General features: G+C 41.5%; 1 protein-coding gene across 1 annotated transcript; it reads right to left on the bottom strand.

Moving 5' to 3' along the window:
- Positions 1-38,755: 38,755 nt before the first annotated feature.
- Positions 38,756-95,093, bottom strand: DHX15 (DEAH-box helicase 15). The gene is made up of 14 exons (XM_070398595.1): positions 94,881-95,093; positions 87,119-87,554; positions 81,384-81,577; positions 63,458-63,617; positions 61,985-62,203; positions 56,529-56,696; positions 52,851-52,937; positions 51,741-51,890; positions 51,230-51,338; positions 50,529-50,720; positions 47,571-47,693; positions 43,809-43,999; positions 40,760-40,929; positions 38,756-39,323 (listed from the first exon to the last, which is right to left on the bottom strand). The coding sequence occupies exons 1-14, from the start codon at positions 94,949-94,951 to the stop codon at positions 39,206-39,208; spliced, it is 2,388 nt and encodes a 795-aa protein (XP_070254696.1). The 5' UTR covers positions 94,952-95,093; the 3' UTR covers positions 38,756-39,205.
- Positions 95,094-144,179: the final 49,086 nt, after the last annotated feature.

Raw genomic sequence — 144,179 nt, 5'->3', positions numbered from 1 at the left:
CACCCCCACCCCCCGCACGGCGAGCGCTCCGCCAGCCTGGGAATCCCCCGCGCCCCAGACCGCCCACCGAGTTGCGGTGCCTTTCCCCATTGCTCCTTCCCCTCGCCTCCGGCCCCAACTTTCCCAGCCTGGACCAGAGCACGCGAGCGCGCGCGCGCGCGTACACACACACACACACACACACACACACACACACACCTCCTCCCTCGACTCCAGCTCCACTTCCCCGTGCAGTTTGGGAATGACAGATGCCTGTAGACTTTCACCAAGCATGCGGTGGGGGCAGCAGACTACAACAGTTATTTAATTAAAAGGCATTTTTCCTCTCTCTCTTTCTCGCTCTGCCTCCCAGAATAGCTTTTGCACCCCTAGAACCTGAGCACACGCCTGCCTCTCCAGGTTACCAGTGGCCCGCTAACACCCATCTGCTTCCACGCCCCCCCCCCTTTCCGGAGTCTACCCCCGACCCGCTTCCCACCCCCCACCCGTCACACCGACATGCACACCTAGAGGCCGGCGGCGGGGAGTGTTGAGGGCACGATGCAGCCAGACTGCATTGCACAGTCATCAAAGTTAAGTGTGTGTGGTTTTGGGGTGTTTGTGCGCGCCGGGGGAGGCGCGGGGTTATGGGCACCGGAGCATCCACTCTGCCCTCCCCCATCCGCGGGGTCAGGGGACGCCTCCACTTGAGATTGCAGCCATTTTAGGGAAAGAGGTGGCTCCGGGCCCGGGGGGAGTGGAGGAGGAAGAGCACATCGCGGGGGACTAGCTGCTCCGCAGCCCCTCGGCGCAACTGGAGGGCTGGAGGGCGGGCAGGCGCCGGGCGCACAGGGGCGCGGCGCCCGCGGCGACTTGGGGAAGGTTGCGCTCGAGTTCCCTGGTTTTGCCCGGAGTTGTTCGGGGTAACGTGCCGGCTCCAGCTTCTTTCTTGGGTTCCCGCTGGGCTGGGAGGTGGGGGCGGGGTAGGTGTCGGTGGCAGATTGGGCACCGGAGGGACGCGACAGACCCTGGAGACTGGAGAGCTGGTGCTGGGGGAAGAGGGACACCTCCTCTCGCCGGTTGGCACTGACCCAGACAGTGCGACCCACTTGGCCCCCCAGCCTCCCCACCCCCTCCCGAGCCTCTGCCTCCCCGCCGAGTGCCAAGTGAGCGCGCGGCGGGGGGCATGGGGCGCGACGCCTCCCGGCCCTGAGCCACCCCTTACCTGGTTGGAAGGGGTTTCCCAGGAGGAGCCGTAGTTGTAAAAGAAGGAAGAGAACAAGGTATCTTCCGACAGCCCGCAGCCCGCCATGCTCTGGATGCAAATAAAATGAGGAAAGGGGGGGTGGGGGGTGGAAAGCACACAGAAAAAAGCAACCAAAATTTTTCAAAATCAAATTAAACCAATAAGCGAAGAAGAAATTCTCTCGAAAATGAAGAAAAGGAGGGGAAGGAAACGGCGAAGGGAACGGAAACTCTGGCGGCGCTGCCTCTCCGGCTGAGGGATGCTCGGGCTGCCGCCGCCGCCGCCGCCTTCTCAAGACGGTACCTAGAGAGGTTCGTCCTGACTTGGGCAGCCGCCGCCGCCGCCGCCGCCTGTGCCGGCTGCGTGTGTGCGCGTGTGTGTGTGCGTGTGCGTGTGTGTGATGTGTGCGCGCAGAGCGAGAGACCGCAGGGGAAGCGAGAGGGCGAGAGAATGAGCGAGGCTGGATGGAGGGCGCAGCGGCGGAGCGGGCGGGCGTGTGCGCGCGCGGGGGTGCGTGTGTGTGTGTGTGTGTGTGTGTGTGTGTGTGTGTGTATGTGCGCGCGCGCGCGCGCGTGTGGCTGGGTGTGCGTCTGTTTGGGGAGCTCACCGGAGAGCCAGGGCCGTCACGTGGGCGCGCTGACTCCGCCGGCTGCCGGGGACAGCCTGTACTACAGCCCCGGCCACTAAATCAGCCAGCGCCGCCAGACCTTTGCAGCCCCCCCAGCCGCAGGCCGCCCTCCCCGCCGGGCCGTGCGCGCCCCGGGACGGCAGGGAGCGCGGGTGCGGCCGCGGGCAGGTGGGTGAGCGAGGAGGGGGGCGCCCCGAGCCAGGGCGGGGGAGTGGGGGGGAGATGCCCGCGGAGACGCACAGGTTCCACGTTACGCCCCGAGCCCTCCTGGTTGGCCATGCTCGCACCCTCTTGGAAGATTTTTTTTCCCCCCTTAATTTCTAAAATTGCAGAGAGACCCCTGTTCCAGCCACGGAGAAATTATTTTTCACTCAGTTGCTACGTCTCGATTTTCTTTCTTTCCCGGCGCCTCTCGTCCCCCGCGCGCGCACACACACGCAGGCACATGCACACCCGTGGCCGCCGCCTCCCATCCCAAATGCAAACCCACTTCCTTTCGCCAGTTGCTGTAGTTAAGCTAAGTCAACGCTACATCAAACTAGGCTAGGCTGAGAGAACTGGAAAGTGGATTTAGGGGACAATACTGCCCCAGCAGGAAGAAAGGCTCCAGTTTGGCATTCTGTTGATTTAACAGTTAAAAATGAAAACGGATTTTGTAGCTACTGCACTAAAACTCAGGCCCTTGAGTCACAATTCTTTACATCGAGCTGTTCTATTAAGTCTAGCATATGTTATAAAAATGTAAATACACACACACACACACACACACACACCACACACACACACACACCACACACACACACACCACGATGGTATATTAGGACCAAAACAACCTTTTTTCAATCTTAATGATTGCGTATAGCTGAAAGTTTGTTTCTGCAAAAAGACATTCCTTACTGGCTCCCCCCTACGCCTTGTACAGGTATTTATAGAAAGCAAATTTCAAATAAAAATGGGCATATCTGTGTAAGATGCTCCTACAAGTATTTGAGTCTTCACAAAAAAATACTTGAAACAACCTGTTATAGGCAATTTTTTAAAAATATATTTTATTGATTTTTTACAGAGAGGAAGAGAGAGGGATAGAGAGTTAGAAACATCAATGAGAGAGAAACATCGACCAGCTGCCTCCTGCACATCTCCTACTGGGGGTGTGCCCGCAACCAACGTACATGCCCTTGACCGGAATCGAACCCGGGACCTTTCAGTCTGCAGGCCGACGCTCAATCCACTGAGCCAAACCGGTTTTGGCGTGTTATAGGCAATTTATTTTGTTTTGTTTCTGAATCCTTTTCCAAATGCTGTCCATATTTCTTCAAACCGGTTGTGTTTTCCTAGGAGTTCACACTTCCTTTTGTAAATTCCCCACTTGAGGTCGAAATCCTCTGTGAAATAAACATTCCCACAGCAACCCAGTGATGTCACAAACATCGGCTCATTATTTCAGAAGGGAAATAAAGCGAGAGAAAAAGATTTCTCTAGAAAGACAGACAGTTGCTGTTTTCTTGCGAATAGGGTTGCTTCTACTAGATATTCAGGAAATATATTCGATTTCTGCCTAAATACTGTTTTGTTTTTCTGAGATGGACTTATTTTTTAAACATGTGTCAGATGATCTTAAAAAATAAAAAAGTCATCCTCCTCTTTTCTGGATTCCTGAAGAATGGTGCTTCAAATCCGTGGTCCTTACCTGTGCTGGCCACTATAGATTTTAATAAAGGAGAAAAAGATTTTTTTTCTAAAAAAATGGTGTGGGAAAGAACATTGAGAGATGAAATTTAATGTACTAACTTCAGGCCCAAATAGTGCTGACTGACCTGGCTTCAAAAATACAATCGTTTTTTAAGAAAAGTATTAGACTCACAGAAATTCTATTTTGTTATCAAAGTTAGTGCTGATCTCACCAATATTGAACAGAGGGGCTTCTCCTCCATTGTTCCTTCTATTGTTTCCAGTGCCTCCAGGCTGGGAGCAGGAAGGATGCATTCTTCATGCTGTCCCCCATTTAATCCCACTGCAGTGCCACTCCTATAAATATTAATTGTAAAGGGACTGGACAATATAACATTGGGCCAAACACCTGGGATTTCTTAGGCTTCCTGGCTACATAAAGTCCTTTAGATAATATCTATACAAAGCACTACAGAAATTTGTAAAAATGCTTTTTTAATTATTTTTATTTTTTTTATGGATTTCAGAGAGGAAGGGAGAGGGAGAGAGATAGAAACATCAATGTTGAGAGAGAATCATTGATTGGCTGCCTTCTGCACGCCCCCTACTGGGGATCGAGTCCACAACCTGGGCAGGTGCCCCTGACTGGAATTGAACCTGGGACCTTTCAGTCCGTAGCCTGACACTCTACCCACTGAGCCAAACCAGCTAGGGCTATAAAATGCTTTTATTCATTTTTTTAGATGTGTAAATGAAGTGTCCCAACACATGTGGTCACCAAATCCATTTCACATGGAATCCATAGCATAGATTCAGTGCACAGGACAATGCTCTAACCATTGAGAACACTGGCCAGGGCCCCTTATCTTTTTTTAATCCTCACCCGAGGACATGTTTTTATTTATTTATTTTTTAATCTTTATTGTTGAAAGTATTACATATGCCTCCCCTTTTCCTGTGACCCCTTCTAGGTAAACTGCTTTTTATATATAGTGTTTTAGCTCAAGTTGCCATCTGTTCCTGCAGCCAATTGGTCTCAGCTCAAGTCCCACTTCTACTCCCATAGAAGTTAATTCTATCTCTGGGATCCCCTTTCCTGTTTGTTGAATGAATGGCTTTATTCCTCACAATAATCCTGGAAGGATCAGGACTCTTGATCCCCATATAATAGATGTGGAAACAGGCTCAGAAACGCTAAACAACCTGCCCCAGGCCACCCAGCTACAAAGTAGTAAGAATTGAACCCAAACTTTGGGACCCACCTCCTCTCCCATCCAGCTCTAACCTGACCCATCATAGCACTGTTCCTATATGATCGTTTCACATATCCCCCCGAAGAGAGAGCTAGTGGTATCTCTCCTTAACTGCCCAAATTGGTGATAAGAATACATTTGTGAGATATGTTCATTTACAAACTGATTGCGCCCAGCGGCATGGCTCAGTGGTTGAGGGTCAACCCATGAACCAAGAAGTCAGGGTTCCATTCCCGGTCAGGGCACATGCCCAGGTTGCGAGCTCCATCTCCAGTGTGGGGCGTGCAGAAGGCAGCCAATCAATGATTCTCTCTCATCACTGATGTTTCTATCTCTCACTCCCTCTCCCTTCCTCTCTGAAATCAAAAATAAGAATATATTTAAGAAAGCAAACGAAAAATAAACTGATTGCATGTTCACTAGCTCATCTGCTCTTCAAGAGGACCCTGCTAGGAAGCTATTATCATTTTTGTTTTATAGATGATGGAACTGAGGCTCAGGAAGAGATTCCTGACTCCCCCCATCTTACCTATATCTAGCAGGTGGCAGAGCTGGGTCTTGAACCAAAGACTTCTGGTTCGTGACTTGACTTCTGTTTCCCTGAAATTTCATCTATCCCATCTACAAACGCATGGATCCACCAAGCAGGCCCAGGCCCTGCAGAGACATCCAGCGAGGGAGAGGCAGGAGCAGGCGGGCTCTCCTCTGAGCAGCAAACAGGGGAACATTTGTATAAATGAAGTCTGGCCTCCAGCCACAAACACTTGGCTCCCCTTAAATTGCCAGCTCTCTCTTCTTTAAACCGGAGAGGCCCAAAGAGCGCCACCTGGATAGACTTGTGATAAAACGCCTTCCTCTTTGCCCAGCTTGCTCCCCTCCTGGGCAGCCCCTCAGTTCTGAAAGAATTCTTCCCCGGTAGGTTTGCTCATCTGGCTTTAGCACAGTAATATGGAGGTTTGTTTGCTGGTTCCCAACAACAGAAAAACAAGCCAACCCCTTCTACCCCCACAGGGGCCCAGAACAGATGGAGGCAGCCAACCCCTTGGGAAACAGAAGGAGCCGCACGCTCATTGAGAAAAGATCACCCGGGCCACCTTGCCGACTCCTTGCTGTGCAGTATACAAAAGTCTGAAGATGGAAACCCAAACCAGAAAGTTCTTGATTTCCAAATCCACTGTGGTTGGTTTTCTCAAGGCAAACCAAACTTTCTTCCGCATGCATTCCTGTCACATTGCCAAGTCACGATTTGCCACACTTGAAAATGTGTAATTTGTTGAATTGCTATCATTCCATTAATGAGAAAACCCATCTTTATTCATAAACCCTTCCCCCCACAAGAAATAAGTTTTGCATTAATTTCATATTGGTAATTGGTTGGTAGTCCAGATGATGCTGGGCGGTTTCCTTGTTTATAAATGAGGTGCATTAACACGCTCATACCACTAGGGTATCATTTAGTGAATGGCTGCTCTGCTCTGCAGATGCGGGAGGCCAAATTGTTGTGGATGTGGATAAAAAATGATCACTTTGGCTAAAACTGCAGATGGGAAGCAGATGTAATGTACAGAGGAAGTTTGATTTCACTCCGTCTCCTTCCTTTATTAAAATAAAGTCTGCTAATTTGTCTTATTTTAAAAAGCCCTCTGAATACAAACTCATGTGTGTCCATCCCACACAAAGTGAAAACCCCCTCATTCCTCCCTTCAAGAAGTTTACAGTCTCAACAAATGTTTTTTGGTCTACCCGTTTTTGTTTTTGTTTTTGTTTTTTAGTTACCAATTTTTCTTGGTAATTGTTTAACATTTTACATTCTCTCACCAAAATTATAATTACCCCAGGGAAGGATTAACATTAAGAAGTAGTGAGACGAGAGAACCCAGAAATCGACCCAAGCCATTATGCTCAATTAATATTTGACAAGGAGGCAAGAGCCTACAATGGAGTCAAGACAGTCTCTTCAATAAATGGTGCTGGGAAATTTGGTTAAATACATGCAAAGAAATGAAACTAGATCACCAACTTATACCATACACAAAAACAAACTCAAAATGGCTAAAGGACTTAAATGTAAAATGGGAAACCATAAAAATTCTATAAGACTCCATAGGCAGCAAAATAGCAGACATATGTCGTAGCAATATCTTTACAGACACAGCTCCTAGGGCAATGGAGACTAAGGCGAAAATAAACAAATGGGACTACATCCAAATAAAAAGCTTCTGCACAGCAAAAGAAACCATCAACAAAACAACAAGAAAGCCTACTGCATGGGAGAACATATTTGCCAATGATATTTCCAATAAAGGTTTAATCTCCAAAATTTACAGAGAACTCATACAACTTTTCAAAAGGAAGGTAAACAATCCAATCAAAAATAGGCAAAGGATCTAAATAGACACTTTCCAAAGGAGGACATACAGAAGTCCCAGAGACATATGAAAACATGCTCAAAATCACTAATCATCCGAGAGATGCAAATCAAAACAACGAGATACCATCTCACACCTGTCAGAATGGCTACCATCAACAAATCAACAAACGACAAGTGCTGGTGAGGATGTGGAGAAAAAGGAACCCTCGTGTACTGCTGGTGGGAATGCAGATGGGTGCAGGCACTGGAAGACAGTATGGAGTTTCCTCAAAAAGTTAAAAATGGAACTCCCATTTAACCCAGTGATCTCACTTCTAGGACTATATCCCAAGAAACCAGAAACACCAATCAGAAAGGATATATGCACCCCTATGTTCATAGCAGCACAATTTACCACAGCTAAGATTTGGAAACAGCCTAAGTGCCCATCAGCAGATGATAGGATTAGAAAACTGTGGTACATCTACACAATGGAATACTACACTCCGGTAAAAAAGAAGGAACTTTTACCATTTGCAACAGCATGGATGGAACTGGAGAGCATTATCCTAAGAGAAATAAGCCAGTCAGAGAAAGATAAATACCACATGAGCTTACTCATATGTGGGATTTAATGATCAACATAATTTGATGCACAAGAATAGATCAGAGACAAATGGTAGGGGAGGGGGAGTTAGAGAGCAACCAAAGGACTTGTATACATGCATATTAGCATAACCAATGGACACAGACATTGGGGTGGTGGGGGCTTGCCCAGAGTGGGAATGACTGGGGGAAGAGGGGGTCAATTGGGGGAAAGGAGACATATGTAAAACTTTAGACAATAAAATAAATAAATAAATAAATAAATAAATAAATAAATAAATAAATAAAAGTAGTGAGATGCCCTGGCTGATTTGGCTCAGTGATTAGAGCGTTGGACCTTGGACCGAAGTGTCGAGGGTTCAATTCCAAGTCAAGAGCACCTACATACTTCGGTTGCAGGTTCATCCCCATTCTGGTCCAGGTGAGAGTAGAAGGCAATCAATCAATGTGTCTCTTACCTCAATGTTTCTCTCTCTCTCTCCCCAACTCCCCTCCCTTTCACTCTCTCAAAAAAAAGAATCAATGAGAAAATATCCTCACTCCTCAGTTGAGGATTTAAAAAAAAATAGTGAGACAAGGAAAAGTTGGGGGGCAGAGGAAGGGTATAAAAAACAAGGAAGAGCCCAGCTGGCATGGCTCAGTGGTTGAGCATCGACCTATGAACCAGGAAGTCATGGTTCGATTCCTAGTCAGGGTACATGCCCAGGTTGCAGGCTTGATACCCAGTGTGGGGTGTGCAGGAGGCAGCCAATCAATGATTCTCTCTCATCACTGATGTTTCCATCTCTCTCTCTCCCTCTCCTTTCCTCTCTGAGATCAAAATATATATATATATATTTTAAAAGAAACTAAGACAGAAAATGAACCTCAAAATAAGTATCTATATATATAAAAGCCAAGCGATCAGAATGACCAGAACGACCGGAATGAATTGTAACTATGACGCACACTGTGGCCGGCCAACCAGCTCGATGGGGGCGGGGCCAGCTAGCCAGCTGGCCAGCCACCCACATCCCCTCCCCCTGGCTGGCCCTGGCCCTGATTGGCCCCCCCATCAGAGGTGGGGCTGGCTGACCTCCCGAGGCTCCCCCACACCCCTTCACCTGGCCAGGCCCCAATTGGCCCCAATCACAGGTGGGGCCAGCTGGCCAACCTCCCGTGGCCCCTCTCCCTGGCCAGTTGGCCCAGATCAGCCCTGATCGAGGCGGGCTGGCCGACCCCACCTGTGCACGAATTTGTGCACAGGACCTCCAGTAACAACAATAATAATAATGAACAGAATGCTCAAAATAGGCCAGGAATGAAGTTAGGCACAGGACAGTCTTTCTTACTTTGGACTTCCCTGAGACGAGGTTTGGAGTGCAAGATGTTAGTTTGGGAGGAGATCCTGGGAACACAGGTAAGGAAGTAGGAAAAGTGAGATGAAAAAAACGAAGGAAGCATTACCATGGCAACCAGAGTTTAATCCTACTTGGGAACCACTGGGAGGCCGTGGAGAACACACACTTCCAAGTTACTCCATTCAAGGGGTGAGGAATCCAGGGTATTGATCAGGGGTCCTCAAACTACGGCCCACAGGCCACATGCAAATACAAATATTGTATTTGTTCCTGTTTTGTTTTTTTACTTCAAAATAAGATATGTGCAGTGTGCATAGGAATTTATTCATAGTTTTTTTTTAAACTGTAGTCCGGCCCTCCAACGGTCTGAGGGACAGTAAACTAGCCCCCTGTTTAAAAAGTTTGAGGACCCCTGGTACTGATCCTCCAACTCAGCTGAAGTTCTGCTCCCAGGTGTTATTAATTCCCCAGCACCTTCAACCTGTGGCACAAAGTGGGTCTGGCAGCCAGAGAAAGTCCTCAGGCAAATGGATGCAGAGGCCAATGTTAGAACCTGGGGCCACGTATATAGTTAGGGGTGATGGGATATGGGTAGGGCATCAAGAGCATCTGCTACCCAAACATTAACTTGCTTCATTTTATAAAGACCTTATGAAGTGGGAACTATTACATTTCTACTTTTTCCTAAGAGAACACAGTCTAGGAGCGCAAGAAGTGGCATCTGTTGTTTTTACCCAGTTAGCACCAGTTCCCTCTTCTGGTAACAGCCCCCTCCCTGCCTTTCCCTTTGGAAATATTCCCTTCTCCCTCTCAGTGAGCCGGCCTAACTCCCTCACTCCAGGCACGCACAGGTGGCCCAAGCTGACCTGAGAAGAGCTCTGCTTCAGCTTTTCGCTGGAGCCATGGGCCTGGGGTGTGCTCTCTACCTGTCAGGAAAATAGAGCTGGAAGGATAGAAGCCTGGAGCGTGTCCAGGTCATGTTACTCCCACAACAATGATCCCAACTGCTTGAGAGTGAAGCCCGCCCAGAGGAGAGCCAGCCTGAGAAGCCGGTACTGAAAAGAAGTATCACAGATTCCTCATTTACAGCTTTTGGGAAATTAGATCCAGCCCAACCAGAAGCTAGACACCTCCCTGGAAGCTCCACCTGCGTAAGCCAATAGACTCCTCTTTTATTGTAAGTCAGTTGGAGCTTAATTCTTAGAAGTTAAGCAACTTGGCCAAGACCACACAGCTAATGAGTGCGGAGGAAATATTCAAACCCAAGGAACCCTGCTGCCCCATAGAGTGCTACGGCCCATGTTCTCAACCATAGTGCTCCACAGTGCAATTAGCGTCTACCACAGGCCAGGGCCCAGAGCCACATCACCCTTCTCATTGCCTGGCCCTCACTCGCAGCCTCTTTCCTTCCAGAAGCCGCTGCCAATTTGTTTAAGAGGATAATGGGTCAGGATGCATCTCGGCCTTATTTGAATTGTTTGTTCCATCAAATCATTAAAAGTGTGCCCTGCCTTATTGATGGTCACTTGAAGCAAAGCCAGAGCAAAAGTGACAACAAGTTGAAAAAGAAAACAGAGTTAAGGCCTTCAATTTTCTTTTCTTTTTTTAAAAAATATATATTTATTGATTTCAGAGAGGGAGAGAGAGGGGGAAACATCAATGTTGAGAGATGAAACATCATTGATCAGCTGCCTCCTGCACACACCACACTGGGGATCGAGCCCACAACCTGGCATGGGCCTGAATGGGAATCAAACCATGATCTCCTGGTTCAAGGGTTGATGTTCAACAACTGAGCCCCGCCAGCCAGGAGACAACTCCTGTTTTAGTCAGAATTCAGTTGCAAGTGACAAAAAAAAACCAAAAAACCCTTTACTAGCAAAAGAAAAAAGTTTCATTGGCTTACCTAACTGAAGAGACCAAGAATAGCTTTGTCCCCAGGAAAGGCCCAATCAGCATCCACACCACCGCTTCTTGGTTTTGCCTGCCTTCGGTCAACTTCACTCTCAACCCTACACGGAGCCTCCAGCAGCGTCTGGTTCACCTCTTCCTTTTTACCAGTGGTCCTAACAGAATAAGTAGATGCCCATTTCTCTCAACAGTCCCAGCAAACACCCTATGATTTCTGATCACTGGCTCTGATTGGTCCTGAGCCCATCTTTCCACTAAGTATGGTAGCCAGTGGCATGCAATTCACTGATTGACCAGACTTGAGTCATAGGCCCCTCCTTGACTCTCTTGGTGGAGTCAACACCACCAACGCACATGAACGGAGACTGGAGAAGATGTGGTTCCCCAGAGGAAAATTGGGGCACAATCTGGTAATCTATTTCTAGAAGAATGATGATTGGCTGTCAAGCAGGCCAAAATTGTTTCATCCACATCAGCACAGTGGTTGACATCACAGAGAACGCATGACCTCTTCCTTGCTTTTAATGGGCTCCTACTTTGTCCAGAGAAAGGCAACACTACACACAGAGCAACAAAGAAAATATATAGCAATAAAGAAAGGTAATTACACGTTCTGATTTGCAGGCAATAGAATCCACTTTAATACTTTAAGTAGATACTTGGAGGCATTTCCTGGGAGAGCCTGAGAACTGGGTTTGCATGAGCCTAATAGGAACAGAGCAGTCAGAGAAAGGAGGTGACACTCTGGAAGAACAAGAAGGTTTTGCCACCTGGTTGGCCAGAACTTAGCAGCCACCATACACTGCTCATTTCTGCCTATCAGTCTGGAGCAGGTGTGTGTGCTTGGGGACACCATTCCATGTATGACCTTACCTGCAAAGGAGTATGGGAAATGTAGTTTTCAGCTTTCTGGTGTCTAAGTACCACAGGGTTAATTAAGAAGTGCTGCAATAGACACTGATGAGGTAATTTACAATATCTGCTATAGAGCAGATCAGGGGAGTTCAGTGGGAGAGAAGCAATAAAGACTGGACTTAAGACCTGATCACAGGTCACACTGGCTTGTCTGACATGGCTCTGACATTTGCTAAAATGAAATAATAAAATAAAATTTAGAAGCTCTAGATGCCAGGAGCTGAGATGTCCACAGAAGCCTGTACTCTTCAGACCACTCCTGGACCACACCTGTAAGTGCTGGGTGCCAGTTGAAGACACACATGATACTGGCACGCTGTGTTTTTGGGAGGCAGTTAGGAAGACATCTGGACCGTGTTGTACGAACCATCGGGACATCTCTCCCCTTCAAAGCCTATATCCAGTGTTCCTTCCCCTGAAATACTTTCACTTCTGTCCATTCCTCTCCATCACCCCAGTAGGCCAGGCCACTTTCCTCTCTTGCCAGGACCTTCCAGTAAAATCCTGACAGGTCTTTCTGTATCCACTCTTGCCCTCTACCAGCCATTCCCCATGCTGCCAATAGCACAATCTTTTCAGAGCCCATATGTAATCATGGCTGTCCTTCCATGGCCTCCACTGCTCTTTGGATCAAAGCCGTAATTCTTAAAGTGACCCCTTCCAATTCCTCCAATCTAACCGCCAGCCCCCACCCCAAGTCTGGCAGTTAGCATGGTTTTTGGAACCTCCTGGTTCATCCACACTCAACCACTGAGCCACGCTGGCTGGGCAAGCTGCTCTTATTCACTTTGGTTTTCCCACCTAGCACAGGACCTACCTCTTCAATAAAAGTTGACCAAATAAACTTAAAAAAAAAAAAAAAAGCAATCCCCCTGCACAGAAAGGAGTAATAAAGAAAATGTGTTCTACTACCACCTTGAGACCTCAATTAATGTGCTTTTTCTCCTCGTGAATCCTTGCTTCCAAACAAACAGAACCTGACAGCCCGAATTAAATCATTTATCTTTCCAGCTCTCTGCCTTGGCTCGATCACCAGCGAATGCACCCTGATATTTCATCAGAAACTGGAAAAAACAAACACAATGGCCCAGCACCTTGACTTTATGTGTGCAACACATATACATACATACCCGGGAGAAATGCTCGTCTCCAACCCTTCTTTTACCTAAGCGGGGTTAAATGCCAGATTACCAGATTTGATCCTTTTGTTTTCTCATGTAAACCCTACAGAGCCTGTATCTGGGTGTGTGTGTGTGTGTGTGTGTGTGTGTGTGTGCGCGCGCGCGCGCGCATGCGCACACCAGCCCGCGCGCCAACCACATTATTCACCTCCATCCATGAATTACACAGTGCAAACAGCCTTAGCAGGAAAGAACACGACCAGAAATGCAGAAAACTTCTGCTAAATGTTATGTTCCAGCTCCTTCTGACACACTGTAATGCCTTTTGATTTAGAGTGGCCAGCCATGGGCCGGGGAGGAAATACAGGCGCATTTCCACCCTGCCCCGCATAATTAAATGCCTAGATGAAGTTTTCCCCGGTTCTGCTCTCAGAGCCAAACAATGCTTGTTTGCATTCCATCATCATCTATAAACACCCACGGCCAGGAGAAGGCACCTTCGCTGTTCCACCGCTAAACCTTACATCAGTGCGCCTTGGACCGCATTGAAGCATACCAGGAGGGCCTCTGGTTAGGAAGCCCACGGTATTTATTTTTCTTTGAATAACAAAAATATCCTATTTGCAGCTCACTATTTGGAAAGGGATAACATCGATCATCCCGCATCAGGTCTGTGGAATCAAACATCTTTTCTCCTTCAAACCTCCATCCCAGAGCTGCTAAGTAGTCACTAGAGAGAGTGGTTTGGAGGTAGCTTCTGCCACTCCCCCCCGCTGGGATCTGGACGGGGGACCACAGGTAGGGCGAGGCATCAGAGCCAGGCACCAGGCGGCTGACAGTCTCACCCAGCGTGGTGGTCGGACCAGGGTCTCTCAAGCTTGACCATGCACAGGAACCACCCAGGGATCTTGTCAGGATGGAGAGCCTGGCTTGAGAGGGCTGAGTTGGGGCCTGAGATTCTGCATTTTCTGGCAAGCCCCTCGGCGATGCTGATGCTACAGGCCGGGGGCACATGCTTGCAGTGATGTGGCTTTAGACCTCAAGCTCCGAGTCAGATAGGCCTGACTGGGGACCGCCTCCTTGGTGGCTGGGGCCTCTTGGACAACATACTTGCCCTCTCTGAGCCCTGGATTCTTTATCAGTGTAGCAGCAATGATAGCACCTATTGGGCAGGTCGGCCAAGAGGGTTAAATTGTGTAATGCATGTGAGGGGCTGGGAGCAATGCTTGGCACATTATAAAAGCATTTGGAAAGTGTTACTTAGTGTCCCCTGGTGCAGAGGCCTCCTGTACTGATGAACACCAAGAGTGACAGCATCGAGACTAGAGCCCACTGCCCCTCCCACCTGGGAAGATGCCTTGCCCATTTTATTATTTCATTATTTTTATTTTTATTTTATTTTTTTATATATTTTTATTGATTTCAGAGGGGAAGGAAGAGGGAGGGAGAGAGAGAGAAAGAGAGGTCGTATTTCATTATTTTTAGTATTAAATTATTGTCTTGATTTAATTTTCTCATGACACAAAGTAATACTTGTTTGCTTTAAGAAAGAAAGGAGGAAGACAGGAAGGAAGGTAAAGAGGGAGCGACAGAGGGAAGGAGGAAAGAGCAAAATAAAATAAGAAAAAACATCCACCAGAGAGATCACATGACATTTTGGTCTGCATACTTCCAAGTCATATAGACACATCTATTTCAAAAAATGGGGTTATATTGTACATGCCATTTTACAATCTTTTATGTTCACTTGATACATCACAATAACAATAGAAACAACAGTAGTGTTATCCTATATAATAAAAGCCTAATATGCAAATTGACCAAACGGCAGAACAACCGGTGGAACGACCAGTCGCCATGACACGCTCTGACCACGGGGGGAGCAGATGCTCAACGCAGGAGCTGCCCCAGCCCGCAGGCCCCAGGCCAGCCAAGGCGGGTGCCAGCGGGGGCCCCCCAATTGCCCCGCCAGTCACCCTGCAGATCGGCCCTGATCATTGCCAGGCCTAGGGACCCTACCCATGCACGAATTTCATGCACGGGGCCTCTAACCAAAAATAACAACAGATCCTCTTTAGTAGGTTCTTACTATGCGTTAATGCCCCTCTCACACACAGTCAGTGTCTTAACTCATTAATTTTCACAACACTTTGATGGACTCTTATCATCCTCATTTTAGAGATGACAAAACTGAGGCACAGACAGTGTCACTGACCAAAGAGCACACAGTTAGTAAACAGGGAATTCAGGCTAAAGACCAGGCAGCTGGAAGCATAGCCTGGGCCTGTAATTTCTATATCCCGCATCCTTTGCAGGGTCACCCTGACAGGCTGTTTTATGGCCTGATTTTTTCCCCACTTACCACATCGGAATATCTCTTCCTGCCATCCCTGTGTTTGCACAACATCATTTTTTATGCCCGCATAGTATTCTGTTTTCTATTTAGGAACTCCATTTTACAGATGAGAAAAGTGAGGCTGGGAAGCTCAAATAAATTGGCAGAAATTAAGGGGAACAACCATGACCTGCCTGGGACGCTGGGTTCTGTTCACCCAACAGAGACACTGAGCACCTACTGTGCGCAGGGAATTTGCTGGTCTCAGAGGAGAATGGAGGACCAATACAATTCTTACTGTTGTAAGAAGTTGCTGCCCAGTGCTTTGAGCCATGCAAAAAAACAAGTAAGCAAATACATGAACAAGATGATTTGAGGTTCTGATGTGTGAGAAAAACAATTCCACCATGCTGCGCGAGACTCTCAGGGCTACAGCTGCACACTGGCCCTGCGGTTACTGGCGTCCCTTATAAAGTCGGGATGGAGAGTGCAGCCAGCACATCAGCATGGGATCCGCTGGAGCAATAGCCACCTCGTCCCCGCTGAGCCTCTCCCTGCCCCGGCCTCCTGGTCTGTAGCCTGAGGGACACAGTAGCAATGACCTCCCAGGAGGATGGTCACCATGAGCTAAACTAAAGCTGCTGAGGTGCTTGAGGAAATGCCCAGCGGGTGGGGAGACACAGGTAGGGAGGGGCCGAAGGAGGAACCCCTGACACTGTAACTTCCACGGGACAGGACCGTCCAGCGCAGCCCCTGGCTGAGCAGACCTGCCTCAGCACCTGCAGGGCCCAGCAAGGTGCCACCATCCTCATTCTCCTTTTCCAAACCAGCTGTGGAGTCACTTGTCCCAGGTCACCCAGCTGACCCAGGGGCCGAGCTGTGACCGGCCCAGTCTTTCCTTCCTGCCCGTGGGGTAGAAACCGGTGAGAGAGGTGGCAGAGGGGCCACAGAGCTTAGGAGGCGACCTTCCAAGGGGCTCTCCCAGCCCCGGGCGCAGCCATTTGAAGATTTTCGCCTCCCGATGTCCTGAGCAGGTGGAAACAAAGTGGCCGAGAGGGGCTGAGGGCAGCCTGGAGGGACACAGGGCCTTGGTGGGCCCAGCCCTCCCATGCCAGGCAGAGGGAGCTCCTTCCCTGGGGCTCCTGGGCACAGGAGAGCGGGACAGGGACTTCCCTTCTCTCACGGGCCCTGGTGTTGTTACCTTGTTCCTTCACTTCCCCGGGGGGACTTGCATGTGGCCTGGGCCTGGTGATCTCCGTCGTCAGAAGAAGGACTGGTCCAGCCAGACCGGCTCCATTCCCTTCCCTTCACCCTCTCGGACCAGACCAACCGGCCATTTTTTTCCTCTTGAATGTAAGAGCCTTGCAGACACAAAGATCCTTTTAGCTTTTAACATATTTAATAATTTATTATTTATCTGATATTTGGGTAAATGTATTCCTCAGATCGTGCCTCTGCATCTCCCCGCTTCCAATTTGCACCTACCTGACCCGGTTTCTGTTAAAGTCCACCTCCGCCCTCCAGGCAGGGTTTCCCCTTTAACACTGCGTTATGGTCCCCATGAACTGCCAGGCTTCATGTGCCTGGGAAGATGGCTTTCTCCCCTTTCCCGTCCTCCGGCTCACAGGCATACAGATCGTATGTGTCACTAACACAGGGTTGGTTTTCCCTGCCTTGGTTCTTTTTTCAAACATGTTTGCCCTTCAGCCTGCTATTAACCAGTTTCTTCCTACTCTGAAAAACTTGCTCTTTTAAATGTCCTCATTCAGTGTTTTCCTCGGGGATTTTACCGTTTATTATGGAGTCAAAACCAATTTTGGAGCAATCATAGATACCAAATAGTTTCATGAATCTTTTGTACCCTCCACAGCTCCTGGCACAGGGGTGGGCACACAGCAGGGACCCAGTAAATACTTGTTGCGGCCACGGTGGCCGAGAAGGGATGTTTAGAAAGGCAGGGTGGGGTGTGGTGGGAGTGCCGAGGTGCGAAATCAGACTGTGTTGGTCTGATTGCTGGTTTTGTCCCGCATTTGCTGTGTGATCTTAAGCAAGTTACTCAAATGCTCTGGGCTTCTTTTCTCAGCTCTAACATGGGACTGAGAGATAGTCTGCCATCTTCCAAGGCTTGTTGTAAGGATCAAAGAAGTAAAGCACGTACGATGCTTTCTGGCAGACCGCACTCTCAAAAAACAATAACTTTTGTTATCACTGACTGCCTACTATTTGCTAGGCCGATAGGTATTAGAGATAAACTTGAATCACAGGTAGAATCAGGCAAATCGCACCTCTCTCCTCTCCCATTTAAGAGCCACATCTGATAAAGGGAATAAGAGGATCTTGATCCTGGTTGTCTACAAAGCATTCAGCTGTGTGGAAATGGCCCATCCATGAATCCCAGAGTCACCCTGTCACATCTGTGTGACCTCAAGGCCAGCATCTGTAAAATGGGGATGGTACTTCGTCTCTTGCTGGGGAGAGAACCCACAATCTCTGCTCTCAAATCTATCAACTTCGTTCAAATAATTTCTTGACTCATTTGTGTAAAATGAATCACCCACAGATCAATGGGGAACAGTCGCTAAGGAGCCAACAATAGGAGCCATCCAGTCCTCCTCTATCAGGATGGGTGGACTCGGGTGGCAGAGACAGCAATGCCCACTAGGGGGCGAGCGCGTTCATTCATTGTCCCCAGTGGTGGATCAGTCCCAGGATTGGGAAGGGAAGCTGGCATATCCTGGCACCTACTCCAGCCCCACCTGTGTGTATTACCACTGCCTAAGCTCGGGAAGTTGTATTAACCCCATATCGTACCTGGGAGATCTGAAGCTAACCTGCCCAGGATCATAGAGCTAAGAGGAGAAACTGCAATGGAACCCCAATTTCTTACTCTACCGGGCTGCCCCCCAGGGCCCCAGGACCCCAGGAGAGGGCTGCACTCAACTTTGCCTGGAGGAAAGGAAGGTGTGCAGAAACCTGAAATGTACACACTCACACAATGGTGTGCCCCGTGCATCTTCCCTATCACCACAAAAGGAGCATCAGTTTAGGTCTACATTTCCCAAAGTGTGTTCCATAGAACATAAGTCCTTGGGGGGTTGGGGGGTGGTCTCTGAAAAGGGTCTAGGGTTGTACAATCCATGAAATGTGACCTTCACTATTTTCTCTGAAATACAACGTACACAGTCATTTGTTAAAGGTGCTGAGAAGTCCTGCAGCAAAGAAACGTGTCTGCTGGATTTTGTTGAAGCCAGTCGGCATTTCCTTGGCCTCTTTGACATCAGGGTTTTCACAGACATATGACATCCTTTAATGTTCACTCTGAGAAATGCTGGTTCTGTCAAATAAGGAAGAGAATGAAAGTGACGAGCTAAGACTTTAAACACTTGCATAGTGAATAGATACAGATGCCTCAAGGACAGAGAAAAATGTGTCCGTGCAAGATACGTATGGGAAGTCCAAGTTATGAAACAAAAACTGAACCAGAACTGGGGAGAAACCTATAGTCTTTACATTATGCAAAACCATTTCAGCATTCGCCAGGGCTCCCAGATAGAATCCAGAAGACAAAATAAATAAAATCGCCATCAACTTGTTTCACACCAGGGGGCTCAGAGCTAAGGAATTAGCACAGAATGCGAGTTTATTCATGAAGTTGCACTGTTCACTAACATAACCAGAGGTTTTGCTACGGCTGTGCATTTGAATAGCTTAGAAGAGTGCAGTCCATGTAGCACTATTCATAATAGCCAAGACGTGGAAACAGCCTGGGTGTCCACTGACAGACGAATGGATAAAGGAAATGTCACACACACACACACACACACACACAATAAAGGAAATGTCACACACACACACACACACACACACACAAATACTACTCAGCCATAAAAAAGAAATCCTGGCATCTGGGACACCATTGATGGGTCTGGAAGACATTATAGTAAGTGAAATATGTCAAACAGAGAAAGGCAAATACTGTATGACCTCACTTATATGTGGAATCTTAAAAAAAAAAAAAAAAAAAAAAACTCATAGAAAAGAGATCAGATTTGTGGTACCAGTGATGAGAGGTGGAGGGTGGAGGAATTGAATGAAGGTGGTCAAATGGTACAAACTTCCAATCACAAGGTAAGTAAGTACCAGGATGTTCCGCATGACATGATGACGTCGTTAACACTCCTCTATTTGAAAGTTGCTGAGTGTAAACCCTAAAGGTTCGCATCACAAGGAGAAAAAGATTTTTATAAATATATGAGGTGGTGATGTTAACCTATTGTGATGATCACTTACCACTAAATACAGGTCACTGTGCTGTCCACCTTAAACTTATACTGTGCTGTGTCTCAATCATATCTCAATAAAACTGCAAAAATGTAAACCAGTACTTAAAGGATTACCAGTAAAATAAAATTGAGAACTATAAATAGATTGATAGATAAAAGTTATCAACACACACACACAGAAGGAAAAAAAGGAAAGAAAAAGTAGAGTCCCCAGGGACAGCTGGTCCCACGGCTGGCTCTGCAGTCTGCTCTCTCCAGTTCAGTGAGAGGCCACGGGAGACAAGGCAGGGCCCAGCTGCTGCTCCCGGCTGCGGCAGCTGCAGGACTGAGCTGAGTAGACCCTTGGTCAGCACACAGCCCAGCAGCTTGCGCTGACCTCATGCTCCAGGACCACACGGAATAGAAGTACTTGCTGTTCTTGGCTGGGTAAAGCCAGGTGCAAATCCATCGGTCCGCCTCCTTTCAACAGGTGTGGTCTAATTTCTCTCCCCTGGAAACCGAGCCGGCTTGACCAAGAAGCTATGGCGTTACTTACGCTCAGGGACTTCTGGGGCTGGATCATAGGAACCATTGGAGCTTCTGGCACAGTCCCTTGGACCCCAGCCACACTGTGTGAGGAAGACCAAGCTGCCCAAGGAAGTGCCAGGGGGAGCTCGGGCTGAGCTCCGGCCCTCGGCCAGCACCCCCCTTGTCAGCCAGGTGAGGGCCCCATCTTGGCAGTGGATCTGCCTGCCCCCTCAAGCCATTTCAGCCAGGGAGTTACTAGCTAGCCATCCTCCAAGCCTTCCCTCAATCACCTGACCCTACATTCACGGAATATAGCAATGGTTGTTATAACCCACTGAATTTGAGGTCATTTGTTAAAAATTAGTAGATGCCGAAACCGGTTTGGCTCAGTGGATAGAGCGTCGGCCTGCGGACTGAGGGGTCCTGGGTTCGATTCTGGTCAAGGGCACGTACCTGGGTTGCAGGCACGTCCCCAGTGGGGGATGTGCAGGAGGCAGCTGATCGATGTTTCTCTCTCATCGATGTTTCTGACTCTCTCTCTCTCTCCCTTCCTCTCTGTGGAAAATCAATAAAATATATTTAAAAAAAAAAAATTAGTAGATGACTAGAACACAATTTCTTTGAGTTTCTACTATCTGGTAGGCACCAAAGTAGGTGCTTTGTTATCTGCCATCTTCCTAAGAGCCTTCATGAGGTAGGTAAGTAATCATACAAATGTGAGGATTAAATTAAGGCTTTGGCCTCAAGCATATTAAGAAACTCACCCAGCCCTGGCCAGTGGGGGCTCAGTTGGTTGAGCATCGTCCCTGAGCAAAGATCACCAGTTGGATTCCCCGTCAGGGCACAGGCCCAGGTTGCAGGTTGGGTCCCCGGTCACAGTGTGTGCCAGAGGAAACATCTCTCTCTCTCACTCTCTCTCTCTCTCTCTCTCTCTCTCTCTCTCTCTCTCTCTCTCCTTCCCTCCTTCTCTTTTCCTCTCTCTAAAAAAAAATCAATAAAAAACATATTAAAAAAAAAAAACTCACCCAAAGTCACACGGGAACTCTGTTTTGTCTGTCTCCAATATCTTTTATGATAAGGAAAGCCCTTTAGGGGAAGAATCCACAAAATACACTAGGGATCATATAGGTGAGAGAAGAGTAGAGTGAATGGCAAGTGTGTCTAGGTACACCTCAGATTCCCGCCGAAAAGAAAAGTTGTAGGCGATGGAGAATTTTCATGAACATATGGTCTCCTTCTGGCTGCAGTGTGACCCGGCTCTGGGACTGAATAGAAGAAAAAGGAGGGAATGCTTTCACAATGCACATTTGTTTCCATAGGTCCTACTATGTGTCACCATTGCTTCAGGTACTTCACCTGCCAGGTGACCCCCAGGCACGTTTCCTTACATTTGTGCTTCACTTTACCCACATGCTCAGTTAGTCAAGAGAGCAGATGCTTGCCCTGGAGAGCAAACAGAGCCAAATCAATCACCCAATAATTCATATTTATCAGGCACCACCTATGTGATTGAGAAATAGGACTCACCCTTGCTTCCCTGGCACCACTGGTTTGCTGGTTTCCCTTTGCTCTCTTTGTATGTTGTATTGTAATGGCTTAAAGGTGTTTCTCAAGTGAGTCTGTAAGTTTATCTTGAATACCCAGAGCCTAAGTGTAGTGCTTGGGGCTGAAGAGGCAAGTGCTTCCAGTGGGATGGAAGGAAGAAAGGAAAGGAAGGGAGGAAGGGAGGAAAGGAAGAAGGGATGGAGGGAGGGAGGGAGGGAGGAAGGGAGGGAGGGAGGGAATGAGTTCTGGAAGCCAGGTCCAAAATGGGTTTTGCGGGCTAAAATCAAGGTATTGACAGATTGGCATTCCTTCAGAGCAGAACCTGCTTCCTTGCCTCCTCTAGATCTCAGAAGTCGCCTCCATTCCTTGGCTCGAGCCCCCTCCTTGAATCATTCCAACCTCTCTGCTTCGGTCATCATGTCCCTTTCTGTGTCCCTCCTGCCTCCCTCTTATGAGGACCCTTATGGTTACCGTGGGCCACTGAATAATCCAGGATAATCTGCTCCTCTCAAAACCCTTCCTCACACCTGCAAAGCCCCATTGGGATGTAAGTTAATATATCCGCAGGTCCTAACAATTCACTGGGTGCTTGATTTGGCTACGGACTCTGCTCTTCTACACATATTACACACTTCTTTGCATAATACAAATGTGTGGGGCAGATGCTACTACTATTCCCACTTCACTGATGACAAAATTAAAACATCAAGTAACTTCCTCAGTGGGCCCAGGATTTGAATCCAAGTCTGTCTCATCAGCAAGAGTCCATGATTTTAACCCAATGATTCCCAACCCTTGATTTACTTTAGAACCAAATATGGGAGTTTTGAAAAAAAAAATTTGTTTGGAACTCAAATGTCTAGATTTTGATTTATTCGGTCTGAAGTGAGGGCCAGGTTGAGAATTATTAACCACATTTTAAAATAGCCCCTCATTAAAAAAAAATTGGAAAATTGCTCACCTCTCATTCCACGTTCATGCACAGAAATGCAAGGATGAATTCATATAGCTGTATAACAAACTAAAATAAGATGTCTGGCTTCATAATGTGTGGTTATTGACATTCTTAAGCAATTACATGTTGATATCGGTTATTCATACTATTTTAAACATGAACATATTTATGTTTGATTAGCAATTTTTTTAAAAAATCTGAATTTTAAAGGTGTAGCATTCTGATAACACATCCTTTTGGATTCCTGTTTTTTTGTTGTTGAGAAAAGATATAATGTAAATTAGGGATAATGAATCAAACAATGAAAATAGACAGCTCTGGTAAAACAAGATCTAGCCAACAATTCCACCCAAACAGTAGGAAGTTAACTTCCAAATTGCCAGGGGAGTTAGGGCTTTGTTATGTTGAAGTTTATATTTTGGTGACTTTTATGCAAGGTCAAGGTCATTGAGAAAGGTCAAGGTATAGTGGGGATGATTTCTATTTTCCCCTTTAAACTCAGAATAAGAATAATTAACCCTTAAATTGGGCAACTCATCTTCAGCAAGCAGGTACTCCTATCCGATTTCTAGATTTAAGCTGAAATTGTCACTGTACATTAAAGTAGCATTTTTTGCCTCTAAAATAATTTTCTCATCTGCTTATTAGCTAGCTGTGTGACCTGGGACACTGAATATCTCTCAGGCTTACTTTCTATATTGAGCAATAGAAATAATACCCAAGGTTCTTCCCAGTGCTACTTAGAATTGAATGAGTTCATTTGTGCAATTAGTGCCAGGAACAGAGAAGGGACTCACTAAGTAGCAATTTCCCCCTTTTCTATGAATGCTCATGTTAGGTTAGTGGAAATAGGGCATGACTCAAACATATTCTTGAAGGATCTTGGGGCTATCTTTTTCCCATTAAAGTTTGAAAGTATTCCTTTTAAATACTCTATTCAAATTGTACCCTCACCATAAGCCTTGTTGATTGGCTCAGGCCCTGTGTCAAATAGCACCAGACCACATAAGACCTGCATGCATGTGTGTACATCAGTCAGGATGGGCTAAGTTATACTGCAATGACAAATATCCCCAAAATTCAGTAGCTCCCACAGCACGTTTATTTCTTGCTCATCTCCATCTGTGGTCACCACACTCTGGAATGTTGTCATGGCAGAGGGAAAGGGAGAAGGGATATTGATATTGATATTGATATTGACTTACCGCTTCTACTCAGATGTAACTATGCCACTTTTGCTCTGTCCCATTGGCCCTACCTAACTTCAAGGGAGATATGAAAACCTACCACATGCCTGGAACCAGAAATAGTTGGAGAATTGCACTAATGACAACCACAGGGATCTTAGTTTATAGAGCATTTGTCACAATGATTATCCAATGTAATTCTCACATATCCAAGATGGCAATCAATTAATTAAATGTGATAATTATAAGGTGTCATCAAACACCCACAAAAACAGAAAACCCAATATAAACAGTTTGAATAACTGCCCACTATTCTGAGTGAAAGCACCTTGAGTCTATGAAATAGGTGCGAACCTGCTGTTTGCTAAGGTTTTCCTGCCTCTTAGTGTTTCTTGTGAATGGAATTCTCATTTTGCTGTTTGTTTGTAAAATGGCCTCTGAGTGATGGCCTATTACATTATCACCTTAAATATTGTGATCTTTCAATATTGGAGGAAAAACTGGCCTTCCCCCTAACCCCCCTTAAAATAGCCCAGCATGCATCACTAACACATCACGTCTTGGGGAAATTTAATTTGGACTGTATCGTGATTTTTGCCATAAGGACTGACTTTAGATTCTGAGGGAAGATGAGGCGCTACTTTATCCCTGTCTAATAGCAGAGGAGATAAACAAAAGCTCAACAGTCAAGTAATAGGACACTGAGCAAGAATGTGGCTCAGCAACCCCATCTCCTCAAGGCAGGTCCCTGTGAAGGGATAGCTTAGATTCATCTGAAGACTGTGTGGCTCCCCTCAGCTGGCTCCCGGCTCAGTGTCACAGCCACCTCATCTGTCCACAGGGAAGATGAGAGTGTGAGAGTCATGAGGCTAAGAGCCAGCTTCACTGTTCTAAGTTAACCTGGGCAAGGAAGTGTTTTGGTTTCAAAGCCTGACAGCTAGGTGTCAGGCATCTGGGGAAAAGAAAAGAGAGAGGGTTTATCAAACCCATTTAATTATGCCAACAGAGCTCAAGTGAGATTTGTTAAAAGATGGACAATTGGATGGCCCATGTATGTCAATGTCAGGGAAAGCTCACTAAACTTCACTCCTCTGATCACATCAATAAATATTTATCTTTTCTACATCTATACAAATAATTCATTAGCCAGCACTGTGATGTTACCGCAATATTTTCTCTCAATTTAAAGATTAAGGGGGAGTGGTCAACTTCTAGATCCAGATAACCTGAAAACTTCCTGTAACACCTGGAAATGAGGGGGAATAAATATAACATATAATAAATATAAATATATGTAATATCTTTCAAAATGCATAGCTTAGCAAGTCAGAAAAAAATAGGGGAAACCTCCAGGATGAGGATGGAAGGACTAAAAATTCAAATATGGATGTGTGACTGGGTGTGCTTTTGACATTTGCCAAACTTGGCAAGACGGGCAGGAGAAAAGGGAGTAAAGGGTGGAGTAGAACTGCAATTTCTATATAAATCCTGGGCCTTCAAAGGAGCACATCCCAAGTGGCACAGATATGACAATGAGGTTCATCTTTGCAGTGGGGCAAGGTGGATTAAGAGAAAGAACATTGCTCTAGATATAGTTGGCTTTGGGGCCCCACTCTCCCCACCTCCACCCCCACCTTCAAGAGTTCAAAGCCAGCTCTCTCACTTACTAGTCCTAGACCTTACTTAGGTTACATAACCTCACTGCACCTCACTTTCCATGGCTGGGCTGTTGTGAAGAACTGATAAATTTAGTGCCTAAGTGCAGAATTAGCACAGTACCTGGTACATAAAAGTCATGTTCAAAAAATGGTAGGGCAAATCAAAACATGTTTTTCTTCCACAATTATACAGTTTTCCTTAAGAAAGTCAAGAATGGTAATGTATTATCTGAAAAATTATGAGAAATATACTTCATCTTTAGTTGTAAAGGACTAAGATTTCACATCTATATCAGATGCTAATCAAATGATCAGAAAAAAGGCTGAAATTAACAAAGGTTAAAACTTCCTCCAGCCCGGCCCATGGCTCAGTGGTTAAGTGTTGACCTATGAAACAGGAGGTCATAGTTCGATTCCCGTTCAGGGCACATGCCCGGATTGCAAGCTCGATCCCCACTATGAGGTGTGCAGGAGACAGCCGATCAATGATTCCTCTCATCACTGATGTTTCTCTCTCTCTCTCTTCCTCTGTGAAATAAATGAAAAAATATATTAAAAAACAAAACAAAAAACTTCCTCCACAGTTAAATCACTCCATTAATACACACAAATGTTTTGAGTAACTATTATCCAAATTCTTTTAATGCCATTGGCATAATTGAAAAAGTTTTTTGTTTACTAGAGGAAAGCAGAAATCAACTGGAACTATACATAAAAGCTACAATCTACATATATAAAGAGCCAGGGGCTGTCACATCCGAAACAACCAAATGGACAACCAAACAGGCTGAGTGGGACGACCAGGCTAGCAGGGGGGTTAGTGAGGGACAACCAAACGACTGAACAAGCAGGCTGAGTGGGGCGAAAAGGCCGGCAGGGGAGTTAGTGAGGGATGACCAAACGACTGAACAGCAGGCTGTGTGGGGCAATCAGGCCAGCAGGGGGTGCATTTTGTGGCAACCAGGCCAGCAGGGAGGGCAGTTGGGGGTGACCAAGTTGGTGGGGGAGCCAGTTAGGGGCGATCAGGCAAGCAGGCAGGTGAGCAGTTAGGAGCCAGCAGTCTTGGATTGTGAGAGGGACATTAGACTGCTGGTTTAGGCCCTGGGGATCGGACCTAAACCAGCAGTCGGACATCTCCTGAGGGGTCCCAGATTGGAGAGGGTGCAGGCTGGGCTGAGGGGACCCCCCCCCATGCACGAATTTTGTGCACTGGGCCTGTAATTTATATATATAAAAGCCAAGCGACCAGAACGCCAGAATGACCGAAATGACCAGAATGACAGGAACAACCAGTTTCTTTGACATATACTGTGGCTCCGATCAGCCCCACCCCCACCCCATTTGGGGGCGGGGCCGGGTGGCCGACCTCCTGCACGCCCCCGCCCCCTGGCTCAGCCCTGATTGGCCCCAATCAGGGCGGGCCGGCTAGACCCCACCCTTGCATTAATTTGTGCACTGGGCCTCTAGTGTATATATAACTGCAGGTGGGGGGAAAGCCAGCCCTTAGAATGAAAAAATAACAAACTGAATGACCTTGAAGAGAACCTTGTTATCTCAGGGCCTTGGTTTTCTTCAAAAAGGAAGGTTTGAAATCGGTGACTTCAGAGGTCCCTTCCAGTACTGGTTTTATGACAGCTGTTGCAATTGCAACAGAAACTATCCATCCATGTGGCCCACCCATTCCACAAAAACAGTACGCAGAGTATCATTTTAAGAGCAAGAGTCAAATTCTTGTTTTGCATTTTAAAGTGCTACATGACTGCTAAGGTTAAAACTCTTCTCTGTCGAAAATCAAAAAGGTTGAATTATCAGGATAAAACCCATCACCACTGCAAACCAGAGTGGATTTTCAACCTAGTAGAAAATGTGAATTGACAAAGCAAGCAAAAATCAGCTCAAATAGCTGCTGTCCTCCTCTCGGAGTGGTAAAAGCTTGGTGGGTTAAGTGTTCACTGTTTATGCGACAGGAAGCAATGAGGCTGGAAGCATGAATGTGATATGCCTGGAAACTAGATCTTCATGTGGCAGGGAGGGAGTCTTCTCCAAGGAAAAATAACACAACTAAAAATTAAAAATTCTTCATCAGAATTGTTTTCATAGGATTTTAATATTTTGGGGGGGGGGAGGGTGATGCATGGAGGTAAATCACCAACTGTCAATCATGTGTTTGCAAATTTTGATTTTTACAGTCACTGGATTTATACACTCTTAGAGCTGTTTCTCCATGTACACAAACAGTGAACGACATTGTCCAAATAACTTTTGAGTAAAGTGGAACTTAGAAAGAAAAATCACTTGAGAAATCAAATCTCATAGAATGGAAATACTTTAACCACAGCATTCACACATCCCAAATGCTTATCTAAACAGAGGCAATGCAATTAAACTGCCTTCACTCAAAATGGTGTCAGAAGGCAACTACCCTATTTACTAGCCACTGATAAGTTATGACAACACTATTTCACAGCCTGTCACTGTATTTCTTTTAACCCCAGGGTGCTAGGATTCAGGATTTCCTCAACACTAGGGCTTATCTCAAATGCTTTACTGCAAAACGTTAAAAAAAGAAAAGAAAAGAAAAGAAAACGGGTTGCAATGCCATATTCAGAAACGAGATAATGACTTGGAAATAAAAAGTGGGAAAGTGATGAACTGCCATTTATCAGTTTTTCTAAGTTTTCTATTTTTTAATAGAGAGAAAAACTTTAAACTTAAAACATAAATCTAGCAGGCCTAGATATTCTTTGGGAAACCCCCAAAACACAGAAAACTTTTAGGTTACATCTAGTAGGTCTTTGTATTGTTCCAATATAATAATAAAAAGTATGACTTTATGATCAATAGTGCTTATAGTTACTAACCAGATAAATTTGGCAAAAGATACCTAATATTCCTTCTCACAATGAAAATGAATTTCGAAAAAATGATTCTCTAGATATCATGTCTATATAAACACTATCAGTATTATTGTTTAATATAAAATATAGTAAGCGAATATCCTTACTTACGTCATTGAATGAGTCTTCTTTCTTCTCTTATAGGACTGGAGAAAGATGCTACAGAAGAAAAATAATTGTTTCTGCCAAACAGTTCAAAAAGTCTGAGTGCTCCTGCTACCTAACTGCACTGCCCCCCACCCTGCAGACAAATACTTTGGCCATTTACTTGCAATCAGACACCGCCTTCAGCAGATCACAGCACAGCATCTGTAACAGTCACAGGTACCACACTGTCAATTCACAGACATAGTGTGGATTATCCATGAAAAGCTTGGGATTCCTTCAATACATTCTTTCTGGAAACTTCCCTGCAAGCATCCCTGACATGTAATCAGGGAAAGAAAGCATTCAGGTTACCTAAATTTTGTCATATTCATAGCAGTATCATTGTTTACACAGGGGAATCTCTTTCCAGGTGACTTTAAGAATCTTAGAGTCGGGGTTTAAGCAAGACAGACCTCTCTGGACAGAGGTCACAATAAATATTTCAGAGTCCAAGTAAAGACTGGGCTTAGTCAGCCCCCAAGAAATACCCCACTTACAGGTACATCCACTGGACCAGGTATTACTTATATGTATTATTTTGTTTAGTGAAATCAATCCTTAGGCAAAGTTTTTAAACCAACCCCGCCTTTATAAACAAGGAGGCAGGTTAGGTAAGTCACAAATCCACGATCTCACTGCTGGATAAGGGCAGACTTGGGATTTAAAACCAATCAGTTTGTTTACGAAGTTCATTACATCATATTCCTACCTTACTCCTTGGACAACCTGGTTTCTGGCCTACTGGGTAAAAGGACAGGCCTAAGAAGTTCCACCATCTCAGTGAGGAAGGAAACAGCACTATTAAAAAGAAAACACAAGAAACCACAGCAGCAGTTTTAAATATCTGCTGAAAAGGTGCACACCAGGCCTAGGGTTAGGTACACGGGACACAGTGACATATGGCCTGGCTCCAGCCCTTCCTAAGGTCAGCCACAGAGTCCATGACGATCACCGTGACGGCTCCAAGTCCTGGGAAAAGGCATTTCATGTGAATAAGCAAGAAGACATGTGCTTCATTTTGGTTTGGAAGTATTTTTCATCCTAACACTGAACAAGTGACTTTTGGATTCTGTTCACTTCTGACTAGGATGTCGCTGATCCATTCTAAAACATAATCAAGAAATGGTTGAGCTGAAAATCCATGCTGTAATAAAGAAGCAAGTCACAAGTAACACAAGATCGCCTTTTCAGACTGCTGTCTACACACACTTAGGGACCTGGGATGCAGTGCAGTTTCCTTCCTCATTTTCTTGTGAACATTAAACCAGAATGGAGAACCAGACTCACCTCACTCACACAGGTGACTAATAGGTAATGTGGGTCAAATGTTCTAAACTTGTGATGAGCACCGCAATCTTAGAACCAGGCAGCGAATCAAGGACTCCATCCAGGCTTCATGGACGCAAACTCCCCAGTACACAGCCCAGGGTAAACGCATGAAGTCCAGGAGTGGTTAAAGGCAGAGCGAGGAAGGCCAGCTCTGCTGGTAAACAGCCACATGACCTTGGACCTCAGAACTTCTGGAAAAAAATGGGAATAATGCAATCTACCATAGAGTTATGAGGTTCAGTTCTGATCAAGGACTATGAAGAGTTCCTGTAAATTACTTGAAAAGTTGCTGTTGATTGCTTTCTTTCTACACCAGGCCCCATCATTTCTACTCCTTCAGTCTGTCTACCTTACTATTTCTTGGTGAAAATATGACTAGACTACAACTGTCCAAGAGCTATCTGTTCCTTGAAAAAGTCCTCTGTACTAAAAGGCACCAATATTATTATACTAGAGGCCCAGTGTACAAAATTCATGCACAGGGGTAGGGGGCGTTCCTCAGCCCTGCCTGCACCCTGTCGAATCCAGGACCCCTTGGAGGATGTCCGACTGCTGGGAGAGGGGCCTAAACCAGCAGTCGGACATCCCTCTCACAATCCAGGGCCGCTGGCTCCTAACTGCTCGCCTGCTTGCCAGCCTGATCACCCCCTAACTGGTCCCCTGACTGCCTGATCACCCTTAACTGCCCCTGCTTGCTGGCCTGGTCGACCAACTGGCCCCCTGCCAGCATGGTCACCCCCTAACTGCCCCCATGCTGGCCTGGTCACACCCTGTCTGGAAGCTGGATGTCTGGAAGATGTCCAGTTGACTCGGTCTAAATAGTATATTACCCTTTTATTAGTATAGATTCTCTACCAGAGGCCTGGTGCACGAATTCATGCATGGGTGGGATCCCTCGGCCTATCCAGCAATTGGGGCCAATTGGGGCCTGCCAGCCGAGAGGAGGGACTGCAGGAGGTTGGCCAGCTGCGGGAGAGCACTGACCACCAGGGAGCAGCTCCTGCATTGAGTGTCTGCCCCCTTGTGGTCAGTACACATCATAGTGACCAGTCAACCAGTTTGACTGACCGGTTGTAACGGTCGTTTAGGCTTTTATATAAATACTAGAGGCCCGGTGCACAAAAATTTGTGCACTCAGGGGTAGGGAGGTCCATCAGCCCGGCCTGTGCCCTCTCACAGTCTGGGACCCCTTGGGGGTGACCACTTGCTGGCTTAGGCTTGCTCCTTGGGGGATTGGGCCTAAGATGGCAATCAGACATCCCTCTGGCAGCCCGGCAGCCCTCGGGGAATGTCCATTTGCCAGTGGGAAGCAGACCTAAGCTGCAGTCAGACATCCTTAGTGCTGCTGAGGAGGTGGGAGAGGCTCCCACCACCACCGCTGTACTGGCAGCAGTCAGCCTGGCTTGTGGTTGAACAGAGCTCCCTGCTGTGAGACCACACTGACCACCAGGGGGCAGCTCCTGCATTGAGCGTCTGCCCCCTGGTGGTCAGTGTGTGTCATAGTGACCAGTCATTCCCAGTCTTTCTGCTGTTAGGGTCAGTTTGCATATTACCCTTTTACTATATAGGATAGAGGCCTGGTGCAAGGGTGGGGGCCGGCTGGTTTGCCCTGAAGGGTGAACCAGATCAGGGTGGGGGTCCCGCTTGGGTGCCTGGCCAACCTGGATGACGGGCTGATGGCTGTTTGCAGCTGGTCACACCCCCTTCAGAGTGGAGGTCCCCACTGGGGGTGCCTGGCCAGCCTGGATGAGGGGCTGAGGGCTGTTTTCAGACTGGTGGGCAACTGAAGCTCCCAGCCTCTTTTTTTTTTCTTTTTGTTTTATTCTGGGATTTATTTACCTTCTATAGCTGTCACTGGAGCTGAGAGCCCGCTCCAGCTCTGAGGCTGTTGCCGGCTGAAAGCAGGTATCTGGGTTTGTTTAGCTTCTATAATTGAAACTCTGTTGCCATCACTGGCCGCTCTAAGCTCTGAGGCCCCGCTGGCTGAAAGCAGGTACCTGGGGTTTGTTTAGCTTCTATAATTGCAACATTGTTGCATCCGGAGCTCAGAGCTCAGAGCTGAGCGCGCAGGCGGGGAACCTTGGCTTCCTCCATCACTGGAGCAAGCAAGCCTCATGTTCGCTTCAGCTGCGTGGCTGCTGGCCGCCATCTTTGTTGGCAGTTAATTTGCATATCGCCCTGATTAGTCAATGGGAAGAGTAGCGAAGTTACAGTTAATTACCATGTTTGTCTATTATTAGATAGGATATATAGATAGTAATAAAACAAAAACTGGAGGACATGTGGGCTTCAAAGACTTTTCTTACCCCTGATAGACAAAATGCCTTGTACAAAACTGTTATGAGCAAATCCTGATTATATTCCTTTAAGGAGACATCTCTAAAGCAGTCGGCATTTCTGTACAAACTCCTGTCTCTTGAAGGTAATTAAATGTCTCTAGAAAGGAAAGTACAGACTCAGACATTCACTGGTTTAAAAAAACACTTTTAAAGCCATCAGTCAAGGCCCTTTTATATGTAAAAAGGTAAACAATTAACAAAAAATGGAAATTATTTTAAATCACAAAAAATTCATTAATGTAATTAATCTTGGGAAGTAGCGATTATACAAAACAGCCAAATATAGCTTTAAGAATTTTTAAGTAACCTTTTTACAAAAGTCTTGTGTTTTTGTACTAAGCAGAACTGAGATTGTACAATGAAAAGCAAATACACTAACAATATAACTCACTATTGCAATTCAGAGATGAAATTCTAATCATTTCATTTATAATTTTCTGCAAAGGTTTATCTATCATTCTGTAAAAATGAAAATGTTATTTATTTACTTACTTACTTGGCTGTGGAGCCTTATCTATTGGTTTTATGTTAATCCTCACCCGAGGATATTTTTTCATTATTAGAGAGTGGGAGGGGGACAGAGAGAAACATCAATGTGAGAGACACATCAATTGGCTGCCTCCTGCATGTGCCTGACCCGGGCCGAGGCTGGAGCCTGCAACAGAGGTAGTACATGCCCTTGCCCAGAAGTGAACCTGGGACTCTTGAGTCTTCTGACTGATGCTCTATCCACTGAGCCAAATCAGCTAGGGCAAAATGTTTCCCTTTTAAAGAATGTCAGCACTGGTAAACTCTCCTTGTGAGTCAAATACTAGGTTCTTTGATAATGCACTAAATAATGACAGTGTCAGAACTGAAATAGTTGCCGGCATCTAATTCAGCAATTCTACTACTTTATATAATCTAGATTAAAACACACACCTCTGTACGCATTAAGATGTCCACTGTTTTAAACAAGTCACTCCTTAAAAATGATAGCATACCTCATTTCATTCTGATCATGCCTCAGATTTCGCTAAGTCAAAATTTCTTTCCATTGTCCAACAATTCTTATTAATAATCTGAGGACACCTCTTAGTAAAGATGTCACATCTATTACTGAGCAGAATGTGTTCACCAATGCCACTAACCCCAAATCATAGGAACACAATACATAAGGTGAATTCACAGATACTAGATGAGTTCATGAGTGTAATTGCCACCCAAATCTAAGTATGCAGAATGCACTAAACCTTAAGTTTAAACAACATTGGCTTTGCTTAATGATTTTTAATGGCAAGATCTTAGACTTTACCACTTCTCTTCATGTCTATAATACCCCTCAACAACCCAGGGTTCCTTGCTTTCAGTTCCCAGGCTACAGATCACTGAAGAGAAACCTAGAGAGTGAACCCATTACCAACTTCTAAGATCTAAACCCAACCATGACCTGCAGATCCCTTTGATAATCCATAGCTTATTTACAAGTCACTTGGCAAGTCTCAGACATTATTCCCCTCCTTTAAAGATGAAATTAATCTGCCTCACACTCAGATCAAGATACCACCTCCCGCAGCCCCCCCTCCCCCCGCCACCCCCAAGAAGCCATGAGTTGAGGTCCTTAACCCTTTCTTCCATTTTTACCTTAGTTTTCTCATTCCCAAGGTTAATGCCACCAAGCTTGGCCTCAACTCATCTCTCCTAAGATACCGGTGGAAGTTTTGCCTAAATGTAGTTTCTTTCTTTAAAAAAGTATCCCTCTTCTTGATGTGTCTTAACCACACAATTTCTTGTAAAGTAAAAAGTAGCCTTTGCAAGCCTTTTCCACTTCAAAACCCCTTGTACTTAGGTAGGTGGGATAAATGTATGCAAGGGGATCTGGTAAACTGAAGAACATGTGCCTACGTACAGGGGACAGCCACAACCCCAATGCGGATAGCTAGGCCTGTTCTTACCTGGTCTATGGACAATTTGAAAACTATGTGATATCTCTCCATTTCTAATCAGTGGCTCTGATTTAACACATCCCACGAGGTTCCATAAAACAGATGGTCAGGCTACATCTGGTTCTTTTGGCTACCTGTTTGCAGCCTCTACCTTAAACCTACGTAAGCTGGATAAAGAACAAACTACCAACTCCAACTGCCTTCTAGATTCATAACACTCAACCATCCTATCTCCCTGCAACATGAAACTGCACTATCTAAATTGTTTTCTTGCCCTGACCAGTTTGGCTCAGTGGATAGAGCGTCGGCCTGCAGACTGAAGGGTCCCAGGTTCGATTCCGGTCAAGGGCATGTACCTTGGTTGCAGGCACATCCCCAGTAGGGGACATGCAGGAGGCAGCTGATCGATGTTTCTCTCTCATCGATGTTTCTAACTATCCCTCTCCCTTCCTCTCTGTAAAAAAATCAATAAAAAAAATATATATTTAAATTGTTTTCTTTCTTGGTCTCCCCCTCACCTACCCCATTCCCTTATTAAAGGTTCTATACTTACAATCTCTGCCACTTTTTTCTAGGTAGCAACTAGGATCTAAATAAATGATCTGAAGCTTAGATTCAGTTGGCACACCAAGCCATTCATTCTTGTATATACCCTAAACCTGGCAATTTCTCTTAAAATTAAACATGTACTTATTACACGACCTAGCATTCCTAAGTATTTACCCAAGAGCAGTATGAACCTATAGGCCAGTATACAAATTACTTGCCTGCAGCCCCTCCCCCAGCCTGGCACCACCCCCAATTGGCCCCCCCACCCCAATCGGGGGGTGGTGCTGGCCAGCCAATCTCATGTCCCTTCCCCCCTGCCAGCCTGGCCCCAATAGGCCCCTATCAGGGCCAGTGGCAGGACACCACCCGTGCACGAATTTATGCACTGGGCCTCTAGTTCAGCAATAAAAAGGAATGTACTGATATTATCAATATGGATGACTCTTAAAAGCATTATTCCCAAGAAACCAGACACAAAACACTATACAGAGTATAATTCCATTTATGACCTGTGGAAAAACAAAAAGGACAGAAACTTTAGTGGTTGCCAAGCACTTGGAGACAGGTAGAAATCCTTTGGGGTGATGAAAATGTTATATATGGATTATGATGATTATACAACTGTATACATTTGTCTGTAGAGCTAAAAAGTGATACTTTACTGTATGTGTACCTCAAAGCCCAACTTTAAAAACTTCCTATGGCCTGAAATGCTGTTAATCATCTAAGAAATCCTTAGTGCTGTTGAAATTAATGTTCTGAAGTCCAACTAAACCTCCTTCTCCTTCACAAAAATTTTCCAATTACTTAATGCAGACGTTATAAACAGCTGCCCAGAATCCAGCTTTACGACTTTGAGAAACAAAAAATAGAGAAACCCTGTAATTTCAAACAAGATTTTATATATAAATTTGGATTTCCAGCTTTGTTTGAAATACTATCAGGAATTCTGACATGACAAGTGGCTAGAACCAGGGATGTAAGCTAATCTCAGTCCAACGGCTTAACTGTTTAATTTGCTTATTTATACCACTTTCCTCAATATTTGCTTAATCTCAACCCACCTTTCCTTTCTGATTACTATAGCTCTTTAATCTTTTCACTAACACATTAACTATACCTTTCTTTATAATACAGGTCTTTGCACATTTTTTAAAGCTACAACTAGCCCATAATTCAAGCTATCATTCTATTTTTATAGTCACACAATGCCTTCCAGAGTTAGTGCTTAATGAAATGAACAATGATCGGTATCACTAGGCAGTTTATACCGAAATTCTATGAAGGGTTACTACAAGCAAAACAAAACTGGTGTCAAAAACAAAACCAACATATATATATATAAATGTGGTTTTCCCATGTTTATGATTCGAGTTCTCAATCAGATTCCATTTATTACAGTCTACTATTATAGATGAAGACTACAAAAAACAGCATCTTTTCAAACAGTAAAATATGCCCATATAGTAGTTAAAGAAAACAACCTTGCTAAACATAAGTAGCTCTCAGGTTTGGGCTAAGTGAATAATACAGGTGCTAGAGTATTTTACTGGCTAAGTTCAAATATCCTAAAAATGAGAAACTACCAAGTTCAAACTAAATAATTCAAGTAAACAAAATAAGAAAGTTCCTATGATCTGGGCAGTGTATGCCAGTAGAATTAAAAAATACTATCTCCTCCCATACTTTCTCTTACATTAGAAGAAACTATAAAATTTAAATAGATGTTTAATGAAGTATATACCAAATCTCTTTATTTTTAAATTTAATATTGGTAAAAACTGCATTTGAAGTTTCTCACTATAAACTGCATAATTAAAATATTCCTATCCCAATTTTTAAAATGTCTTTGATATTTTAAAGGTTATTGATGAGCTACGGATACATTTAAATGTGTGAAGTCTCCAAAGATTATCTCGGCCCAAGGTCTGTAAGGGTCTTTGCTCAGCCCTGAGCCACATCCAAAACTATCATGTAATAATTAGATGCCTTAAATTTATAGTAAGATAAATATAAGCTGAAAGTGTGCTGTGCTTGCTGGAAAGGTTAACATAAATCATTTTATGTTATCAAACTTCATTATAATGTTAGCCATAAGTTGCATTAACAGAAATGATGGCATGTCTGGTCCCCTGGGAATTTTAAGTTCCACTGCACGCTGCCCATTTTAGACCACAGTGCTGAATGCCTGGCAGAGATTGTTCAAGATATCCAGAAACCACGTCAAAGAGGAGGCTGAGGGGAAAACAGGTGATTCAGCCTAAGTAAGAATAAAGGAAGGTGACAGTTAAATGGCGTTGTGAAACAGTCTTACTTAACTAACTTTGCTCTGGAAGGAAGAATTAGAAACAGAGATTTTAGCTCAGCATTTCTAACAGAACTATTAAGCTGTCTTCCAAAGTAATGGCCTTTTTAAAAGTATCTGGGCAGCGGGATGGCCATTAAAAGTTATTCAGAAGAGAATCTCAAGTGTTTGTAGGTACTTCACAAACCCTAAATTCCAGGACTGTCATAGGCCACATAAAGAAGTTCAGAGAACACTTTCTGGCTTTTTGGATTATGGCTAAATGACCCGATTACAGGATATATTTTATCCTGTCCTATTCTCCCTAAGCTGTGTTTACTTTCTCAACTTTTACAGTCAAAAGTTCTAATTGTTGCTGGCCTTCTTTCCTTACCATATAATCACAATCAAAGCTACTGTTTTAAGTTGTGAGAGAGAGACTGTTCCAGAAAATCTTCAAAAACAATTTTCTACACATTATAGAAAAAATTTAATTTTCTTGTTGTGACCACCTATGTGAACATGGGAAATTGTAACCATTTTAAGTAATCAGTTGCCAAATCTATAAAACAAAGGGGTTGCAGAACATGAGCTTTAAAGCCATAGCTTTGCCAAAAACATGATTAAGAAATTTGCTAAAAATGTGGTTAACAAAATAATAAATTACCAGTTTTGATCAGATGTGGCCAGCCTTGCAAAACTGGAAACAGTGAGTAGGCAACATATAAATTTGACAAGAGCTGCCTTTTGGTGAAAAAGTCTGACCAAGTACTTTCTTAACCTAACTCTAAAAAACTCTAGCAGATAATGTTGCCAATACTTAATGTAGGATAAAATGTTAACCAATTTAAAAGTAATCTAAAATATTGTATCAGCATGTAAATTTTTCCACAGAACAAAACCCAGATACTTACAGAAGCACATTAACTCCTTTAAGCCACCAGGCATCATTTAGTAACAACTACCTACACTCAAAAGTACGTCAGTAGCCTGAAATACTCTTTAATTTGCCCAATTAACTCTCTCAAATCACATACTAGATTTATGCTTCAAAGTATATTTAAATTCCAACGATACACACACTTATAAATTTCCTTTAACATTTAAATATTTTTAAAGGGGGAGAGGTTGAAGAAGGGTGTCCAGGCATTAATGAGTACAGTATTTAGTCCTTATGTGAAAGGAAGTAATTACAGACCCTTTGATGGGTCACACCAAACATTTTATTTATGGTTTAGAAAGAGTTTGTAACTTGTCTACTGCCTGTTACAGTAATGGAAAGTCAAATGCACATTTTACACACTATACTAATTACTTTTATACATCACATAAAACACCCAATATGGAAACCAAGACCAAGATCTACCATATAGTATCATTCCCTACTATCAATTTAATACAAATAAACATTTTTTCCATAGTATAGTGCTTGGATTGTTCCTCTAACAAAAAGATTTGCTAAAAATGTGGTTAGCAAAAATAATAAATTATCAAACTTATGAAATGCACTTTAAGATGAAGAGAAAGCTCTCCTTTTCGGATCCAATTTTGAATAAAAACCACATACTTTATCCCATTAGATCAGATCCTAATCAATTAATAAAGTGCAAAGCTGTGTGTTTAAGACTATTGCTTTAAAGACTACTTTATCTAAAGAGTAGTCTTTGTGGGAAGATGCTAAATATGTAATCAGAGTATACTTACACTTTTTAAATAAGCCCAAGACACTTGGGAAGAAAAGAAGCCATATACTTAACGAGACTAGAACAAATGTATCAAAGTACTTTGACCAAAATTAGTATAAATAGACTTTATTGAAGTCAGTGCCTCTGTACTGAGACAGAAGATTGTGTCTACATAAGCACAAGTTGTAACATTTCACAACTTCTAAAAAGGAATGTCAACAATTACAACGATCATGCATACCATGGTCGATAATCACATTTTAGAAGCATTTTCAACCATTTCTAAAGAAATGCTTATAACATTGTTATATATAGAACTACTTTCAATAAACTGCAAAACATTGATCGACTTTTCCAGTATGAGCTACAGTGTCAACACAAAAGGGAGGCATAAATGTTTAATTTATGAAATCAGAATGGAATATTTACTGTAAAGAAAAATTAAAAAGCTTTCAAATAAAGGCCATTATTGAACCAACGTGAAGAGCACAACTTGAACTTTTGAGTTCATTCATCTTTTAAAGCTGTCCTCTGAATAACTTCAGTTCTAAGCATTGAATTCAGTACTGTGAATATTCCTTGGATTGAAGTTTGGCAATGATGCGGTCCAACTGTCTCTTTGCTTCACACTGTGGGAAATTGCTCATGTCATAATATTGAGGGGCAATTTTCACCAACCTGTCCAGAGGAGAGTAAAAAAATTACCAAATTAACATTGAATTAAAGTTCTGGAGTGCTAATAAAATAGGCATTGCCCATGAATAAACTGATTGGTATAAGCAAATCTATAAATCCAAATCAATGTTGAAATTATAAATTGCCTAAATCCTTATAAACCTCTTTTAGGAAATGTGTAATTCTAGTAAGCTCTAAGTTTTCTAATGTTGGACTTTCCATAAACTTAAAAATAAAAATCAAGATAAAAAACCCCACCCTTTATTTACATTATTTCAAAGATATTAATATAAAGGCATACATTTATTCACTCTAGAACATTATTTTAACCAATCTCTCTGAGGTTATAGTAATACAGGTCCTATAAAGGAAACAATTTGGTATTCAAATGATTGGATCTTTTCATTTACATTTTCATGTAAATATAAGTCGATACCCCAAAGAATACAGTTGACTGAAATCTTTTTAATGTTTAGCCATATAATTTTTTCTCAACAAAGCATGTAAGATAAAATGGTAATGTCCTATACAATTTAAGTGTCAAAAGTCATAAATCACTGTATGAAAGAAGACTCACAATATATAGCAAAGTGACATCAACTAAATAAGTGCTTTCAGTCCCACCATTCTTGGCTGATGTTTGCCATCATAAATTATTGAATGGATTCCCGGAGGGGGAAAAAAAAGCCCCAAAACACCCACACACAAAGGGTGGGGGTGCTAATTTTGCTTAAAATAACACAATCAGTTTTGATTACATTTTGTAAAATCAAGTATGCTAAGATACAAAGACAGGCATAATTTTTATGCTTGCTTATTTAGCTCCCAAAGCACCAACATGTAAATAATAAATAGTTGAGAGCCAATAACAATGGGACAGATAAAATATAAAGGCTGATTGACTTCTGGAACTGGGGAATTTGAATTAATCACAATAGTAGAAGAATGGCTCCAAAAACACTCTTGATGCTAGTCAACTGTAGCTTTTTATATTTGGTTCCAAATCCTGCCCATCTATCCCCCTTTCCTCTTAGCAAAGCAAAGATTTTAAGAGATCAACCATACTATGAGGTCAATGCCACTAACTACACACTGAAGTATATAGAATACGAAGTTCCTTTAAGAGGGAACGGAGAGCCCGGCTGCCTTGGTTCAGTGGTTGAGCGTAGACCTATGAACCAGAAGGTCACAGTTCGATTTCAGGTCAGGGCACATGCCTGGGTTGTGTGCTCCATCCTCAGTGTGGGGCATGCAGGAGGCACCAATCAGTGATTCTCTCTCATCATTGATGTTTCTAACTCTCCCTCTCCTTTCCTTTCTGAAATATATATATATTTTTTTTAAAGAGAAAAAGGAAGAACGCCTTTCCTATAATAAAGTCAGATGCCATTCAGAGCAAAATGCATAACAAAAACTAATGAACAAAAGATGTTGCTTACCATTCTGGCTTGATATCTGTACACGTCCGAATATAATTCTTTGTTGTAAGAACAAACTCATTATAAAGCACCCATTCAGGCTTGTGGTCAAGAACAGTAGAGGGATGCAACTGAACCACCTGGTTATCTTTCACAGTTAAGTAATGCCCTGTTCGTTCTAAATGTGCCACCTGAAACCAAAACACAGTAAATTAATACAATGCTTCTGATATGCTAGTTACAAAACTAAAGTGGTGTAAAGCTACCATATATATAATTAGCATGCAGGCCTCACCTTTTGCCTTTATTCCATGGCTAGCCTTATTTATCACTGCCTGATAAAAGCAGGGATGAGCAAAGTACTGCAGGTCAAATGCAAACTCACTGCCTGTATTTTTAAGGCTTGTCAACCAAGAATGGTTTATACACCTTTAAGTAATTGGGGTAAGGGGTAAAACAATCCACCAACATTTGGTACTGCAGAAAGATCATAAAGTTTAAATTTCAGTGTCCATAAATAATGTTTCGTTGGACCACAGGCATGCCCATTTGTCCATAGTTGCCTTTGCACTAGAAGATCAGGCACAGCTGAGTAGTTTCAACAGGGATCCAATGGGCCAGAGAGCCTGACACATATACTATCCAGTCCTTTTCCCTGCCATAGACTATTTGCGTGGGTTCTTTAACACGAGGTAATAACTATGGAGTACATGAGCAATTACTAGAAGATTCACATTTAAAATCCTATATAACAAAACCCTAATATGTAAATCAACTCAACAGTGGAATGACTAGTTGCTATGATGCGCACTGACCACCAGGGGGGCAGACGCTCAACGGAGGAGCTGCCCCCTGGTGGTCAGTGCACTCCTACAGGGGGAGCGCTGCTCAGCCAGAAGCAGGGCTCACAGCTGGCAAGTGCAGCAGCGGTGGCAGGAGCCTCTCCTGCCTTCGTGGCACCTCGGCCTGGGAGAGGGCATGGCTAGGCTGAGGGACCCCCCACCCCCAAGTGCATGAATGTTGTGCACCAGGCCTCTAGTAGAAATATAAAGAGTAAAAAAGGAGAAGCAAAAAGTACCTCTGAAGACATGACTGGAAAAAAAGGTAGAGCTGAGCCACCAAGGCCAGGAGCGAGCCGCCAGTGGTCCTGGGTCCCTATGGACAGTTGCAGCCAAGCTGCTTCTACTGCTGAAGACCAGCTTTGTGATGGGCTATGCCATGGGCATGGCAGCTAAGGCACCTTTTCCTGTCTCAAAATTGGAATGCAGGGTTGGGAGCCAATGGGTGGAATTGGGAAAACCATGATGCAGAGTAGTGGCACCTCTGACACACTCATGGTTAGGGAGATAGGCTCCAATGCTAATCAGGGAAATGGTTGCCACATCCACCCCATCCCATCAGTCCCAGGCAATATACTATAATAAAAAAACTTTTGAGTAATCAGAAAAACAAAGGGTGAAAAAAAGAAGATGCATGTGGGTCTTGCCTATATTTGTTCTGTCCAATATCAAACACATTGATTTATGATTCTCATCTAATATTTAACAAATGCTAAAGCAGATAACTATGCCCCTTACAATTCTAGAACTCTAATAACAGTGTGTGTAAATAAAAATAATTATTAATAAATATAAAATGAACTCAATTTCAATCAATATTTAGTAAGCACCTACTGACAAGGTACTGTGATGCATGCCCTTTTTCTAACAAATTAATGCTTGAATATGGGTTTGTCCATCTTCTTTGAATTATTAAAAGCAAATTTAAGAACATGTAAAAAAGACACTAGTATATATTAGTACATATTATGAATGCAGTTAAAAATTTGGAGAATTTTTATACTAAACTCTTCTATTCATCTAACTCTGATAAGCATAAGTACTTAAAATAAGACTAGAGGCCTGGTGCACGAAATTCATGCATGGGTAGGGTCCCTAGGCCTGGCTGGCAATCAGGACCGATCTGTGGGGTGACTGGTGGGGCGATCAGGGGGCCCCTGCTGGCACCCGCCTTGGCTGGCTTGGGGCCTGCGGGCTGCTCCTGTGTTGAGTGTCTGCCCCCTAGTGGTCAGTGTGCATCATAGCAACCGGTCATAGGATGCTGGTATAAACATTCTTACACTTACTTTGAATTCAAATACAGACAAGGCACCAATTTGCTTTATTTGGACTCTGCATTTTAAGTCCATTTTATTTATTGAGCTCATATGGCCTTAAGGCCAGTCACATCCTGCTAAACAGACATAGAGCAGAAGAGAGAATGAACAAACAAGCAGGAAACAGAAGAGATTAAAATCAATACCATTCCAAGTAATAAACTGATTTGTTTTTGCTTTTTTATCACCAGAAAATTTGAGTTTTTTAAAACATAATTTTAAATTCCTTAAAATAAATGTTCATTAAATTTGCCTGAAAAGTTTCACTTCAGTTCTTATAGCTTCCAATATAGTACACTTAAAACTAAGGGAAACATTTAAAAATTATTTCATCTTTATTACTTAGCTCAAAAGATATTTTTGGCTTTTGTAACACCCAAATGTCTTAGTTATAAATACCAATGATCTATACTATTTGAGTATTTGAACTTTGGAGTGATCAGTTTCTACATAAGAAAGTGAACTATACTTCTGGATCCACCCAGACAGCTACTTCTTTTCAGTACTGTTACGATGATATGCCTCCAATGGTGATCTGGATTCAAGGAAATTTTAATACATTTATCAGAGTCAAGGGTTGAAATTTATATTGAGTAAATGGCTGCTAATACCACCTGAAAACAGCCAACATATCCATTTGGTATAAAAAAACACTCCATTAATAAAGAAGTAATTCTAAAATTGATTTCTACCTAACTGAATTGGTAATTTTGCCATTTAGAGTATTTGTTATTCATTAGACACATAAAATATCTTAGTATATTAGTTCATTTGAGACTCTAGACATAACATTTAAGATCAATATTCATAGGCTTTCTTAAACTGACTTGTGTTTAAGTAGATTCAAAGGGCTGTTATGGGAAACAAGCAATATTATGCAAATATTTATATTGTATTCCTGTATTTTCCACATACCTGCATAAAATAACCAGTAACCAAAGCTTTTCTTATATTAATATAATAGTCCCTGCTTGTAAAGTCAGTACTTCGACGAGGCAAATTAAATCTGTCCATAATTCGAGATAGCTGCTGGCGAACATTGTCTGCTGACATCAGGGACCTGTAGTTAATGAAGTTGTCATAACACCACTGAACCGATTCATGATCTACAAAGTTGAAGAGAAAAGGGAGGGGGGGAAGAAGGGACATGAATCATCCAAACAGGTGTATCATCTAATTAAACAGGAAAGTTGTTATAAAGAGTAAGCAAAGTAACCCAGAAAAGGGATTTACCCAAATCATCTTTAATAAATGAATCACAATGTTATCACTTTACTGAAAACCCGTAGCAAGGGTCAAAACCAGAAATAAACGGTTTTAGGTGATTAATAAATCTTTTTTAATAAATTGAGTTACTGTTTCCAATTCATGGTCAAAGGGGGGGTGAGTGGAAGGAATTTGGTAAAATGCCACATCTTTCTTTTTGTTTTTTCTTTTTAAAAAATGTTTTTACTGATTTTTAGAGAGGAAGGGAGGGGGAGAGAAACATCAATTGGTTGTACTTCTTAATCCTTCACTATATTGTGACCCATGTGCCTCTCTCTTAGTGTTGGACACAGTTTAAAATGCAAGTGATAACGTTTACAAGGATATCAGGAACCCCCACTCACATTTAATAAGCAAGGCTTATATTTAAGCATGTCTAAGTAATTTTGCTACAGGTATTTATTATCAAAGGAATTTCCCCATTGATGAATCCTTGACAAGCTTCCCACTAACCTAGTGTTGCTCATCTAAGATTTAACTGTAGCATAATGAAAATATACAGTAACATCTTTATGCACCAAAGGCAATCACAATGAGGTCCTTTGAAAAATAAACCTGAGGGTCATTACAAAATGGAGGGAATTGGGGGACCTAAAAATTGGAACCGTGTTGCTCCTTCTCCAGCTACTGTGATACATTAATCTTTGACATACTCCTTTCTCGTTGGTTTTAGGATTCTATCAATTATAATCTTCATTTTCGTAATAGCTTTTCAGAAGAATAACAGATACCTTAATAAATGTTTACATACTATAAAATGCAGCCACATTCATAAAGAGAATAGGTGGGGTAGTAAAATGGATCTTTAAATTGAAGAAGTGTTAAAATGTCCATTAATTAACTCATCTAGAATGAGAAATAAAAGGTACCAATCTGAACTTACTGACATTTAAAACAAAGCACTGAATATGTCCAGATTAAACAGAGAGAAAGTACGCTTAAGAGGTATTTTTGCTTATGTTGATGCTTTGTAACAAGCTGAAAGGCAATGACAATGTCGAAACTAAAACAATAAAAACGGGAACTTTTGAAAAGTGTTGTTGATTACGCTTTGGAGTATAGCTTTTCTGAGGTTCTAAAGTTTTAGAACACACAAAGAGTAACAAACTTTAGGTTGTCAAGATATACAGAACTATCAGACATTTATCTAAACTTGTGAGGAATAATTTGATAAATGGAAGGGATAAAAGAAACATTAAAACAATTCTAGTTATATATTTCTTACCAATACAGTAGACTACACTTAAAGATCTAAAGCAAACAATTTCAGAGGGAAATCATACAAACACACATAGAAATTAAGGCGTTGAAAATAACTCAAATCCAGTTGTTTTTCAAGTGTTATATAAACAAATAGTATTAAGATGAATTTTAGGTTTACTATGTAATCAATCATTACATCTAATAAAATAGACCCTCTTAACTAAACAGAAATATATTTGTTATTTTTTAAATATACTTATTGTTTCAATTAACACAATATAGCATCATTTAGAAATAAATCATTAGTGAAAACATTCCAAATTCAATAATTATGAAATATCCAAATATATCCAGGAGTTTGATATTTGCACTTCTGAGTGCATGCTGTAATTCTAACTCATGACACTTTCTCTAACTGCTAGACCTATTTAGAAGTAGGAAAAAGCTTTTATAGATATCTACTATTCAATATTTTCACAGAAGTCTCCCAAGTATAAATACAGCATAAAGAACTAGCATTATTTAGCAATGTTGTCAGTTTTAAATCTTAAGTTCCTAATTTCATTTAGTGCAGTTAATGACAAAATAATAGAATCTCTTCATTTTAAAAGAATTAAAATATCTTGTGAGAATAATAGGCTAAAGAAACCATCTGCTCCTTTAGAAATCTTAACTTCCATTTAAAACAGTATCTTAATACTATCAAAGGATTTTGAGAACCATGATGGAAGTGAATCTGCTCCTTCTCAAAGACCTCCCTTTACAGCAGGTGTCAGTCTGTGAGTAGGTGATGTGTCTGATGGCCACACTGTATTAACCAGTATGATACAGCTTGGCACACAACAAGAAAGATTTCTTGAACTGACCTATCCTATAAGGGATAATCTTTGAAAAGTATGCATTTCTAATACTTCAGGCCCAAGAGGGATAAAATAAATGCTCTGAAGTAAACTATGTACTGACCATCTCCTGGGTTCTCATTTACCTCCCTTACCTGCCCCTAATTTGTCAGACCCGGGCAGAGAAGGGTTCCACACTTTTTCTCACCTGACACCATCAATTCTATCGAGCTCATACCAGGGTTCACAGGTAAAACACAGATGTGCAGAACCTTGGCTGCTATGCTCTTTGTTCCACATATTGGCCCTCCAGCACTTTTTGGACCCTGAGATGAGTAAATTCACCATCACTCCTACAGAGAGGTGCCAAAGTTAACAGACTACTTTAGAAGTATAAATAGAATTCTCATGAGATAATAGAAATGAGTTACAAATAAAACAAGAGGTGTAAAATGTGAACACCAATGTTATAAATTAAAAATCTAACATTAGCAGAAACCACAAACTCAGCATGACTGAGAACCCCATATTTTTGGTAATGGTGATGATGATGTATGGCTGTCATTGACTGCCTGTCATCCAACAGGGTAGCCTACATATATGTAGAAATCAAACACTTTCAGAAGCAGTCACTATTATTTCTGTATTTTTCTTTTCAGGTTTTCCTCTCATCTAATCTTAAAAATGATGCATACCAACAACAGCATCTAGCATTAACTTCATTATTACTACGTTTCCTCAATTGCAAGTAACTATAACATGCTTCTCATGTCATTAAAAATTGCCTGAAAACATGACTTAAAGCTAGAATATCATGTGGCTGAAGCATAAATCACTAAATCATCTTTCTACTGGTGAGCATTTAGGTGGTTTCCATTTTTAAAGTATCTTAAATAATTCTGGTTAAAATTCTTTAATCATATCAGGATACTAAAAGATAATTTCTGGGTCAAAGAGTGAATTTCTTAAAGTTCTTGATAACACAAGATCTACTGCTTTTCACAAAGATGACAATTTATATTCCAACTTCTGTTGTATGATTGTTCCACTAAACCCACTTGTACACAGCTGTTTTTTTTTTAATTGCCTTTGCCAATTTTACAGGTAAGAAAATGGTATCTCATAATAATAACAATGCATCTTGAAAAGTTGAACTTTGCTTTCTGTAACTGCCCTCCCATCCTGATAAAAAGCAAAACTTTAAAAAAGATAATCAATTTCTATCTTAAATGCTAGTCAGGAGTTTTTCTAAAAAGTACCCCTGGCTTTCCAATGTAAAGTTGTCTCAAATATAAGAAAGTGAGATGAAGACATATATGATGCACATGACATTTGGACAAAAAGTACCTTTAGTCTGTTTTACACTTACTTTGTTTAAAAGCGTGGTATACATTAAGCAGTGTCAGATGATCTCCATCTATGTGGGCAAATCTCATCTTGGCCTCATCCGCAGCTTTCTTGGCCTCCGTGGGGCGAACAAAACACTGTGGGACTAAACAAGGTTGGTATGGGCCCAACACAAACGCCCATATCGATGAGTCACGCATTCACAGATAGAGGAACAAGGCCTAGCTAGGTCAGTTCACAGAGCATAGGGCAGGGCAGGATGGCCTCCAACTGCATCTTGGACTGTACTACCTTGATTTGGTACATCAACACCTAACCACATCTGTAAGACAAGAGGGTTGCAAAGCTACAGAGTACCTGATTATTTTAACTAGATCTAAAAGTAGGCATCAAAACAGCTATTCTGAAGGCCATCAAGATACTAGAAAGCTCAACTTATTTCAAAAAACCAGTGCTGATAGCTCTACCAATAACCAGAATTATGGTGTCAATAGCCTTTTAGCTAGATGTAATTTTTCAAAAGGCCATCCAATGAATCTACTGAATGGCTATTAAAGTTATGAAGCTACACTTGCAGGGCTAAAAACAACTTTCAAACCAGTCTACTGCCACATTTCTATTTTAATTTTTTCCCTAGTGCTGTGGCTATTACCAACTGGTGGGTATCACTATTAGCACCGGTGAGCAGAAGCATATGTAACATAAAAAATATCATGAAATCTTGGGTTTTGATGATAGCAGTAGTGGTGGAAGGTTAAACCGCCTCTGAATTAAGAAAATTCAAAAAGGCTCAGATGAATATTCAGCCTAGTTTTCCAGCATTTTAATAAAAAGATTAGTAAATAAAGTCCCAAGCTAAAAAAAAAAAAAAAGTTATTTAAATCAAAACCTCAATATAAAAGCAAAATCCAGTATTTAAAAAGTTGACAATTAGTCTGAAACAGTCATTATTTCAAGGTTCATCAAAATGTGTAACTACAGTGTTTAGAGCCTCAATATTAATTCACATGAAACTTGAAGTTGTTACAAAGCGTGCACTACATTTTTTGAAATACAGCTTTCCTTAATTCACTTTAGCAATTCCATAGTCATAAAAGCAATATGAAAATAAAAATACTTAACAGCTTGGGACTTTGTCAACACATTTTTAAAGCTTTTAAAACCTTGTCAATTCAAATAATTATCAGTTCAGATAGAAGTTAATGGGAATAACCGACAATGAAATCATATACAGTATCAATTAAATTACTTGTTGCCATACAGTTTCCCCTTTAAAAAGATGCCAAAGAAGCCAAAGAGAGACAAAGACACATGATCACAGTAAATATTAAGTCTTGCTTAATGTAACTGAAGCAAGGTAATCAATCCATTCAAGTACATAAACCTCGCGTAGTTGTGAAAGTTAATGTGAACTAGCTACCAGTTAGTGGGAATAAGTAGCACTCCATGACCCGAATTGTATTATAAACTTCAGAAACTATTTTAATGGAAAACAAAGCATTCCAAGCTCAGCAATCTTTTTGCTCCATGACATCTTCCTCGCCTTTCAACATTTCCCACCCCCAAAGGCCATTCTTAATAACTGCTGCACATAAATTTTCACTCCCTTAATGTGCTGAAGATGACGACCAGTAAACCCTGTTTCGTAGAATTCCTATTACAAGTAAGACATGTAGTTGGAAGATATCAACTGCATCACAATGACCACCTTTTAAAGGGACTAAGATTAACTCAATGGTAATTGTATGCCTGATAAGAGAACTAGGAAAAATAAAAACTAGATAGGTAACAATAAATATACAGTAAACACACAAATAATCTGATAACTCTTGTCCTGTTCTTGACCTAAAAACTAAAATCTTGGGATAAGCACAGTGGAAGAATCTATCAAACAACATATAATAAGAAAGGCAGACAACAACCTACCACCACCTCCGCAAGTGAGACTACAATTTAATTAAAATGATTCAATACACTGCCCTGCCCATCTGCTCTGAGTCTGATCAGTCATAACTCTGCAAAAAACATTTTAGCTAGTTCTTAAAACAAATTTCACACCATTAAAATATACCATAGATCTGTAGTAGGCCAAAATTTTTATATTTAGAAAAAAATTTCAATTTATTCTTTAATTCCATAACATTTTGAATTATTTGAGACATTAAGTTGTAATTAAGACCAATAAACCACTCCCATGACTGGAAGTCAGTTCTTCCCAGTACTAAAACTAGTAGAATAAAAACTTATATTTAACCAAAATAATCAGTGTTCCTTTATATGTAAAAATATTTCTTCTTTTTGGAAAATATAACTTCCTAATTATTGCTCAATTGTGAATTAAGCTTTACTGCTACTAAAACAGCACTATTTATTCTGCTTAATGTTCCAATTTTCAAAATTAACAATTTTATCTCATGTATATTTCTTTTATCAAGTGTCTGTCTTCCATAGTAAAAGAATTATCAGGTTAGATCTTAAAGCTAAAATTGTACATTACTATTTCTATTTATTTGATACTAAGCTTGAAATTCATCTTTGACTGCCACAGAAATACATATGTACACAAGTAGAAAAAATTTACTTTAAAAGATATAGTTTGGGTTTGTCTCAGGCTGACTTAATAGTGCGAAGTATAGAACAAAGTTCTCGTATTGTCAGTAATAAAGCGCAAAACTGACGGACTTACCAAAGAACTCAGTTACAATTGTGCTCAGACTTAGTTTTTTCTTATTTCAATTTTTATTTGCACTAAAGGGAGCCAATGTTTTTACTCTATTTTGTGCACAATGACTAACTTTACTTTTCTAAATACTATATGTAATTATAAAGCTATTTACAAGATATTTAGGAAACAAAATGAGTTCCTTAAGACCATCTATAAAATGCACTATAATACTAAATATTAAAAACCAAAACCAAAAGTGAAGTCCACCCAAACTTTGAAGAGCTGGGTTTTTTTTAGTTCCTTTCCCTCTATTACCTGACAACATAGCAGTAATAGATAGGACCTCATTAGAACAGTTGTAGTCACAACTTGCAATAACCATTTTAGCGAGCTGTGGATCTAGAGGAAACTCTGCCATCATGGATCCCAATTCAGTCAGATCTCCATCATCATTTAAAGCAGCCAGATAATTCAAAAGTTCTAGGGCTCTCATCAGAGTTTCAGGAGCTAGGGGGCAAAGATAATCTATTTTAGTCAAGCTGCCTTCAGCAAGCAAAAGTGTGACTAAGTAAAAGGCATTGTAAGCAGTCTTTTCATTCTATAGTTGACCAAACTAAAAACTCAAATTGTCATCAAATTCAATTACCGAGATCTAGCAAACAATGAATCATATAGAATTACAAAACTTTCCTGTATAGCAGTTAAAATAGTCATCAGTAACTGTTCATTCAACAATGTGTTCATCAAAGTATTTTTTTCTAAAAAGTAAATTAGAAAAATTTCTCTCATTTTCATGCCTAGTCAATAATTCCCAGGATAATTTAGTTATTCTGAAGGGGGGAAAATTGATTCATATAGTTGTCACTCTTTTAGTTTTAATGCTAACACATAGGATTTATTTTGATGCTTACTAGAAGAAAAGGTAAAATGTTTTTAATATACGTACTAAATAGAATACAGAAAAAGACAGCCAATTTTGGTCATAAGATTTGATGAAATATACTGAGAATTCATACCTGGTGGATCCATAAAATCAAAATGCACCAAATCATCAATACCAAGTTTCTTCAACTGTAACACAACTGATCCTAAATTAGAACGCAAAATCTCAGGATAGGTATTATCCTAGTAAAAAACAAAAATGTTCGTTCTGTTAAATATTCCTTAATCATCTTGCTCCAGAAAACACAACATATCTGTTCTCTTCCTCCTTAGCTATTTACTTTGACATTACTCCCACACCACTGACTCAGATGAGAAACATACTTGTGGAACAGACTTGAGAGCATTCACTTTCTGTAAACTATTCTTTATGGTACTCTAAGTATTAGTGCTGCTGTCCACCTCAACTTCAAACTGTAACAAGAGCTGCATTGCTAGATTACACCATAATCTGATCAGGAAAAAAAAAAACTAAGGAGCGTATGGTGCCAAAAGGCAAGATGAAATAAATGAAGCAATTTTCTTCTGGTAACAAGTTCAGCTTAACCTTCCAAACACACAGGAAGGATACAGTAAATCTCTTACCTGCATTTCTGTTTTATAAGCTTTCTCTGTGTAAAGTCTGAAGCATTTCCCAGGTCTGGTACGTCCAGCACGACCAGCCCTTTGTTGGGCTGAAGCTTTACTAATAGCTGTCACCAAAAGGGATTCAACTCTGATTCGAGGATTGTATACCTATTTGAACATAAATAAACAGCAGAATGATTCTTCAATTAAACTTAAAACTGTGATCTACAGGAAGTACCCAAAGCCCACAGCTAATCCCAAAATAAACATAGTATTGATGACCACCACAAATCATGCTCCCACAGAAACAGAATCTGTCTTCCTTTACCTTAACTTTTTTCAGCCATTTCTGACTCCATCATTCTGAAAGACTCAAGCTAACATGGAAAAGCTCTTATCTAACACACAGATCACCTTTACTCATTCTAATTTAAAAATCTCATTTCTACCAGTTTTACCTTGCCCTTATATAGTGAATAGTGCTGAAGACTTTTGCCTGAAAAGAATCCGTCAATTCCAACACCTGATGTTCAAAGTGGGCATCAAGAAAAATATTTTAAACTTGGTCCAAGTCAGTTACATGCTTTTAGTTTAAAGGGAAAGTTTTCCATCAAAAATATGAATACTATGAACAATGAATTCTCTCAATCATACCCATAAAATGTAATCAAATGTGTCTGAATAATAAAACATACGGTATTTACTGAGTAGTCACTTCATTTGGCAAAAGTACTTGGTATTTAGTACTATTACTAGGTGTGTCGTCTCATAAAAATTCTAATTTAGTTGATAAGTAACTGATCTGCAAGGATGACAATTCTGTACTATTAGTACTCCCATATTCCTTAAACAAACATACAAACCAAAACACTTACCATTATTATATAGAAACAAAGAAAAGATAACCTTAAAGAGGAATAAAACCTCTTAAAAAATCTAAAAGTAAACATTAAAATGGACTTAATTTTTCAGAGCCATATAAAATACAAAAGGTTCTTAATGCAGTCTTCTAAAAATGATTTAAAAAGTCTAAAAAGTAAATTTCAGCCAGTAAATGAGTAGTTAACTACTGTTAAGCTTATACTAATTTGTTTATAAAGTATATGACTATCATACTAAAACATGTACCTTTTGTTTTGCAAATCCAGGATCAATCACAAATACCACACCATCTATTGTCAAAGATGTCTCTGCAATGTTAGTTGACACAACTACCTGTTTAGAAATAAGCAGTATATAAGTTTTATTACAAGTCAAGTAAAATTCAAATGACAGTAACATTAGCCATTAACTTTCACTAACATCAAATTTCAATCCAGTAAATAAACTTGAAATAAGGTTTGATGTTCAATGCCCAATGTCATAAAAAGACTTATATTTAACAATTCAAAATTTCATTTATCTCATCATAGCAATTTTCTTTTTCAACAAAAGCTAGTACATTTTGAATATTCAAAAAGAAACATACCATAAAAAGAGAATCACCAATAAAGCAATATCAGTTTACCATGTAGACTATCTCCCTGATAGAACACTCCTTGGTTAATATCCTACTCCACACATGCACATCTTTCAATATTTACAAAGGAAATTTTCTCCACACATGTACATCTTTCAATATTTACAAAGGAAATTTTCTATCACCAAACCTCAACAACATTTTAAACAAAATGGCACATGTAATGTAGGGGAAAATCTCAAATTATAATACAAGAAGAACAGGCAGATAATGAGAATCAAAAATAGATGTTTGGGTAAATATACAATCTCAAAGATAACATGTAATATAACACTGCATTCAAAGCAATTATTAAGAACCAGTTGAACTTTTTAATTAAAGAATCTACGTACAAATATAGCTTGCTTTTTTGTGTTTTGTTATATTTTAGATGTATTTGGGAAACTGGTTAGAAACTTGAGAAGATAAATCAGATAGTCTGCTCTTATAGCTTTTACAGTTTGTAAAGGAAGATTAGACATGGGTAGTGCCTGACCAGTGTGTTTCAGCTATCTTGAGCTGAAACTGGCATCCCTCCCACCTTTCAGACAGCTTCCCTATTCAGCACCAAAAATATGATTTGATGAGTAAATCTTCCTGTATGAACTATCCTTCTATAAAAATTTTTCACTTTCCCTTAAACATGGGCTTCAAGTGTACTTCTTCAAAATAAGAATGATGTATCAATAGCTAAGGAAGTCCCCCTTCTCTCTCTGTATCATCCAGGAAGGCTATGGCAATGCTCTTTTTAACCTCAAGATGAATTTGACTCATGCCAAGAGATAAAATATTTTCCAGCAAAAAATCCTGTAGCTTTAGCTGAAAGAAGCACCATCAATGGATGATGAGGTGCCATTGTGACCCTTAGCTTTGATTCTGAACTAAAAGCCAAGGTATTACAATCAGTTGCTGGAGAATCTCTTTTTTCAGTGAAAAAATTTCCTCAATATTCTTAGGATTTACTAGAACACAAAAAGCAAGTTAGGACTAGCTTTAAATAACTAATTCTACTCCATGGGTTTAAGTCGTAGATTCTACAAAATGTATCATGCATTGAACTGGCACCTAAATTAACAGAGCAAAGAAGGGTACACCTGTAAAGTAAGATTAATCAGTGTGGACCCATACTTCTCAAAGTAACTCAAAAAAGAATGAAGAGAACTACATGAAAAGACAACAGTAAATCTTGCTATATGATAATTTCGTACAACAATAAATAAAAACACCATTGTAAAATTAAAACAAATGCAAATATGTCAAATGCACAAAGAAGAAAAATCCCTTGCCTGGTGGATGCATTAACTTCTCTTGCCTACAGAAATGTTTACAAAATAGCTAGCTTACATACTTCTGTTAATATAAAATCTAGCTAAAAACTTCACAGAGAATTAGTACTTTTTAGTCAACAAATCAACTCGAAAACTGTTATATACTAAATATATTCCTTAAAACTTCATTTCCCCCCAAAGTTCAGGATGCACATAAAGAAAAATATCTTAGCATGTTCTGGAGACAGTCTGAAATTGGAAGGTTCAACATAATGAAGCTAGGATCAGACTATTTTTATGGTGCTCACTACTCATGCTGATTCATGAAAAACTTTAAAAAAACTGGTTTATTCCCCCTATCAACTTTTAAAAATTATTTTTATTGATTTCAGAGAGGAAAGGAGAGGGAGGGATAGAAACATCAATGATGAGAGAGAATTATTGATAGGCTGCCTCCTGCACATCCTACACTGGGGATCGAGCCTGCAACCTAGGCATATGCCCTGACTAGGAATCGAACTGTGACCTCCTGGTTTATGCTCATCCACTGAGCCACGCCAGCTGAGCCCCCTATCAATTTTTTGTTAATTCATATTCCACTAGGCTGGTGTTGCATATCCTTTCAGTAATTCTTTCAATTAAAAAGTGTTTTGGGTTCATTTAACTTTTATAGAGCCATGTTAAAGAATTAGCCATGATATAGTTAAATATCTTCATTAATCTGTAATTTGTCAATAATCATTGAAAACATTAGCATAAAAATTGAAAAAATATAGCAAAGAGTTATGGATCTGTTAGTTCTGAACACAGAAATAAGCAGTAGATACCAAATTTGACAAGTACGTCATAAATGAGTAATATTTCAAGTCAGACTTCTTTCTACACATATAAAACTCAAGAAATTTGTAGTAGATAATACCATGAGGACCTAGTCTGTTCTTGATGTTAGTAATTATATACACCAAGCTTAATCCTTGACAATCATCTGTCAAGGTGATGAAAGTAATGATACCTACTTTAAAAAGTGAAACTTTAAAACTGAAGTCTACATGCAGCTATCATATAAGTTAATGACTGGGCTCTTAAAAAAGGCAGCCAACACCTTCCTTCTAGTGGTTTTCAATCCTTTTCAAACAACACAATCTTATTTTCAAAAAATCTATTAGAGTCACCATGTGTTAAAATACAAAAGCATGGCTGCACTGTTTCAAACTAGAAAACTCAGATCCCTTTCCCATCCCCAATAAAACACCCAGAAACAGGGTTGGAAAACCCTTGCTCCCTTCCAGTTCCAGGTACATAATCGACTGTACACCAGTAAGATCCACAGTTCTGGCACTCAAGAAACCCATATGTATATATAATTTATTTATTTAAAAATATACTTTATTGATTTTTTTACAGAAAGGAAGGGAGAGGGATAGAGAGCTAGAAACATCAATGAGAGAGAAACATCAATCAGCTGCCTCCTGCACACCTCCTACTGGGGATGTGCCCACAACCAAGGTACATGCCCTTGACCAGAATCGAACCTGGGACTCTTCAGTCCGCAGGCCGACGCTCTATCCACTGAGCCAAACTGGTCAGGGCAAAACCCACATATTTATACAGTGTAGTTTGTGCTACTGTTATTAGAGATCTGTGCAATCAACAATTCATACCTGTGGACATATTTGGTTAGACCTTAAAGAAAATTCTAAGCAGAAGCCAAGGCACCGAAGAAAAAATGCTTAGTTTTGGCCATGTGACTTAATAGAAAGACAGCACTTGGCCATATTCCTCTTTTCTTATCTCACCCTAGCCAACCTCCCATTTGCTAAGGTGAAAAGCAGTTCTGCTCTTTCTCTCAGGTCAAGAGGTATACAAAATTCCATCTAATTGTATTTCTTCTATTTAGTTTTGAACTATAGATTATTTTGTAGTGTATAAACCAGTTCAATCACCCATAACTTAGTCCTTTGTAATTCAATATAGTTTGATTTCTCAAAGACAATTCTCATAGTATACATAAAATGTTTATACAGAGCACTTCTATGCTACCTTTCTTCCAATTGCTCCATTCTGTTTTTTTGGAGGCGGAGGTTCAAAAATGCGTTGCTGCTGCTGCGGTGGGAGTGTAGAGTACAATGGAATGATTTTAATGTCACCAACTTCAGGGCCCAAATCATCAACCTCACGTTTTATTCTCTTGCAGGCTTCATCAATTTCCTACAAAATAAAGTTTGAGTCTGAAAACAAAACAAATACACCCTAAAACAATTTAAGTATTTATCACAATCCCATTTCTATGTGGCATATTTTCAATTTAGTAATCAAACTAATTTAGCAAATTTCATTGGGATTTCTAAAATAATTTAAAAACTTTGATTTCTGTAGCCAAACAAACATACAACTGCCTTATTGGCATTCCACACCCCTTTTCGCAAAGTTGGATGTCCTAATTAATTCTCAACAAATTGTACTAAAATTGAATTTCTCACTTAGGAATATTTAACTGCAGTCATAACCTTTTCAATTTTCACAACCTAAAAGAAATTGATGTGCTAGATTTTTAAAGAAGCCAATTAGGCTGTAATGTCCTGTTATCACTAATGCAATTATATGGAAGATTTGTTTCATTGTTCCTAATGAGAACGTACACCTTTTACAGTATCAACATACTTAAGAACTAGGCTAACCCAAATATCTTTAGAGCACCTTCAAAAATGTCCCCACCACTGAAAACTATTTGAATACATTTGCATTCAAATCCAGGTTTAAAAAGAGGACACACACTGAATACTGAGAGTGTGAGAGTCACAGAAAGGTAAGTTAGGTAGAGGCTCTAGCAGTTGGCAAAGGAAGTTAAAAAATCAGGAGGGAAATGTGTTTTAAATTTCACTGAAGCATTAATTCAGTTAAACTCAGAAGTATGTTGAACAAATGATTTGGCAACCTGTCCAGTGAAGGACCCAATCATAAGCTAACCTTACAAAAAAAATTATCTTTTATTCAAAAGGCAATATTTTTACAAAAGAAAAAAATTTATCAGGTAAACTTATTCCATATTTTCACTATTTCAAACTAGAATTTTTCTTGAAATGATTTTAAGTCAAAGTGCAACTTTTGGTGTTAAAGCGTGCAAAATTCTTGGATACTTAAAAAAATTTTTTTGGTCATTTCAAACATACTAGTTTTCTTAAGCAACAGGTATAGTCTTGAAAATTATGACAAAGAAAACTATCAAGGATTTGATGTTCATAGTTTCCTTTGAGACTTAAAGTTTCTAAAAGAAAATCAAAGAATGTTATTCACTGAAAGATAAATAATGTAACAAATGAAACAATTTTTTTAAAAAAGTATTGTTTTAAAATGCTGTATAGAGATTAGAATGCCCCCTGCTGGTATGCAAACACAAAAATTAGATATCTTCCAAATCAAAAAGTTTGAATATAAATGCAATACTAGATTTTCTACAATAATAAAAGAGAAAATGGCTGCAAATATGCTGAATAGTCACAACTTTATTGTTTTAATCATATATTTGGACAGAAAATTTGTTAGAAGTCACCAAACACCAGATTTCATATACAATATTAGAAAGCTAAGTGCGCCAAATTGTACATTTGCAGATTCTAGAATTTTAACAAGAAGATAATTCCAACTTTACTTGAGGGGAATAGACTATTTAATCTACTAAGCATTTGTGGAGCTAAAATGAAATCACTACTTCATGGAATATAAAGACATCTCTATACACCACTGATTTTTTAATAAACAAGATTCTAAAGACTAAATTTAACTGCAATAAAATTTTCTTCTAAAGTTTATACAACTTTGATAAAGTTGACACACTGTTCAGACGACCACAAAACTCAAGTCATCAACATAAAGCAACCATCTGCTCAGTCATGAGCAATACTGAAATTTCAGACATGAATATCTGATTTGAGAAAAGACTTTCAGTTCTAAAAGGATCATATATAAATTAATTTGGACACCACTAATATAAAGAATCTGAACTCACTAGATGTGTAAGACATTTTACTAAGCAAAATTAAAAAGAATGTTACTTAAAGAATGAAGGGTTTTAACATCCTCAAGTTACAAACAATTGGTATTTAAATTACATCCTTATCTAATTCAGTAGTGTAGCTCCCCAAAGACTTCATAAGTTCCGATTTTAAGCATTAGTAGAACATAAAAAACATTCTACAATTCAAATCTTTCCCAACCTCTCACCAATTTTGGTCTCTTCCAAATTAAGTCAGCTGATTATAGAGGCACTATTGTTTAAGTAGTCAAAATGGTAATTTAATATGATCTTAAAAATCATTTTAAAATTTCATGAGATACACTTTATGGATGCGATTCAAATTTATGAATAAGGAATTCCCAGAATCTACCATTTAACTAAGAAAAAATAACAAAGGGTCAAGAACAGGAGGAATAATTATCCTATTTTATATAAAAAAAGGCTAATATGCAAATTGTCCCCTCAGTTCAACCAGGAGTTCGATTGCTCGCTATGACCTGCGCTGACCACCAGGCGGCGGTATAGAACATGGCGGGCGACCAGCTGAGGTGGCAGGGGCACTGAGGGAGCCAGGGAAGGAGGAGGAGGGGAACCTGATCAGCCCTGATCGCTGGCCAGGCCTAGGGACCCTACTGTGCACGATTTTCTGCACCGAGCCTCTAGTTTTACATATCTTTAAATCGGTGCTACTATACACAATCAATGAAACAAAGTACATTTACTTTGCTACTTTCTCCCCAAAGGTCTTCAAGACTAGTCACCTAAAGGGCATATATAAACCTAGTTTGGCATTACCATGACACTCTATTGGAAGACATATTATACTCCCCCTCTAGAACACATTGAAAACCATGGAGCTTGCTCCTTTCCCTTCCCGAGCTATAGGAAAGTTGCCAAAATATTAACTGCACAAAATATCTATAATAAAAAAAGTGTAATATGCTAATTAGACTGGACAGCCGAATGACCTTCCGGACGAAGGCGCGGCAGCAGGGGCAAGACAGAGGCAGCTGCCATGGCGGGCAGGCACTGAAGCAGACGTGGTTAGGGGTGATGAGGCAGGCAGGCAGAGTGGTTAGGGGCGATGAGGCAGGCAGGCGAGTGGTTAGGGGCAATTAGGTAGGTTGAGCAGTTAGGAGCCAGCGGTCCTGGATTGCTAGAGGGATCCCGGATTGCTAGAGGGATCCCGGATTGTGAGAGGGTGCAGGCTGAGCTGAGGAACCCCACCCCCACGCACAAATTTCATGCACCGGGCCTCTAGTCAACTCATATAAAAGTCTTTCAGGTCCTCACCATGAGGACATCTGATATTTCTGATAGATTTCTAATATGCTTGGTTACCTGAACATAATAATTATTTTCAGTAGTCATTTAAGAAATATGCTATGCATTTTGGAAGAAGTGAGAAACTATAAAGACCAGGCACAAAAGGACAAAATGAATACTTCAACAACATATGGTTTATATGCCATCAAAAAAACATTTGGTACTCTTGCTTACACAATATACAAAATTTCTTTCATTCAAAATGCATAGAAAGGAAGACTAATGTTAACAGAGGTTTATCTGTAAAAAACTGAATTTGCAACACATCTTATTCCCCACCCCCCAAAAAACAACAAGTATGATTCATTCTTTACTAAGAATGATTTTTAATCCCTCCAGGGACATTTGACAAAGTCTGTAGACATTTTTGGTTATGACAACCAGGGGAGGGAGTGTTACTGCATCTAGGGGTAGAGGCCAGATATTCTAATAAACACCCTACAACGCACACCGCACCCCACAACAAAGAATTAATTGGTCTTCAACATAAAGTGTTGAGGTTGAAAAAATTTACAGAAAAGAAACTATAGCCAATAGGGCACAAATTATAAATCATACAGACAATACGGAAGAAATGGACAAAAAAATTACTCAAAATATTATATACCAAGGATTCTTGTCGAAACAAACACAAATTAATACTTCACATTCTAGTGGAGACAGGAGATAACACAGCAGACCTCTGAGATAACTAGGGCAATTTCCCTCAACATTGTTTAGGTGGTGGCAGTAAAGTACCAAAGCCACTAAAGCATTTCTCTGGAAAAGAGAACTTTAAACCTAAGGAAATATAAAAATGGCCGGAGAAGCTTGTGGAAGATGTGATTCCTTTATTTCACTCTCAAACTTCACCTGTTTTAGCAAGTCTGGAACAGGGTCAAGAACTTCCTTTGCTTTAGCAAACTCTACTCCCCTAGGCAGGCAACCCACTGACCACACTTGAGCGAAAATGTTCTGGAACAGGGGTTAGAACTTTCACTATAAAGGGCCAAAATAGTTTAGGCTTTGTATCCATAGACCATCCATGTGGCATATTCCTTGGTTTAATTTACAACTCTTTAAAAATGTAAAAGCAAATCTTAACTAGTAGACATACAAAAACAAACGGGGGGGGGGGGGGGGCAGCACATGTTGATATTTAAATTTAAAAATTAACTAAAATTCTAAAATACGTACTGCAATTCAGTCCCTCCTCACTAGCTACATTTCAAATACTCAAAAGCCATGTCCTTGGTGGCTACCATATTAACAGCAGAGATAAGAATATCCCCAGTACTGAAGAAGTTCGAATGGGACAGCACTGCTCACTCTTGAACCTTGCTACTTATCCCTTGAGAACTGAAGCATTACCTGGAAGCTTGTTAGAAGTGCAGAATCTCAGGCCCCACCTGACCTTTGAATCAGAATCTGCAAGTTTCCTAAGTGAGCTGCATGTTTATTAGTTTGAGGAGCACATTCTAGAAAATCACAAAGCCCATTAGAGCAAATGACAAGCTCTAAGAAAAACCTTTCTTAAAAGGCTTTATAAAAACCATTTTATACAGATACTATTTAAGATTTTTTAAAAATTTCCCATGAACAGGAATCGAACCGGCAACCTTGTGCACTGGACACGACCTAACCAATTGAGCCATACCCACCAGGGCTACAATTCATATCTTAAAATGAGGTAAATTCCAAATAAGAAATTTCAGTGATTCCTTTTAATCCTCAGCGAGCATGTGGAAGAAGACAAAAACATTCTTGGACTGTGGATGGGCACCTAAGTTACCCGAGCTTGCTCACAAGCTTAAATAACTATCATAACCTGATTTCACATCAGCTGTGATTAAAACTCATACTTCAGTAAAAGTGAAAATTACCACACACTACTGATCATCTAAATCTCTCCAAAACCAAGACTAAATTGTTAAATCTTGACATTCTGAAAGCACTTAACATTCTTAGGATAACTAGAACACAATATTAATGGCATAAAAAAAGTATTCTTAAGAGTGCATGGATAAAAAGGTATATAAATACAATCATGTTGAAGAAATAATTTTAATGTTGGGATTTAAAAATAGTTAATATATGGCAATTTCTTAAGTTAAAAGTTGTTGCATATAGAAGTAATACGCCAATGGCTAAATAATGAAGCAAATAATGACGATACCTCTTGACCAGTTAAGAAAAGTAGAAGATCTCCCTCCTCCTCTTCACACATATGAATTTGGATCACTGTTCGAATTGCTGCTTCCAGGTAATCTCTCTCTGGTTCAGGAGTATAAAAGATCTCAACAGGATGCGTACGTCCAGGAATAGTTAAGAGAGGACAGTTATCAAAATAAATCTGGAATTTTCCTGCATCTAGAGTAGCACTCATAACTATAACCTGATAAAAAAGAAAACACAAAAACAAAACAGTAAATTATCTGAAGTTATCAAGGATTCTAATGTGGTCTTAAAGAAAAAACAAGTAATGTTTCCTGTTCTACATAATGTGTATCAGTTATAAAAAATCTACAAGTCTTCATACCAATAAATTGTGATTACAAAAATCAAATACAGTAAAATTGAGCTATAGTAAGCTATTTACATTTAATAAAATGAGACATAAATCTGACATCCAATAAATAGACTACAATATTATCTTCATGAAGCAATACCTTAAAAATAAAAATTTATAAAATCACATAATATGTAAAAGGGATTTTTAAAAGGCATAATTAATATGTGGTATGATTACTGCTCCATTTACTAAAACAGAACACAAGAACCTTGCATATGGGAAAAAACAAAAAGAATCAGTGGCAGGTATAAACTTTATCCTTTCTTCCAAATCACTTTCAATAAGCATGACTTCCTTGATAGATTCCTAAAATAAACATGTTTCCTTCTTTAAAAGCCACAACTACAAAAGTTTGTTCAGGTGCAGATCTGCATGACTGTGTAATTACCAACCTTCTATGTAAGTCGTACATTATATAACTCATTAAAAATGTACTTAAATAGAAACCCCCTAAAACATTCTACACTACAGAATTAATTTCTACTTGATGTTTATTTGACTTTCTCCCCAAAACTTCAATAACTCATAAAGCTTAATCAATAATGGTAGTATTCATATAGTTTTTCAAATACATTCTTTAAAAGCATAATTTAGTTTTTATAAGAAAAACATACTCAGACATAAAAAAAAAGTCAGAACATTTAGTAAGTTTTAAGCCCTTATCAACATAGTAAAACTGGCCAGAGCACAACTGGTATAACAGACAGAAAGAACAAACACACTAGGATAAGCAAATGAATTTCTAAGAAGTGGGTTGTTCTGGTTGTAGCTATTCCCACTCACCAGCACTGTGTTGGGATATGGATAAAGATTTGATCCTTAGAGATTTCTGTATTTAATAAAGGGCAGGGTGTGCAGAAGGGTTACAAAACTACCCTGCTATTAGATCATTAAAAAAAAAAACAACTAAAAAAACCTGAGTGGGTTAGAAATTGAAAAGGTTTGGCTTAAAAATACATTACTCAAAAGTAGAAGTATAGTTCAAATCTAAAATGAAGACAAAGCAAAGTAGATCAGAAAAACAGCAATATCTACACATATGCTTTATGAATGAAATGAGTAAAAAAATTACTTTACCTTTAAATCTGATCTCTGTCTTACAACTTCCTTCAGAACACCCATGAGAATATCTGTAGCCAATGTCCTTTCATGCGCCTCATCAAGAATTATTACACCATAACGCTCCAGGAGGGGATCATTCATCGCTTCACGAAGTAACATCCCATCAGTCATGTATCTGTATTCACAAAGAATGTGGTTGGTCAAGTTTCACTTAGGGAATTTTAAAACTAAACTTTGTGACATAAAAATGAAATGTAAAAACATCAGGTAAGTCAAAATTTGCCCAAAACCTTTGACCAAAACAAATGTGCTATTGTTTCATAATCATTTGCAAAATTAAGCTTTAAGAAAAAAAATTTACAGTGTACATCAAACAAGCTATACATTATCAAACCTAGTCAAGTATGATTGCAATACTGAAATGCATGGAGAAAACACGTCTGAATACAAAATATAATGGTCACATGGTTTCACACAAATGCCAAAGCAAAATTCGAAGCATATATTACTACATGCACATGTGCATTTCTTTAAAACCCTTAAGATTCTCCACTTGCATTACAAAAGGCTCCTAGTTCAAAAGGGCTAAGAGAGCACATGAGTCTACCATCTCTCTCCTGCCTGACCCAATTCAATGAAGCAATTATAAAAAAGCACAAAAATACACTCACGGAATAAAGAGCATTAGTAACAAAGAAATGCTGACAAATATACAGTATATGGAAGAGCTATGTACACCAGCTAGATTAATGAACCAAAGAGAGGGAAACCAGGCTTAGGGGATGACTCAAAAGAAGTCAGCTAGTATGGAATCCAGGAACTAGTTGAAGGGTGGTTTGCAGAATGGTTGTATGTATGGGTCAGCCATCTCCTGTCCATTCCATTCTATTACTGTCACTAATACAAAACAACTATCTTTAAGTTTGGTGCCTGAATATAAAGTCTGGCTGCAAATGCCGATGTCACAGTTTGTTCCTTTAAATATAAATCTATGATTTACGGATTTAAAAGCGGTATAAAATCTGAAGTCATCATTTATGACTTCACTATTTTGGCTCTATTTTTCACAAATTAGTCTAACCTAATCTTTCATGGACCAACTTGATATTCTTAGCTGATGCCATCTGTTGGAGCAGTAAGTTCAACAAATTGACAATGTACAAGAGAAATGAATCCTCTTTATTTCAACTGAACACATTTCTGGAATCGACACAGCATTATCCGTAAGCTTATTTTATATTAAGACCATGAAAGCAAAAGTGTCAATTAAATTATGACTCAATGCCTTAATGATAGTGTAGCATGGATCAACTACATTACAGTCTCTAGTTGTCTTTGATGTATTTGAGAACATTTAGTAATTTCTTCTGTCTTAGATGTTAAACAATCTTTTTGCACATTATCTTAATAGCAAAACATAATAGCTCCATCTTCTTGTAGGTAACTTCCTTAGATTAAACAAAGCTCTTGACTGTTGCTTTTCATGGCCAGAAAAAAAAAATTGGTCACTCTTCCAACAACAAATATTTGATTAAATATGATGAAAAGTACAACCTGCTGCTTGGTTTCCAAGCCTATTTATTTCAATATGGAATCCGAGTGTGATATTTTTGAAGGCATTTTAATTAGCAAGTAACTCAACAAGTAGTTCAAAATATGTACATTGCTTAACTGAAGTGACAATACGTATAGTTAGATCAAGTTCAAGAATTCACAGGCAGTGACAACCACCAAACTACCAACAGTTTGTAAGACCCTCATATACAAATTTCACATGTTAAAAATGTGAGAAAGAGTCACAACTGATAAAGTATCAAACTTTAACGTGAAAACTCCTTCTTAAAACTCATTTTTAAAAAGCCACTCTCTTTACTTTGGTCTTTTACCTTCTCACATTCAAGCTTCAGACAACCACAATATAGAGGCATTCAAAAGCAGAGCTGACCCAAATACTCATTCTTTTACATTTTTCTGAAGGAAAATGTTACAAATGGTAGATTATAAATATTGTAAATTAGGTTAATGACACTATTATTTTCCTTGTTTTATTAACAACTATGCATAAGCCCAAACCCTCTTACTTCTAGGTTCCAGAGACAGACTCCTGGATATTCCTCATTGTTTAATTATCACCTAGGGAGATCCAATTCACTGAGATGCTACTTATGTACTATATCACAAGTTAACCACAAGTTAATATGAGAAGACTGCCATTTTTATAGGAAAAATGACATTGTAATAGTTGGAAGATCTCTTTAAGATACAAACTGGTTCCCTTTACAGTGAAAAAAAAAAAAAAATGAATTATTAGCAGTTAACTTTTCCAAGGTCTCAAATCCAGTTCAATAACTTACCAAGACTAGGTATCAGTGCACCAATTCCAATCTTAGAACCCTCCTACAATAACACTTTCCTGAAAGTCCCAGATAAATATGTGTGTGTGTTCATACATACATACATATACATCTTATATAATAAAAGGCTAATATGCAAATTGACCAAACACAGAATGACCGGTCGCTATGATGCACACTGATCACCAGGGGGAAGACGCTCAACAACGGAGCTGCCCCCCTGGTGGTCAGTGTGCTCCCACAGGGGGAGTGCCGTTCAGCTAGAAGCCGGGCTCAGGGCTGCGAGTGTAGCAGCGGTGGCGGGAGCCTCACCTGCCTCCACAGCAGCACTAAGGATGTCCGACTGACGGCTTAGGCCCCAGGAGCAGGCCTAAGCTGTCAGTCAGACATCCCCTGAGGGCCCCTGGACTGGGAGAGGGTGCAGGCTGGGCTGAGGGACTCCCCCCCTTCCCCCCACACCAGATGCACAAATTTCGTGCACCGGGCGCCTCTAGTGTGTGTGTGTGTGTGTGTATTTTATATATATAGCAAAAGCTGATAATTCTCTGTACTGCTAGATGCATGAACCCCTTTGCTAAAAAAACAAAGGAACCTGACACAGCATAGAAAAAAAGGCAGAACCAGGTACTGGTGGTCCTATAAAAACCATAGTCATTTGCCTTTACCTAAGTCAACTTTTACTACATTTCATAGTAGTAATGAAATAATTACTACTAGGGGTGAGTCACAAGAATAGGATGTTACAATAAAAAAAACTGTAATTATATAATTTTGAAGTTTCAATAATAAAGAAGTAAACAAAAATTGCTTAGGACGGCCAAAGTCTGCATTTTTCTGGGTACCCTATTATCCAGTGTTTTTCTCACTCTTTTGGGACAAAGACTCACTGAAAAGTCATCTGCATATCCTGGGAAATGACTAGAAATACAAAACTTGGACCTCATCCCAGACCTTTTTAATCAGAAATTTTAAAGGCAGGGCATAGGAATTTGTGCTATAAGCTTTAATGTAATTCTGATGCTTGCTAAAGTTTGAGAAGCACTAGTCTAAATTAATCAAGTTTAACAAGATGTAGATTAAGCAAAGCAGACACATAAAACAAACAAACAAAAATCCTTGGAGTAAGTCAAAACGAGTTCATATTTCCAACTACAACTGTTTAATGAATAAACAAAAAAGAAACCAAAAGAAACCCAGTGTGCTGAGTAGTATCAATTCATGTATTTTTGCAATGGGCACACACAGATGGCATAGTACAACTACAAGCCAACAGCCAACCCTGACCCCAGTCAACATCACCAACTGTGATATAAATAAAGCATGATAAAACATTATGCACTACAAATGTGTTGTTTATAGTTTTGTGTTTACATATATTTATGTATAGCTTTTTTAAACAGCTCAAGTTGTCTGGTTCCTAAAAATTCATAAACGAAAGGAAAAAAGATCCGCAGAAAGGTGAAAAATGTTTTCCTAGATGAATGCCATATAAATTCTAAAATACACCATATATTATTCATAACTTTAAAAATGATATTGACTAATGTTAAAGTATGAGTGATAAAAAAACTGCCCATGTGGGGAAGCAATCCCCAGTAACTTAGTGTTATGCTATTTGGTGAAGGGGGGTGGAGTGCAGTGGGGTGGAGTGGAAGGGAGGGGGAGAGCCTTCTTAAATCCCTCTTAAAACTTACCCACCCCCCCAAATGCCTGATTTATCAAAGATGTTTAAAACAAAATACCAAAATATAGAGATTTAAAATCTCGAGCAGGGTATGATGCACAATCCCATGTTAAAAAATACGTTGTTGTCCTGACTGATGTGCTCAATGGTTAGAGCATCGGCCTGCACACTGAAGGGTTGAGGGTTCCATCCCTGGACCTGGTCAGAGCTCATATGGGAAGCAACCAATCTATGTGTTTGTCTTTCTAAAAATCAATGCAAAAAATATCTTGGGTGAGGATTAAAAAAAAAATTGTTAATTAAATACTTGCATAAAACTCAAGTTTTCTGTATGGCATGAAGTACAGGGGTGGGCAAAAGCAGGTTTTAATCATCTATAATAATAAAAGCGTATATGCTAATTAGACCGGACGTCCTTCCGGACATCCTTCCTTCCAGACAAAGCCTCAGTGGGCAGGGGCCGTGGCAGAGGCAGCAGAAGCCCCCGGCCACAGTGGTGGTGGTCGGGAGCCGGGGCCGGGGCCAAGGCCCTTGCACGAATTTCTTGCACGAATTTCGTGCACTGGGCCTCTAGTAATGAATAATACAAGAATAAACTTTTCACTGCTGTAAAAAAGAAAGAACTCTTACCATTTGCAACAGCATGGATGGACCTGGAGAGCATTATGCTAAGCAAAATAAGCCAGTCAGAGAAAGATAAATATCACATGATCTCACTCATTTGTGCAATATAATGAACAACATAAACTGATGAACAAAAATAGATCCAGAGACATAGAAGCATCGAACAGACCGTCAAACCTCAGAGGGAAGGCAGGGGAGCGTGGAATGGGGGTAGGGTGGGGGTAAGAGATCAACCAAAGGATGTGTATGCATGCATATAAGCATTACCAATGGACAGACAGTAGCGGGGTGAAGGCATGTGCTGGGGGGTGGGAGTGGCCAGGGAGACGTCAATCAGGGGAAAAAGGAGACGTATGTAATACTTTCAACAATAAGGAATTAGAATTAAAAAAAAAAAAAAAGACACTGTTTTGTGTACTCACAACTGTAAACCTATTTTGCCCACCCCTGTATTATAAACAAAGCAAAATACCAACTAGACAAAAACGGCATCTTATATACAGAATGCTAATTTGTTAAAAGCTCCTATAAATCATTAAGAAAAAGGCCAAGCAACCAGACACAGGCAAAAAATAGGAAGACATCAAATTTAATCAATCCTATAATACCACATATTTTTTTCAAATTTACCTTCTGTGTCATTGGGACGCAATCTACCTACCTACCTATCTACTTATTTATTTATTATAATCACCTGAGGATATTTTTTCCTTTGATTTCTAGAGAAAGTGAAAGGGAGTAAGGAGGGGGATGGAGAGAGAGACAGAGATATTGATTGGTTGCCTCCGGTACATACCCCAGGGCCAGAGATTGAACCCGCAACCCTTTGGTCTGCAGGCCGCTCTAAGCCAAATCCCAAACTGCCAAGTCCCAAACCGGCCAGGGCTGGGATGCATTTTAAATAGAACCTTACAAATGATTGTCAACCAGGCAGCAAAACTTCTGGAAAGAAAATCTCAGATTGCAAAAAGAAATACAAAGGGCTCATAAACACATGTAAAGATGCCCAATTTCATATAAAAGAAATGCAAATTAAAACAATGAGATCCCATTTTTCATTTCGACAATGACAAAAATAAAAGAAGTTCCACAGCACAATGTTGGCAAGGGTACAAAAACAGATGCCCATTTGCTCATTTTTTACTGGTCAGAGTAGGTAAAATCTCTATGGAGGGTAACCTGGCAACAGTTAATAAAATTCAAACACACCCTTTGGCTCAACCAATTTCATTTGTAATAAACTCATTTCAGTTATACAACTGTGCATGTGTGAAAAACAGCATACGTATAAGGTTGTAAGAGGGTACTAAGGGCAGCAGCAATTTTTTTATATATATATATTTTTATTGATTTCAGAGAGGAAAGAAGAGGGGGAGAGAGAGATAGAAACATCAATGATGAGAGAGAATCATTGATTGGCTGCCTCCTGCATGCCCCACACTGGGGATCGAGCCCACAACCTGGGCCTGTGCCCTTGACCACAATCAAATCTTGGACCCTTCAGTCCGCAGGCTGACGCTTTATCCACTGAACCAAACCAGCCAGGGCGGCAGCAGCAATTATTAATAACAAAAACTGCAAATTTGTGTATCCATCAATAGAATTAGTTAAATAAACTATGCAGCCATTAAAAAGAATGAGGCAACTTTATATTTATTGTTCTAGAACAATCCCTAAAATTCAATGTAAGTGAAACCAACAGCCATTTGTATTTTTTTTAACAAGATTTTTAAAGAGGAAATTACTGTGAGCTACAAACATCCTCCTGCCTCCCACCCAGCCTCAAAGACCTCCCCACCAGGACATGTGCCCCAACTGGGAATCAAACCTGCAACCTTTTGGTGCACAGGAGTTCACCCAACCAACTAAACCACACTGGCCAGGGCAGGAGTAGTATGTCTTGAAACAGCCCTGCTATAAACTCTGAAGCTAATTTTTTCTGAAAATCCTAGTTATGAAGTGCTATTCCAATACTGTTAAGATTTGGTTACCTTTCAAAGTATAGGTGTTACCCTGGATAACTAAATATTCAGGTAAGTCAAAACTGTTTTTAAATCATCTAAAACTTGCCTCAGCATGATGCAAAGAAGTTCTCAGTATCTGCTTTAAAAAGTTTATCTATACTACTAATAGAGGAATGTGCAAATTGTCCGGGATGCTGTCACAGTACCAGTAATGACCAAGCAGCAGGCTGCATGGGGCAACCAAGCTAGCAGGGGCGGGGGCAGTTAGGGGCGATCAGGCAGGTGAGCAGTTAGGAGCCAGTGGTCCCAGATTGTGAGAGGGATGTCTGACTGCCGATTTGGGGCCTAAACCGGCAGTAGGACATCCCCCGAGGGGTCCTGGATGGAGAGGATTCAGGCTGGGCTGAGGGGAACCCTGCCCCATGCACCAATTTCATCAGGCTTCTAGTATTATAAATGACTGGCACTGTTTAATCTGAGTAATTAGGTTTACTGCCCTTCCCTATTACCTAGAAAAGATTTACAAATACTTACACATAGAGATTTGCATGGATACATGAGGAATGTGGATGGAAAGGAATAACACATACAGTGGTTTAAGACATCCTTGTTGCCTAAGTTCAAGTTCTCTAATGCTCCATTGTAAAATGAGAATATGGTGGCTAGTGTTAAACAAAACAATGTATATAAAGCACTTAGTATACCAACTGCCTGGCACTTGGAAAGTATTCAATATAGAATTCTGTACTACGCTCTTAATTTTCACCTAATAAATTGAGATAACCTTACCCTCTATAAAACATACTGTAGTATTATAGCTACATTTCTATCCCTACCAGTTGGATTACAGTGAGGCCTTGACTGATGAGTGTCCCGACTAACGAGTTTTTTGAGATACCAGCTGTCTCTCAGCCGATTTTTTGCATTGAGTTGATAGAGTAATTTGAGTTAATGAGCTCCTTAACGAGCTCGGTCTCGGAACGAACTCACTAATTATATTTGACATGAAGCAACAAACTTAACACAGGAAAACATCGTTGCATATCCTAAGTTGTATGCTTCAGAAAAGTTTAAAAAAGATGAGTCTCACACACATAAAAACTATCAAATGGATGAGGGTAACTATAAAAGAGTGAAAGGGGTCTGGAATTCCAGAAAAGCAACACCTGTGTATTTTGCAAGTGTTTGAAGTTTATACTTCACTTTAAGAACTAGACTATTTTAGCTCAGCAGATGGTTGGACATCATTCCATGCACTGAGAGGTCACAAGTTTGATTCCTGATCAGGGCATACGTACAGGTTGCAGCTCAATTACCTGTAGGGGATGTGCAGCAGACAGCCAATTGATGTTCTGATTGCTATTTCTCTCATCTATGTTTTTATCTCTCTCACCCTCTCCCTTCCTCTCTCTGAAATCAATAAAAACACATAAAATAGAACTAGACATCTTACTGCATAAAAGAACTCCAAACAAAGGCCCCACATTCAGGAAATGGCATTGGTCCTACATCAATAGATTGATAAAAAGGAAAAAGAAAATATTTGAGGTTTGTAAAAATTTCCTATTTACCACTAAGGTTTTAGGTTAAGCCACTGCAATCCAGTCAAATCACGAGTGCCTCTATTAAAGAAAAGCCTCCCACATTAAAATGCCTACACAAATAGGTTTGCATTTCGTAATTTTTTCAGAGTTATAATAGATTAAGACTTCTGATAAAGACTATGACCAAACCAGAATAAATAATTATTCTTTTATTTTCCCTACCATGTACATTTTTGTGCTTTACACCTATCAGTAAAATACTTTTTGAATGACAACAGTAAGAAACAGAAGAACGACAAAGCTAAAACAGCTTTCACTTATCAAGAACTATTTTAGAAGACAGACTTCGTATAGTACAATGAATTTTAAAACACAGCTCTCTTCACTACTAAATATGGTAAAACTAAGCACCCTAACCATCCTTCCTTCACAATGTCAACACTATAAAATGGTTGATAACCAAAAAAAGAAAACAATTTCAAACATGGTCACAGTGACCATATCATACTTATTCAGTAACTACAGATAAAAGTTATCAAATTATCTTCCTTCATTCAAAACAATTTCTTCCAATGTTACTTCTGTACGGCCACAGGTACCAAAAAAATTGATCATCTAAGTATACATGTCAGCTTAAAATGAAGTTATCTAGCTATTTTTGGATTTAAAATGGCTAACACTATATACCTGCTGTAGTGGTAGAGCACTATATTTCTCAATTATATAGGTCTATGAAGTTAGGACAATTTCACAAACCTGGTCCATGCGAATACAGCAGTTTTAAAAAACAAGACCTTTGTCGTTCAATATTAAGATTTCAAGGATGCTTATGTACAATCCCCCAGCACAATCTGAGTTTAGATTGCTGTATAACCTTAAGATGTATGTAGTCATGCACTGCGTAAAAATGTTAACAGACCACACATACCACATAACCTAGGTGTGTAGTAGGCTATACCATCACAGTCAAGAGAATAAACTACTTTCTTGGGTATAAACAGGTTATTTAAGGTACAAAGAAAATGCATTCAATTTGTTAAATGATAGCCTATTTCCAGAGAAGAATAACTATGTTCAGCGCCCTTAAAGATTCAAAGCAATTTATATTAGTTTCCCATACTCAACATGTGATACCACAGGACTAGCTTGAGGTAGTTGACTTTCAATTGTGTATCATGCTACATTCCTTTTCAAGATGTCATCTTTGAAAAGCTGGACTTTTGACAGTTGCTATGATTAAAAAGCAAGTACAGCTGCCCAGCTGGTATGTCTCAGTGGCTGAGTGTGACCCATGAACCAAGAGGTGTCATGGGTTAGATTCCGTCAGGGTACATGCCCAGGTTGTGGGCTGGATCCCCAGTAGGGGGCATGCAGGAAGCAGCCGATTTAATGATTCTCTCTTATCACTGATATTTCTATCCCTCTCTCCCTCTCCCTTTTTCTCTTTCTGAAATCACTAAGAACATATTAAGAAAAAAATTGTATTAGATCCAATCATACTATACTGTCTGGGTGTTACCACTCCCGAGCTATGGGAAATCACTAAAGAGTGACAGGATCTTTAAAGAGGGTCATATTTGTGTTTTTAAAATATCATTTTGGCTCCTGGGTTGAGGATGAATTGGAAGGGGCAAGAGATATGCTGTGGTGGTATTTCCTCTCTGAAATCTAAATTTAAAAAAAAATTTTTAATTAAAAAGAGAAGTGCAGCTAGCCCTCGAACAACATAGTTTTGAACTGCATAGATCCACTTATACAGGTTTTTCTCAATAAATTCCTGCACTACTTTCCATCTGAGGTTGGGAGTCCACGGATGCAGAAGACCAACAATATACAGTGATCTACACCATTTGTTGCTATCTGTGGGGGATGGTGGTCCAGGAACCAATCCCCTGTGGATATCTAGGAACAACTCAAATTTTTGACATGGGCATGACAGACCAGCACCCCTAAGCCCCGTGTTGTTCAAGGGTCAACTGTATGAGACAAAAATCAGTACAGAAAATAAAGGTGGCAGTGCCCAATCTGAGTCCAACATTTAAGAAATTGCAGTGTTCCACTGGCACAGACATCACATTAGTAAATAATGGTGGTTAAGAATGAAATTAAAATATTGGGGTTTTCTTCTTTCAACTTATGTTTGGCATTTGTTTAAAGTGCTATTAAGTTGTTAGAATATACATACTTAAGTTGTTAGGACTGAGCTACTAAATAAATAGAATTCTGAATTATTTCTTTAGACCTAGGGTACTATGAAAAAAATTACTGACATTAAGCATACTATAAACCAAGGCAGCATGGAAACTTCTACCCTATTTAAAACCTAATCTTGCCCTAGCCGATTTGGCTCAGTGGATAGTGTCGGCCTGCAGACTGAAGAGTCTCGGGTTCGATTCCAGCCAAGGACACATGCGTGGGTTGTGGGTTCAATCCCAAGTGTGTGTGTGTGTGGGGGGGGTGTATAGGAGTCAGCCAATCGACGATTCTCTCTCATCATGGATGTTTCTCTCTCTCTCTCTCCCTCTCCCTTCCTCTCTGAAATCAATAAAGCAATAGATTAAAAACTAAATAAATAAAACCTAATCTTGCTATCAAAGTCTCAATGCCTCCTCCAATGTATGTGACATTCAAACTACCTCTTAAATGCTTCACAGCTTACCTCCCCAACCAAGGCAAAGCACCAGTGACACTAGTAACAGTTTCTTTATATACTTAATGTTCTTTTCATTGGTAAAGGATAAATAAAGATTTACTAATAGTGGGGCCTTGACTTACGAGTTTAATTCGTTCCGAGACCGAGCTCGTTAAGGAGCTCATTAACTCAAATTACTCTATCAACTCAATGCAAAAATCTGCGGAGAGACAGCTGGTATCTCAAAAACTCGTTAGTCGGGACACTCGTAAGTCAAGGCCCCACTGTACATAGGCTCAAGTTCAATGACATATTCCTAGGAAAACATTACAGCATGAGGCAACACTAATCTTACTATAGGAATGAGAACTTACAATGAGAACAAACTAGTAGATGTAAACAGTCACATAGAAAGGCAACATATATTATTTTGAATAAATTGAAATCTGCAATGTTTTAATGCATTCCTAATACAACAAAAAATGGACAAAAAGAAAGTAGACAAAATACCAAACCACATTTGTAGTATGTATCATCTCATGATTCTTAGTCAAAGTGCTTAACATTAGCAGTCAAAGCACACAGCTTTATTTCTGTAAACAATTAAAATAATTCAGGCCCTAGCTTGTTTGGCCCAGTGGATAGAATGTCGGCCTATGGACTGAAGGATCCCGGGTTCGATTCTGCTCAAGGGCATTTACCTCCGTTGCAGGCTCCTTCCCAGGCCTGGTTGGGGCACATGTAGGAGGCAACCAATTGATGTTTCCCTCTCTGTGTCTCTCCCTCCCTTCCACTCTCTAAGTATCAATGGAAAAATATCCTTGGGTAAGGATTAACACAACAACAAACAAACAAACAAATAAATAAATATAAAGATGTTTTTAAAAATAGAATTTTTAAAATTCTATGTATTTCAGAGTTAGAAAAACAGAAAAAAAATTTTTCTCTCAAAACACACTATCCAGCCCTGGCTGGTTTGCTCAGTGGTCAGAGCATTGGTCCACAAACCTATTCCTGGTCAAAGGCAAGGACCTGGGTTGCAGGTTAGATTCTCTGCCAAGGTATATGTACAGGAGACAACCAATCGATGTGTCTCTCTCACAATGATGTTTCTCTCTCTCCGCCCCCCTTATATTAAAAATCAATGGAAAAAAATATCCTCTGGTGAGGATCAAAAAACCAACCCAACAACCCCACCCCACTATCCAGTCCTCAAATTTTCACAGGTTTTGAAGAAAATGCCTAACCATCCTCACAAGAGAATTTACAGAAAGCTAGGTTGTTTTACATTTTTAAAAGACATTGGCACTCTAAACAAAAGGCCTTCTATAACTAATATCTTGCATGGCTTAAGTATAAGCACAAAGGTCAAATCCTACCCTATAGAATAAAAGCCTTAATATGCAACTCGACCCAACGGCAGAATGACCGGTCACTATGACGCGAACTGACCACCAGGGGGCAGATGCTCAACGCAGGAGCTGCCCCCAGCACGGAGACCCCAGGCCAGCCAAGGCGGGTGCCAGCAGGGTCCCCCCTGACCACCCCACAGATTGGCCCTGATGGCCAGCCAGGCTAAGGGACCCTACCTATACACAAATTTTGTGCATCAGGACTCTAGTGTAATAATATATGCATTCCTTTAGGAAATCAAGTTAGCTTTCTAGAAACTAACACAAGCCAACAGATTTTTAATTCTAGAGGGAGGACAGTGATTACCACCCAATCCCTTTCTAAATATCCAGTAAAACTACCTTTAACTTCAGTTTAAAACAAAGCCTACTTGCCGAAACCGGTTTGGCTCAGTGGATAGAGCGTCGGCCTGTGGACTGAAAGGTCCCAGGTTCGATTCCAGTCAAGGGCATGTACCTGGGTTGCAGGCACATCCCCAGTAGGAGATGTGCAGGAGGCAGCTGATCGATGTTTCTCTCTCATCGATGTTTCTAACTCTCTATCCATCTCCCTACCTCTCTGTAAAAAAATCAATAAAATATATTAAAAAAACAACAAAAAAACAAAGCCTACCACTAATTAACAGATGCTCAATAAATTAGCTTAAAATTAATCCTATGTAATAAAGAGGTGATATGCAAATTGACCACCAAGCCCTCGCACAAGATGGCCGGCAGGGGAGGGCAGTTCACTAAGGACTTCACTAAGTTGGTTTAATAAACCTCTTTCTAATAAACTGGGATAACTAAGTTAACGGGTAATAAGATCTAATAACTTCTCACAACAGAAATCTGCCATCAGCAGCAGCAGCAGCAGAGTAGCAATGTTGTCTTAGCACTTGCTGGGTGACAGGTATTACTTTAAGGGCTGTACACAAATTAACATATTTGATCTCAGAACAACCCTGTAAAATAATTACTAGCTCCATGTTCTGAAAAAGCACTAAGCACAGGGAAGTTCATTAATGTAGCCAAGATCACAGCTAATAAGTGGCAGAGCTGGCACACAACCAGGCACTGATTCTGAAGCCTGTGTTCTAGGATCTATTTCCTTTTGATTCTCTCCTTAAGCCATCTATTCTAAAATGAGATTGCTGTAATCTCTACATAGGCCATATGCAGTTGGTGCTTCAAACTGTTGTTTCCAAGGGCCCCAAAGAATCTGCTGTAGCAATATCTGATAATCCTCCCCAATGTCAACCTTAAAGGTTCTGTACCAGCCAGCCCCTTATTGTAGTAGTGTTGCCCTGGGCTCTTATTTTGACTCAATATTAGACCTCGAACCTAAAACTTATGTATTGTGTCCCAAACATTGAAGAAACTATCTTTGGACCCTTATTTTTAAATTCCTTTCATCTTCTTGCCTAGACTGGCTTTTGGAGATTAAAAAATTCTACAAGTTTCGAATCCATATTGTATGAGTAGTATTTCTTTGGCTGATCTGTTCAAAACTTCTATCCCTCAAGTTTTACAAGGGACTCATCACACCTTGAAACCCAAGACTATTCTTTTCTCACTGTCAATTATAAATTTCAACCATGTCTTACCTTTAACGTTTCTTGATTATCTAGAAGCTTGTCCTGAAGTTATATATAAAAACATGTGTCCTCCGAGAGAGATACAGCACATTTGCTTCATAAACATTTACCCCAGATCAGGTCCTTAGCCTTGTGACAGATTCCAAAATTGAAATGAATCTGATACCCAAAAGCAAAAACTACAAAATAAAAGGCAAATTATGTATACCAAATCACCCTACCATACCCTCTCCAAGAGATGTTTCAACAAATTAGGGAAAATGTCTTTCCATTAAAAATCTACCCCTTTTTCATGATTATGCTGCAAAGACTCCCAGTCTATTATTTTGAACTGGCAAATTTCACACTGTTACCCCTTCTATTCTCAAGATTTTTTTTTTTTAAAGGGTTCTTTGTGCAAAGCAAGTACACAGATACAGACACAATCTCTGTTCCCAAAGAGTTATACTCCAAGAGGGAGAGGCCAGTCTGTGACCACCATACTGTCTAAAAGCAGTCTATATTATCTCAAAAGAGATCTGGCATGGAGTGCTGACTTACACAAACCAGTTGGATACTTAAAATATACAAAATAGCCTTCTCAAATAAAAAGGTTATTTTCCCCTACCCCCCCAAAATAGTTTTTTTAAAATACTGTTCTATCAACCTAGAAAGCTCTTTCTGAACTCTGTAACACAACCCCTACTCTAGCAAACCATTACTTTCAATTCTCCTCTTCCCCAACCTAAATTGTGCTCTCAAATCATTATTTCATATGAATCCCAATATTTTCTTTCAGACGCCTAATCACAATTTAAAATTTTACATTTACTTTTTATTTGCTTTATGGAAACAGGAACCAGATTTACTTTATATTGTACCTAGCACCGCCTGACATACAGGAGATACTCAGTATTAACTGACTAAATGACTAAGTAAATTACAGGGTTCCCTCAATATCAAAAAGAGGGCAGTAATTTTAAAGTCAGGTAAAAAAATAAAAAAGGCAGCATCACCTAAAATAACAGTGAAATTAACTATTAAATTAACAACTTCAAATATTGTGATGTTTTCCAGAAGGTTCAAGACTATCAAACTTGTTTTATTCCCTAAAGAATTATCAGCTCCCTCAAAAAAAAAAGAATATCTTAAAAACTGTCATAACTGCAACTACAAAGTGCTTCTTAAAATCCACTGTAAAAGTCTATCAACCTCTTCTTCCATGAAAATAAATTAAGGTGTTTTTATCTGACTAGTCTCAAATTTGGCTATCTTTCTCTGACAGGTCTTGCTCTTCTTTGGCTACCTCACTGGTTTTTCTGTATGTTTCATAATTTCCAAGTTGGCAAAAGAAACACTTCAGAAAAAAAAAAAAGATGAGAGCAGACAAGTACATAACAAATGAAACGTGAAAACCATTTAGCAGTGGTGATTTTGCAAACTAACTTGCCTGTGGGGAAGGGATAGCTATTTAAGGCTACTCTAACACAGTGTGCGCTAATTTATCCTAGAACCAATCCTCTGAAAATGACTCATTAGACCTAGAACCTAAAATTTTTGTATAGTGTCCCAAACACTGAAGAAACTATCTTTGGACCCTTAATCTGTATAGAGATGACTTAAAGAGAAACTAATTTAGCTCAAGTACTCTCAAACAAACTTATACAAATAGTACTTATCATCAAACATGAATCGAAAAGAGATAATGGTTAAATTCTGAGTCCGTCAGGCAGAAACTTCTGAAGTCAGTCCTCCTTTGGTAAAAAAAATTTAAAGGCTTCACATAAATATTTAAAAACTATATATGAAAATAGCTAATGGAAGGTATTGATAGTTATCTGATGTATTCACTCTTCCTACCTAATTATGTAGCCAATCTTCATTTAGTTAAGGCTATAACTGTTTTTAACATCTATGTTCTCAAGATGAGTTGATAGATGACAATACAAAATATATCTAGGGATTCATAAACACTATTTTTGATGGAGCATTACCATTAGTCAAAACTACCACTAGACCAGTACTATTAAACAGGATTTAACATCACTTAAAGACATTACACTAAGTTAGCTTCTAGCTCTTCAGAAGATTTGAAAAGAAATCCCAATAACCTTACCCCGTCCGGAGTAAATTTTTTTTTAAAGTTTAGTTTTACCCTCTGGAAACCATTCCATTAAAAAAATAATCACAATGCCAAAAACACCTTCATTTGGAGCTATCAAGTCTGTTACTTGTTAATCTAGTAATAGAACCAGATTCTTTCACAAGCATACATCTTTTGAAAGCCTACCACTTCCTACACACACATACACTCTCTCTCTCTCTTTCTCTGTCCCAATACTGCATATAACTTTCTCATCTCCCATTTTCCAAATTCTGTTTTCCCTGCTCCACTGTGGCTTACCAAGAAAAGTCCAATGCATAGTGAAGCAAATGTCAGAGTATTCCTCCTAAAAATGAGTAAAAGCTGCCCTTTATTATCTACAAGCCCTTGACATTATCACATTTTTAAGTAATATAAAATCACAGCTTGTGATTTTCACTAAACTAAAAGGTTTATTCAATGAAGGTTTAGGTCATAGACAAACTGATTTAAGTAAACAAAAGTTCAACTGCTATTAAAATGATACCGAATTTATTAATCTCAAGTTCTAATAAAATAAAAAATATATCAAAGAAACTAGCTGGGTATTTTGATTAAGAAAAAAATGCAAGTTGTGATATCAGTTACTATATTTTAAAACCTTATCTTTGAGAGACATACACAGAAATATTTACAGATGAAACAGTATGATGTCTAGGATTTGCTTCAAATTATGAGATAGGAAAGGATTGGAATATGCATAAAACAGGACTGGCCATGATTAAAGATTCATGATAAATACACTGAAGTTCATTACACTATTCTACTGCATACATTAAAAAATTTGTGATATATATCGTTCCCTCCCATAACATTGTAGATATTTCTGCCATCAAAGACGCACGTTACTGCCCATATAATGTGTTCCAAAATTGTCTTTTATAAACAACCTCTAGGGGAAGATTGCATGGTGACAAATCATTTTTAGAAAATGATTTAAATGTCAAATATATACAGAATAAACAGAGCAATAAAGGGGAAAGATTTTTCAAAAGAATTACCATCAAGCAACATATATCACAACTTATGCAGAATGCAAGTAAGAGGAAAGCAAAATATTAAGCTAAATAAAATGTTAGAAAACTCAATATGGAAGTCAATCATGTACCATGCAATAATGAAGAGGAATGAGGACTTTGAGGAGACTCCAAGAGTGTATTACAGAACAAAAGATTTCTCCCTTTAGTTCATAACATGTTTGGTAATAGCTGTATAATTAACATTAAAAGCCCTCTCCCCTAAATAAATCATATTCCATCCCACATCATTCTTTCTAAAAGTAACTGTACTTTGCTAAGGTATGTCTATTTTTCTATCACATTTAAATGATACAAAATTTCACCTAAAATTCGGCACCAACTAAAATTTAACCTTTGAACTTCAATGTCTACTGAACATGTATTACAACCAAGAAACAGAATCCTATATAATAAAGGGGTAATATGCAAATTTACCACCACACCCTCGCACAAGATGGCTGCCCCCATGTGGTCACAAGGTGGCTGGCAGGGAAGGCGAATAGGCCAGCAGGGGAGAGCAGTTAGGGGCAACCAGGCCAGCAGGAGAGGGCAGTTAGGGGTGATCAGGCTGGCAGGGGAGGGCAGTTGGGGGCAATCGGGCCGGCAGGGGAGGGCAGTTGGGGGTGATCAGGCTGGCAGGGGAGGGCAGTTGGGGGCAGTCGGGCCGGCAGGGGAGCAGTTAGGCGTCGATCAGGCTGGCAGGGGAGTAGTTAGGTGGTGATCAGGCTGGCAGGCAGAAGTGGTTAGGGGCAATCAGGCAGTCCCGGATTGTGAGAGCCGGCAGTTGGACATCCCCTGAGGGGTCCCAGATTGGAGAGGGTGCAGGCTGGGCTGAGGGACACTCCCCCCCCCCCCACCCCGCATGAATTTCATGCACCGGGCCTCTAGTCTATAATAAAAATGCTATCTAGTAAGTCTAAGGTCTACTCTGGACTACTCTAAATTTGGGTGACTTGAGACTCCACCAGAAAACTCAGAGAAAGTGTCCATTTTTAAAGATAGTACTTACTTAAGAATGGTTTTTGCACTACTGCAGTCTTCAAATCGAATGGAGTAACCAACTTCCTGGCCCAACATCACATCCATTTCATCAGCAACTCTCTGAGCCACACTCATTGCAGCCACTCTCCTGGGTTGGGTACAGGCAACTCCTCTCTTGGGTCCTGGTAATGATCGCATGTACTCCACACACCACTGTGGAATCTATCAAATAATTTCACATTTAAATTAATTCTACTCTGCCTGCATATCAAGTTTATTTAACATTAAGTACTTTACCACATTCGAATAACTGAACACAAAATTCAATTAGGCACACCACAAATTATTTTTTATGACTCAAACTTATAATAGTATGAGCACTCTAAGCCAAGGAAGGGTCATTGACTAACACTGACATAACTGTACTCCTGAGTAGACTAGGTCCACTGAGGCTTTGCTGAATATGCCAGCAAAGGGGTGGGGAACATGCGGCTCACAGCAGCACTAGGCCCTTGAAATCATTTGATCTGGCCCTGCCAAGGTATTAGGGGTGAGTTAATTACATGTTTGACCAAATACAGCAAGCTAACTTTTAAGCTGATAATTTTGTATGGCCCGAGGATGATGTTATAAATATCCAAATGGCCCTTGGCAGAAAAAAGGTTTCCCACCCCTGCTGTACAATATCAACAGTTCCACCATTGACCATTTCTCTATTTACTGGGGGGAAAATCCAACTAAGGAAAAACTCTACTTTATAACAAAGGTTAGTTTCAAAAAAAGAAAAATCAAAGAAACTATAACTTGAATTCCTATTCAATTTGAGTTACAAAATGCAAGAAACTAGAAATCACATCCACTTATAATTATATAGCTGTTATCTTTTAACTTAATTCAAAATTTGTTTCATAAGCCAGCAGAATCTAAGAGAGGTATGCAAAATGGCAACACCTTAGGTAACATACTAAAAGTCAATTTCAGTCACTGTCGAATAGAACAGGACCTAGAGAAGCAGCAGCAGCATTTCCCTGAAGAAGGGAGGGCAGCCAAGGGGAAAGGAAGAAAAACCAGCAAGCACAAGTTGGTTGACTGCCATGAACAGGGCATTTCCTGCCTATTTTATCATCAATAAAAGCTACTAGGTCTATAATTTCATGGCTCTTCACTCATTACTTGGAAAAAACAACAACACATGGGAAAACTCTAAGCACTTTTCTACATTAAATGGGAATCCATTGATCATACAAGGACATGATGGGTCTCCATCAAAGCTTTCAAAAACCCATCAGACTCTAATGCTAAAAAAAAAAAAATGCATGTGGGAGGATTTTTTTGATATAGAATTTGTACAATAATACCTGAAGAATACTGATTGCTGTACTATTATTACGTTTTAGTTAGGTTACTTCTATAACTTTGGGATGTGTTGTTACTGACAAATAATATGAAAGAGGGAGGGGTGGTTACACTGCTTCTCTAGAAGCACAACAATGCATTTCTTTTTTAAAAATATATATTTTTATTGATTGTAGAGAGGAAGGGAGAGGGAGACAGAGAGAAACATCAATGATGAGAATTATTGATTGGCTGCCTCCTGCACACCCCCTACTGGGGATCGGGCCTGTAACCCAGACCTGTGTCCTTGAGTGGAATTGAATCCAGCACCCTTCAGTCCTCAGGCCGATGCTCTATCCACTGAGCCAAACAAGCCAGGGAAATGTGTATCTTTAAAGGATTTTAAATGAATGAAAATACTGAACTACAAGAGAAGTGGCTCTCTGAGTCTATAAACCCACAGGCCAAAAGGTTTAAGTGGTTTTCCTGCAAGGAGATAGATAGATAGATAGATAGATAGACAGACAGACAGACAGACAGACAGACATAGAATCTCGCAGGAGCATCTGCCCCCTGGTAGTCATTGCACGTCATAGCTACCAGTCGGATGGTCGCTTAGCCTTTTATATATATAGATATAGATATATCTTCATTTCAGCAAGCCTCTCACAAACACAAAAAGCACTTCAGAAAGCCAAACAAAATGAAAAAAAAAATTCAGTGGTCAATTAAAGCTATTCAAAATTACTTCAAAATTCTCAAGGCAAGAATGCTCATAGATTTTTTAAATTCACCCCAGTGAAATGGATAGCTTACTCACACTTAAAAATTAAAATATAAACAGTTTTGGCTAATTCAGCCATTTTAAACTTCTGATCTCAGAAACTCTTTATATTCTTAAAATAACTTAGGATGACAAACAACTAATAGATTTATATATTAGGAAATTAAAATGAAATAGTTAAAATTCCTAATAAAAATTCACCCCACGTTAACATAAACATTTTCTATGAAAAATAACTACATCTTCCAAAGCAAAAAACGTCTAGCAAGAATACATGTTTGACATTTTTGCTTATCTCTAACGTCTAGCTTAACAGAAGACAGCTGGATTCTTTTATCTGCTTCTATTTTGAATGTTCTGCAATACTTTTGTTTTGCGTGTTAAGTGTACAAATAAAATCCCAGGAACTTTGTAACAGCTTCAAGAACTTTCACGGGTTCCCAGACAATATTTGAAGAACCGCTAAGTTAATCCATCTATTCATATTTCTAAGAATAGCATTGAGAAAGGAAGTAGGTCCTGAAATATGCAGGCTACTGGCTATTCACGCCAGGGTTCGGATATTCTAGAACTATTTCTTTCTCTTTCAGCTCCTTCCTTCCTAAAAACAGATCCTCAACCCTCTAGTCTTCTTGTTTTATATATCATCTTGAGTGGTCTTACTCTTCTAACTTCTAATACTACCTATAATACATCAAATGTCAATCCTAACTCTTACCTAGTGGTCATTTCCACCTGAAGAATATTTTATTGGTATCCCAAATTAAACAAGTTTAAAACCAAAACTATTTCACCTTCCTCCAAATATTTATTAATTCCTCTCAGGCCCCCTACTTAATAAAAAGTTACAACTTAATTCCTAGCTATCATTAATTCTCCACTCTACTACCCCATACAGAGTCCAAATTTTTGTTAACCTCCTGCAGTCTGTCATCAACCTTCTTACCAGAGAGGACATTTTGTAAAAATCCTTGTCATTCCCCTCCAATTATAAAGCTCTGACGGATATGTAGTACTTTCAATAATAAAGATGGACGGATGGATGGATGGAAGGAAGGAAGGAAGGAAGGAAGGAAGGAAGGAAGGAAGAAAAGCTGATGGCTTCTCAATCTACAGCAAGATATATTAAGGCCCAACCTACTGCTCCAGTTCCACTAACCCTACCCCACTCTAAACATCCTACATTCTGTCCAGGGCATACAATGCTTTCCATTCTCTAAACCTATGCCCTTGCTCATACTGTCCCTTAGCTGAACTAGCTTTACTTTCTTATATATGGGAACCACATGTGCATATTGGATTGCAATGTAAAATGTCTTTATTGAGTCTCAATCAAGTTAGTCATTATTTAAATGTGTTTGGAGAATTTCATTTTTCTGCTAGGCACAATAAGATAAAACAAAAAATGGCTGACTACTCTTAATGGTTTTGAGTTTACTAAGAGTATACCAAAGAGCATTTGGGTGAAATTCATTATTTAACTGTTCAGTTTCCCCTCAAATTCCCCAAATGCCCTGCAATCCTCAGTATCCAAATATTTTAAATCTCTAAACAAACAAAAAAATTAATCGAAATAATCATAAACCTGTTTTGAGTTGACTGGACCTTTCTCTACACTGCTAAAGAAACTCATCTAAACACATACACACACACACACACACACACACACACACACACCACCAGAAACTCATCTTTGAAATAAAATTTAACCATAAAAGACCACAGAATAGCAGTATGAAATAAATGCAACTTTGGCTGTGAGACAAAGGGAAAAAGTTAAATAGTGAGTTCATCTAAATCTACTATGTAATCCAGGGAAATCCACTAAACCTAATATTCTCATAAATCTAAGCCTCATTTTGCTCATCTATAAAATGTGATTAACAACTTCCTTGCAGAAATGTTGAAAAACTTAAGTAATACACACCAAGTACACAGTGCCTGGCTTTAACTAATTAAATGGGTGCTGTTAATACTATGCAAATGAGATAAGCTAGATGTATTAAAAATACTATATTAATAAGTTTCAGAGTTGTATCTTTTCATGTATTTAATTCTTTAAATTTCTATCAGATGATAAAAATAAACCAACAGTTTCAGTTCCTAATATCAACACTAAGTTTTCCTTCATTTAAAAAGAAAAATCACTATGGCCCAGTGGTTCTCAATCTTCCTAATGCCGCGACCCTTTAATACAGTTTCTCATGTTGTGGTGACCCCCAAACATAAAATTATTTTCGTTGCTACTTCATAATTGTAATTTTGCTACTGTTATGAATCGTAATGTAAATATCTGATATGCAGGATGTATTTAGGCAATCCCTGTGAAAGGGTTGTTTGACCCCCAAAGGGGTCGCGACCCACAGGTTGAGAACCGCTGGCTTAGACTTTAATAAAAGCTTCCTACTTTAATTGCTATTGTGGCCTTCAAAATGCCTCCATGAAATACTCAAACTGATATATTTGTGGCATATGTAATTTAAAATAAGGATAACTTGTATATGCAGTATGCTTAAATATAAACATGTATCATCATAGGTACATAACATGGAAAACAGGCCAATAGAAAACACACCATATTAATAATTATAAGTAATCATTAAATTCATTTCAACACTTCCCTGAATTTTCCAAATTTTCTACAATGGCCAGGAATTACAAGTTGAAATTTTTAATTGATGGATCAGGTTAGAACCTATGAAAATATGGTTAACCTCAATCTTAGCAAAAAAATGTGAATTAAAATCATACTAAAACACCATGTTCCACCTATCAGATTCAAGTTCAGTAGAACAAGCAAATGGTTTCCCACATATGCTGTCATGCATGTTCATGGAAAGGTAAACTGATATGTTACCTATTGAAAGCTATTTGGTTTCATGTATCACAATTACACAAATAATCCGCTGACCCAGCAATTCCCACTTCTGGGATTTATCCTACAGATAATACTTGCTCATACAAAACAACCATTAGAGCAGCCTAGATATCAATAACATGGATCCAGCAAAAAAATGGCTTACCCATGTTTGAAAATGTCCTGGATATATTACTAACAAGACACTAATTAAGTGTTTAGCTGTGTGTGTGTGTGTGTGTGTGTGTGTGTGTGTGTGTGTGTGTGTGTAGGGGGGTATCTAGGTGGATGGAGGTCAGGAGTAAAGAGACTTTAACTTTAGCTCTTCCATTTTAAAAATAGATAATAATCACATGGTTCAAAACAATTACAAAAACACACACAAATAAATCAATGCAAAGAAACAAGCAAGAATGACAAAAGTGGAAACCATTTCAAAGGTTCAGATTTCTTCACCCAAGCACTAGAAAATAAACCTTAATCCCAAATTTGTACTACCCCAGAGTCAAAGTGGGAGGCAGAACACCACTCTGCCATCCTTAATGTTAACAAAACCAGAAAACAAAAACAAAACAGCACTATTTCCCCCTACAGATTCAGGAAAACAGGTACTCCCTACTGGATTCCCACTCTGAAAGTCACTAAAAAGTATGAAACACCAAAGCAGCCATTTTTCAAGATACCCTACCAGGCAGCAGACAATGAGAATGACCAGAAGGATCAAATAAACATCATTTAATAAACTTAAACATTAATAAAACTTGTAGCATGATATACAGTAACTCACCTGTGTTGTTTTACCAGACCCAGTTTCACCAACCAGTACAAAGGACTGATGTCTAACCAGAATATCTGTAAACCTATCCTTGTATTCCCAAACAGGGAGCTGAAGCCGTTTCTTTAAAATATCATAGTATCGAGGAGTATGGGGCAAATTGGTAAACGGATTAATGCACTGTGGAAGTGATGTGTGTCCTGCATGTCCGGTGTGTGTTGAATGTGCTGAGTGGGTTGAATGTGTTGAATGTGCTGAGTGGGTTGAGTGAGCTGAATGGGAAGCTTTTAGAGGTGGTAATCCAGCACTGATAAGCATAGCATTAGTGGAAGCTCGCAATTCCTTCTCTTTTTCTTTCTCCCTCTCCCGCTCTCTATCTCCTCTATCACGTTCTCGGTCCCGATCTTTAGACCGATCTTCCCGATCCCGGTCACGATCTCGATCCTTCCTAAAGAAAAGAAAGAAAAAAATTTAGAATTCACATTCTGAATTTTATGCAAAATTTATGTTTACAGCACTGTTATATTCACAAAGTAAATGTGCAACAACCAAATAAATACACTGATATAAAACTCGAATTACATAAGTACCAGAATAAAAAAGAACTTATAACCAATGTATAAACATCCTTCCACCTTTCTTGATGACACCTCAAATTCTGTTAAGGGACAGTCTCTTCACAACCTTTAGCCATCAGATAACACAAGAACTCATTCTGCAAGTAAAATAAAATCCCTTTCTAGGCAGAAGTTCAATACTGAGGGCAGGGGTGGGGAAAAGGTAGAAGCAAATCAGGTAAAAAAAAGAAAAAGATAAAAAGAAAGGATGATATCACAAACTCCCAGAGTCTTCTTCAAGTATGTAAAAAGGTATTTTTTGCACTTAACATTATGTTCAAAATTTAGCAAGAATACTGCTTGTAGACACAAAGACAATTCCACTTCACATTATAGTAATCTAAGTGTGAGTTCTACTTCTCAGCATTTTCCCAATTTTGTTCAATAAGCATACATTGCCGTATAAGAAAAATTAAAACACTTTTTATTCTTGTTTCATTTACTCTTGCATGATATCCCTAAAGCAAAAGTAAAACATTGGAAGTACTTTGTAAACCTATGTACACTACTACATTATTTAAAATTGTACAGATGTGCACTATATGAAACTAGGCCAATTTTAAATAGTCAATTCTAATATCTACTTCCAGTTACTACAGAGGATCCCTAACACAGTAATTTAGAAATAATCTATGCTTATTCATTCTACAAATCCAGTTTACTTCAGACCAAGTCCTATGGCAGACAAACTTGCCACAGGTGTTTGGACCTAGACTTGAAACAGACAACATGGAGCTATGACACAAGCCACTAGATAGGTCACTGCTCCTTATTCATAACACACAAGACATACAAATTTCCTACACCCTGATTGTCAGAAGCAGAGTGGAAGACCATTAATTCTCTGTAACAGCACATCAGCTGGGCAACAGTAACACCACCACCCCCCCCCCCCCCGGAGAATACAACTAAAATGCTAAACCCAAGAGGAAGGATGGTTCCCCAATTACAGAAATAAACTAACCAATTTGATCTCGTCCTTCCCAAATATATATAAACTAGAGGCCCAATGCACAAATTCATGCACAGGTGGGGTCAAGCTGGGGGGAGGGGATGTGGGAGGTTGCCACCCCCAATTGGGCCGGTTCACTGGCGGCAATGGACATCATAGCAATGGTGGTTCGTGTGTTCCCATCGCTGGCTTTTTATATATATACTAGAGGCCCGGTGCACAAAAATTTGTGCACTCGCGGGGGAGCAAGGGTCCCTCAGCCCGGCCTGTGCCCTCTCGCAGTCTGGGACCCCTCAGGAGATAACGACCTGCTGGCTTAGGCCTGCTCCTGGGTGGCAGAGGGCAGGCCCAATCCCTAGGTGCAGCCCCTGGTCAGGCTCAGAGCAGGGCTGATTGGGGAGTTGGGGCGCCGCCCCCTGTCATGCACAGAGCAGGGCGGATCGGGAGGTTGTGATGCCACCCTCAGTCATGCTCAGGGTGGGGCCGATTGAGGGGTTGGGGCACCGCCCCCTGTCACACTCAAGGCAGGGTTAATGGGGAGGTTGCGGTGCCACCCCGTCACGCACAGGGCAGGGCCCATCGGGGGGTTGGGGCACCTTCCCCTGTCACGAACAGAGCAGGGCGGATAGGGAGGTTATGGCCCTGCCCCGTCACACACAGAGCTACAGGGCGATCAGGGAGTTTGGGCGCTGCCACCTGTCATGCTGATCTGGTGCCAAGAGGCCTCCCGGCTCCGCTGATCCCGGTGCTGGGAGGCATATTACCCTTTTACTATATAGGCAGCTGGCTGGTTTGCCCTGAAAGGTGTCCTGGATCAGGGTGGGGGTCCCCACTGGGGTGCCTGGCCAGTCTGGGTGAGGGGCTGAGGGCTGCTTTCAGGCTGGCGGTTGTTGACTGAAGCTCCCAACTGCTCCTTTTTTTTCTCTTTTTTCTATTTTATTCTCGGCCAGCTTTAGCTCTGGCTCTAGCTCTGAGGCTTCATATCTGGTTTGTTTGCCGTTCTATAATCAAAACAATGTATAACTTCAGGCTGAAAGCTGGTTTCTTGGGTTTTGTTTAGCTTCTACATTTGCAACATAGTACATAGTTGCTTAGAGTTGCAACTCAGAGGCCGGCAAGTCAGGCGGGGAACGTTGGAGTCTGCAGTCACTGGAGCAAGCAAGCCTCATGTTCGCTTCCAGCTGCCTGGCTGCCGGCCGCCATCTTGGCTGACAGTTAATTTGCATAAGGATATGCTGATTAGCCAATGGGAAGGGTAGCGGTCATACGCCAATTACCATGTTTCTCTTTTATTAGTGTAGAAGATATAGATTCTATTCCACGGGAATTTATTTATATTCACATACATATATCCCAATGCACACCACAGGACACATAACCTGGGATGAAAGTCTCTCATCCCATCTGGCACAAAAAGGAATTCAAAGGAAATCTTAATAAACATACAAGATGAAGCATCAATTCAAATCTTGAGCTTCCTAGCCTATCTTCGAAACATCCCATTAGTTATCCTTTCATTGCTTCTCTCATTCTGCCCCTGGTCTAAGGTGCTCATTTATATTGCCCCCAAAATGTGAATGAGGAAGTTTATAATAGAAACGTGCCCAGCAAAATGAGAAGCACTGTAGCCACAAATGGTCCAAAGACTGGATATCTTTAAAAATCACAGAACATAAAAGAATCTTTAAAGAACAACTGATCTAAGTAAAAACAATTCACATTTGTAGCACTCCACAGGTCGCTGGGGGGGAGGGGGGGGCGGTGCTACAATATAAAGTTTAATTAACATCTTTCTCCCATATCTCTAGCACAGCACCAAGCACTTAACATATGGACCTGACCTTTCAAGGTTATAAAATATGGGAGCAGAGAGTGATGGACAAAGTAAATCATATTATCACCTTGCTTTTTGTTACAGTAATATCTATGCTAACAAAGATGTTTTTAAAGGACCTATTAAGCACAAAATGCATTCTGAAGGCACAAAGATTAAATGAAATGGGGGTAACTGGGATATAAAAGTAAAAGAAGCACTGAGCTGCAGAAGGCAAATCATCTCAAAACGTTGCTTATGATTCAAACTGTTGACTGTCAACGGGGAAGGAAAAATAAAAACTAAATGTCAGTTGAGGGTTCAAAGCCACTGCTTCATAAGTATGTGTAGACTTGCTCATATGCAACTTTTATTTTAATTAGGCACTTTTTTGTTGTTAATCCTCACATGAGGATGTTTTTCCACTGATTTTTTTAGAGAGAGTGGAAGGCAGAGAAATATTGATGTGAGAGAAACACATTGATTGGTTGCCTCCCACACGAGCGAACCAGGGCCCCGGTGGGGAGAAGCCTGCAACCAAACCACATGCCCTTGATGGGAATAGAACCTGGGACCCTTTGGTCCACTGGCTGATGCTCTATCCACTGAGCCAACATGGCTAGACCAAATTAGGCTCTTTTATTATAAAGGAGTTTCATTGTTATGAAGATACACTAGTTGAGGTATAATGCTTTAAAACTATCAAAACAGTGCTTTATAATCACTTAGCCACAATACTGGCAAGGGGAAAATATGAGTTGTTCAACAGGTGGTTCTGTACTCTCTCGGTTCAATCCTAGCTCAGCACTTAGGCTAACTAGATGACCAGTTATTTATTTCCTCCTTTTTAAAAAGTGGTTACTCATATGCCCTGTGGGGTAGTTCAAGAATTAAATGAAATACTGCTTATCATTCAAGGTGTTGTTTTTTTTTTAATTTACAATAACATGTTAAAATTCCACATGGAATAACAGGTACTAGAATACTGCTAATGGAGATATGAACTAGTAATCAAAATGAGAATTATTTTACACAAGCATTGCTTTTTTAATATGGTAATCTCCCTTCCAGGAACTTCTCTTAAGGATGTAAGTGTGCAAATATGTACACGTAGGATGTTCACCATACTTTTCATTTACAAAATGATAGACTGGAAAATTACCAAAGCATCAAAGAACAGGAAATTGGTTAAGCAAATTATGACACACCTTCACGAGTGGAATACTATGCAGCCAATGAAAAGGTTAATGTAGTCCTATTCTGTAGTTTGACATATTTCCAAGTAAATAAAAACATATATTGAAACATCCCACTGATATTAAATATAATTCATATTTATGAACAAATATTCAGAAATCTTTTTTAAAAGTTCATCAAAGGATTAAAGACAGATGAAAATTTCATGGCATTCTTTGCCTTTTTGTTTATATCTTCATGTATGGAGCAAGTTAATCTCACCTACATCCGATTGTAGTGATTGTTGCTTTTATATATAAAGCATCTAGAATAGTTTCGACAAAACAGTATGTACTCTACAGATATTATTAGCATATTTGTTCCACATTTCCACAATTAACAGAAACGGCTCTCATCAGGAATATCGAAAACTAACATCAAAGTGAAAAATGTCCCTATTTTCAAAAAATTTCCCCCATACTTCAACAGTAGGTTGTCTTTTCGGTTAGTATATGTATGAATTTGTGGGACGATGGGGGAAAAAATGAGGTCAGTTTATATCATAAACCTTTAACTTATCCACCTGACCCCAAAATTAAAATATACCAGGAATAAATAAAGCTATACAGGATGGAGAAAAAGTAGGTTTACAGTTTTTTGTATGGAAAATAATACAATAATTAATAAATAATACAAGAATAAACTGTTTTTGCATGTTCAAAGCTGTAAACCTACTTTTGCCCCATCCTGTATATAGTTTGGGAGCTTGAATCTGAGTGAAATCTCCCCTGAATCAATCACCTCCCCTTCTCAGTACTGGGGAAATGGTACAGCCATGTTTGGCAGTGTACCCTCTCAGATAAAACCACCTGCTAATACCAAGGCTTAAAAAAATAATCTGCAAGACTGCACGACAGTCAACAAAAGTGATTTTTGGGGGGGTTAATCCTCACTTAAAGACCTTTTTTTCAATGATTTCTAGGGAGAGTGGAAGGGAGAGGGAGAGAGAAACATCCATGTGAAAGACACATTGATTGGTTGCCTCCCACATGCACTCCAAACAGAGCCAAGGATAGAGCCTGCAACAGACCAGAATCGAACCTGGGACTCTTCAGTCTGAGGGCTGATACTCCATACCTGCTTGGGCAAAAGTGACTTTTAAGTTATAAAATATACAGGGGGAAAAACCGAGCACTAATAAACATGGTAAGCTCACTGCTAAAGAAAATTCGTTTTATGAGATGATATTCAGGTGACACAGAAATAGCTATACAAATGTCCCTCCAAAATATCTCAGAACTTGGGCTTTATTACAGGTAGAAGTCATATAATAACCAAGGGAGTCAACCATAAGGTCACACCACCTTTGACCTAGGAAGATACCTGTTCTGCAAGAGAAAGGGAGCAAGCCATGTACAATGGGACCACTAATGTCAAGAAAAGCATTTTAATGGTGCACATACAGACAGCCATCAATTGCATCTGAGCCAGATGACAATTAATTTTGCTTCACAGGAACCAAAAACCAAGTGTTCCCCACTTTACTGATCCACATCATAAATGTCCCTAAAAGAGGCTTTAATGAGTCTTAACTAGTCATAGTATGTGTGCTGTAATAGAAAAAGAGGCTAAGAATGAAAATAAACAATCAAGGATCTAAATCCAGCTGTGAACTGTGTAAATTTGCATAAGCCACCTTAACAACTCTGGGTCTCCCTTTCTCATCCCTGAAGTGGAGTTGACTGCACTCTCTTTTAAAATCACTTCCAATTCTAAACAGTCCATGACCAGCAGCTCTAACACTCTCAAGTTTTGTGTGTGTGTTTTGGGGGGAGGGACAGACTAGAGAGAAAGACTAAAGTTTAACATTGTAAACTAAGAAATGTACAAGGTTAAAATGCTACATACTTCTGCTTCCCGTATCCAATACAAGGGAGGGTGTCAAAACGTACACCTTTAACCTGCCCGGGCTTATACTCTAGACACGGCTTTGGATGAACAAAAACTCACAAAAGTTATACAGATGACCTGAAACAGTGATCTGAAACACATACACACCATAAAACCATAAAACTATGCAAAGCAGTTGGATACCCAGACTTTTGTGTTTTTGCTTGAATTATCCAAATAAATACCTTTACTTCAGGAACAAAAGCTCACGCTGAACAAGAAATGATTTTGATGCAACTGTTAAATTCACCGGTACCTTTCAAGACACGCTGTAAGGGAAAGGAATCTGAAACACCACAAGTCTCTGTGGTATTTCGACTCTCAAACTCTCCACTGGCGATATTCTGCCAGAAATACCAAAAAACATTTTTTTTTGCAAAGAGTCTTCTTGTTTCAAAAGAACAAAGGCGGGACGGGTGGAAATCCAAAAGAACTTATGGGCAAAAACGATGCCTTCTAGTTCCTATCCCAGGCATGCCCAACAGCCACTGTTTGGGCCAAGGCAGGAAATAAAGGAGATGGCGGGAGCGTGGGCAGAAAGCGGAAGTTTGCCTAGTGTCTACTTTGTACTGTTTGAATGGACGGAGGCACGCGCTCTCCCGCCAAAGTGTGAACGCAGCGGCCCCGAACCACCAGCCTCCCTGCCCCTCGGGTCAACTCCACGTCTTCCCCTCTCCCCGCAGGCCCGCTCCTCTCCCTTCCCCGCCCGCATGCCTCACTCAACTCCCGCCACCCCCACACCAGCCGCCAAGGACCCACGCGCGGCTCTCACTTCCCGCCCGCCCTCCTTTCTCCCGGCTGGGCCCCCGCCGGCCCCCAAGGCCCGACCGCTCCGCCCGAGAAGTGCCTGACGCCCTCGGAAGCCAATACTCCCGCCGCACTCCCCACCCCCAGCCCCGCCCGGGGCATCAGGCCTCACCCGGGAACCCAGGCCACGAGGTCCGCGCTTTCCTCCCGCCCGCTCCCCTCCAAGTGACTTTTGCTTGGCTCAATCCGGGGAGAAAGGCGCCCTCGTGGCCACCACAGGCCTCTTCACCCTCCCGACTGGGCCGGGCGGCGGCCGCGCAACACATCTCCCCGCGCCCTTGCCCGGCCGAGTGCCCGGAGTGGCGCCGTTCTCCCCGACCCGCCGCTAGTAAGCCGAACCCAAAGGGAAACAAAGGGCCGGGCTCCGGGCCCCACTCCGCCAAACTGGCCCTGGCCCGCTCCCCGCCGGGACGCCCAACAAAGCCCGAGCCGCTGCCTCGCGCCCCCGGCCTGGCTTACCCATCGGTCCCCGCACGCTTCTTGCCGGAGGGGTAATCCTCCCCCAGGTCTAACCGGTGCCGCTTGGACATCTTCGAGCGTGCGATTGCGAAGGAAGTGAAAAAGAGAAGCCGGCGGCCTTATCGGCGCAGTCGACGGCAGCTACTTAACTCTGGAGGGCCCCCACCCCTCCCGCTACAACAGCCTACACCGTGCGGCCGGAACCAGGAGGTAAAATGGCGGCGGCGACGAGGGCTGGGCCTGCGTACGCGCTTCCGCAGCGTGCCGTGCGTGCGTGCGTGCGTGCGTGAGCGCGCACGCTCCGGAGGCGGGAATTCCAGGCCCGCCCTACTTCCTTCCGCAGGCCTCCTTCTCTTCCAGGCTCGTCTTGCACCGGAGCGGCTGCTGGGCCGTGGGATCCCCCGATTGCCTTCATGCCCCTCTGATCAGGAAACTGAGAGAGGAAAATGGTCAGTCCCAGCTAGGAAATCCTATCTATCTGGAGTAGCCTGGAATTAGGAGAGTTTGAGAAACCAATCGAGATCATGCAGCTGGTAAGGGGCAGAGCCGGGACTGGAACTCAGCTATTTTATAACTCCAGTTCTAGAACTTGAAGCCGCCCACGAGACACTCTCAATTGCAGTGAAGAAAATGAGCTGAGAAAAATGTCAAAACTAGCGATAACCCTTTTTTTCCCCTTCTTTTCTTTTACCCGATCCGGACAACATAGGCTCAACCTATTGAGGTTTTTAAATTAATATGGAATAGAGGAAATTGGTAATAAGGACATAATTGGCTTCCCCGCTCCTCCCCGTGTGCTTTTTTAATACACTGCCCTGGTGTTAACCCTACCTCTATCCTCGTTCTTACAGTAACCCTGCAAGATAGGTGTTATTTTATGGATGTGGACTCTAAGCCAGGGGAAGGTTCAGAAGTCACACAGCCGTTAGAGCTGTCCCTAAAGTCGTAGCAAGTTTTGGGGTAAGATGACTCTCATGACTTTTGTGAATCTCTCCCCCAGTCCCTATCTGCTTGCTCAATTGCATTCATCCTCAGAAAGAAATGCGCAAGAAAAAGATCTGTGGACCAACCCAAGCTGGGTGATCTATGTAGTATGGAAAATGAATGTTCGGATGCCTGGGAAGACCATAATCAGGATCTTATCCAATCCTCAGAAGTGCAATTGCTAAGGTCAAATACAATCTTAATATTGTAGCTGATAAAGAGTTTTTTTTTTAAAAAAAAAATCTTTGTACCACATTTCAAAGTCAGCACAAGGAAAAGTGAATATCTTCACTTATGACATATACAGTACAACTTTCTACCCTAATTAACAGTATATTGACTTTTATCAGAGGTCATGATACATAAACACTGAATTGTAAACCTAGAAAAGAGTTGCCACCGGATTTTCTCTTTTTAAGTCATTTTAAAATGAGTAAACCTGAGCCCCAGGTCATGCCCAAGCTCATACAGCCAGTTAGTGCCAAAGTCAGAATTAAAATTCAGATTCCAGTCTAAATATTCCAGGTTCCCAGTTTGAGGACAACTATAAAGCATTCTAAAATTTTGGAGAAATAATGAGGGGGGAAGGTTAGAATTCTACCTGTAGAAGCTCTCCACCCTTAGAGGCATCAGCCTCTCATAAGTGGCAAGAAGACTTGGTAAAGAAAGAACTGAAATCAAGATGATGAGACTTTCTCCTTGTTCCCAGTGCTTATCTATAGGAAGCTGTAATATTGGCTTTTCTGGAATCTACAAGGGTAACAAAGGGCCAGAATCTTCCAGGATGTTCACACTCCCTTTGTGGAGGGGCAGAATTCTGGGTCTAGGTGATCCACCTTAGATTTTCAGGTAGAACGGTCTCGAGAATAGAGAAGAGCCATCCACCAGCCCCTCTACAGCATCACAGCCCAGTTTTTCCCTTTGTGTGATCCTACTTTCATGTCTTCCCACAGGTGTTGACCCTAAGTACTCTTTAATAAACTTTCTGTGCACTAATCTTTGCTTCAGATTCTACTCTTCATGGAGCCCAACCTGAAAGATTTGGTGCGAGGAATGGCCCAAAAAAGCAGGCACTATGATTTGGATTCTGGAGTTGGCCACCCACTGCTGGCTGGCAATGACTCACTGGTGGCAGGTAGAACATAATTGCCACAAGAAAGCAGAGCAATTGTTAAAACTTTCACCAGTGGTGTACTGGGAAGAGTATGCACTGTTGTCAAAGTATGGAGGGAATAATAGCTAAGAATATTGGAATTTGATTGAGTATTGATAAGTGGACTTGATACTTTGGAGAGAGATAATGAAAGTCTGAGAGTGATTAATTTGCAATTCAAAGTTAAGTATGAAAGCCAGAAGACCTTCAGGGGAGCACATAAACAGATTCTCATCTCCTGTGGTGGGAAGACAGAGAAATCTGATGGCCATTCCCAGGATTCAAATATAACAGTAGCAGAAGGCCAAGTGGAAACTGCCAAAGAAGATTAAATTCTCCACATAGGCAGGCATGAAATGTCAAGGTTAGCACCCTAGTTGGGAAAGAGTGAGCCTGTGACACATGGGATGGGGACATTTAGTTTGCTAGACCTGAAAAATCTTAAATCCCTAAATTCCCTTCCACCTGGTGAACCTGCCAAAATGCCCCACTCCTTCCTATTGAAAGCAAGTTCCCCTTCTGTGTGAGATAATCAGAGGACTCCTCTCTGGGGGATAAAACGCACCTTTCTCAGAATACACCAGGCAATAATTAGGTTTAAGTCACAACATAGGATATTCCAGGGACTTCCTGGGGCTGATAATATTGGAAAGCAACCACAAAGAAGCTGTAGAACCTAGCCAAGAAGTAGCAGCAGGTGCCAGGAAAGTATGCATGGGAATGAATTCTGAAGGTTCTGGACATAGAAGAGGGGGAAGGTGGAACATAAAGTTGAATAAGAGAGACTTTATCAATTTGGCAGTAGTAGTGCAGGATACATGATTTAATATATACAAGAAACCCAGGCGATGGTGAATACACACTTAGGATGTCATCTAGAAGCGTGGCAAAAGCAATGGCCAGGTACACCAAGTTAGGTAGAAATGACAGACATTTTGTGGTTAACAATGTAAGAGGGGATTAAGTAGCTCAAAGAAGTGAACGTGCTAGAGTGAAAATACCTATATAAAGGTGGAAAACCCAGCATATGAATATGTTCTACAGGAAAGTTCAGAGAATATACCACTTACCAAAGCAATAAGGAATTTTCTAGTGAGGGAGGTATCAACATCACTCAAATTCAGCAGTGGCTCTCCCTGTAGTCCAGGATGAAGACAGAAGATGACATTTCAGAATTGGGCTCCTTGAGATCAGCAGAGATGATAGGGGCCTGTGACATGGCAACATTTAAACATCAGAAGCCAGGTGGATGCTTTAAGGTGGGAATATAGTCAAAGGGCCCTGTCCCACAGAGGAAATAGAGATGGTAACTAGAACATGGCCTCTGGGGCAAATTGGATGAGCAACCATCAAAGCAAGTTCTCTACCTGAACAACCAAAATAAATTAGGAATGGATGATCAAAAGGTTGAGAACAGTTGCTCCAATGAAAACTGGCATTTTCTGCACTTGAACCATGACATAAACCTGCACACTGAGTAAAACAAAGCAGAAAGATGTGTTCATGGCAAGGATTTTGACCTGCAAGCTGGAAAACTCAAGACTACTGGAGCAATGAGTTCTGAGTTGCTCAAAGACTAGTGAAGAGTTTTTTATGGGACAAATGCAGAAGTTACTTGGCTTTTTAGTTGATTGGTTGCCTAGTGGTCTCCTTTCTTATTTGGATCAGGGTAGCTGAGTCAGAGGAACAAGGAAATCCAAAGATGGCATGAACAGACTTGATATTGGAAATTGGCTGGAGTCTTCTGCTGATTTCTGAGGAGAGCTGTAAATTCCTTAGGTAAGGTTGAGTTTCATTTCTCTTTAATGCACCTGCATGGGCAAACTCCACTTTGTCCTCAAAGTGACTCCATTTTAGTACTGGTTCTACAACAAGTTTTTGGATCTGGAATACATTGATTAAAGGAGAAGCCATGTTCCTAGGAATAAGAAGTCTACAACACCATAACACTTTCCCTCCCCACTCCTTACCAGACACCAATAGGGTTCCAGTATAGTAACAGTGGATTACAGATGGAAGAGCTGTAAGATGAAGACTCTGGGGACAAATTTCTAGGAAAACCCACCATCAATGGGGGGAGATTAAATAAGGACATTGAAAACTTTAGCACCTACAGTTACAGCAAACATTAAACATAGCACAACTTCTATCCAGATTAACATAGAACCTCATTAATCTAAAGCCAACTGTTGACTTCTGTTTCTATTACCCAATGCATCCTGCAGGCTTTCAACAAAAAATTGCAAGGCAGATTAAAAGACAAGAGAAAACAAAGTCTGGAGGACAAAGCAAGTAATAGAACCAGACTCTGATATGACATATTTTGGAATTAAGGCCAGATTTCTAATTCCAATCCAAATTCCAATCAATTTGGAATTGGAATCAAACAGAGAATTTGAAATAACTATGATTAATATGCTAAGGGCTCTAGTGGAAAAAGTAGATAAGGTACAAGAGAAGATGGGTAATATAAGTAGAGAGATAGAAACTTTAAAAAAGAGTCAAAAGCAAATGTTAGAATTTTAAAACACTGTAACAGAAATGAAGAATGCCTTGCAAAAAATATTAAAAGAAGTGCTTTAGGAAAAAGGAAATGATATAAGTCAGAAACTCACATCTACAAGTAGAAAAGAAAACACTGGAGAAGGAATAAATGAAGGTAAAATATTTTTTATTTTCCTTATTCTTAATCTAACAGTTAACAGTTTATTGCTAAAGTAATAATAGAATAATGTATTGGATGATTGTAGCAAATGGATAAAGGAAATAAATAACAGCAGAGTCTTAAGGGATAAATGAGAGAGAGGAATTGGGATATTTTAAGTTACCTGTACATTGCATGAAGCTGTATAGTGTTATTTAAGATGGACTTAAATAAGTTAAAATGTAAGGCAATCTGTAAAATATTTTTGTTTTGTTAATCCTCAACCAAGGATATTTTTCCATTGATTTTTTAAGAGAGTGTGGAAGGGAAGGGGAAAGACAGAGACAGAGAGAGATATATAAATGTGAGAGAGGCACATGGATTGGTTGCTTCCTGCATGTGCCCCGACCACAGCCAGAGATCAAGCCTACAACCGAGGTACATGCCCTTGACTGGAATCAAACCTGTGAGCCTTTACTCCGAAGGCCAATGCTCTATCCACTGAGCTGAACCAATTAGGTTTGTAAATTTTTAAAGTATAATTGATATGGTAAGAGAAGAGATAGGATAGGATCCTATAAAATGCTCAATTAAAACCAGGGAAGGCAGAAAAGAAAAAAAACTCACTTAAAATATTGGTAAAGAATTGGCCAATATGCACATAAAAGATAGTCCATATCACAAATCATTAGATAACTACAAATCAAAACCACAGTGAAAGACCATTTTTACAGTAAGTGTTGGCAAGGATGTGGAGAAATTGGAACCTAAGTGCCTTGCTATTGGGAATATAAAGTGAAAAACCACAATGAAAAGAAGTATGATGAGTCCTCAAAAAATTAAACATAGACTTACTATATGATTCAGCAATTCCACTTCTGAGTATATACCCAAAAGAATTGAAATGAACATTTGTATACCCATGTTCATAACAGCATTATTCACAATAGTCAAAATGTGGAAATAACCTAAATGTCCACTGACAGATGAATAAATAAAGAAAATGTGATATATACATACAATGGAATATTATTTAACTCTAATAAGGAATTAAAATGTGACACATGTACAACATAGATGAACCATGAAGACATTATGCTGAGTGAAATGAGATGCTGAGAGTCCTAGAGATGAATGGTGGTGGTGCTTGCACAACATGAATGTACTTAATGCCACTGAACTGCATTCTTCAAATGGCTAAAATGGTACATTTTATGTTATATATATGTTTGGCACATTTAAAAAAGGTAAAAATGGTGGCCTCCCTTAAGACCTAAAAGATTGGTGGTAGTCCCCATCATACCTCTCTTTACTTTACCAGTCTGGCCTCTTCATAATCCAGACAGATCCTGGAGAATGGCAATAGACTTTCATAAACCTAACCAAATAGTGTCCCCAATTGCAGTAGATATGTCAGGTGTGTTACTTTTGTTAGAGCAGATTAGCATGAACTCAAGAGCATGAGCATTCCCAATGACCTGACAAATCAACTCTTTTTCTATCCCTATCAAAAGGAGAATTTGAAACAATTCACATTCCGTTGGATTGTGCAACAGCACACATTTATATCCTTGCCCCAGAGCTATGTTAACTCTGGTGTCCTCTGTCACCACATAGTCTGAAGAGACATGGACCAGCTGTACATCCCACAGAATATCACACTGGTCCAGTAAAATGATGACATCATGCTAGATGGACCAAATGAACAAGAAGTCACTGGAAGGTTGGAGTCCAGTGATCTTGGGTATGTCATAACAGCCCCTCCAAAATAAGGGAGTAATTACTGCATCTTGTGGCTTCCATCATGAGCAAGGCAGCACAATGCCTCTTATATAGGCCTCATCAGATTCTGGAAGCAATATATTTCCAGAAGTACTGCTCTAGCTCAATACCAAGTGACAGCAAAGGATGCCATGGAGGGGTGGGGGAGGGCATAGCAGGAAAAGACTCTGTAACAGGTCCAGGATGCCAGGCAAGCAGCTGGCTTCTTGCACACAGACCAGCAGACCATTAGGGGTATCAGTAGTAGAAAAAGATGACTTGTAGATTTTATGCAAGCTCCAATAGGAGAATCACAGTGTACATCCATAGGATTCAAAGCCATACCACTGCAACAGAGAATTAACCACCTTTCAAAAGACAGTTCTTAGAGTACTACTAGGCCCTGATAAAGACAAATGCCTCACTATGGCACATCAAGTGACTGTGACACCAGAACTACTCTATAAACTATGTTCTTTCACACTCTCCAAGTCATAATGTGGGGGTAGGCTCAGATGGAAGAGATGCACCTAGGATTAAATGTCAATAAGATCAGAGGCACAAGCAAGCTGCAAGAGCAGCTGGCATGAAGGAGCTCATATCATCCACCACTGTTACACAGCACCTCTCCCTCAGCTCTAGTGGTGGGCTCGAGCCAGTCTGTACCAGCTCATGAGAACTCATTTGCTAAACCTTCAGGACATTGAGATCACATTGGTAGTTTGAAACTGACCATAGTGGAAGCGTTTACACCATGAAAATTAGATAATGCTACAAATTAGATATTTTTCTCCTTTTCAGAAAACTGGTTGTTAAATATTTACCAGTACATCACTGCTCGGCTCGCTTCTCTTACTGCATGGGGGGATCCTTGATCATCAGTTGATATCAGAGGAAAAAGCCTGAGCTTGATTCACAAATGGCTCAACATGGTTTGTTGGTGTAAGCTAGAAATGGATAACAGCTGCACTATTGCCCTGCTCGGTCTGGTCTTGAAAGATGTGGTAAGGAGAACTCCTCCCACCTGGTCAGCCACTTTGTCTAGAAAGAGAAGTGGCCTGAAATTATAACACACAGGGCCTCATGGGCAGTACTGAATAGCTGGGGCACCTGGTCAGGGGTCTGGAAGCAGAAAGCTTGGAAGATTGGGGGACAATGAAGACAACGGTAAAACTATGTGGATGAATATATGGAAGTTGGCATAGAATGTATGGGCCTTTATTTCACATATTAGTGACCATCAGAGAGCATCATCATACTCTATGAGCTATGTTCTATCACACTCACCAAGCCATAATATAGGGGTAGACTCAGATGGAAGAGGTGTACCTAGGCACAGCAAGACAAGAGGCACAGCAAGCTGCAAGAGCAGATAGCATGCAGGTAGCTCATATCATCCACCACTGTTCCCTTGGTAGCTGGGATTGAGGCTATACATTGATGCAAAAGCAAGGGTCCCTGAATGAATGTTCAACCTGCTAGCAACAAAAATCACTGCTGAGTGCCCAAGATGATACAATTGCTCAGAGACATCAAGCAATCACTTGGTGATAAGTTAACTGCATATATCAGATACCACTTACCCTGGAAGGGGTAGTCATTCATTATGACAAAAATAGACTCATATTCTATGGATTTGCCTTTTCTGCATGCAGGGCCTCAGCCAGTACAATTATCCAAGAGCATATAGAATGTTTAACCTTCTAGTATAAAATTCTTCATATGGTTGTGTCAGACAAAGGAACTTAACATTAAAGGAAGTGCTGGAACAGGCACATGACCATACGATCCACTGTTCATATCACATACTGCAAAAGAACTAACCTGACAGAAGTAATTGGTCCTGGTCACAAGGAGAAGGTAAGGCTGTGGTTATACAATGGGGGAAAAAAAATAATAATATGTTTTCCACATAGGTGATCCAGTTGAGCATCTCTTAGTACTCTCTTGTGCAATTTTGATAGTAAAAGACACATGTCACAGGTATAGCCTGAGAATAGCATAGTGACCAGGGACTCAGACCCTTAAAAGTTGAGGATTTGCATCATTCTACAAGGCAAGTGACCAGGAGCACCAGGCATGCTTGCTGAGTGTGAGGGTAAGATAGGTGGCTAGTAGAGGAGGAAGATGATGAGTTTTAAATAAAAGTACTGAGACCTACTGCAGTGGTGGTGTCTGTGGAATACCCCAATGACACACTTCCTTTCCAGGGTAGCCTACGTCTGATGACTAATCATTATGGGTGTATAAGTTCTGGTCCCCTTCACAATCTGGGCCCAATTGAAAAGGCTATCCTAGCTTTAGAGTTCCTATTGGGATTGACGTAGGCTTTTTTGGGGACTCTCACAGCCAACCTTTTCTTTCTGCCCAATTCTATTTCTTTCCTTCCCTTTTACTGACATTGATCCCTGGAACACTTCCTAATAAACATCCTGTATGTTAATCTCAGTATCAGGGTCTGCTTCCTGGGAAACTCAATTTAAGATATTATGGTTGGAGTCTTTATTTTCAATATAAACAGCTTAAAAATTTTTTTTGATAAATTATCAGAAAGTTTGAATGTTTAATATATACATGCATTCATTTCAACAAATATTTTTTTTTAGCACCATCTATACATCAAGAACTATTCTAAATGCTAAGGCTACAAGGGTGAACAAAATAGAAAGGTTCCTGACCTTGTAGCACTTATATTCTGGCAGAGGTTAGATAATAAGTATGGAACAAATAAGATAATTTCAGATATTGGTGAGTGCCATGAAGAAAATAGAACAGGATAGGATGATAGAGCGTGACTAGAAGTGCTGAAAGTATGAGAGGCTACACTGATAAGCTGGTTAGAAGATGGCATTTGAGCCAAGATAAGAAGAACTCAGCCTTTTAGGAACTGGGGAAGAATATTTTAGGCAGAGAGAAGAGCATGTATGAGAAAGGAAATGAGCATGAGTGTAAAAAAAAGGAAGACCAGAGTGGATGGAGGTAGTGAACAACAGGGAGTGGGCTAAGATGAGGTCATTGAGGTAGACAGGAGCCAGATTGTGTAGGGCCCATGGGTCATTCTAAGTAGTTTGGATTTATACTAATCTTTTTATTGTTATTATTAATCCTCACCTGAGGATATTTTTCCAATGATTTTTAGGGAGAGTAGAAGAGAGAGGGAAAGACAGAGAGAAACATCAATATAAGAGAAACACATTGATTGGTTGTCTCTTGCACAAGCCCCAACCAGGGGAGGAGCCTGCAACCAAGGTACATGCCCTTCACCAGAATCAAACCGGGGACCCTTTGATCTGCAGGCCAATGCTCTATCTACTGAGCCAAACAGGCTAGGGCTGGGTTTATACTAATCTTGATGAAAATCCATTGGAAGATTTTAAACAAGCGAGCAATATTATGTTGTACTTGTTAAATTTATTTTTAACAAGATAGGAAGAGAGAGAGAGAGAGATAAAAACATCAATGATGAGAGAGAGTCATTGATTGACTGCCTCCTGCACCCCCCACTCTGAGGATCAAGCCCGCAACCCAGGCATGTGCCCTGACCAGGAATCGAACTGAGACCTCCTGGTTCCCAGGTCAACGCTAAACCACTGAGCTATGCTGGGTGGGCAATCATTTCAATTGCTGTTGGAGACTCAACTATGAGAAAAAAGGCAAAAGTGGGAGCAGGGAGACTGGTATAGAAGTTATTGATGTAGCCCAAGTGAGAAATGTTGGTGACTAAACCTAGGATGGTGTCAATAATGCAGATAAGATGCAATTGGCTTTGGGATATATTTTAGAGACAAAGCCAACAGGACATACTAATGGGTTGTCCAGCAGAAGTTCAGGATAGCAGAGAGAAAGGAGAAGAATATAGAATGTCTGATCAACTGGGTGGATGTTTATTAAGATGGGAGGACTGTGATGGGTGACTTGGAGGGAATGAATCACGAGTTCTATTTTGGTCATGGTAAATTTGAGATGCTTATTAGACGTCCAAATGGAGATATCAAGTAGGCAGCTGAACAAGTGTCTAGAGCTTAGGTTTGGGATGTAAATTTGGGAGTCATCAGCAAAAAAATGTTATTTAAAAACATGGAGCCCAACTGGCATGGATCAGCGGTTGAGCAGCAACCTATGAACCAGGAGGTCAGGGTTCGATTCCAGGTCAGGGCATATGCCCAGGTTGCGGGCTCCATCCCCAGTTGGGGGTGTGCAGGAGGCAGCCAATCAATGAGTCTCTCTCATCATTGATGTTTCTATCTCTCCCTCTCCCTTCCTCTCTCTGAAATGAATAAAAATATATTTAAAAATCAAAATAATAAAAAATACAAACATGGAACTAGGTGAGATCACTTCATCCACATTGAGAAGGAGAGCGAGAAGCAGGCTCTGGTGTCCTCCTTTGACTTGTCAGTAATGGCAACTAAGAAGAATCACCTACAAAAACCAGCAAAGATGACAAAGGAACCAACTGTCAAAACCAGGTATCTTAAGTCAAGAATAATTAGCATAGTAAGAAGGAAATGTTAAATGTTTCTAAGAAGCCCAGTGTAATAGGCAGGATTATGGCTCCATGATCTTTGGCCCCTAATATTTTGCATTTGCATATACCTTGCTGTTGTATGGGAAAAGTTGATATCCTATCTAATAATAGACAAACATGGTAATTGACCGTACCTTCGCTACACCTCCCATTGGCTAATCAGCATGATATGCAAATTAACTGCCAACAAAGATGGCGGCTAATTTGCATACTGCAGGCAGGGAGGGACAGCGCAGCTGCCAGCGTGAGCCGCCATCCCGGGCTGCAGGCTGGCCCCAGAAGCCCCAGAAGCCGCCCAGAAGCTGGTGATCGGGGGGAGATGGGGGTCCCCTGCCCAGGCCTGACACCTCTGGTGGAGGCGTCAGGCCTGGGCAAGGGGCCGATCCGGGGATCAGAGGGTGATGGAGGTTGACGCCTCTGGCTGAGGCGTCAGGCCTGGGCAGGGGATGGAGCCGGCAATCGAAGAGGTCTGGGGGTCCCCCGCCCAGGCCTGACGCCTGGGCCAGAGGCATCAGGCCTGGGTTGGGGGTGGAGCCGGTGATGGGGGGATATGGGGGTCCCCTGCCCAGGCCTGACACCTCTGGCAGAGGTGTCAGGCCCGGGTGAGGGCGGAGCCGGTGATCGGGGGGAGATGGGGGTTCGGGCCAGAGGCGTCAGGCCTGGGCGGGGGGCAGAGCCCGCAATAAGAGGGGTCTGGGGGTCCCCTGCCCAGGCCTGATCAGGCGGTTGAAGGGTGATGGGGGTCGACACCTCTGGCCAAGGCGTCAGGTCTGGGCGAGGGGCTGATCTGGCATTTGGAGGGAGATGGGGGTCCCCTGCCTAGGCCTGACTCCTCTGGTCGAAGCATCAGGCTTGGGCAAGGGGCCGATCCAGTGATCGAGGGAAGATGGGGGTCCCCTGCCCAGGCCTGAAGCCTGGGCCAGAGGTGTCAGGCCTGGGGCAGGGGTGGGGAAGGGGGAGTCAAGCTGGTGATTGGTGTGAACTACAGAGGAAACACCTTTTCTGACCGCTCATTGGCTAAGCTCTCTGTATGCCACTGGTAATATTCTTAGTAACTTGGGTAATAAGAATCCAAAAAGGTGATCTAGGGTTTTTCACCACACTCCTGGAGAAAAAAAACAAAGGTCTGCTGCTGGAGGGCTAAGAAATGTCATATCCTGCCCTAGCCGGTTTGGCTCAGTGGATAATGCCTTGGCCTGCCGATGGCAGGGTCTGAGTTCAATGTTGACCAAGGGCATGTACCTAGGTTGCAGGCTCCTCCCTGGCTGGGGGCCAGGTCAGGGCTCATGCAGGAGGCAACCAATCAAAGTGTTCCTCTCACTTTGATGTTTCTCTCTGTCTTTCCCTTTCTCTTCCACATTCTCTAAAAATCAATGGAAACATATCCTCAGGTGAGGATAAAAAAAATAATAAAGAAATTATTATTATATGAAAGACACATCTTGAAAATGCCTAAAGAAAGTTGTCATTTTTTCATGGTGAAGGGACTGGAGTCCGTGTTGATGAAAAAACCTTGCTGTCTGCGGTGACTGGCAGTGGCTGCAGCAGCAGGATGATGGGGCTGGTGCCTTCCCCTGATCAGCCCGGTCACCTCCCACAAAGGGAGGCCAGACTGCAGCTTAGGCTCTATCCCCAAGGGGAGCAGGGAGTGGGCCTAAGCCATCACTAGGACATCCCCTGAGGGCTCCCAGTATGTGAGAGGGGGCAGGCTGGACTGAGGGACACCCCCCCCCCAACCCCCAGTGCATGAATTTCGTGCACCAGGCCCCTAGTTATAAAATAATGTCTCAGCTGCTAGTGTTGTTGATGGCCTGAAAGGGAGGACACATGATATGATTGGAATGTGCATTTGAAGACCCAATGGAATTGGAAACAGCCTAAGTGCCCATCAGCAGATGAGTGGATTTAAAAACTGTGGTACATCTACACAATGGAATACTATGCTGCAGTAAAAAAGAAGGAATTCTTACCATTTGCAACAGCATGGATGGACCTGGAGAGCATTATGCTAAGCGAAATAAGCCAGTCAGAGAAAGATAAATATCACATGATCTCACTCATTTGTGGAATATAATGAAAAACATAAACTGATGAACAAAAACAGATCCAGCGACAGAGAAGCATCGATCAGACTGTCAAACCTCAGAGGGAAGGTAGGGGAGGGTGGGGGTAAGGGGAAGAGACCAACCAAAGGACTTGTATATATGCATATAAGTCTAACCACTGGACACAGACAGCAGGGGAGTGAGGGCATGAGTGGGGGTGGGGGTGGGGGGGGCAGTGGGGGGATAAAGACACATATGTAATACCTTAATCAATAAAGAAAAAAGTAACAATAAAAAATGAAATAAAAACAATACACACACACACACACACACACACACACGACCCAATGGAAGGACATCTGGCCAAGTCAAGGCTGAGAAGCTGGCAGGGGGTGGAGGGTGGGGGAATAAGGAGCACTCCATTGGCTAAAAACACTAAAGTGGTAAAGATTAAGGAGATAGAGTGATTTCTGAGACAGCTTGTTATATGAGAAAACAAGATGGAGAGAAGTATATGTGGTTTTCTGCCATAACAAAGGAGATACACATGCACATAGACACAGTATGTGTGTATGTGCATATACCTATAACAACTTAAATTAAACAATGCAATGTTTATTAACTATAAAAGCAGCTTTCTTCCTGTGTGGGAAGTAGTGCACAGGCTGAGACAGATGCTGGACTTTTTTGACTATCTACCTCACTTTTAGATTTGAGTTTAAAACCATATATATTTTACACAATTATACATCAAACTTACATTTTTAAAGAGCGCTCCCTAAACACTAAAAGTAAAAGAAAGCAAATGAACTTAACCCACCTGGAATCAGGCTGGTGGCCCAGCTACACAGAGAGAACCAATTTAAAGTGACTTTTAAAGCACAGTAATTTGATATCCCTTCCCTAGTGGGATATGCCCTAAGGGCATAAAAAGAATTTCGGAAAAGATCTGAAGCTCAGAAATCTCATGTGTGAAAGACAGTGTAGAGTCATTATTTCTGAGACTGTGCTGTACCAGAGGCTTAAAGTAAACAGTAGTTCTGTTGGGATTGCCAACAACCAACATTTTTCAGTGTGACAGAAAGCAGAACAATGAGCTAGGTAAAAACACTGTGGTCTTTAATTTGAATTGCAATCATTAGTATAAACTCATGACATATGTAATTTTAACAACAAACTCCATTTTGTACTTTGTCCACTGAAAAAGTCCAGAAACAGTGGCTAAACCAGTAATATTGAGTGCCCAGATGGTTGTCCCAAATCCCATTTCTTCTAGAAGGCAGCAGGCCCCAGGGATTTCAGCCGTGACAGGGCTGAGGACAGGGAACACACTGCCTGCCATGAGCATCTCAGCTTCCTGCTCTCTGCTGTGACCTCAGAGATCCCCAGGGCTGTGTCCGATGGCCTCACAAGCCAACCTGAAGAGGCTCCCACAGGCCAATGAAACATAAAAATAATTACTATAATAGACTGAGACACATCCAATCTGTTTATGCCCACAAGTTCCTCACAGAACAAAAACTTAGTGGTCACCTTCAGAGGATTCACGGAAAGCAGCTCATTTGAAATAGACATTTAATTATACTCAGAAGTTGTTAATTTTTTTAAAATATATTTTTATTGATTTCAGAGAGGAAAGGAGAGGGAGAGAGAGATAGAAACATCAATGATGAGAGAGAATCATTGATCGGCTGCCTCCTGCATGCCCTACACTGGAGATCAAGCCCACAAGCTAGGCTTGTGTCCTGACCAGGAATCAAACCATGATCTCTTGTTTCATAGGTCGATGTTCAACCACTAAGCCACACCAGCTGGGCTAGAAATTGTTGATTTTTAAGATGTGATCATGGTATTTCTTTTTCAAAGAAATAGATACAGGCCTGGTGGATTTGACTCAGTAGATAGAGCTTTGGTCCGCGGACTGAAGGGTCCTGGGTTAGATTCTATGGAACCTACTAAGTCACAGTGATGGCGAACCTCTGACACGCGTGACACGTGAACTCATTTTTTTGGTTGATTTTTCTTTGTTAAATGACATTTAAATATATAAAATAAATATCAAAAATATAAGTCTTTTTTATTATGGTTGCAAATATCAAAAAATTTCTATATGTGACATGGCACCAGAGTTAAGTTAGGGTTTTTCAAAATGCTGACACGCCGAGCTCAAAAGGCTCGCCATCACTGTACTAAGAGCTCGTACCTCAGTTGCAGGCTCTATCCCCAGCCCTGGTCAGGGTGCGTGAGGAAGGCAACCAATTGATGTGTCTCTCTCACATGGATGTTTCCTTCTCTTTGTCTCACCCCCTCCCTTTCACTCTCTCTAAAAATTCAATGGAAAAATATCTTTAGGTGAAGATTAACCAAAAAATAAAATAAATATATTATGTTAGACAATGCATTTAAAAAAAGAAATAAATATACAAATTCTTACAGATTAAAACCACAGAATTCTTCCCTAAATAAATATAAGTTCATTTATTATTCCAGCAGTTTTCTTTTTGAGGGGTGGAAGGAATTGGATAAAATTATTTTAAAATCTATATGGAAATATAAATGCCTAAATAGCAAAGAAAACTATGAAGAAGATAAATAATGACAGTCTTGCCTTCAACTGAAAGGCACTGCAATAAAAATCACTGTAATACAACCGACATAGTATTGGCATAAGAGTAGACAAATCAGTGGAACAGAAGAGCGGATCCAAAAATAGACCTCAGTATACATCATAATTTAATATGTGACAAAGGTAGTATTTCAATTCTGTGGGAAAGAATGGTTTACTTAATAAATAGTGCTGGCATAACTGGTTATTCATCTAGAACAAAATGAACTTGCATCCCAATTTCACAACAAATCCAAAAATAAATGCCAAGTGGATTAAAAACTTAAATGTAAACAATAAATCTTAGAAGAACATTTAGGTGACTGCATGCAAATCTAGGGGTCAGAGAATGCCTTTTTTTAACACCAGAAACCTGGAAAGTATAAAAGATAGTAGACATATTTAATTTAAAACTTTTAGACAGCAAAAGATACTCTAAACAAAGTCAGGAGTCAAAATATGCATTTAGAAAAAGATATGCAATGCAGATAACAGATAAAGGGTTAATATTTCTTACATACAACACATTCATACCAAGTGATAAGAAAAATATAAATCCTATTTTTACAAAGGGCAAAAGAAATGGGGCATAGTGGGGACGTATGCAATACTTTCAGCAATAAAGAATTATTATTATTATTTTTTAAAAAGGGCAAAAGGTATAAACAGGCAATTCACAGAACAGCAAATCCAAATGGCTAATAAACATATTAAAAGGTACCCAAACTCATTAGCAGTTAGAGAACTGCAAATTAAAGTAATAATGAGACATTACACCAGTCAGACTGGCAAAATTAAAGAGTGATATCATCTATTGCAATCTCATGCACTGCTTGTGAAAATGTGATAAAAAATAGTCTAGCAGCATCTATTGAAATAAAGAATCCCTTTACCCTTTGACCCAATCATTGCACTCCTGGGAATGTAGCCAGTGGAAATAAAAGAACCAGTACAGAAGGCTAAATGGAAACTTGTTTATTGCAGAATTATACTAATAAAACCTAAAAACAAAGTGACTATGCACCCATAAGGAGATGGTTGAACAAATTGTGTGTTTGCACCATCACATACTATGCAGCTACTAAGAAGAAGAAATGAGAACCATTGCTCATGAATTAGAAGGGTTTCTACAAGAGGTTCAGTGAGAAAGGCAAGATGCCAAGAATTGTGTATACTACGGTTCCCAGTGATAAACTAATATATGTATGAGTGTGTGTAAATGTGTAATTTGTATACAAACTTGTTTGTTTATAATAAAAGGGTAATATGCTAATTAGACTGGGAGACCTTCCGGACATCCTTCCGGACAAAGCCATGGTGGTGGGGCCTAGGCAAAGGCGGTTAGGGGCGATCAGGCCAGTGGGGGTTGGGCAGTTGGGGGCAATCAGGCTGGCAGGAGGGGGCAGTTGGGGGTGAGCAGGCTGGTGGCGGGGGGCAGGTGGGGGTGATCAGACAGACAGGCAGGTGAGTGGTTAGGAGCCAGTGGTCCCGGATTGTGAGAGGGATGTCCAACTGCTGGTTTAGGCCTCATCCCCTGAGGGGTCCCAGATTGGAGAGGGTGCAGGCCGGGCTGATGGACCCCCGCCCCTGTGTACAAATTTCATGCACTGGGCCACTAGTTTGTTTATAATTACATGAGCTTGAGTGTGTGTGTGTGGGGGGGGACTTAAAATGTCCTGCATGGGTTTGTTAATGGGGCTATGCCAAGTTGGGAGTTGGGGGATAAGATTTGGATAGATGCTGGAAGAAGGGTAAAAGAAAAAAATCTGATTTCATTCTTTTAAATTATAGCATAATGATAGCTAAATGATATCCTAGAATAATGATAGCCTATTAATGTGTGTATATTAAATGTATTAGAATTATATATTACATATAATATACACACATTAATATGTATTTACATTATATATGTATACATATTTGTAGTATATATGTATAATGTATGCATATGTACATATAATATATATTTGGGAAAGAGCTAGAGTTGAATCTACATCTACATATTTGCAGGGATGTTCATGATAAGTTATTAAATTTTTAAAAGCTGGTAATGTGTATGGTATGTTTCTGTTTTGTCAAAACAAAGCACAAACAAAAAGCCCTCAATTTCTATAGGCTGCATAATGCTTGTAATACTGAATGAGCCATGGAAAAGATATGAAGGGATAAATGCCAGATTGTTAACATTTGTTACCTCAAAGGGAATTTAGATGGGGATAAAATGATGATTAACTTTTTCTTTACACATCATTGTACTGTTTCACTTGTTACAATAAGGCTGCATTGCTTTGTGGTTTGAGAAATATCAAGCAGAAAAAATATATATTGGATCTTCCATCTAGAGAACACAATATCTTTCATTATATATTGAGGTCTTTTTCTTTCATCTTAAATAAAGTTTCCTTATATTTCTAGGGTGCTAAGAATTTTGTTTTTGTAGCTGTTTTCTTAACCAGGAATGAGCATTCAAAGTTTATCAAAACCCTTTTTGGTATCTATTGAGATGATCAACTGGTTTCTCTCTCTCTCTCTCTCTCTCTCTCTCTCTCTCTCTCTCTCTTTTTTAAAATTCTCACCTGAGGATATCTTTCCATTGATTTTTAGGGAGAAATATTGATGTGAGAGAAACACATCAATTGGTTGCCTCCCGGATGCGCAGGGCTTAGGCCGGGGCTGGGGAGGAGCCTGCAACCGAGGTATGTGCCCTTGACCAGAATTGAATCCGGGACCCTTTGGTCCACAGGTTGATGCTTTATCCACTGAGCCAAACCGGCTAGGGCACATACCTCATTTTACTCTTTGGTACCTATATTGTCCCACGTAGTGACCATATCAAGTCTTGTAGCTTTTAACATCAGACATATGCCAATATCCACCAAATATATATTCCAGCCCACACTTCTCTCCCAAACTCCACATCCTGGATAACTGTCTATTGACATCTCTGCTTGACTGTCTAATTGACATCTCAAACTCAACACATCTAAAATGGAACTCATGACCACCGTCCCCATCTCCTAAATTTCACTCTACCTGTGGCTGTCCCTATCTCAGGTGGGGACAACCACCTATCCCATCTAACAAGTTTCTCAGGCCAGGAAATGTGAGTCACCTGTTCCTTTTCTCTTTCTTTCACACTGCACACCCAATGCATCAGGAGATCCTGTTTGTTCTACCCTCAAAATACAGTCAGAATTGACTGCTTTCATCATCTCCACTGCTCCATCTACCCTCACCTGCATTACTGGTCATCCAGTGTCTGTTCTTGCCCTCTACAGTCTATTCTCAACATGACACCCAGAGTCAAACACTTTACAATATATAGTAGATCAAATCACTCCTTTGCTCAAAAATCTGCAGTTCTCTCTCTCTCTCTCTGTCTCTCTCTCTCTCCTACACAGATCCCCTGAGAGTGCCCCCATTTTGTTTAGTTAAAACCCAAGGTTCATACGAGGGCTACACAATGCAGCTCCCTCTGACCTGTGGATCTCATCTCCTACTCTCCTCTTAGCTTACTCTTCCACAGCCGTTCTGGCGTCCTTGAAGTTGGTAGAATATGATAGACACACCACTCCCACCCTGGGGTCTTCACACTTACTGCTTCCTCTGTTTTGAATGTCTTTCTTCCAGATGGCTGCTTGGTAACTCTACTCTCTTCTTCTCAAGGAGGTCTGCCCTGACCATGTCATTCAATAAACAGCCCCTCTTACCCCACACCGACATATCTCCCTTTTCCCCATTTACTCATAGCAGTCATCCTTTCCTGATATACTGAAATGCTTAGTGCGTATCCTTCCTTGTCTGTCTCATCCCACTAGGACATAAGTTCCAAGAGGGCAAGAATCTTGTTTTGTTCACTGATCTGACGATCCAAATGCCTAGAAGAGTGGCTGACCCCTAATAGATGCTTAGCAGATATTTGTTGAATAAAAGCATGGAGCTCCCCTCAAAACAGTCTCCCCAGTGCTACGATTTCTCTCTTGCATGTGTTTTGAGCTGTGATGTTCGACAGAATTTTTTTCCCATTTCTCTTTTAGAAATAATTCCAAATTTCTGGTTTATTAATGAAGCTTTTTATTGTTCCCCACACACTGTTATAGATTTATTCTTTTTAAAAGTCCCCCTTTGGTTGATTTCACAGGATTTGGTGAGGAAGGAAAGGCAGATGAGTGTACTCACTTTCCCCATTCTTGACCTCAGAGAATTGAGGTTTATTAGTGTGCGTCAATGTCTCTGAGTCTGACTGAATCTAATGAACTTGAGTTACTGGACTTTGGGCCCTGGTGACCCCATCAATATAATGTAACCTTGTGAGGCCTGGCGTGGCCACCAGCTGGCCTTCCTCTAATATCTCCAGCTCCAGCTGGTTAAATGGACCACTGCTCTCATACTAAGATATTATAAAGCTTTTTTTAACTCACAGAGGAAATGAATTGCATAAATGCTAGATAATAAAAATGAGGTTCTAATGCCTGACACCACATTTCCTTTCTACTAATCTACCCAATCTTAAAATTAAAGATATCCACCCGCATCCTTAGGGAACTCATTGAAAATCTTATGCAGCTAAAAAAACTTCTAATCTCCTTTTACCATGGATCTTCTACTCAATTAAAGACTTTTCAAAGTGTAAAATATACATTTTTTATGCTTATTTTCAAAGTCACTAAAGACCAGACTTTGCCCTATGAAAAGAAATTCGGTTAATTTGGGAATGTGCTAAACTATTTTTATCTAACTTTTTCTCCAGCATAGCATTCCTAAACCACAGAAAAACATGCTTATTCCCTCCTTTAAAATTCTTACATTCTCAATGCTTTTGGATTTCCACTTTTATAACTATTTGTGAATATTTTGGATTTGCAGGGAAAAGTGTCTACTGTGAACCCTTTTGGCCAAGGCCAAACGTGCATTAATACAGATCACAAAATCACCAAACTGTGACCAAAATTATTACTTTTAAGAATGTGACTTGCCCTTTGTCTACTAATGTCAGCCAATACTGAGAAGAGACCTTGAGCTTATCAGCTGGGTCAGCACCCCACCTATCAACACCCTGTCTGTCAACTGGATAGACCAGTTTTTCCAGATCTTTATGTTCAACCAATAGACTCATGTCCTTGGCCTCCTGCTGAGTCTTATCCTTTCCCCTTACCTTCCCCAAGACACTCCAAATAAGAATTCAAGTTTGTAAACCAATTGGTATAAATGACTTCTAATATCTTAGGAAAATCTATGGGAATGGAGGCCCTCATCTTATTTTGAAGTGTTTTCCATTGTTCTTGCAGCCTGATAGTAAATAAGTTCTTTTTGTATTCATCTACAACTGTAAACTCATTTTCTCTTCATCAAAATTTATTGGACATGGAAAATCATTGCTCATTACCCTTTATATTATTCTTGGAGACAATGCACAAATTCTCTCTTTGGTCTGTTCTATTTTAATTTTTACTCATGGAAAACTACTTTTCATTTCTCATCATTTTTGGATGCTATTCAGCAATTTCATGTGATTACTGAAATGTGGTGGCCAAACTGGGACCCTATTTACCAAACCTATGTAGAGATGGTAGTTTTTTAAAAATTGAAACAATAGGAGAAATTAAATGGGAAATGACAGCTTTAACCATCTAAAATTTTTGAATCTCTGTACCATGAAAATTAATAAAGCTGGCTGGGATGGTATTTGCATCACATATAACCATCATAAATTCATATCTATACTATCTAAAGAATTGACTTCCATGTATAAATATTTGCTTATATATAAGATCCAATTTTTCATGAATACTGTTGTATTCATTTTTAAATTTTTTTATTTTTTTTTTATTTTTTGCTTAAAGTATTACAAAGGGTATTACATAAGTGTCCTTTTTTTCCCCCCCACCCTTGAAAAGCCCCTGCCCTCCCTTACCCCCCAGTGTCTTATGTCCATTAGTTATGGTTATATGGGTGCATACAAGTCCTTCGGTTGATCTCTTACTCCCCTCCCTCCTGTCCCCCAACCCTCCCTGGCCTTCCCACTGCAGTCCGACAATCAGTTTGAGGCAGCTCTGCCACTGTATTTATTATTGTTCAAAAGTTTGTAATGGTCTTAATTATCCATGAAAGAGTGAGATCATGTGGTATTTTTCCTTCATTGACTGGCTTGTTTCACTTAGCATAATGCTCTCCAGTTCCATCCATGCTGTTGCAAATGGTAGGAGTTCCTTCTTTTTAACAGCAGCATAGTATTCCATCATGTAGATGTACCACAGTTTTCTAATCCATTCATCTACTGATGGGCACTTAGGCTGTTTCCAGATCTTAGCTATGGTGAATTGTGCTGCTATGAACATCTGGGTACATATATCCTTTCTGATTGGTGTTTCTGGTTTCTTGGGATATATTCCTAGAAGTGGGATCACAGGGTCAAATGGGAGTTCCATTTCCAATTTTTTGAGGAACCTCCATACTGCCTTCCATAGTGGCTGCACCAGTCTGCATTCCCACCAGCAGTGCACAAGTGTTCCTTTTCTCCACATCCTCTCCAGCACTTGTCGTTTGTTGATTTGTTGATGATGGCCATTCTGACAGGTGTGAGATGGTACCTCATTGTTGTTTTGATTTGCATCTCTCGGATGATTAGTGACTTTGAGCATGTTTTCATATGTCTCTTGGCTTTCTGAATGTCCTCTTTTGAAAGGTGTCTATTTAGATCCTTTGCCCATTTTTTGATTGGATTGTTTATCTTCTTTTTGTTAAGTTGTATGAGTTCCCTATAAATTTTGGAGATTAAGCCCTTAACAGATATGAGATTTTTAAAATTTTTTAATTAAAACAATATTTTTGAGTAACATCACACACCAATAGATACAGGAATGGATAATAATATTATTAACCAGTACTCCCTTTTCCTGAAAATTTAGTTGACACATAATGTTTTGGTAGCCCCTAACCAACTCTTAGTTTGAAAAGTAAGTTCTTCTTCAAATGCTATGATTCTACATTCCATAACATATAGTATTGCTCTTATCATAACAGTCACTACATTATTCTGCAATTATTTATATGACTGTCCTCTCTACTAGAAGTGACCACCCAAGAAGCTGTTAGATCAGGGATTATGTCTTTGCTTTCTTATCTTTTTATTGCCTAACATGGTGTGTAGTACATGCAGTAGGTGCCTCATAATTGCTTATAGAATGAATTAGTTCAGAGTAAAACAAATGTAAATAATAATTATAGAATTTTAGAAAAGATCTCCCTCCTCAAGCTCTTAACCAAAGATATGCAACATAATGCAATAATTTGTCCAAGAACACTTTGTTCAAGAAGACATTGTTGGCTGGTGATGGAAAAAAATAATTAAAAAAAAAGAAGTCATTGATGGCATGTGTTCTTTTTGCCTAGGAATTAAAAAGATATAAATATTATTAAAAAGATAGGAATTCTCCTGAAATTAATTTATAAATTCAGTGTAATGCCAGTCAGAATGCAGGGTTTTAAAAAAATGTAACAAAATTATTCTGGTTTACTTTGAAAAACAAAAATGACATAAAAACCAGAATACAATCCCACAGATAAACAGAAATAATGAAGGAAAATAACCCTATCAAATTTTTAAATGTTTTATTAAATTATGGTAATTAACATGCTATGAACTAATATGGAAACAGAAAGGTTCTATTAAATAAATAGAATGGAAAATTCAGAAATGATCAGAAGTATATATGAACATATTATATGATAAAGTTAGCCTCATAAAAGTAGTGGTAAAAAATGTCCTATCTGGTAAAGTATGTTGTAAAATATGGAAAGCCATTTGACAAAAATCTGTACATCACTTTTTTCATGGAAGGAAATTCAGTGCCTTAAAATTTCAAAGAAATGCCACACAACAGCAAAACCCGAGAAGAAAACATGAGTACATTTAAAAAATAATAAGGAAGGCTATATTAAGCATTACATGAAATTAGGAAACCACTTATGATAAGATTATTAAAAAACTTTTTTTAAATTCTGAAATTTCCATGCAGCAAAAACAAATAAACAAAAAACCCTCTATAGACAAAACCAAAAGACAAATGAGAATCAGAAAGAAAACTGTTTGTAATTCATGAAGGACTAACCTCTTTCATATGCAAAGAGTTCATACTAATCTATATGAAAAACTTTAATGACCCAATAGAGAAATGTACAAAGGATATAAACACTGAGTTCAAAGACAGCAATAAAATTCATAGGAGATGGACAAAGGATATGAACACAAAATCCATGGGAGAACTAATAAATATGTGAAAAAATAATAAAAGAATATAAAAATAAACCAATGATATTACCTTTTTTACCTATCAGATAAGCAAATTAAAAAAACAAGATGACATATAATTTTTACTTCAGAGAGGGGGAATAAACACTCCCAAAACATTAGTAAAGGGTGAAAAGAAACATAAAATTATGGGGAAGCTACCCTGGCCAGTGTGGCTCAATTGGTTGGAGCCTCATCCCATACAGTGAAAGGTTGTGGTTTAATTCCCAGTCAGGGAACATACTCAGGTTTTGCGTTTGATTCCTGGTAGGGGTGCAGTCGATGTTTCTCTCTCACATCGATGTTTCTGTCTCTCCCTTCCTCTCTCTCTGAAATCAATAAGAACATAGCCTCAGGTGAGGATTTTAAAAAATTGGGGGTAGGGGCATGTTTGTTGTAATTATTAAAAATTTAAATTAGGCCCGGCCAGCATAGCTTAGTGGTTGAGCATCGACCTATGAACCAGGAGGTCAGGGTTCGATTCTGGTCAAGGGCACATGCCCGGTTGTGGGGTTGATCACCAGTAGGGGGCGTGCAGAAGGCAGCCGATCAATGATTCCCTCTCATCATTGATGTTTCTATCTCTCTCTCCCTCTCCCTTCCTCTCTGAAATCAATAAACAAATATTTTTTAAAAATTTAAATTAGAACAAACATGCAAAAATGTGTTTAAGGATTTTGTTGTTTCATTGTTTGAAACACTAAATGCTAGCTACAAACTGCAATGGATTTCTATACAGCTCAATTAGAACACACTGGAATAGAAGGACATGGAAAAGTCTCTATTATATCATTAATTGAAAAAAAAAAAAGCAAGTTCAGAACAGTGGTACAATATGAGCCCACTTATTTTATTTATTTATTTTTTTAACTTCTGCATCAAATAAATTATTTTACTATTTTATTTATATGGATTGTAGACTTGATATCTATGTTAATATTTTTTGGCTTTGTCATATGTCCCACCATTTCTTTTTTAAAATCTTTATTGTTGAAAGTATTATATATGTCCCCCTTTTTCTCCCATTGACCCCTTCTGGCCTGCCTCTGTGCCCTCTTCTCCCCCCCCCGCCCCCCCCCCCCCCCCCCGCCTCAGGCCTTCACCACACTATTGTCTGTGTCCATGAGTTATGCATATATGCATACAAGTTCTTTGGTTGATCATTTCCCACCCAGCGCCCCCCCCCCCCCCATTAACTTTTTAGAGTGTACTTTTTTAAAGTATACTTTGCATGTTCAGTCACTTGCTGCTTAACGATGAGAAATACATTGTTAGGCAATTTTGTCGATGTGCACTTACACAAACCTAGATGGTAAAGCCTACTACACACCTCGGCTAGGCTACAAATCTGTACAACATGTTACTGTACTGAATACTGTAGGCAATTGTAACACAAAGGTAAGTATGTGTGTGTCTAAACATACCTACACATAGGAAAGGTACAGTAAAAATACGGTGTCAAGGATAAAAAATGGTACACCTGAATGGAGCTTGTAGGTCTGGAAGTTGTTCTGGGCGAGTCTGTGAGTGAGTGGTGAGTGAATATGAACACCTAAGACATTACTGTCCACTGCTGTAGACTATATAAATACTGTACACTTAGGCTACACTAAATTTTTTTTTTAATTTTTCTTTCTTCAACAAATTAACCTTAGCTTCCTGTAACTTTTTAACTTTATAAACTTAAATTTATAAAAACATTTTGACTCTTTGTAACACCACTTAGCTTATTCTATAAGCTTTTTTCTATTTGATTTATTTTTATTTTTTAAAACTTTTTTGGGGTAAAACTGAGATAAAGGCACACACATTAGCTGAGGCCTGCACAGGATCAGGGTTACCAGCATCACTTACTGTCTCCCACCTCCACCTTGTCCCCTGGAAGGCCTTCAGAGGCCATCCCATCCAGGGAGCTGTCCTCTCCTAAGGCAATGAGGCCTTGTTCTGGAGCACATCCTGAAGGACCAGCCCGAGGCTCTTCTTGGAAGAGGTGTTGCTCTTTTCAGAACTGTCTTCATGGTGGTTGACTTGGCTTGTTTCTTTCTTTTCATCATAGATTTGCTTGTAGGCAGATACTGTAATCTTATGGGACCATGGTCATATATGCAATCTGTCATTGATAGAAACATCATTATGCAGTACATGACTACATTTATATAAAAACTATCTGGAAGAATACACAATGTATTAACAATGGCCACTTCTGGAAATGGACTGAGAGGAGAAAGATATGCTTTTTACTTTATGGTCTCTTCTTTTTTATAAGTATAAAGTATTTTTTTGTGATGAAATTTTAAAATGTTGAAAAATAATGCTTGTATTTTATAAAATAGTCATTGGAAGCAAATCCATTGGCCTTTCCTTAAGCTGGGGCTTCTGTTCAGTCCCCCAGTCCACCCACAGCTTAAACTTTGGGGGCCATGGGACTGAAAAGGTAATTCGGGGCTTTCCTGCCAATAACTCCCCAGCAGGACCTCCGCTGGTCTCACATCTTCATCAGCAACTCTTAAATCTGTCCCCCGAATTCTGTCTTCCTCTGTTAGTTCCCCCATATCCTCAGTCTCTTTCCTCTTCCATTTACCCTGCTGTCCCAATCCTGCATTCTAGTTTCTTTTGAGGGTTTCTTTTGAGGGTTTCTTTTAAGGATTTCTTTTGAGGGTTTCTTTGCACATATATATATATTTTTTGTGGTTCCTTAATTTCTTTTTATTTATTTATTTATTTATTTATTTATTTTTTTTAAGGAAAGATTTTTTTTTTAAATATATTTTATTGATTTTTTTTTTACAGAGAGGAAGGGAGAGAGATAGAGAGTTAGAAACATCGATGAGAGAGAAACATCGACCAGCTGCCTCCTGCACATCTCCCACTGGGGATGTGCCCGCAACCCAGGTACATGCCCTTGACCGGAATCGAACCCGGGACCCCTGAGTCCGCAGGCCGACGCTCTATCCACTGAGCCAAACCGGTTTCGGCAATTTCTTTTTTTTTTATTGCTAAAAATATTACAAAGGGTATTACATATGTGTCCTCCCCCCCCCCCCCCCCCCGCCCTTGACAATCCCCTGGCCTCCCTTACCCCCCAGTGTCTTATGTCCATTGGTTATGCTTATATGCATGCATACAAGTCCTTCGGTTGATCTCTTACCCCCCTCCCTCCCGTCCCCCAACCCTCCCTGGTTTTCCCACTGCAGTTTGACAATCAGTTTGAGGCAGCTCTGCCTCTGTATCTATTATTGTTCAAAAGTTTGTAATGGTCTTAATTATCCATGAATGAGTGAGATCATGTGGTATTTTTCCTTCATTGACTGGCTTGTTTCACTTAGCATAATGCTCTCCAGTTCCATCCATGCTGTTGCAAATGGTAAGAGTTCCTTCTTTTTAACAGCAGCATAGTATTCCATTGTGTAGATGTACCACAGTTTTCTAATCCATTCATCTACTGATGGGCACTTAGGCTGTTTCCAGATCTTAGCTATGGTGAATTGTTTGCACATATTTTTTGCCAAAAATTTTCCTACCAGTAGCTCTCAGGTTAGCTGATTGTTAAATTGTCAAGAAGTTTGCAAGCTGGTTGACCAAACATGGAGGTCAACTTGGCCATGGCAGAGTTGCCATAACCCAGCCGTCTCTATCCCAGAGCAAGTTGTTAAACACTTACCAGCACACTTCTGCCCACCTCTTTATGATTTTGTTTTCTCTCCTCTTGCCTCCCCTTACCTCTGTCCGAATTTAATTCAGAAGTCATCATTTGCAGTGGCTGTCTGTAAAGTGGTGATCATGACATCTTCCTAATAGATTGTGGTGGGACAAGACCAGATCATGCATGACTGTGCTTAGCAAATATTCAATGTTGGTGGCTCCTATCACTCTGCCATTCCCTACTCCACCCAGCCTTGGGTTACTCATTTATCCAGATGCTTTTTGGAGCTGTTGTGTTCTTTGAAAAGCTGACACTAATGATTTATCAGTAAAGTTTATTTTAAGTTGATAAAGTGTTTTAATGGTGAAAAAGGCTCATGACAATCAATCCACACTCTTTTATTCATTTGTGATGAACTGAGAAAACCAGGTCTCTTTCTGCAAAGCTAGATGCTGGGCAGTTTGGGGTGTTCTGAATGGGAATTCTTGCATTGTTATCCATGCTGGCATCTTTCACTGGGACAAAGCTATTCTTCTAGGAATATCCATCTGGCATTTGTCTATATTTGACTTTGCCCTAGTTTTGTGGGACCAGTTTCCCTAGGTGTTCAGGTCATTGTGTATTGCGGTCAGTTGAACAAAACATGTTAACAGCCCTTATCCCCTCTACTCCAGAGTCTCAACTACCTACATCCCAACCTGGGTATCATCTTCCATGGGTAATAGCTTTTGCCCAGTAGAATTTATACTCAGTTCTTCCTAAAAGACTGATTTTATTTGGGAAAATAAATATTTTCTTATGCTAGTGTTACTACATTTGATGCGATTAATTGCCCCTACTTTACAAATGTATATTTTAAGAATGCTAGCAAGAAGGTCAAGAAATGCCTAAAGTAAAAATAAAAGACAGGAAAAAATAAAGGTATTTCTTTGTCTTTGGAAAATGCTAAGGTTCTTTATTTGCTGTTCCATGGTCCCTATGGACCATTTTATTTTACAGTTAGGTTTCCTGAAGTCTAATTTACATGGAGTGGAATTTACCTGTTTTAGTGTAGAGTTCTATGAGTTTTGGCAAACACATGTATTGTATAACCACCACAATCAGTATATAGAACATTTCCATTCCATCCCAAAATTCCCTAGGGCTCTTTGTAGCCAACCCCATTCCCCAACCCAGACCCTGGCAATCACTGATCTATTTTTAATCCTATAAGTTTTTTTAAAACAGTTTTTAAAATGTTTTTTTATTGGTTTTAGAGAGAAAGGAAGGGAGAGAGAGAGACATTGATGTGAGAAAGAAAAATCGATCAATCGTCTCCTGCATGACCCCTCCTAGGGATCGAGCCTGAAACCCAGGCATGTACCCTGATCGTGAATCAAACCAGAGTCCTCTTGATGCATGGGACAATGCTCAACCCACTGAGCCACACCGGCCAGGGCTTAATCCCTATAGTTTTGCCTTTTCCAGAAGTTGTAGCCTTCTGCATCTGGCTTCTTCTCAGCTATCACATTTGAGGTGCACCCATGATGCACTTGAACTGGTGGTTTGTTCTTTTTTTTTTTAATATTTTTTATTGATTTCAGAGAGGAAGGGAGAGGGAGAGAGAGATCGGTGGTTTGTTCTTTGTTATTGCTGAACAGTATTCCATTGTGAGCCCGTATCACAGTTTGCATATCCATTCACCAGCTGAAGGACACTTGGGTTGTTTCCAGGTTTTGGTGATCATGAATCAAGCCGCTGCTAATATCTGTACGAATACTTTCATGTGAACACAGGTTTCCGTTTTCTCAGCCCAAACTCCTGTTACTGCCCCAAGTCTTTCTGCCTTAATCTCAGGATCCGTTTCTGCACACCCCCCCCCCCCCTCCGCCGACCCCCAACTTGGAGAGCTGAGCACTGTTTTTACTTCAAGCCCAGATGTGTGAGTTCTAGAGCCAGGGAGCAGTTTCAGTATTTAGGTCTCTAGACAAATGACAAACCCTCTACAGAGACAGGGAAACAAATACTACGCAGAGAAATAGATGGGTGATAGGTTGCGACAGAAGTAGTGAGGAAAAACAAGGCGAATGAGAGAGCACAAGGCGGGTCTCCTACATCAGGTGCTGTAATTAAGGACTTCCTCTTAATTAGCAGCCCAGCTGCCTATAAAATCGAATTGTGCTTCTCTGCTTATAAACCAGAATCGTGACTTCCTGAATTACGATTTGCTGAAATCTACTCTTGCCATTTGTACCCACAAGCTAATGTATTGCAGCTGATATCTGGACTAAAGTGAGATGAGGAGGAGGCCTCTGGCCATCAGATATTTCTTTTACTAATTCTGTTTGAAGAAGAAGAATAGCTAACACCAAGTGCTTGCCATGTACCAGACACTACTCCCGGGACTGTACACATTCGAACTCACTCAATCCTCATGACAGTCTGAGAGCTAGCAATAATCTGCCCCCGCCCTTTACTGATTTTACCGCAACCGAGATACAGACAGGCTAAGTAAGGGTCATTAACAAAAGTCAAAGCTGGAATAGAAACCAGGCCAAGAGGCTTGTGAACTTGATTGCTTAGCCACTAGGCTACCCTGCCCCTACACGCCTGCCATGAGAAGCCAGACACTTGGCGTCTCTTCTTTGGTCTTCAGACCGGCCCAGCAAGGTGACTTCTCATTATCTCTATTGTACAGATGAGGGAATTGAGACGCAGAGAAATTAAGTAATTAGGTCAAGTCCCCCCACGGGTGGGTCATGGAGTTGGGAATGGAATTCACATTAGCCCACGTGCTCTCCACCACCTCTCCCTGCCCCTAGTAAAACCGCTTGGGTTGCCTCAGACTTGACCTGAGTTGGGAGGCTGTTGAAGAAATGAAATGAAGATGAATTTGTCTGGGTCTCTGTTACACGGCTGTCCAGCTCAGCACGTGCTGCCTGCGGGGAGCTCACGCCATGCAGCCGGCTGGGCTTCCATGCCGAGATCCTCTCTAGGGATCAAGAGACACTGTAAAAATATTCCGATTTTTACCAGGCCTTTTCTCAAACAATAAACTCCCTTAGGAAAGTTTGTGGGAGCGGGGAGCCAAAATAAATACTTGCTAAGGATATGTTTATAATCGATGTCCTCTTGCTTTCATTTGACTCCGATTTCCCTAATAGGCTGCTTATTCTGGGCACCAGGCTTGCTCTAATTAGTTTTTCATCATGTGATGGTTGGTCTCTGGAGGCAGAGAGAGCATTAAAGTGTGAGCCGCAGCTATGGCTGTAAAATGGCCAAATTAGCCCGTCATTCCTTTGGCTGTGGCTCCGCGAGGTGGAGGTGACGGCCAGCCTAGCCCTTACCTTCCACAACAGTGCCCCGACACGGGGATGCCCGGCTTTATCCTGACTGGGCATCTTCTTCTCCATCAGCCCTGTGTTCAGCACTTCTGGACGTTTGCTATCTCTAGTCCTCACGGCAGACTTGAGGCACACATCTGTCTCCCTCTGGAATGATGGGCTCCTGAGTGGGAAATATGTCATCAGGGATGAATTGGATCTGGTTTTCCATCATCCAGGAGCCCCTGGTGTAGTAGGAGAAACCAACACATCTACACTAATAAAAGAGAAACATGGTAATTAGCGTACGACCACTACCCTTCCCATTGGCTAATCAGCATATCCTTATGCAAATTAACTGTCAGCCAAGATGGCGGCCTGCAGCCATGCACTGAAGCGAGCAGGGAGGCTTGCTTGCTCCAGTGACGGTGTACTCCAACGTTCCCCACCTAACTTGCCGGCCTCTCAGCTGCAACTCTAAGCAACTATGTACTATGTTGCAAATAAGAAGCTAAACAAAACCCCAGAAACCAGCCGGACTGAAAGACAGCCGGACCGCAACATTGTATCGATGTTTTCAGCAGCGAGGCCTCAGAGCTAAAGCTGGCCCAGAATAAAAAAAAAAAAGAAAACAAGGAGCGGTTGGGAGCTTCAGAAACTTGCCAACCGGAAAACAGCCCTCAGCCTCTCACCCAAACTGGCCAGGCACCCCAGTGGGGACCCCCACCCTGATCCAGGACACCCTTCAGGGCAAACCAGCCAGCCCCTACCCATGCACCAGGCCTCTATTCTATAGTAAAAGGGTAATATGCCTCCTGGCACTGGGATCAGCAGAGCAGTGAGGCTCCAGCGGAGCAGCGAGGCTCCCGGCACCGGGATCAACGTGACAGGGGGCAGCGCCCAAACCCCCTGATCGGCCCTACTCTGTGTGTGACAGGGTGCAGCGCCCCAACACCCGCCCCCCCACGGGCCCTGCTCTGTGTGTGACAGGGTAGAGCCATAACCTCTCCATCGGCCCTGCCCTGAGTGTGACAGGGTGCAGCACCCCAACCCCCTGATCCCCTCTGCTCTGTGTGTGACATGGGGCGGTGCCCCAACCCCCCTCCACAGGCCTTGCTCTGTGTGTGACAGGGTAGAGCCATAACCTCCCCATTGGCCCTCCCCTGAGTGTGGCAGGGTGCAGCACCCCAAACCCCTGATCCCCTCAGCTCTGTGTGTGACAGGGGGCGGTGCCCCAACTCCCCTATCGGCCTTACTCTGTGAGTGACAGGGGGGAGCTCCTCAACCCCCTGATGGGCCCTGCTCTTTGAGTGACAGGGGGCGGCGCCCCAACCCCCTGATCGGCCCAGCTCTGTGAGTGACAGGGGGCAGCACCCCAACCCCCTGATTGGCCCTGCTCTGTGAGTGACAGGGGGCAGCGCCCCAACCCCCTGATCAGCCCTGCTCTGTGCGTGACAGGGGGTGGCGCCGCAACCTCCCCATCGACCCTGCCTTGAGTGTGACAGGGGGCGGTGCCCAAACCCCCCAATCGGCCCTACCCTGAGCATGACTGAAGGAGGCATCGCAACCTCCTGATCTGCCCTGCTCTGTGCATGACGGGGCGGCGCCCCAACTCCCCAATCGGCCCTGCTCTGAGCCTGACCAGGGGCTGCACTTAGGGATTGTGCCTGCCCTCTGCCACCTGGGAGCAGGCCTAAGCCAGCAGGTCGTTATCTCCCGAGGGGTCCCAGACTGCGAGAGGGCACAGGCCGGGCTGGGGGACCCCCCTCCCCACCCCCCCGAGTGCACAAATTTTTGTGCACTGGGCCTCTAGTCTACACTAATAAAAGAGAAACATGGTAATTAGCGTACGACCGCTACCCTTCCCATTGGCTAATCAGCATATCCGTATGCAAATTAACTGTCAGCCAAGATGGCAGCCGGCAGCCAGGCAGCTGGAAGCAAACATGAGGCTTGCTTGCTCCAGTGACGGCAGACTCCAACGTTCCCTGCCTAACTTGCCGGCCTCTCAGCTGCAACTCTAAGCAACTATGTACTATGTTGCAAATAAGAAGCTAAACAAAACCCCAGAAACCAGCCGGACTGAAAGCCATCCAGACCTCAACATTGTATCGATGTTTTCAGCAGCGATGCTTCAGAGCTAAAGCTGGCCCAGAATAAAAAAAGAAAGAAAAAAAGGACAGGTTGGGAGCTTCAGTCACCCACCAGCCTGAAAACGGCCCTGAGCCCCTCACCCAGACTGGCCAGGCACCCCAGTGGGGACCCCCACCCTGAAGGGGGTGTGACCAGCTGCAAACAGCCATCATCCTCTCATCCACGCTGGCCAGGCACCCCAGTGGGGACCCCCACTGTGATCCAGGACACCCTTCAGGGCAAACCAGCCAGCCCCCATCCATGTACCAGGCCTCTATCCTATACAGTAAAAGGGTAATATGCTTCCCGGCACCGGGATCAGTGGAGCAGCGAAGCTCCCGGCACCGGGATAAGCATGACAGGGGGCAGCGCCCAAACCCCCTGATCGCCCTGTGGCTCTGTGTGTGACAGGGGGCATGGCCACAACCTCCCTATCCGCCCTGCTCTGTTCATGACAGGGGAAGGCGCCCCAACCCCCTGATAAGCCCTGCTCTGTGCCTGATAGGGGGAGCTCCCCAATCCCCTGATTGCCCTGCGGCTCTGTGTTTGACAGGGTGCAGCGCACCAACCCCCTGATCGGCCCTGCTCTGTGTGTGACAGGGTAGAGCCATAACCTCTCCATCGGCCCTGCCCTGAGTGTGACAGGATGCAGCACCCCAACCCCCTGATCGACCCTGCTCTGTGAGTGATAGAGGGTGGCGCCCCAACCCCCCTCCACGGGCCTTGCTCTGTGTGTGACAGGGTAGAGCCATAACCTCCCCATTGGCCCTGCCCTGAGTATGACAGGGTGCAGCACCCCAACCCCCTGATCGACCCTGCTCTGTGTGTGACAGGGTACGGCGCCCCAACCCCCCTGATGGGCCCTGCTCTGTGAGTCATGGGGTAGAGCCATAACCTCCCCATCGGCCCTGCCCTGAGTGTGACAGTGGCTGCGCCCCAACCCCCTGATCGGCCCTGCTCTGTGGGTGATAGAGGGCGGCACCCCAACCCCCCCACCCCCCACTGGCCCTGCTCTGTGTGTGATGGGGTAGAGCCATAACCTCCCCATCGGCCCTGCCTTGAGTGTGACAGGGTGCAGCGGCCCAACCCCCTGATCCGCCCTGCTCTGTGTGTGACAGGGGGTGGTGCCCCAACTCCCCTATCGGCCCTATTCTGTGCATGACAAGGGGGAGCTCCCCAACCCCCTGATCGACCCTGCTCTGTGTGTGACAGGGTACGGAGCCCCAACCCCCCTGATGGCCCTGCTCTGTGAGTGACAGGGGGCAGCGTCCCAACCCCCTGATCGGCCCTGCTCTGTGAATGACAGGGGGTGGCGCCGCCACCTCCCCATCGACCCTGCCTTGAGTGTGACGGGGGGGGGTACCCCAACCCCCCAATCGGCCCTACCCTGAGCGTGACTGAGGGTGGCATCGCAACCTCCCAATCCGCCCTGCTCTGTGCATGACGGGGCGGCGCCCCAACTCCCCAATCGGCCCTGTTCTGAGCCTGACCAGGGGCTGCACTTAGGGATTGGGCCTGCCCTCTGCCACCCGGGAGCAGGCCTAAGCCAGCAGGTCGTTATCTCCCGAGGGGTCCCAAACTGCGAGAGGGCACAGGCCGGGCTGGGGGACCCCCCTCCCCACCCCTCCGAGTGCACAAATTTTTGTGCACAGGGCCTCTAGTATACTAATAAAAGGGTAATATACTAATTAGACTGGATGTCTTCTGAACGACCTTCCAGACATTCTTCCTGATAAAGCCAGGCCCGGGAGAAGCCACCTGCCCCATGGTCCCAGGCACCAGCACCTGTGGCTGCAGCCAGCCTGGGTGAAGCTGGCCCGGGTCCCGGGTGCCTTCGGCCGGCCAGAGGAGGGTATTCTGGGTCCTGGGTGCGGGGCCAAGGCAGAGGCTCTTAGGGGCAATCAGGCAGGCAGGCAGAGGTGGTTAGGGGCAATCAGGCAGGCAGGCAGAGTCTTTGCATCGGCTGGGAGCTTCTGCTTCTGGGGCAGTTGCCTTTGGCTGAGGCACCTCTCTTGCATCTGGGCGGCTAGGGGCTGGCTGGTCTAAGGAGGTCTCAGATGAGACACTTGGACTCTGTGTCACCGGCTCACTCTTCCTCTGGCAGTCCAGCTCCAGCTTATTCTCAGGGCAGAGGCAGGAGTCCAAGGAGCACATGGAAGCACACAAACCCCTGGGGGCCAAACTCAAAACTGGACTACGGTCAATTCTGCTGCATGTGCACTTGGCCAAAGCAAACTTACGAGGATAACCTAGATTCAGGGAATGGGGAACATGCCCCCGACTCTTTTGTTAATCCTCACCCGAGGAGGATATTTTTCTATTGATTTTTAGAGAGAGTGGAAGGGAGGGGGAGAGAGAGAGAGAGAGAGAAACATCGATGTGAGAGAAGACACATCGACTGGTTGCTTCCCACACATGCCCTGACCAGGGCTGGGGATCGAGCCTGCCACTGAGGTATGTGCCCTTGACTGGGATAGAACCTGGGACCTTTCAGTCCACAGGTGGACACTCTATCCATTGAGCCAAACCGGCTAGGGCAGTGGCTCCATCTCTTGATAAGAGGAGCTGCAAAGTTATGCTGTCAAGGGCATGGATACCAGAGGGGTGAAGAGTTGTGGCCCCTTTTGTAACCTACCAGAGGGTCTGTTAATCCTCATTTTACAGATGAGGAAACTGAGGCATAGAGAGGTACCTAAGCTCACACAGAAAGTAGGGGCATCAGAAGCAAAAGGGCTCTGGAAGTATCGGTGAAGGGGGCGCATGGTGCTTTTATAAGAGATTTGAAAGCTTCTTTGGTGTGGGGACGTAAGGGCACTTGGCAGTTACTGTTGATGCCTGGCCCAGTTCTTACCAGGACCACTTATGAGTTCTGAGTTCTCCACAGTTGTGGTGGGCAGCCTGCCAGCCTCTCACCTCAAGGGGCTGCTGGCTCCCCTACTCCAGCCTTCCTCCTGTGCTGTCAAAGTTTGCTCACCTTCTTGCAGGGCAGCCTGCAGGTGTCAGCGTTAATGCCTCCAGGGGCAACTCTCAACCCGGGTGGGACAGGAGCCGGAGAATCAGTCCCCCAGCTTTCCCATACCTCAGTGGAGCGACCCTGTCCCACAGGTTACACAGCTGCTCCCACGATCCCCTACGGACTGAGCCCCAGGTGACTTCAAATATATCAAAGACAAGATAGGCAATTTTGACGGAGAGCTGGAAATTATGGTTTAAATCATTGGTTTCTTTTTTTTTTTTTATCTCATCAATTTCATTCTTAAAACACAGGGGCCACAGTTCCCCTGCACAAGACAACAGATGAGAAACGAGAAAAAGATCTCTGGGAAAAGCCCAAAACAGGCGATTGATTGTCCCACATTCCCGTGCTACATTCCTGGATGCTTGTGTGAGAGTGTTTTTTGTTTTGTTTTGTTTTTTATCTCATTAAACTTGGTTTTAATGAGTCTCATAATTCTGTGACAGATTTTTGGGCAAGTTGTTTTCATGAAAAAGTACTACTTTTAAAAACAAGTAACTTAAAAACTGCCACACACACAAACACCCAAATAGTCCGCCAAACATTCTCCTTCCTTCTGAAGATTTTACGGCGCCTTGTCATCACTAACCAGTCCTTTACTTGGAAACTGAAATGGCCATTGAGGCAAACAGTTCTGAGACTGTTCCTCCACCCGATTAAGCCTGGGTGGCAGGGGCTGGGGATAATATTTATTTAGGCTCTGAGCTAAATTAGCATACACCTCATCGCATTCCTCTTCAAAAAGGCCACCTGCATCAAAGCCCTCGTCTCAGGCTCTGCTTTTGTAGGAAATCAGATTAACTTACCCACTTTGAAGGGTGGATAAGATATTGACAGATAGACAATGGAGGCTGGAGCAGGGTTCCAGGTACAGGATCTTACGAGAATATGGTCTTGAAGCCATTCTTAGCTGGTCTTTTTGTTTGTCAAGAAGTGTTTTTGTAGAACCCGGGACTGATTTTGAAACATGTAGCAGGCAGAGCGAACATGAGATACCGCCTACTTAGTTACTCATCCTGCATGGGGACATTTTCTTTATTTTTTTTATTTTTGTTATCTTTTCTAACTATAACAGAAGTGCCGGCACATTGTAGAAAAATTGGAAATGCAAAAGAAAGTAAAAAGAAGGGGAAAAACACATAATCCAACCACATAGAGGCAACTCCTACTAAGATGTTTTTCTATATTTCCTTTTAGTCTTTCTTGTGTGCATACCTTAATATATTTCATGTATGCTATATATTTAATTTTGGACTCTTCTTATTAATATCAGAAGAAAAGCATTTTATCATATTAACAAATTCCTCAAAATCGAACTCCTAATGGCTGCCTTATATTATATCATGTGAGTGTACCATAGCTTTACTTAATCCTTCCCCCACCTTTGGACACGGTGTCTAAGTTACCTATGTGCAAACCGTACCAAAGTTACATCTTTGTGCTGGCAGCTGGGAGCTCTCCAGAGCCCAGGGAAGACTCCCCTCGATTCTCCCTTCCTCTTGCTCCAGTCTCCCACCACTGCCTCCCAGCGGCTGGACCCAGGCAACCTGAGAACCACAGCGCAGGGGTCAGCCCATCTCCCCTCTAACACACACACCTTGCAGGATACAGAGCAGAGGAGGGGAAGGATGAAAAACATCTCAGGATGGCTAACCCCTGCCTTTAGTGTAATTGGCAGATAGACCTTGGCGCTTGAATCCACAATGCTCAAAATCCTTTTTATGTATTCCCTCTAGGGAGGCTCGGCTTCTCTCCTATGGTTTTTGTACATTTTTAAATCTAATTTCTTGGGCCTGTGACTCTCTCTCTGTTGGCCAGACCTGGGTCAGCTGGGGTTTCTGCAGCTGAGCAGAGCCCTTGGAAGTCCTGTGTAGTATTCATAATTCCCCCCCTCTCTCCGGTCTGTTTCCCCAAACCCACGTGTAATCATGTGAGCAGTGTTTAAACCCTCTTGGGTGGAAAGGATCTCTTTTCACCTGGAACTTGGTCTGAAAGCCGAGCTTCTGGCATGTCCGTCCTGTTCCTGCAAATGAGCCTCGCACCACCACCCAAGGATGCTGCTGCTGCTGCAAGCCCTTCACACCCAATGGCTCGCAGCTTGTGTTCTTTTGTGGTTTTGTATCCAAGAGCAGAAATGTTGGGGCTCAGCTTCCCATTTTTCCTGGGAAATTATTGCCCTGTCCTCAGTAAAGATGGCCAGAATATCCAAAATAGTCGCATATTCCAAGTAGGGTTGGGGGAGGGGCAGGTAAACACCCTGTCTCAGAGTGACTCAATGTTGGTTATTCAGACATTCCCAGTTCCCTCACCCTGCAGTCATTATGTCCTTTAAGATGTAAAGATCAACTCAGATTCCTATCACATTTCTTTTGGGAACCAGCACTGCTCCCAGCATCCTTTACGATTCTCTGTGGCTTTAAATTCCTCTCTTCACCTCTGGCTTTAATTCCTTGCCTCCATCAAATTCTCAATCTCCATTCCACGGCTTCCTTTTTGGGCACGCCGTTCCTTTTCCATGTCGATTTCATTCTTACCACCACGCAGGTCTTTGACCTTGGAGGCCATGTGTTTCAGGTGCATAGCCACCAGATGACTGTCCTGTCCTCACTGGACTGTGACAGGGAGAGAAACAAACCTGTGTTGTATTAAGGTGTATCTGTTGCCTTACTCAAATACGTTCTTCCCTAAAATTCCACATTGACACAAGGATAGTAAACTTTTCCTGACATTTTGAAGGTAGAGAGCGTTGTTTTTAACTCAGTAGGGCACACACATTCCCAACTTAAAATCAAACATTAAACATCCCTAATTTAAAAATTCATTGGCCTTTCTCATACCATGAACGACTTACTGGCCAGTCTTTCATATAGAAATAAGGTCTTATCTTGATATTCTTCATTCTTTTCTCTTTTTTTCATCTCTTCTTACTTCCTCCATTTTAGCAGATAGTCCCCAACCCAGCTATCCTCTCTTGATATTTTCTTAAGCCAAGCAATTCAACTCTCCCTCTCTTCCCTCCCACCCAGGCAGGTATGCCCTGAGGGCTTAACCTGAATGGCCCATTGGAATTGTCACTAAATAAAAACAGTTCTCTCTCTTAGATACCCCACAGACAAACCACTGACAGCTAATGTGATAGCAGACATGGCTGGGGTGGGGGTGGAAGGGGTCAACTTCAGAAGAAGGTTGGGCAATAGGTGTCTCTTGTAAGGGGGAACAAAATAGACTTGATAAAACTTGAGAACAACCAGGACAATTTTCTGTGCCCCCAAATATCCACCTCACAGCCTCTAATTCTGTGCATTGTTCTTTTGGGCTCTGAAAGCTTTGTGCTCTTCAATAATTCTCTATTAAAATGCAAATACCTACTGGGAGTTGTTCAGCCTTATCAGTTAATAGTTGACTGTTGCATGAACATAAGATCCTGCTTTAATGGGGCTAAATTGCTGAGGGATGGGGTGGTACAGTGGAAGGGCAAATGGGATCAGGAAGAAGGAGAGAGAGCATTTATTGAAGGGGTCATTTTTGGGTTTTTCTTATATTTTGACCAGAATGAACTCTGCTCACAATTCCCCTAGCCCTCTTCTTTGCCTTCTCAGGATTAGCCTTACAATGGTTGGTTTATTCTCCTTGACCGGAGCACAAATTGAATTAAGGAAGGATGCTTGAGTTTCTCTACTTTGCCATGCCTAAATTAGAAAGAGTTGAAGCCATCTAAGGAAATAGCTACCACGGAACCCTCTCCAGTTTAAATTTAGTTCCATTTGATCACATCAGTCTCATGCTACACACATGGCCTTGGTGGCTTAGTGGTGGCAGCAAAGCCTGGACATGGCCAGGATGATGAGTAGCTGAATTCCTACCAATGGACTTGCTAATGTGAGTCCATCAGGAAGGACCAACCAGAGCATGGATGCACAATACCAATCGTCCCAACTCCCAGGGACACTGCAGAAGGCCAGAGTGACCGCCAGAGGAAACGAAGGAATCCATCCTCTTCAGTCCCCAAGACTGAGCTCGAGCACCTTCTCCATCACCTCCATGCCCCCCGAGCACCTCTTCTCTCCCCTGCTGGACCTTGAGCGCCTTGGACAGGAGTCAATTCTGTCCCATCTCTAAGTGCAAATCCAAAGCTTTCAGAAAAAGCACATCGCTATAGAATAAGAGACACTGCAGAACCATTCCAAGGCAGAAATGGAAAATAAATGAAGTCCTTGCCACCCTCCCACCCTTTTCCCCGTGTTGTCCCTTTCAAGTGCAATATTCAAAATATGTAACAACCAGCAAGGCACCAGCATGAACCAATCAGAATGGAAGCAGCCTTGCTCAGAAGCAGGGTCCTGGGCCCCCTGCTGGGCAGCATTAATCCTTTAGTTCTGGAGCACCTATTTCCCCACCAGTGTGGAAGCGTCCAATATTAACAACCCCTGGCTATGCTGGTGTGTCCTGACTGAGTACTGGCCTGTGTCTCTTCCCAAGCACCCTGCTCTAAGCTCCAAAGCTAGAGCGAAGATGGGCCTATGAAAGCTCTACCTTGCGTGGGGCCAATGCACTTTGGAGGAGAGAGTTAGTGAGCTCAATCTAAGCAGGTGTGGGGGTCCTATTGCAAAGGCCTAGGGCCTGGTGACTCAGGAAGGCAATGTTTGTATAGCCCAGAGCTGGCAAGACAGGCCCCAGCCTCTCCCCAGGCCCAGCAGGCATGCCCACTGGCTTTGGTGCCCAGGGCATTCCCTGTAGCAGCCCTAGGAAAAGGCTTCCTGCAGTACTGAAATTTTGGCTTTCTAGTCTTTCTAATTTCACTTAGCTCAGTCCCACCATGAAGGAAAAAAAAAAATTCCTTCCCCTCCCCCAATCAAAAAAATTTCTTTAGCAAGCCCACTTCTGCTACTGGAGAAAGGAGAGGAAGTGTTTTGGTTGTATGTAGATTGCATCTGGCACAGGGCTCATTTTTACTACCTCTGTGCTCATGCCTCAAACCTCTCAGTCTAGTACAGATGTAGAGCAAGACTCACAGGGGTCTTTGAATGTAATCATTGGGCCTGGTTGGGGGAGGGGGCACAAGAGGAGAAGGAGAGCAAGGAAGTGAGCTATTTTCAGTTTGTCAAAATCAAAATGGAAATTATAGATGAACACAGTGCTCTTGTGTGCAACTACAGAAATTCAACTTGAGCCAGCTTAGGGAAAGAGATGGAACTAATTGGCTCATGAAATCAATCCACAGCAAGCACTGGGGTGTGCTGAGCCTCAGGGACAGCTGGAACTGGGGCCTTAAATGTCACCAGGACACTCTCTCACTCCCTAGCTGTCACCTGTGCTCTTCGGTAAGGGTGCACTTTATTGTCTGGACCAGTGGCTCTCTGCCAGGGCCGGAGAGGAATTTTACCTCCCAGGGGACATTTGGCAATATTTGGAGATGATTTTTGTTGGTCACAACTCGGGGGAGGGTGCTACTGATATCTAGTGGGTTGAGACCAAGGATGCTGCTAAACATCTACAGTGCCCAGAACAGCCCCCACAACAAAGAATTAATCTGACCCCAAATGTCAATAGTAGTTGAGAAGTCCTGCTCTAAGTCCACCTCCTCGTGGCCCAAACCATGGCTGCTGGCCTCTCCCAGGCCCACATCCAACAACTTTGTTAGCTCAAGAGGGATTGAGACTTGCTCATTCTGATTCAAATGTCAAAAATCCCAGGGAAGGACACTGATTGGCCCAGCTTGGTCCAGAGATTCACTCCTAGATTAAATAGAAGGTCCAGAAAAGTGGGGTTTTAGAAGATTATGGAAGCCCTTTCTAGAACCTCATGGGTGAAGTTGGGAAGGAACATTCTAAGAATAAGGAAGGTAAAGAGTAGGTGAAAAAAAATAGGTGACAATAAAGTTACAAATGCTACTGTTGAGTAAGTTCAGTTTGTTTGGGAGGCAACATCTTTTAAAATTAGGAATATGGGGGAGCAGGAAAAGAGAAGTGCTCTTTGATGGAGTAAAGGTTGGGAATCGTATTAATATACAGAGTTGGGCAAAATTGGGTTTATAGTTGTGAGTATGTGAAACACAGAGTTTATTCTTGTATTATTAATTATTTGATTAATTATTATTATTATTAACCTACTTTTGCCAACCCCTGTAGAACCCTCCTCTAAAATACTGCACAGGCCAAGCCAGTGTCCCATGCTCCAGACCCCTTCTTCCCATTCCTCTCATGAAGACAATTCCTGGGGGACCCATTCTCCACTCAGAATCTATGGGAGGTAAGTGGCTATTCAGATAAACTAATTATCACGAATGTTTAGCTAGCTAATGAGTTATTGCTTCCAGATGACACAATGCCTAACCCTGTTACAATGTGCATTTCTTTTAAAAGCTCCTTAAAGAAGAAAATAATAGTAGAAATTTCAGGCAAGTGGGAGCTTGGAGGGAAGTTATTTTTGGTTTGGAGGCCTCCAGATACAGGCTATTCATACAAGTAGCAGATTACATTGTATCTGATTAACACATGTTCAAGGTCAACATTTTTTGGAGCATGTTCTATGGAACACCAAGTCCCTGGGATAGTAGTAGTGTTATTAAAAATAAAGATTCCATAATCAAATCAATTGGAAAATGCTGTTTTAGATGACATTCAGTGGGTTTCTTCACTACAGAACTCAGAGCTTTCAATAGAAGGGGTGTTGTGATCCTTAAAAATGGAACGATAGTGTGAAGACTTCCCAAACTTTTTGGGCCAAGTAACCCGCTTTGTTAAGGTGTATTTTACATAGGGTCAACAGTTCTGTTTTACACCGATTGTCCTTGCCTGTTTGGAGGGTAAATTATATGGTCGCCCTATTCTCACAGGACCATGCTTTGGAAAATGTTTTTGTATTATTTTTATTTTGAGTCACCTTGGATCTGCCTTAAGAACTCCTTTTTGATGGCATAGTTTTACCACTTAGGTATTAAATATAGAGGTAGAATCAATTCTTAGTAATCCCTAGTTGAGCACCAGATGAAAATAACCTGGAACAATGGTTTCCCATTGTACCTGGAACACTTCTAAATTGACCCCCTGCTCCCATTAAAGTTAGCTTTAGAATCCCAGAATCAAAACATAGACTGTTTAAAATTGGACAGACCAATTTACTAATTGCATTATTAAGGAACTGTATAGTTGTAAGAAACAGAAACTCAATTTGAATAGGCAAAAACAAACAAACAAATAGATAAATGCAGTAATTTGGGGAAGAAGCTTATAGAAACAGAGGGAAATACTTCAGGAACGAGAGCACCGTTGGGTCCTTGGGGGCTGGAACCAGTTTCTTGATGCTTCCAGGATTCTCTCTGAGTCAGAACTGGTCTCTGCCTGAGCTTCAGTCTGTCCCACCATGGACCATGCTGCCTCTCTGGATGCTGGTGATTACAGAAGTCAAATTCATGACCTTCAAGGAGTCACATAAACATCAGGCAAAACAAGGACAATTATTTAAAAATGAGAACCATGGCAAAAATGTTAAGTAACATAGAGTAGTTTCAAAGGAGGAGAAGCCCAGGACAATGGGGTTTTGTTTTAATATCACAGTGTAGGAAAAAAGTTACCCCTGATGATCCCTAAATCACTCATCAAGTACAGAACAGTATCTGTGGTTCTATGTTCTCAACTCTCGATATGGGCAAATGACAGAGCATGTAGTCAGGTGCAGAAAACAATGAATAATGTACAGAGAAACAATGAGTACATATACAAAAAAAAGGTCTAAATATTTACTCATAATAGAGAGATGAGAAAGTAATAAAGAAGAAAATAAAGACTACAGATGGTTTCTTCAATTGAGCACCAGATAAAGAACTCTGTTTAGAATTAAGGGTCATTTTGAACAAAAAACCCCCCAAAAACCCAAAACAAAACATCTGTCTTTAAATACTATTGAATGATATTCAGTGTGAGCCCAGCTACAGGGAGAAGGGCCGTGTTAGGTCTTTGGTCTCAGGTTCACGCTAGGGAAAGACTGCCCTGTTTTGACTGTTTACTTTTCCTTTTTGTTCTCTCTCTCCCCTTTCCCGTCTCCTTCTCATTCTATGCCCGTCTGTCCCCTACATCTCTCTTCCTTCCCTTAAACCAGTGTGTCAGGCAATGTAATAGAGTAGTAAAGAGCATGGGCTAAGATTGCATAGAATTAAATCCCACCACAGTCCCTATGTGACACTGAAAGTTTTACTTAATCTTTCTGTACCTCATATGTAAAATGAGGGCAGTGATAGACCCCTCCTCCCCCATAGCTTCATTGGGATGATTAAATGAGATAATGCATGTCAAAGCTCTCAGAACAGTGTTAGACACCTATATCCACCATTATTAATATTATTACTACTACTACTACTAGCACTGTAAAATCAAACCAACAGGGTCTCTGCTCTCTGGGGAGCTTTGTTGATTTTCACTTTATTTCTTTCCCACCCAGTTTTTGTTTTGTGTCTTTGTTTTAATCAGTCTCTACTGGTTTGTATCTTACGGAGGGAAAGCCTCTTCTGATTCCTTCTTCAGAAGTCACACCCCATTCCTCATTCATTCAGGCATTCATTGTACAAGTATTTAGTAAGTGGCTGCTATGTCCCAAGCATAGTTCCAGGAGCTGGGACATGGCAGAAAACACATCCATCAAATGCATGCGCTGGGGCACTACTCTCCTGGTGGGAGAAGGAAGCTGTGTAGTAAAAACAGGCAAGCACCTCTGCTCCCAAGTTCACACTCCAAGCCATGGCTGTCTTCCTCCCCTCTCCTCTCCAGCTTACTTGCATCTAATTTCATTTTTTTTAAATAATATATTTTTATTGATTTCAGGGAGGAAGGGAGATGAGAGAGAGAGATAGAAACATCAATGATGAGAGAAAATCACTGATTGGCTGCCTCCTGCACACCTCCTACTGGGGATCGAGCCCACAATCCAGGATGTGCTCTGACCCGGAATCGAACTGAGACCTCCTGGTTCATAGGTCAATGTTCAACCCCTGAGCCACGCCAGCCAGGCTTGTATCTAATTTCTTGATGCCATCTCCTTGATCCACCCTCCTTCCCGGCCCCCAAATGTGGTTTATTTGTGAATACCTTGGGTTGCTCCAGAAAGGATTTCCGGTAGCTTCCTTGCTTTGGGGCCTCCTTGCTTCCAAATGACTTGCTCCCTCCCCGGCCATGTGCTGTGATGTTTTCCTCAGTGCCGTTGGCCTTTTCCAAGCTGGATCCCTCTAATTGCTCAGTCCTTTCAGAGTCCCTTCCTTTGGTACAGGCGACAAATCCCAATTTAGCATCACCTGTGATTATAACTAATGTGCTGTTTACTCCCTCTTCCAGGTCATTAATGAAGATGTTAAATGAGAGCAGAATGAAACCACGTCCCCGTGGCGTCCTGCTAGACACCTTCCAACAACCTGACACTCTGCCATTTGCTGTTTCATTACCCTTTGTTTACCTGGCGGTCTCAGGCCCTTGCTTTTCAAAGAGGCAGGACGCTTGATATTTCTATGGCTGCAGTGAAGCCACTTAAGGGGGAAGGGTGGAATATTAAAACCTGGCAGATTGTAAATATACCCTTTTGAGTTGGAATTAAATGTGGATTATGAATAGAGCATTGTCAGTAAACACGCGGTGGCTGCCCCTCCTCTCAGATGCCTTTGTTTTCCCTGGACTTTCTGCAGCTGTTCCGCCTTTCCCAGGGCGGAGAAGGGTAGATGTTTGCTGTATGCAAAGATGTTGCTTGGATCAGCTTAACTATGAACCAGAAAGTGACTCTGTTGCATGTGAAAGCTGTGGTAGCTGGATTGCATCCACAGCTCCGGTTTTTCTCTCCTCCCTGTACCTATGCCCTCACCATGGAACCTTGAAGAGCCCTCCCTCCCAACTGTGACTCTGGCCCAGTCATGTGACTTTCTTTGACAGATGGGATTTCAGCAGATATAATGCAGGCCTAAGCTTGAAAAAATCACTTGCATGTCTCTGCTTGCATTCTTGCCCCCTCCACAGCTGCTATGAAAACATGCCTGGGAGAGCCTGTTGGAAGATGGGACACATGGGACAGAGCCCAGCTGCCTCACTTGTCCATCAGGACACCTGGATGACCTCGGGTATGTGGTTGAGTCCAGTCCAGTCCAGATTAGCAGAACCCCCTAGCCAACCACCAGATGCATGAATTATACTCATATTGCTTCTGAGGGCTTGTTTGTCACACAGCATTAGCAATGGCAATAGGTAGCTGACACAATAGTACACGTTTGGAGTCTTATGAATAGGAAGCTCATTGATTTCCTAATGGTTTTTCACACAATGCATTCCTGTCACAATCCTTTATAAGCAAAGAGAAGAAAAAGTTTTTTATGTGGAGATTCAGAAGTACAAAAGGGGCCTTAGAGTCTGGCTTCAGGCTTTAAAAAGTAAATGGCAAATGCGACCTCTATGTGTTTTCTGCTCAGGGCTGTTAAAGCTTTTATTGAGCGCCTACTGTGTATGCAGTGCCATATAAATTCTGACAAGTATAGGAGCTTGATGCGGGGGAGGAACTACGGAGAAAAGGGTGTTGGTGGAGAACTACAACATTTGCAGTGCGCTGAAAAACGCCTTTTCCAATGAAAACAAAAAAGAAGCATGTCCTAAGGAGAACAGGAGTGCACTTAACCCCCACAACCCCAAACAATGGTTTGCTGCATCCTTTTCAAATATTTGCCTCCTGCAACTGCTCTGTCACTCAGCCCACAGCTGAAAAATGCTCTGTTGGTTTGTGGTGACACAGTGACAGGCGATTGTAGCGAGATGGCCAACACCCGGAAGGCTGTTCATACTTCCTGAGTGAAAGCCACATGCTACTGAGGTGCAGACAAGCAGCTTCTAATTGCTCCCTGGGGCTTTTCACCCCGGCATCCCTTGAGGCTTCCTGTTCACAGCTGATACCCAACCCTACAACCTCACTACAGCACATGTGGTGTGGCCGAGGCCAGCAGCATCACCCAGGAGCTTGTTAGATGGGCAGGTCCTCAGCCCCCTCCCAGGTCTACTGAATCCAAATCAACATTTTCACAGGAGCCCAGGGAATCTGTGTGCACGTTAAAATGTGAGAAGCATTGTCCTGGGGCACTTCGAGTTCTTCTGGAGGGGCAAATAATTTATTTGGGGATCAGTTACCTCCTCTAGACGGTGGACTTCCTGAGGGCAGGATCCATCTTATCTTCTGGACCTTTGTATCCCCAGCACCTACTTCTGTGTGTGGATATAGTCGGAGCTAGAACAACTTGGTTGAACTGAAGTGAGCTGATATCAGTGAGCAGTCAAGTCTACCCACTAAGGACAACCCTTTCTTCCTGAGCCTCCTGGAGTGAGTGTCACCTTGAATGTGCCAATGTGCCCCAAAGAGGCAAACTCTATACAGCTTTTGGGCTAAATCTCTGCAAGCTCCAGAGATTTAGGTTTGCACGTTGTGATCTAAAGTACAACATCAAGTGCATGTGAATAAGCAAGTATTAGAATGTCAACAGTGAACCTAACATAGGGCCCCAACTTAGTGAAACATTTGCTAAGGCCTTCAACAGTAGACATGGAAGGAGACCAGCAGCCAGGAAGGGAGGGAGAGAGGGAAGGAGGAAGTAAAGAAAACAGGGAGAATGTCAGTGGGAGGGGAGCAGAAGGGAAAAAGAAGCAAGGGCTGATGGGACCTAAATTTTACCTTCTTTATTTTCTAGTGGAACTTGGAATTTTTCACCCCCCCCCCCCCCCGCCCCATACCCCCTCATGGTGTCACTGACATTAAATATCCAATCTTCTCTGCCCCACATCAACTTGAGTAATATCACAGCCAAGGTGGCTGCGCCGGCCCTCTTCCTCCCTGCTCAGTTCAAGTTAAGAGTGCTCCCACCATACATTACCACTGGGATTTAAAAAATGATTTATTTTGCAACACAATTCAGACCTTTGAACCGTACTGGATGCTGGGTGCTTTGTTGACAGGAGTTAGGGATAAAAGGGGAGTTTGGGGGATTGTGGAATGCTGACTTCCTATAAATCACTGATTTTATTGTAGTAAATAGCGGTCACCTCCTGGAACTTCAATAGTCTGCTTTGAAAAATGATATGAAACTATCAAAGTCCATCAGAAGGAAAAATAGGACAAATGGGGTAGAGGGAAAAGACCACTCTCTCAGCATTAGTTAGCCAAGGCCACGGCCAGAACTTGGCTAGTGTGGTCAGAGCTACATTCAAGTGGTGGTCCAGAAACTTTCTGTTGTTTCTTTGAGCACATTGTATATTCTCCCCCCCCCCCCCCCCCCCCCCCACGCCCCCGCGAGAAGCTAAAGACAAAGAATGGGACAAACTATCTGGGGAGGGTGAGGCCTTGGAAGTTCAGATCTGCTGTGAGCTTAGAAAGGCCTACGCCAGTGGTTCTCAACCTGTGGGTCGCGACCCTTTGGGCGGTCGAACGACCCTTTCACAGGGGTCGCCTAAGACCATTCTGCATATCAGATATTTACATTACGATTCATAACAGTTGCAACATTACAGTTATGAAGTAGCAACGAAAATAATTTTATGGTTGGGTCACAACATGAGGAACTGTATTTAAAGGGCCAGAGGGTTGAGAACCACTGGCCTAGGCAGAGGTGAGAGGTTTAAGAGCATTCTCTGAAACAATGCACGACTTGCTGGGAATAATGAGAACAGGTCCTATATATGTCAGGAGCTGCAAACACAGACCAGGGGCCATGGAGGGAAGGGAAATGATAGGCCTGCCTGGGGAGGGTCTGTGCTAAGCTGAGATACTCCAGTTTGAGTTATTCAACACCTTTCCAGCTCCCTCCCTTTTAAACTATGGAGGCAATAATGAAATGCTCAATTTCCCAGCCAAATTTACAGCTAGGTGTGGTCAATACAACTCACTTCCAACCTCTAAGATGTAAGGGGAAGTCCCTGGGAGATCTTTCTCATGTAAAAAGACAAAGCCTTGCTAGGAGAGATTATGTCATTGGCCCCTTTACCTTTTCCACCCTCTTTTCTTGCCAGAAGAGCAAATGCCTTCGCCAGATGTGCAGCAGCCACCCTGAGATCAGGAGGACCAAACGCTACGTGCTGAAGGTGTCAGAGCAGCAGGACAGCAGTCTATGATGACATTGCTCAGTCTCAGCGCCAGCCCTGGATTTCTGACTCTCGGACTTCTTGCTGCATGAGAAAAATTGACCCCT

This window comes from Myotis yumanensis, unplaced genomic scaffold, assembly GCF_028538775.1.
Source record: "Myotis yumanensis isolate MYYU_CA2020_CCGP unplaced genomic scaffold, mMyoYum1.0.hap1 SCAF_1, whole genome shotgun sequence".
NCBI lineage: Eukaryota > Metazoa > Chordata > Mammalia > Chiroptera > Vespertilionidae > Myotis > Myotis yumanensis.
Note: the sequence above shows the minus strand (reverse complement) of the source record. Positions and strands in the feature narration are given on the sequence as shown.

Excerpts from the sequence above, each read along its gene's own strand:
- DHX15 (XM_070398595.1), bottom strand. The coding sequence starts at position 94,951 with ATGTCCAAGCGGCACCGGTTAGACCTGGGGGAGGATTACCCCTCCGGC. Across the intron at positions 62,204-63,457 it reads GACAGAGATCAGATTTAAAG|GTTATAGTTATGAGTGCTAC; the intron begins GTAAAGTAATTT and ends CTTTTTTATCAG. Across the intron at positions 50,721-51,229 it reads TGATTTTATGGATCCACCAG|CTCCTGAAACTCTGATGAGA; the intron begins GTATGAATTCTC and ends TTTGCCCCCTAG.